Raw genomic sequence first — 108838 nt, 5'->3', positions numbered from 1 at the left:
TCTGGATGGATCTGGTGCTCTGTTATTGGCTGCAGAGGCCTTCAGGAAAACCTTGCAGGCTGCAGAAGAAATGGTTCAAGGTGTGGGAGGCTTGACTGCAACTGTCCAAAGCTGAAGAAATTCCTGAAGACCTCTGACAGTGAAAAGGAGGCTGGGGGTGAGCACATAAGTGAATTTCTGGTTGGGCTGTTTTTTGATATACCCAGGCTTCAGGAGGCTTTTCTGAAGCCTAGGGAGAGCAGAAATGGGCAAAAAGAAGGCCAAAAATCAGCTGGCCAGTGTGTACATGCTTGCTGGAGCTGACATAAGGCAATATCTTGTGTGCCTTCAGATATGGCTCTGAGTGCCACCTGTGGCACACATACCACAGGTTTGCCATCACCGATCTAGACTGCTTCTGTTGAATTGTCAGGAAGACTAGGTGATGCAAACAGCAAGCTTTATTTTCAGCACCAAACAGTGGCATGACAGCTCCCTTTTATAGTGCAACTGTCATGTTCTTAACCAATAGCAGGACTTCCTTTACCCTCTTGCCATCTTCCTGCATCTGACCCAATCAGATTCAAGCAGCAACTGGTGTGGTTGTAATAGCGAGGACTTACCACCCTTCGCCCCTTGGCTGGTGCATGCATAATGCATGAGGTAGGCGGGCGGAGTAGGTTCCACCCTGAGCATCTCAGGTGAGGGCTGGCAGCTGAGGAGGGAGGTTCCACAGTTGAGAGCATGCAAGCCATCTCAACCAATTGGAATATGAGTCTACAAGGGTTAAGAATATCTGGCTGTTGAAGGGACCAGCAAGATAAAAAAGAATGCGAGACCAAGGGACCTTAGAATCTTCCAATCCAATATAGGCCCAGCTGGCGGGGCTGGCCTGGATTGTTGAAAAACGTCACAGATACCCAACCCTCGACCTGAGTCTGTCCATTTTAGGCAACCAGGCATAGTGGTTCCTCAGCTTTTCAATCAGGGTTTCCCAAGAAAGTAGGTAGAATGGCTGTGGGGCTGTGAGAGTTCAAGCAGTTGTGAATATTTCACACCTGCAGAAACTGAGGAAATAGCCCAGCTTTCAGAATCCTGACCACTCAGTAAAATCATTAGCCCGGAGAATGCACTCAAAATGAGTGAGGTACTCATCCTAAGTCTTGGGGAAGGTCTCAAAGGGAGCAAACACAGGCAAGGAAGCCATCCTGAAAAGAAGTGTTTATTCACAGGGTTATTTTCCTGTGAGGCTTCAGCACTATCTTTTTGCCCGGCTGTGACAGATCATCTTGTGATTCAGTTCGAGTGACTATCTCTAGCGGACCAGCTTCAAGCAAGAGGTTTCAGCTCTGAAACCTTCATCGTGAGTATTGAATTGTCAGGTAAGCTGCAGCTGACAGGAATGAGGCAGACTATGTAATTTGAACAGCGAGCTTTATTTTCAGCACTAAACAGCAAGAACAGGGAACAGCGGCTTGACAGCTCCCTTTTATAGTGGAGCTGTCAAGTGCTTAAGCAACAGCAGAGCTTCCTTTTCCCGCTTGCTGCCTGCCGGGGTCTGAGCCAATCAGATTCAAGTAGCAGCTGACACAATCATAATTAGCAGATTCCTCAGCAGACCTGATGGCTCAGTGGCTAGAGGGCAGTATTGTAGTCAAACTCTGCAAACTGTACAGTCTAGAGTTCAATCTTGATGGTGCTCAGCCTTCCATTCTTCTGAGGTTGGTAAAAGAACAGTATATTCAGAATATATTGAGTTGATTCAGAATAAAATGAGTACCTAGATTATTGGGGGCAATATGCCAACATTGTAGCTACTCTGGTCAGTGTGGCAACATCTTTTTTTTTAATTTTGGGGGGTGTTTTGCATCTTGCGCCTGCATGGAAGCAAAATCTTGCAAGGAGATGCTCGTGTATGTGCAATTTCGGCAATTTTTTGCTTCTGTGCATGTGTGGAAGTAAAAAATTGGCAAAATCGTGTGCGTAACAAGGTCCCCTCACAAGAGTTTGGTGTTTTTTCATTTCCTGCACATGCGCAGAAGCAAAATTGTGCAATGGGATGCATGTGCATGCATGAGCATAACTAGCACATGCAAACGTGAATCTTCATGATGTGCATGCAGTGTATCAGTAGGCAGGTGACCTTGGTGTGCTGTAAAGCACAATGGGGCTTTTTATAAGACTAAGTGTTATTACTATTTTAGTGTAGGACGCACTGATTGAATTCCAATAAGTTTGAAAGGGAGGGTCCCTTCTGAACTGCTTGCTCTACCCACATTCCTGCTGTGGCCGAAGTTGCCTTTTAGCTGACCCTGGGCTGCATCTCTTGCTCTTTCCCCCAAGGTCATTTTTACATAACATTACTGGTACCTTCTGGTATGGTTACTCTAGGACAAAGTTCATTATCCAACTCCACAGAAGATGATTTGGGTTAGAGAATGTATTCAAGGATGTGAAGTTTTCCTCCCACTAGGCACTAGAACAGTGATGGCAAACCTATGGCAAGTGTGCCACAGATGGCCCACAAAGCCATATCTACTGGCACACCAGCCTTTGTCCTAGCTGAGCTACAGCACGCATGTGCACTCCAGCCAGCTGATTTTTGGCTCATGTGGAGGCTCTGGGAGGGCATTTTCAGCCTCTTCAACCGGGCCCCCCGGAAGTTGGGAAACAGGGGAGCAGGGGAGTGGGAGGGGTCATACACACATGCATGGGGCGAGGCAACACAGGAGGGCGTGCATGCAGGGGCATTGAACTATAAATGTGGGCACTCATGCTTACACAATAGCACACATGAGTGCGCTTTCGGTACCCAAGGTAAAAAACATTCACCATCACTGCACTACAACATGATTACTTGGGCTGGTTGGCAGTTTACCAAATATGATATTAATTTGTTAAAAAAGAAGAATCTATCTTCATAATTTTCCTGTATTTATTTTATTTTACGAGAGAGAGAGAGAGATTACAGTATGTGTGTGTGTATATATATATATGTGTCACATGTTTAAGCTGAATTTGAAAATTAAGGGAGACTAGGATAGATCTATTTCGGCCTTATTTTGGCCTCATCAGCTAGCCATACCCACTGGGACTTGAACCTGCAACTTTTGCCTTGTAAGGCAGAGAATTATCCTCTAGGCTACAGTATCCAATCCCTTCAGCTCTGTACCAGGGAAGGGTTACATTTTGTGTCGAATCACCCTGGTATATTGAAGGAACATCACAGCTCCTTTTTTGCCACTCGGCCCAACCCAGGGTCATTTCCAAGGCAGTTAATTTTATTGATAGCCGACAATTCTATCTGTATGTGTCACATGTTTAAGCTGAATTTGAAAATTAAGGGAGACTAGGCTAGATCTATTTCGGCCTTATTTTGGCCTCATCAGCTAGCCATACCCACTGGGACTTGAACCCGCAACCTTTGCCTTGTAAGGCAGAGAATTATCCTCTAGGCTACAGTATCCAATCCCTTCAGCTCTGTACCAGGGAAGGGTTACATTTTGTGTCGAATCACCCTGGTATATTGAAGGAACATCACAGCTCCTTTTTTGCCTCTCGGCCCAACCCAGGGCCATTTCCAAGGCAGTTAATTTTATTGATAGCCGACAATTCTATCTGTATGTGTCACATGTTTAAGCTGAATTTGAAAATTAAGGGAGACTAGGATAGATATATTTCGGCCTTATTTTGGCCTCATCAGCTAGCCATACCCACTGGGACTTGAACCTGCAACCTTTGCCTTGTAAGGCAGAGAATTATCCTCTAGACTACAGTATCCAATCCCTTCATCTCTGTACCAGGGAAGGGTTACATTTTGTGTTGAATCACCCTGGTATATTGAAGGAACATCACAGCTCCTTTTTTGCCTCTCGGCCCAACCCAGGGCCATTTATATATATATATATATATATATATATATATATATATATATATATATATATATTTGTTTTCGTAGATTTTCACGGGTACAGGTATGACGGTCTTGGTATATTCGGGTTTCTTCCCGTGTAGGATTTGGAAATTTCTGGCGACGTTTCGATGAGGTCTCACTCATCATCTTCAGGCTGGTGTTTCTGTCCTTGTTCTCAGGCGAACAATGCGAGACCTTAGCTGCCTTCCTTCTATAAATACTGGTGGCTGGGTGTGGTTTGATGGCTCAGCAATTGCCTGCTGTGTAGAAACTTCCTGGTGAGTCAGAGGGGTAACAATTGGGGTCGTTGTTGTAGCTGAGGTATGCTGATTAGTTAATGGTTGTAGATTAGGCGTGATGTCCTGGGTAGTTAGAACTTGCAGGCTGCTAGATTGCTTTATAATGTGTGTCCTGAGTCTGGTTTCTGTGGCTGGGATATGTTTGAGACACCCCCCAAGAACCAAGACACAGAACAGGACAATGGCATCGCCCTCCTCCCTTATATCAAGGGCACCACAGATAAAATCAGTAAAATTCTCCGCAGACACAACATCAAGACAGCCTTTGGTACAGATAAAAAAAAAATAGCCAACATCTTAAGAAACCCGAAAGACAATATCCAACTTGAAAACCAGGGAGTTTATCAAATACCGTGTAAAAACTGCCCAGCCACATATATTGGACAAACAAACAGGAGAATAAATGCACGTGTTGCAGAACATAAGAATGCATTAAAGAAAAAAGAAAAAACCTCCTCCCTTTTCCAACACTTCAAAACCACAGGACATGAAATTGATTTTGACAGTACCAAATCAATTTCCAAAACAGAACACTACAGCAAAAGAATAATCATGGAAGCCATCGAGATAGAAAAACATCCCCAAAATATGAACAAGCGGGATGATACCTCTCGCTTACCAGACATCTGGAAACCAGCCCTCAAACATATCCCAGCCACAGAAACCAGACTCAGGACACACATTATAAAGCAATCTAGCAGCCTGCAAGTTCTAACTACCCAGGACATCACGCCTAATCTACAACCATTAACTAATCAGCATACCTCAGCTACAACAACGACCCCAATTGTTACCCCTCTGACTCACCAGGAAGTTTCTACACAGCAGGCAATTGCTGAGCCATCAAACCACACCCAGCCACCAGTATTTATAGAAGGAAGGCAGCTAAGGTCTCGCATTGTTCGCCTGAGAACAAGGACAGAAACACCAGCCTGAAGATGATGAGTGAGACCTCATCGAAACGTCGCCAGAAATTTCCAAATCCTACACGGGAAGAAACCCGAATATACCAAGACCGTCATATATATATATATATATATATATATATGTTTTCGTAGATTTTCACGGGTACAGGTATGATGGTCTTGGTATATTCGGGTTTCTTCCCGTGTAGGATTTGGAAATTTCTGGCGACGTTTCGATGAGGTCCCACTCATCATCTTCAGGCTGGTGTTTCTCTCCTTGATCTCAAGGAGTGCTCACTTGAGATCAAGGAGAGAAACACCAGCCTGAAGATGATGAGTGGGACCTCATCGAAACGTCGCCAGAAATTTCCAAATCCTACACGGGAAGAAACCCGAATATACCAAGACCATCATATATATATATATATATATATATATATATATATATATATATATATATATATATATATATATATATATGGGGTTTTTTTAATGTCGGATCACCCTGGTATATTTGAAGGAACATCACAGCTCCTTTTTGCCTCTAGGCCCAACCCAGGGCCACTTCAAGGCAGTTAATTTATTTATAGCCGACAACTATATTCTGTAAAAAAAAACAAAAAAAAACATTTGACATATATATACAGTGATCCCCCGGGTATCGCGACCCCGATCATTGCGAAACGGCTATATCGCGAGTTTTCAACCCGGAAGTAACACCATCTGCACGCATGCGTAGATGGTGGAGTTTGCGTTCCGGCAGATCAGCTGCTGGGCGGCCGAAGGAACGTTCCCTGGGTCTTCCCGCCGGCATGGGGGGCTTCCTAGCACCCCCCAAACCCGGGTTGGGGGCTGGGGGGGTGGTGCTAGGAAGCTCCCATTGTTGGCGGAGACCTTTTAAAACACCCGCCCGGCTTCCAAACTGAGTCCTGAAGCCAAGCGCAGAAGTTCGCCTTTGGCGCTTGGCTTTAGGGCTCAGTTTGGAAGCCGCGCGGGTGTTTTAAAAGGTCTCCGCCAACAATGGGAGCTTCCTAGCACCCCCCCCGAGCCCCCAACCCGGGTTTGGGGGGTGCTAGGAAGCTCCCCATGTTGGCAGCGACGTTTTAAAACACCAGCGCGGCTTCCAAACTGAGCCCTAAAGCCAAGCGCCAAAGGCGAACTTCTGCGCTTGGCTTCAGGACTCAGTTTGGAAGCCGCGCGAGTGTTTTAACAGGTCTCCGCCAACATGGGGAGCTTCCTAGCACCCCCCCCGAGCCCCCAACCCGGGTTTGGGGGGTGCTAGGAAGCTCCCATTGTTGGCGGAGACCTTTTAAAACACTCGCGCGGCTTCCAAACTGAGTCCTGAAGCCAAGCGCCAAAGGCGAACTTCTGCGCTTGGCTTCAGGACTCAGTTTGGAAGCCGCGCGAGTGTTTTAACAGGTCTCCGCCAACATGGGGAGCTTCCTAGCACCCCCCCCAGCCCCCAACCCGGGTTTGGGGGGTGCTAGGAAGCTCCCATTGTTGGCGGAGACCTTTTAAAACACCCGCGCGGCTTCCAAACTGAGTCCTGAAGCCAAGCGCCAAAGGCGAACTTCTGCGCTTGGCTTCAGGACTCAGTTTGGAAGCCGCGCGAGTGTTTTAAAAGGTCTCCGCCAACAATGGGAGCTTCCTAGCACCCCCCAAACCCGGGTTGGGGGCTGGGGGGGGTGCTAGGAAGCTCCCCATGTTGGCAGCAACGTTTTAAAACACCCGCGCGGCTTCCAAACTGAGTCCTGAAGCCAAGCGCCAAAGGCGAACTTCTGCGCTTGGCTTCAGGACTCAGTTTGGAAGCCGCGCGAGTGTTTTAAAAGGTCTCCGCCAACAATGGGAGCTTCCTAGCACCCCCCAAACCCGGGTTGGGGGCTGGGGGGGGTGCTAGGAAGCTCCCCATGTTGGCAGCAACGTTTTAAAACACCCGCGCGGCTTCCAAACTGAGCCCTAAAGCCAAGCGCCAAAGGCGAACTTCTGCGCTTGGCTTCAGGACTCAGTTTGGAAGCCGCGCGAGTGTTTTAACAGGTCTCCGCCAACATGGGGAGCTTCCTAGCACCCCCCCCCGAGCCCCCAACCCGGGTTTGGGGGGTGCTAGGAAGCTCCCATTGTTGGCGGAGACCTTTTAAAACACTCGCGCGGCTTCCAAACTGAGTCCTGAAGCCAAGCGCCAAAGGCGAACTTCTGCGCTTGGCTTCAGGACTCAGTTTGGAAGCCGCGCGAGTGTTTTAACAGGTCTCCGCCAACATGGGGAGCTTCCTAGCACCCCCCCCCCAGCCCCCAACCCGGGTTTGGGGGGTGCTAGGAAGCTCCCATTGTTGGCGGAGACCTTTTAAAACACCCGCGCGGCTTCCAAACTGAGTGCTGAAGCCAAGCGCCAAAGGCGAACTTCTGCGCTTGGCTTCAGGACTCAGTTTGGAAGCCGCGCGAGTGTTTTAAAAGGTCTCCGCCAACAATGGGAGCTTCCTAGCACCCCCCAAACCCGGGTTGGGGGCTGGGGGGGGGTGCTAGGAAGCTCCCCATGTTGGCGGAGACCTGTTAAAACACTCGCGCGGCTTCCAAACTGAGTCCTGAAGCCAAGCGCAGAAGTTCGCCTTTGGCGCTTGGCTTCAGGACTCAGTTTGGAAGCCGCGCGAGTGTTTTAAAAGGTCTCCGCCAACAATGGGATCTTCCTAGCACCCCCCAAACCCGGGTTGGGGGCTCGGGGGGGGGTGCTAGGAAGCTCCCCATGTTGGCGGAGACCTGTTAAAACACTCGCGCGGCTTCCAAACTGAGTCCTGAAGCCAAGCGCAGAAGTTCGCCTTTGGCGCTTGGCTTCAGGACTCAGTTTGGAAGCCGCGCGAGTGTTTTAAAAGGTCTCCGCCAACAATGGGATCTTCCTAGCACCCCCCCAAACCCGGGTTGGGGGCTCGGGGGGGTGCTAGGAAGCTCCCCATGTTGGCGGAGACCTGTTAAAACACTCGCGCGGCTTCCAAACTGAGTCCTGAAGCCAAGCGCAGAAGTTCGCCTTTGGCGCTTGGCTTCAGGACTCAGTTTGGAAGCCGCGTGGGTGTTTTAAAAGGTCTCCGCCAACAATGGGAGCTTCCTAGCACCCCCCAAACCCGGGTTGGGGGCTCGGGGGGGGTGCTAGGAAGCTCCCCATGTTGGCGGAGACCTGTTAAAACACTCGTGCGGCTTCCAAACTGAGTCCTGAAGCCAAGCGCAGAAGTTCGCCTTTGGCGCTTGGCTTTAGGGCTCAGTTTGTAAGCCGCGCGGGTGTTTTAAAACCCCAATCTTCGACTCCTCGCTGCTGCGGCGGAAGTAAAAACACCATCTGCGCATACTTCCGCAGCGCTACTTCGCGAAAACCCGATCATTGCGAGGGCTCCTGGAACGGAACCCTCGCAATGATCGGGGGATCACTGTGTGTATATATATATATATATATATATATATATATGTGTGTGTGTGTGTGTGTGTGTGTGTGTGTGTGTGTGTGTGTGAATGATGAGGCAGCAGCCATCTCGATCACCGGAACATAGAAACTTTAATAAAACCACTTAGCTTTCGTTAGCGTGCTGCTAACTTCGTCAGAGTTTTAAAATGCTGTGGGAGACAAACATCTTTATAAAGCATTACTCAGTCTGCTCATTGCCCATGTCACGGGGCCACACCCTTCCCTCCCCCCTGCGGTAAGCCTAATTGTGGGTTTAATCCTGCTGGCTAAAGGGAGATCTACCTCTTTTGCTCGTGTTTGTTGCCTAGGACGAGGACATGGGTAAAAAAATTGCAAGAGCAGACATGTACCATTATAAAAAGTAACAACGACAATGGGGGGAAGAAAGGAATACCAAACACCTCCGAAGCATTGCCTCACAACTCCACCCCCTCCCTTGGGGAGGGAAAAAGGCAACAGACACGAGTAAAAGCGGCAGGTCTCCCTACAGCCAGCAGGATTAAGCCTCACAATTCCACCCCCTCCCTTGGGGAGGGAAAAAGGCAACAAACACGAGCAAAAGAGGTAGATCTCCCTTTAGCCAGCAGGATTAAACCCACAATTAGGCTTACCGCAGGGGGGAGGGAAGGGTGTGGCCCCGTGACACGGGCAATGAGCAGACTGAGTAATGCTTTATAAAGATGTTTGTCTCCCACGGCATTTTAAAACTCTGACGAAGTTAGCAGCACGCTAACGAAAGCTAAAAAGCAAATAATGCATGCAAACCCATTAGGAAAGAACCAAAAGCTTGGAATTTGGGTGGGAGGAAGAGGAAGAAGAAGAGGGGGAGGACAGTCGCTGCCGAAGGAAGAAGGTGAGATGAGGGGCTTAAAAAAAGAAGAGGGACTCTGAGGCGGCAAGGAGGAGCACATGCCTCCCATACACCCGGCGCGAGGCTGCCTCTCATACATTGTGCCAGAGAGAGAAATGCAGGGGGAATGGCAGGAAACTGGCCAGGCCTTTGTGCCGCTCTCAAATTTCCTGGGAACTTTTTCCGGGCTTGGGTTCTTAAGTAGAAAATGGTTCTTAAGAAGAAGCAAAAAAATCTTGAACACCCGGTTCTTATTTAGAAAAGTTCTTAAGTAGAGGCATTCTTAGATAGAGGTATCACTGTACATACATACTCATAGAAACATATACATACACACACGGCCACCTGTTTTTAATCACTAAGATGATTCTTCTAATGTTTTTTGGTAATTTCTACACAAAAATCAAATTATGGTGGTTATAAATTTCTTTCTATACTTTGTGTAAACATATCTGGTCTTTGTCTCTCTGCTAGTGTATCTGCTTATTTATTCAATAACACAGGACAAATTATATTCTGGAACATATGTTTTATTTCAAACCCATTTAAATTGGCAGACAGTGCTGATGGCGTGAGAAAAGAGCTTAGATCTCTCAAAACCCCTTGCTGAAAGAAAGAAGTCATATTACAATTTGCTCGAGTATAATTTGCCAACGTCTGAGAACAAAGAGACCTGTTCCAGGAAGTAGCTGTAAATATTCCACAACAATTATGCAATACAAGAAAGAAAAAAAATAATGTTCATTATTGTGCAGCCTTCCTAATACATTCTGTTTCTTGTACAATATTTTTCTCTCGTTTCTTGACATTTGGCAGTAATGATTTAAGAAAAGGAAATTTTCTCCATAGAATAGAATAGAATAGAATAGAATGCAGCTACTACCGTAGCTCTTAATTGATCCAGTTAAGTCTGTTGTGTAAACAAAGCCTCGGTCATTCATTACCACTTTACTAGATACATGTCTTATTGCCACTTTATATGCATTGAAAATTCTTTGACCAGATAAAACTCAGAAAGCAGGTAGGTACACCTGGTTATGTTGGAAGCATTCATGACAGCCCTTATTCTGTGAAGAAAAATTGTAAAGCAGAGGAGTTAAAAGTGAATGGACTCTCTTGTCTCTCTCCATATCATCTCACAGAGGATGCATTCATTCAACATGCTGAAGTTGGTTATTAAATTAATTTATTTTTTTATTTGTACAATGCAGAATAGAATAATAGAATAGAATAGAATAGAATGCAGCTACTACAGTAGTTCTTAATTGATCCAGTTAAGTCTGCTGCGTAAACAAAGCCTCGGTCATTCATTACCACTTTACTAGAGCACAGGCTCTGTTTTATTACTGATATAACATGGCTACTGCACAATTTAGGAAAAGTTAGTAGTTGAAAAAGAGGAAGAAATTGGTAGCAATGAACAGAATAAGAGCAAAGCAATTAAGTATGTTACTGTTGAAGATTAATTGTAATGTTTTAATCATCGTAGGCTTAGAATATTTAGTTGCTTTGAGGCAGCATCAAAAGGTGCTGTCTTTTCATCTGATTTTAGGAAGAGAGGAAAAATTATTATCCAGACAAAGACATGCTAATTTCTCCTCTTTCCATATAGAAAGGAAAAGAAATACATTTGAGTAATCATCACCCATGTCAAATCCCACGCTGTATGCATTTGACTGGTTCGTTTTTAAAAAGTGGTTTGTAGGAAATTTATTTATTTATTTATTTTATTTATTTCATTTATTTATTTATTTATTTGATTTTTATGCCGCCTTTCTTCTTAGACTCAGGGCTGCTTACAACACGTTAGCAATAGCACTTTTTAACAGAGCCAGCCTATTGCCCCCACAATCCGGATCCTCATTTTACCCACCTCGGAAGGATGGAAGGCTGATTCAACCTTGAGCCAGTGATGAGATTTGAACCACTGACCTTCAGATCTACAGTCAGCTTCAGTTGCCTGCAGTACAGCATTCTACCTGCTGCGCCACCCCGGCTCTGTTGTTGTCAAGATGGCATTTTTTTAAAAAAAAATCATTAAAAGCTGTAACTACAGTATAATATCTGCCATATTTTGCGGAGTATAAGATACACCTTTTTACCCCCCAAAAGAGGGTGAAAACTTGAGTGTGTCTTATACACTGAATGTAGCCTCACCTACCCAGCTGCCCTTTGGCCTCTGCTTCCCAGCAGTTTGCTTCCTTGCAGCAAACAGGGAAGAACCTGTTAAGCCAAGCAACTCATTATCAGTTTCCTGACCCTCAGATGACTGGCCACCTGCTAAACTGAAAATGAAAATAGCTTCAAGTTGACAAATGAGGAGGGAGAGGCAGAGGCAGAATTTTATTTTCTTTTGCTAATCAGTTACTGAATCTGGATGCAAGAAGGTAAGTCAATAACTATAAATGTCTGCAGAATGTTCAAATTATAAGACTTATTTTTTAAAGATTGCTTTATTATGGTTCTAGACAATTTTAAAAAATGAAGCTTTTTAAAATAAATGCTTGATCTGAAGACATCCAGTGCTATTGTATCATCTTTTAAATAATAGAGAACAAGGTATACTTCCAGAAAGCCACATCAATTTCAACAGCTCTGTACAAGTACAGTCTGAAATGTAAGTGTCCTCTTTTGTATTAAGATAAAGCAGCTGAGTTATATCCTGATTTAGTCATGTTCAGAGTATTTAAATAATTGGGAGGAGTTAGTGTGATTACATTTAATAAAGCTTTCTAGCATTAATATACTGCCATAATGTACATTTCTCTAATTCTTTGCTATTTCTATGGGTCAGGCACACTTACACAGAAATACAAAGCAGTGTACATGGCATCGGACCAGAATACCTCCGGAACCGCCTTCTACCGCACGAATCCCAGCGGCCGATAAGGTCCCACAGAGTTGGCCTTCTCTGAGTCCCGTTGACTACACAATGCCGTTTGGCAGGCCCCAGGGGAAGAGCCTTCTCTGTGGCGGCCCCGGCCCTCTGTAATCAACTACCCCCAGAGATTAGAACTGCCCCCACCCTCCTTGTCTTTCGCAAATTACTTAAGACCCACCTGTATCGCCAGGCATGGGGGAACTGAGACACCTCCCCCAGGCTTTTATATTTTATGTTTGGTATGCGTGTGCTTCATGGTTTTAAATGATGGCATTTTAGATGTTTTTAATATTAGATTTGTTTCATTGTAATATTGTTTTTTTATTGTTGTGAGCTGCTCCGAGTCTTCGGAGGGGGGCGGCATACAAATCTAATAAATTATTATTATTATTATTATTGTTGTTGTTTTTGTTGTTGTTGTTGTCTGTGCTATTTGCTGATTGAAAATAGTTCGGAAGCAGAGGCTCTTTTTTCTTGTTTTCCCCTCCAAAACTATGGTGCATCTTATATTCTGAAAAGAACAGTATTTGCAATACTGTTTCTCCCAATATTTGCAACTAGAGTTGTAGATTGCAGTGCAGAACAATTGTATCTTTTTGAATGGATAGAAAAGAACAGATCACTTGACCTCAGAGTCCAGAGAGAAAAGGTAATCAGGAAGTTGGAACATTTATTGTACAATCACTTTGTTGATACGTTTCCTGTAAAATTTACGTCAACAGAAGCAGGATGAAGCAAAAGATTATACAAACACAGCTCAAAGCTATACAGATTCCCAGCACTACAAATTGCAAAGATTGCTACTTGGGTATTATTGCAGCCAACCCTTAAGTAAATCGGCTTCACAGGAGGAAGATCATAACACAACAGTGTAACATTAATTCTGGGAATGTAGATATGTCACAAGTGCAAGCGGGCTCGATCGATTTTGAGATCTCTAGAAAACAATGTTCTGCTGCTTTGGATTCTTCCAGTCTCTGGTATACCAAAGCCAAATAAAATCTACCAGGTGTATAACTTACTAGATTTTGCTTATATAGAGGTGTATCATGATTGTGTGACATGTCAACTATGGTTTATAGCCTGAGGTTGGTTTATAGTCCGAGGTGGTAATTTAATAACCGGTTCACCCAGAATCGAGAATGTGAGTGAATTTAAACATGCCTGAGATAAACATATATCCATCCTAAGATAAAATACCAGTATAAGGGCAGACTAGATGGACCTTTTTCTGCCATCAATCTTTTATGTTTCTATGTTTCTATGAGTGTGTGAAATGCTCACTTTGTTTGCGCATTCACCTTGCACACATCTATGCTGCATAAAAAGACATGGCAGCTCACTCATGCACTACATCTATGCATGCGTCAAAAAACACAGTGATATAGGACAGGGTTGCACCCTGGTGGGTGAGCAGGGGCAGACCCATCTGCAGGTCACTACAACTATTATTATTATTATTATTATTATTATTATTAATTATTATTGCCCACAAGATCATATGCTGCAACGTCCTGCCTGTCGGCGACTCCTTCAGCTTCAACCACAACAACACAAGAGCACACAACAGATTTAAACTTAATATTAACCGCTCCAAACTTGACTATAAAAAATATGACTTCAGTAACCGAGTTGTCAAAGCGTGGAACTCATTACCGGACTCCATAGTGTCATCCGCAAACCCCCAACTCTTTACCCTTAGATTATCTACGGTTGACCTATCCAGATTCCTAAGAGGTCAGTAAGGGGCGAGTACAAGTGCACTAGAGTGCCTTCCGTCCCCTGTCCTATTGCTCTCCTATATCTGCTATACCTTTCTTCTATTCCTGTATCTCTTCTTCTATTCTTTCATTGATATGTTCTATTACTATACCTTCTTTTCCATTATTTCTTAGATATATTTTACTAAGAGTATCTCCTCTATAACCTTCATCATGTATTTTACTATGTGTATATAGATATATGCCCACTAAAACCCTCATTGTGTATTGGACTAACTAACTAACTAACTAACTAACTAACTAACTAACTAACTAACTAATTAAATAAACAAACAAACAAACAAACAAACAAACTAGTTCACCCAAATGGGCCCAAACCAGCTGAATCCCACCTCTATTTATAGCCTAAGATGAATGTGAAAGCTAATACAGTATTAATTGTTGGCTCTTTCAGTCTGATGAAATTTCTTTATAGCGGCCACTGGTGGATTTATGTTTCCAGTTTGTCTGTTCCATCTTAGAAAGAATTGTTCATTGAAGAAGAGCAACACTGAGTGCAAAATGAGTACAATCCCTGGCATTTAACAATGAGGCTAATTAGGTGGAAATTTGAATCTGAATATAGGTTCATTTTCTCTTAAAAATAAATATTAGTTAACATACTGTACAGATGCAGTGACAGAAAATTACACAATTAGATAAGAAGGTATAAAAAGTCACTAAGAAGTACAGTCTGTATCAAAAAAATGTTAAATGAAGAATAAGGGAACAAAATAATTTAATTTTGTGGAAAAGATTTTAATACATCACTGTAAGCCAGTGTTTCTCAACGCTGGCAACGTTAAGAAAACTTATACTAAGGTTTATAAATCTTAGAAATGTTAAGACTTAAGCTTTAAAGCTTGTCAAGTTGTAAGCCAACATAAACTTGAAGAACAGTTAATTATTTACTGTCTTGGATTTGGGGTTGGACTAAAATACCTCCAATGCCCCTTTCACTCTATGAGTCTATACATCTATGTCTTCTATGTCAATTTTTTTTCATTTTTTAAATCATCACACAAAATATATGGGTTTTCTGTACTGTTTACTCTTTTTTTCCCCATTCTCTCCCCCCCAACAACAAGAAAATAATCAAAAGCATTATCATGTGGATGTTAACAGGTACTTAACAGATCACAGATGCACTGACTATTGTACAAAGTTCATTGAAGTAAATAAAGTATAAATAAATAAATTATTAAATTAAATAAAGTAAATGAGTGAGTGGCAGAAAGCAGTATTGATATGTTTCCAGACTTTGGGGACAAATCAACTACGCTAACACAAATCACAAAATAGTCTTTTTTCCTCTTCACATAAAGTGAATTCATGGAACAAAATGATCAATTGCAAACTAGTAAATTTCCATAAAGAAAAGCAGGAAAATCTCTGCATATGTTGTTCATGAACACCTTTTTCTGTTTGTCTTTATAGAACAGTCATAGAATGAAGGCACAAAGTTTGGTTTCTACACTATTTCATTCCTGCAGATATTGGGAAATCAATGGTGATTTCATTTTCTTCCTTCCTTGCTTACCCACTAATGTTCCTGTTTTACACAGATCCACCCTTTCAAATTTGTTTATTCATCCCATTTCTATACCACCAAGTTCACCTAAGTGACTCTTGCATCAGAATCTTCTTTTATTACTATAAGGACAAGATAAAAGAACAAATAATCAGTGGAACAACTTGCCTCCGGATGTTATAAAGTTGTAAATGCTCATGCACTTGTTAAGCAGAAGGAAATTTTGGTTTTTCGTTTTATTGTTTAATCGCAGCCACATCCTCTTCCCTTTCATATTCTTGGTGGTCAATCATGATGATGCAAAATGATTTCCCCCCCAGATATTTAATAATTTATTTCTCTTTAAAAATATCTTTGGAATCAGTTTTACACAGCAGAATCTAATGCATAAGAGATAAAGTCTATAAAGTTCATTGGAAATTATGAGAATTACAGTAGAAATTGAGGAAGAACCATTGTTGCTGGTTGTTCTCTCCCCGGGTGCTTGACTGCTTTCATGTCTCCCCAAGCCCTTCTTTTCATTAATCTAGACATACCTAATTTCTGCAACTGTTCTTTATGTTTTAGCCTCTAGTTCCCTAATCATCTTTGTTGCTCTTCTCTGCACTCTTTCGAGAGTCTCAATATCATTTTTGCATCGTGACAACCAAAACTGAATGCAGTATTCCAAGTGTGGCCTTACCAAGGCATTATAAAGTGGTTTTATGTGGTTGTGTTGGCTTAACCCAGTTTGTTGAATAAAATCCAATTATCTAAGGTTGGGAAATGCTAAGGTATAAGGCAGGTCAAAATGGGATAGCAGAAACATGTTCACAAGGCAAATTCTTTGTCTCAAATTAAATGAGTAAGCCACATAAAGAGGTTTACCCTATAGTGCCTGTTGACAGGCCTCTATCAGATTGGGTGAGTAGACCAGATCAGGAAACAAACTTCAGAAGGGGATATAATTATAGAGCCTCACAATTCTGATCACTCTTTATTCCCCCTTATATCCCAACAAATCAGAGAGGAGTCTGAATTTCTTCCAAATATTTCAGTCTTCTTTATCAACTAGTTCTCGCCTGTTGTCTTCTCTGTTTCTGTGAACCACATCAGATGGCACTCAACAAATGAGTCAACATGCATTGAGGAAGACCTGAAATTCTTTCACAGTACTAACATGGAATTCTTGGTGGTTTGCTTCTATATATTCATTATCTAAGTAGATAATTTCATCATTATCTAAGTAGATAATTTCAATAAGTGTGAGATTTATTGCCTTTTGTACATAGTGGTTTTCTCTCCAAGATTTGGTGGGAGTGAGGTTTCCTCCTTGGTGTTTCCTTAACTAGAAATTGCTTTCTGCTTGTTTATGTGTTTATCCCTGCTTATTTGCATATTGACCACCAGAGAATTCTAGTCTTTATATTTCTTCCCTAAATTTTCAATTGTATCTTTTGAATACTTTGTAAATGTGTTTTATCTTTATCAATAACTTGGATTGAAAGAAAATGAACAATCTAAAAATTGAAGGAGAAAACATCAATAACCTGCATTAATTTGATGCTACTAGAACCTAGAATTCTCATTCAAGGCACAATAATCAGCTCACATTATTCCACTTTGGATACATTGCGCAACAACATAGCTTTCTAGCGTGATCTGTAATGTTGCAGAAAGCAAATAGAAAAGAATGATCAGCATCATGATGGATGCATTTAATTCACTGATAATCAATACATAAGTGGAAGACCTAAATGATCAGTAAAATTTATCCTTGAAAAATTATATCTATGTAGTCCCTAAGAACTGACTAGTTGGCATTTAGTAAGTCTTTCAATATGGCTCTCCTTGTTCCCTTTAATATAAATAAAGCTATATTTATATATGGTCCCTTGGTTCAATATTAACTGAAATGCAATAGCGCTTTGTAGGAATAAACAGATTTCAACAAAAGAAATAGTTTGGTGTGTCCCCATATTTTTCTTGCTGACAGGTGTAAATAATTACTAAATCAAAGCACACATAGGCCATGGCAGACTTTATCAAGAGAATTATATAACTTAAGAGAGCTGTGAAGCAGTATATAAGTCTAAGTGCCCTTACTATTGCTATTAATTTATTCATGTTGCTATGTCAAATCCTATATTCTACCCCCTTTTTCTTTCCTTGAATATTGCTTATACAGTATTATCTATGTGACATACACATAATAACATACCGTGTTTCCCCGATAGTAAGACCCCCCCGATTGTAAGACATATGGGGGGTTTCAGGGGGGTCGGCTAAAATAAGCCATACCCCGAAAGTAAGACATATGTCTTACTTTCGGGGAAACACGGTACTAAAAGCGAGGGAGGCGTCGGAGCAGTTCGCGGCGCTGGCGAGGGAGCTTTGTGCCCAGGAGAGTCTCCCAAACCCGGCGCGGATAAGAAGGACTCCTCGGCCGTTCACGCCAAGGACAGGCAGCCCCAGTTCCAGCGCCTCGGCCTGCTCACCCGGCCTCTTGCCCGGCGGGGAGAGCAAAGGCGGCGGCGGGAGTAGCGGAGGTGAGGCGGAAAAGAAAGAAGCGGCGGATAGCTGGCGAGGCGCCGGCTAGAGGGCTGGACCCCGCCACTTTGCCGCCGCTCCCGCCGCCGGCTTTGCTGGGGTCGAACGCCACCTCCTTCCTCTCACCCCCAGTCCAGCGAGAACGAGAGCACCTTCACAGCCCCTCACTCAAGCACACAGCCAGGCTGGGCCAGGGCGCCCTCAGGCTTCTTGGCGCAGGATCCCAAACCGGCGCGTAAAAGCCAGGAGGTCCAAGGGGAACATGAGGGTGGGTGACGGGGGAGAGAGAGAAAGAGAATCTTCGCTCTTCCCGGCTGGGGAGGCTACTGCCGCATTCCCCCGGAGCCTTCCCGACACCGTGTTGCTCGCTGCTGCTGCCGCCGCTGCTGCAAACAGACACCGCGCCACACCACACACGGCGCGCACAAGTGGCGCGCACAACCGGCAAAAAAAGGGAAAGAAGCAGGCGCGGCAGCTCCGGGAATACAGGGAAAGCCGGAATCCCTTCGTTGGACTCGCCCCTGAGGTGCTGCTGCTGTCACTCGGCTTCGCTCGCTCACCCGGGTCCGCCTTTCGTATCCGAGGCAGGGCTCCTCTCCTTGCCGCCACTGCTGCTGCTGCCGCCGCTGCCACCGCTGCTCCTGCTTGGGAACGTGTTTCTACGCGCTACTGCCGAGGAGACGACGCCAACACGAGACGCGGGAGGTGCAGGGTTTGGCCACGTCCAATAGCCCATTGGAAGGTGGGAGGGGGGATGGAGGGGGGTGATTGGAGGGAGAGAAGACGGCGTAGAGGTGGGGGGGTGGAGACCGAAAGGAAAGATTTGGCAGGGGAGGGGGGGGCGACCGCGTCCCTTCCTTTTCCTCGAAGCGTTTGTGTGCTGAAATGCCCTCCCTCTGACTCGCCGAAGCCCGAAGACGAGCCGGCCCCGGTGCCCGGGACAATATAAGGCATACCCCCAAAGTAAGACACAGTGGGGCTTTTGGGGGTAAAAAGAAAGTAAGACACTGCCTTACTATCGGGGAAACATGGTAGCATAGCATAGCATACCATAACAACACAACGCAACAATATAATGAAATCTAAAAAAAAAAAAAACCTATTCATTTTTTTTTAAAAAATATTTTATTCTGAATGCTATACATATCCTAAAGAGGATTCCCACATTTCAGAGAATTTGGCATCACTTTGGCATCACTTTTTCTCAGGTGTCACACTTAATGTAATTTTCTCCCTTTTCTACGAAAGAGGTAGATAATGCTACGTTCAACTTCAGACACTTTATTTTGTCTCAATTATATATGACCTATCTGATTTTTTAATTAAAAAATGTTGTGTGTACAAGCATAAGAAGTTGAAGGCACAAAGAAAACTAGCAGCAACTATCATAATATTTATTTGTAATAGTTTTCACTGGGATAGTTAAGGAACACACTGGAGGATACCTTCTGGTAACTGTTTTTATAGTAGTTATGCCCATTATGGATCTAATTAGTACATAGGCAAAACCCTCATTTTGGAAGTATGCTCCCCTTGGAGCATGGGTATCAAACTCAGGGCATCATGTTGCCATTACATGATGTATTGTGAGATTTTTACCCTTCACAGAGCTGTGGTAGGCATGGCCTACATTTGACACATCCAGCCCAGAGGCTGCAGGTTTGACATCCCTGCCCTAGAGCAGCAGGCCCCCAACCTTTTGGGCACCAGGGACAAACTTGAGATAAGTTTTTCTACAGACAAGAGAAGGCACAGTTTTGTGTTCTGCCTATATCGCACAAATGAGGCTTTGCTGGTTTGCATGGCCTGGTTGCTGGCATGTACCAGCCCACAGACTGGGGGTTAGGGACCCCTGCTTTAGAGATTCAAAATTCAAACATAGGATCTCCACCCAAACTGTTTTTCATACCTTATTCTGCCAGTGGCTAACCGAGAGGAAGAGGAATTATTTTTGTCTTTTCTTGGAAAAGAAGCTGCTGCGGGGAGAGATGATTAGTAAATTTCAAGTCCCTGGATACCAATACTACCTCATGGGAAATCCTGGCACAAGATTGATCAACATGGCACACACTGATCCACCAGGCATCTGAGGACAGAAGAACAAGCATAGCACAAGAGAAGGAGCACTCCGCAAAGCCAAAGCTGCAAATGCTGCAACAACAAACATAAGAAGAACATAAGAAGAGCCATGTTGAATTGGGCCAAAGCCCATCGAGTCCATCATTCTGTGTCACACAGTGGCCCACCAATTGTACATGGGTTCATCAATTGTACATACATTTGAGCAGAAAGAGAAGACAAACACTCCCTTTCTTTTGACTCCCAACAAATGGTGCCCATACGTTTGTCCAACATGTTGCAGAACATTTCATACCCATATGGACTTTACCAGCCACCCACGGACCCATTGTGGTCAGCCCACAACCTGTTAGATATCAAGATCCAACATGGACCAACATAATCAACCATCAATGTTTTAGCAATGCAGCATGAAAAACTACTCTTTCCCATCATTTGGACAATACAAAATACAATTGTTAACTTGACTTTGGTTTGAGTCAGTGGGGAAATCCAATTTTTTTTACTACAGTTCTGTGGGCGTGGCTGGGTGGGTGTGGCAGGGAAAGGATACTGCAAAATCACCATTCCCTTCCCACTCTGGGGCCAGACAGAGGTGGTATCTCCCGGTATTCTGAACTACTCAAAATTTCTATTACCAGTTCTCCAGAACCTGTCAGAACCTGGGTTGAGTGTTCTGTATTTTCAGGCTCTGAAATTTAGAAGTGAAAACTTAATGCATAGGAATTTTAAATCTTATGAAACATGGCTTCAAAGCAACTTTAATTTAATAATTGTGCTGGGATTTCATCTTCCAGAATACTTATAAACAGAACTTCTTATAGAAACATAGAAACATAGAGGACTGACGGCATAAAAAGGCCTCATGGTCCATCTAGTCTGCCCTTATACTATTTCCTGTATTTTATCTTACAATGGATATATGTTTATCCTAGGCATGTTTAAATTCAGTTACTGCGGATTTGCCAACCACGTCTGCTGGAAGTTTGTTCCAAGGATCTACTACTCTTTCAGTGAAATAATATTATAGAGACCTATTTTCAATTGTCACTATTGGACAACACCTTACAAATTAGATTTTTGTAGTTATTTTGTCCCATCCCTTTGCGAAAGCAAATGGATACATTTCAAGAAAGCTACCATAACCAGATACCAAATACAGGTAATTCTCGAGTTACAACACAATTGAGCCCAAAAATTCTGTTGCTAAGTGAAACATTTGTTAAGTTGAATTTTGCCCCATTTCACAACTTTTCTTGCAATAGGTATTAAGTGGTTAGGTCCATGATGACTAACCTTTTTCCCCTCGGGTGCCAAAAGAGTGTGCATGCACGCTATCACACATGTGTGAGTGCCCACATCCATAATTCAATGCCTGGAGGGCGAAAACAGCTTCCACAGCACAACTCCTGGAGGTCCTCTGGAGGCCAGAAACGTCCTGTTTCCCAACTTCTGGTGGGCCCAGTAGGCTTGTATTTCATCCTCCCCAGGCTCCAAAGGCTTCCCTGGAGTCAGGGAAGGGCAAAAACACCCTCCCCCAACCCCTGGAGGCTCTCTGGAAGCCAAAAAAGCCCTCCCAGAGCTTCTGCGTGAGCCAAAAATCAGCTGGCCAGCACACACATGCGCATGAGCTGAGCTAGGGCAATGGCTCGCTTGCCAGCAGATATGGCTCAATGTGCCACCTATGGCACCCGTGCCATAGGTTCACCATCACTGGGTTAGGTATTAACCATCACAGTGGTTAATATGGTTGTTAAGTAAATCTGGCTTCCCCATTGACTTTGCTTATCAGAAAGGTCCCAAAAGATGAACACATGATCCTGGGGCACTGCAACCGTCATAATATGAGTCAGCTGCCAAGGATCTGAATTTTGATCGCATGAGCACTGGGATGCTACAAACAGTCATGTGAAAAATAGGTTCATAAATCACTTTTTTCAGTATCACTGAAACTTCCATCGGTCACTAAATGAACTTTTCTAAGTCAAGAACTGACTGTAGATACTTCTGTATCTGTAGGGTGCCCTTTATTTTGCAATTCAGGTTTAGAGTCCTACTGTCTCCATACATTTTTCTTTCAAAGTTAATATTTGTTTTATTATTTTAAAAGGCTCTTAGAACTATATATATATAATAGGCAACAATATTAAACATGCAAATTTTGAAAGGAAAAATGACAAAAAGAAGGAAAATAAAGAAAATAAGTGAAAAAAGTTAAAAAATGGGGAAGAGAAAGAAAAGTTATAAAGGAGCATATATATCAAACATAAGCATATAGTACAGATTGGATACTGTAACCTAGAGGTTAATTCTCTGGCTTAGGAGGCAAAGGCTGCAAGTTCAATTCCCAGTGAGGGCATGGCTAGCTGATGAGGCCAGAACAAGGCCAAAATAGATCTATCCTAGTCTCCCTTAATTTTCAAATTCAGCAAAAACATGTGACATAAATATATATTATGCCCCCTTCTTCTCTGACCGTTAAATGTTATGTGTGGATGTGATTGAGTAGACTGACTGTTTTTTGCATAATGGGATTTTAGCTTACTGTTTTTAACTATTAGATTTGTAGACATATTGTTTATATTGCATGTTGTGAGCCGCTCCGAGTCTTTGGAGAGGGGTAGCATACAAGTCTAATTAATAATAATAATAATAATAGTTTATATATATATATATATATAATTATATGTATATGTATATATATTATATGTATATTATATATATATATACACACACACATATATTAAAAATTCAGCAAAAACGTGATACATATATATATGCATACATACATACATACATACATACATACATACATTCTGTTGGATCACCCTGTCTCCCTTAATTTTAAATATTCAGCAAAAGCATGTGGGGTGTATATCTATATCTATATATATTTATATATATGTATACCCTCTAAGATTACAGCATAATTTCCTTCTTTCCTTAGTTTCTTTTTTTCGAACCATCAAATCCCTAAATCACAAGAAAAAAGTTCATAAGGAGGTTTTAGTAAGCCCACTTTTTTTTTCTTTTTTACTATAAACGGAAGGTCTCTCTTGTAAATTTCCACTTTTCATCCAACAAGGAAGTTGAAAACATATTCCGAAATGATTTGCATTTCTCTACCCCTCCCTGCAATGAGATAAGACCAGGGCTAAGTCTAGCTGCCCGGCGGAAATTCCAAAGATTAGAAAGAAGGTTTGTCAACAACCGTGAGGCTTTTTCTCCTCAATAAAGTTAAAAGGCAGCCGTCCACAAAGTAGGGAACAGTCGTTTCTGGAGTTCAAAGTACAGTACTCCCCTTCACAAGCTCGTAAGGATTGCCTCTTTTCTTATCCTCTTCGGGTCGCCTTCACTCTTCAAACCTGCGTCTGCTGTGCTACAACCCCAGCTGGCTGTTTCTGCCTAAGATGCAGGGCTAACACGTGACCTCACGTCGTGTATGTACAGGGCGTTTGGTCTCCAGGGTTTTTGACCCGAGGAAATTCATCTACGGCTCTCCGGTGGACCGTTCTGCCTCTTTCCCTGCCTGCTGCGCCTTTCCAGCAAAAGAAGGGTCTGAAAGACGTTCAAGGATCGCGGATCGAGGTAAATGAATAGAAAAGAAGTGGAGGCTGGAGGGCGGCTGTCCGCTGGTGGGGAAACAGAAACAAGAATGATGGGGAAACAGAAACAAGGCGAAAATGGGAGGGGGGCGCACAACTGACTGGGGAAAAAAACTTTAGCTTGGTCAAGTTAGGCATTCTCGGGTATTTACTCGGTGGAGATTCCCTAGAGTTGCACACTGGTTGTTTTCCAGCTAAAGTAGTAGTTTTCCTTCGCCTGGGGACTTAAGACGGAACGATCTCAAAGCGCTTTCGGTTTCTTGTTTCTGTTCCCTCTTTCATAGAAACATAGAAGACTGACGGCAGAAAAAGATCTCACGGTCCATCTAGTCTGCCCTTATACTATTTCCTGTATTTTATCTTACAATGGATATATGTTTATCCCAGGCATGTTTAAATTCAGTTACTGTGGATTTACCAACCGCGTCTGCTGGAAGTTTGTTCCAAGGATCTACTACTCTTTCAGTAAAATAATATTTTCTCACGTTGCTTCTGATCTTTCCCCCAACTAACTTCAGATTGTGTCCCCTTGTACTTGTGTTCACTTTCCTATTAAAAACACTTCCCTCCTGGACCTTATTTAACCCTTTCACATATTTAAATGTTTCGATTATGTCCCCCCTTTCCCTTCTGTCCTCCAGACTACAGTGATCCCCCGGGTATTGCGAGCCCGATCATTGCGAAATGGCTATATGGCGATTTTTTAACCCGGAAGTAAAAACACCATCTGCGCATGCGCGCCCTTTTTTTCTATGGGCACGCATGCGTAGATGGGGCCGGGCAGATCAGCTGCTGGGCGGCTTCCCTGGGTCTTCCCCCTCTTGCTGGCGGGAGGGCGAAGCCCCCCCCAGCACCCGCTCGCCCGCCGTTTGCCCGGCCACCCGCCGTTCGCCCGCCGTTCGCCCGGCTCGCCCGCCCTTCGCCCGGCTCACCCGCCCTTCGCCGCTCGCCCGCCCTTCGCCCGGCCACCCGCCCTTCACCCGCCCTTCACCCAGCTCGCCCGCCCTTCGCCGCTCGCCCGCCCTTCGCCCGGCCACCCACCGTTCGCTCGCTGCTCGCCCGGCCACCCGGGTTCGTTTGGCTTTGGGACATGCCGGCAGTGACGTTTTAAAACAGCCGCGCGGCTTCCCAACTGAGTCCCGAAGTCAAAGGCGAACTTCGGGACTCAGTTGGGAAGCCACGCGGCTGTTTTAAAACGTCGCCGCCGGCATGTCCCGAAGCCAAACGAACCCGGGTGGCCGGGCGAGCAGCGAGCGAACGGCGGGTGGCCGGGCGAAGGGCGGGCGAGCGGCGGGCGCGGCAGCAGCGAGGAGTTTGCGTGGGCGGGGGGAAAACCCCAATCTTCGGCTCCTCGCTGCTGGGAAGTAAAAACACCATCTGCGCATGCGCAGATGGTGTTTTTACTTCCACAGCGCTACTTCGCGCAAAACCGATCATTGCGAGGGGTCCTGGAACGGAACCCTCGCAATGATCGGGGGATCACTGTATACAGATTGAGTTCATCAAGTCTTTCCTGATACTTTTATGCTTAAGACCTTCCACCATTCTTGTAGCCCGTCTTTGGACCCGTTCAATTTTATCAATATCTTTTTGTAGGTGAGGTCTCCAGAACTGAACACAGTATTCCAAATGTGGTCTCACCAGCACTCTATATAAGGGGATCACAATCTCCCACTTCCTGCTTGTTATACCTTTAGCTATGCAGCCAAGCATTCTACTTGCTTTTCCTACCCCCGACCACACTGTTCACCCATTTTGAGACTGTCAGAAATCACTACCCCTAAATCATTCCCTTCTGAAGTTTTTGCTAACACAGAACTGTCAATACAATACTCAGATTGAGTATTCTGTCTTGTCAATTCGATCTTGAAATAATAATGATAAAACTGATTCTTTACGGTGCTTTTGCTACTTTTAAACAAATTATTATTTGGGTAGACCGAACGTCAGGCATACGACTGAGACGGAGGAGAGCTGGGTCTTGTTATGTGTTTGCCAAGGCAATACGAGATAGCCAGCTGCGTGCCTCAACCTCATTCCCATCCTCTGTTTAATCAAGGATAGCCACAATAAAGTTTTGCCCGTCTGGAACTGCCTTGGTCCCTCTTCCAAACAGCTAATGTACATTGGAGGGAGTGAAGAAAGAGACACCATGGCCACTTATAATAAAAACAGAGCTGGAAGGGACCTTGGAGATTTATTTTTTTATTATTTTTAATTATTTTTTAATTATTTTTTTATTTTGTCCAATACACAATAATACACAATGAAGGTTATAGAGGATATAGTAGAGAAGAAATACAAGATATAGAAGAGACTATAGGACAGGAGACGGAAGGCACTCTAGTGCGCTTCTGTAGGCCCCTTATTGACCTCTTAGGGTAGGAAACCCTACATTACTTCAGACAAATGGTTATCCAAACATAAACTTCCAGTGTTGGAGCATTCACAACTTCTGGAGGCAAGCTGTCCCACTGATTAATTGTTTTGACTGTCAGGAAATTTATCCTTAGTTCTAAGTTACATCGCTCCTTGTTTACTTTCCACCCATTGCTTGTTGTTCAGGTGCTTTGGAGAATAGGTTGACTCTTTCTTCTTTGTGGCAACCCCTGAGATATTGGAACACTGCTATCATGTCTCCACTTAAAAGGGCTTATAACAGGTCCCTAAGATTTTGGCTCCTACGCTTATCTATATTTGGAGCCGGCACCTAAGTGCTGGAACAACTTGCCTCCAGAAGTTGTACATGCTTCAACATTGGAAGTTTTTAAGAAGAGATTGGATAACCATTTGTCTAAAATGGTATAGGGTTTCCTGCTTAAGCAGAGGGTTGATCTAGAACAGTGATTTTCAACCTGTTTTGAGCCGCAGCACATTTTTTACATTTACAAAATCCAACCAAAATGACACTCTAACACAGTACATATTATAGAGTTATTGTGATGCATTGTATGTCACCCTCTGCAGGGGCCTCTTATAAAAAGAAAAAGGTCAAATATCTATATACACCATTAGGATAGACATAACACCCTGAGGCTGAGGCTTTATCTAGTGGTGGCAACATTTACCTCCAGTCCTGACCAGGATTAGAAATCTGGACCATGGGGAAGAGTAGCAGCTTCAACTACTCGCCGCGGCCACACAATGACAAGTGTGCAGCAGCCCGAGCGGGGACTTTCCTGGGTGTGGATGAGAGGCGGCCCGCTATTGGTTCATTGCTAGTGGTCAGGATGAATCCTAGAAGGAGATTGGTCAGTGATCGTTCCCTGTGCCTCCACTCTTCCTGTCGCTGATAGTTGGAGGGATTGTGAGGGGAATGTTTATGTTTGGATGGAGGCGGCTGGCGGTAGGCCGGATAAATGACCTCCGCAGGCCATATCTGGCACGCGGGCCATAGCTTGGGGACCCATGTTTAATTTCCCCATGGCATGCCTGACTATGTCTCATGGCACACTGGTTGAAAAATACTGGTCTAGAAGACCTCCAAGGTCCCTTTCAATTCCTTTATTTTATTCTAAGTTGTAAGGCAGAGGTCCTCAAACTTGACACCTTTAAGACTTGTGGATGTCAACTCCCAGAATTCATAACTGGCTGGAGAATTCTGGGAGTTGATGTCCACAAATCTTAAAGTTGCCAAGTTTGAGGACCTGTTATAAGCATAGTTCCCTCTAAGTTGAGCAGTGAGCAATCGCTCACTTAAAAATCATCATCAACTCAGAGTTTTCCAAACCTGCCCAGAAGCCGAGAGGGAAAGAGTGAGAGGGAAGGAGAGAGAGAGGAAGAGAGGAAGAGAGAGAAACAGATAGAAAAAAGAGAGGAAGGAAAAGAAAAAGAAAAAGAATGGGAGTAAGGAAGAGAGAAAGAAAATCAAAATCTAGTTTGAAACTAGATCAACTATTTAAGTGGCATTTTGATATTGATAGAGTTGCCCTATTATGAGCTCACTGTTATAGACACACAGTATTTGTTTGTTTGTTTGTTTGTTTGCTTGTTTGTTTGTTTATTTATTTATTTATTATTTCTGTGCCGCCCAGTCCCGAAGGGACTGCCGCTCAGACACTATACTTTTCCACCCACCCCCCCAAAAAATTAGAGGGAACACTGGTTATAAGGCTCCCACCCCACCCCAAACTAAATAACTCGAACACTAGCAGGAACTAGTGGTATTGTCTTCATCTTGTTCCCTACCCAGGTTGAAGTCTACTTTTGCTACAGTTAATGTATTACTTTTCACCTGAGTTCCCCAACTCCAGGGCCTCAAGTCCTGCGAACCATTTCTATGTGTTTTTTAAAAGTACTAAAACAGATCAGAGTTATAAAAGGACTTCAGTAATAGGCAGCACTTTTCCCCCTAGTATTTCCCCCTTCCTTTTACATCCATATATAGGCAATAAATGTTGACTTCCAAATTTTTTTGTGTTCCCCTTGGGAGAAATCAAGGGGTTGATACCATCTTGTCACCATTTTGCTGCTTCAGCACTATTGAAGCCTGTAATAGCACACCATTTCCCTTCAATGTTTTCCCCCTGCCGTTTTTCCTTTATCTCATTTCATGTTTAATTATATCCAATTTTCCACAACCCGTTTAAGATTAAAGCTGAGCAACCTAGCTCTACAGCAGTTTTGAAATACCCCCAATAGGGTGCTCCTATGTCTAGATTTTTAGGAAGTGGTGGTTTATGAATGGTGGTTGACCAGGAACCAGATGGTATGAAGGGTTTCTTGACGTAAATATTAATGTAATAGAATCAAAAATTACATCCTTGACTTCTCTTTTAAAACTATTATTTCACTACAATATGGTTTTCCTTTTTTGTTCATTATAGAATTCTGAACTGGTTGCCATTTCCTCATGTAATATTACTCATCAGTTGCCAATCCTACAAAGCAAGTTATTTTGCTACCCTCCAGTCTGTAAATTCTGCAATGAATCAGGAAGTATTCTTGTTCTAGTTTTCACTTCCTTTGATTTCATGTAATCTTTCACCTAACGATTTCATGTTAAATCATTTGTCATAAAATGGCCTTTAGCTTTAGTTTGTATTAAACAAACAGAACAATAGGGAAATAGATTTAAACTGTTATAAATTAGTATCTGCATTATTTTGAAGGTTCCTCTGTCAACATATAAATACATCTATGGACTAGTCAGCAGGAAGATACTGCAGCATTAGAAGAAGATGGTGAATTTTGTTTAGTAGAATATTGTTCATATTGCATAGTCTAAAGCAGGGCACAGATGACCTTTCAGAAATTTTCCTGTAAATATGCTGGAACAGAAGTAAGATTTTGTATGTTTTTTAGTTTCCTTTTAAAAAATAAAAATAAAAAAAGACTTCTATGGTCAGGGTTATTCCTTTTAATTTTATGGACAATGTTGGAATTTTTGGTGGTTTCCAAAAATTAAGTCGAACCTGACTTGCTACCAGGTATGGACTGAAAGATGGAAGTAGTGATGATGATAATAATATTGTTTATTGTTATTTCATGGGTCAGGTTTTGTAGCCTTTTCTACATGGTCAGGAAAGGAAGGTCTGCTGCAAACCCCATTAGTTAATGAATTCTGCGTGGCAGGTTCCAGAAAGAAAGTCGATGTGGGTCCAGAAATAAAAATATTTTCTGATAGCCTTCCGAAAGCCTCTCCAGATTCCAGAAGTGTAACCAAGCAGGGATACAGGAATAATTACTGGTATATAAAATGTATTCACTCCACTATATCGTCCTATCTACTCATCTACATATCGGCCTATTCACTACTCATGTAACAAAGAATTCGTGCTAGCACATGATTTTTTTATTTTAGGTTTCCCCGTAAATATTTGGTCTACTTTAGATTGATCCAGCTGTTCCATCAGTTGTTTTCTCTTGCTAATCAAATTGCTGGAAAATATGATTAATGGCAATTATCAATATAATTAAAAAGCTATCTCATTATGAAGAAATAACTGAGATTCTAGAACAGCTTCTAGAAATGTAACCAAGCATGGGTATAAGAATAGAATAGAATAGAATATAAATTTATTGGCCAAGTGTGATTGGACACACAAGGAATTTGTCTTGGTGCATGTGCTCTCAGCGTACATAAAATAAAATATACATTTGTCAAGAATCATGTGGTATGACACTTAATGATTGTCGTAGGGGTCAAATAAGCAATGAAGAAGCAATATTAATAAAAATCTTAGGATATAAGCAACAAGTTATAGTCATACAGTCAACATGGGAGGAAATGGGTGATAGGAATGATGAAAAAAACTAGTAGAATTGAAGTGCAGATTTAGTAGAAAGTCTGACAGTGTTGAGGGAATTACAGTATTTGTTTAGTAGAGTGATGGCGTTTGGAAAAAAAACTGTTCTTGTGTCTAGTTGTCTTGGTGTGCAGTGCTCTGTAGCGACGTTTTGAGGGTAGGAGTTGAAACAGTTTGTGTCCAGAATGTGAGGGGTCAATAAATATTTCCCCGCCCTCTTTTTGCCTCGTGCAGTATACAGGTCCTCAATGGAAGGCAGGTTGGCAGCAATTGCTTTTTCTGCAGTTCTGATTGTCCTCTGAAGTCTGTGTCGGTCCTGTTGGGTTGCAGCACCAAACCAGACAGTTATAGAGGTGCAGATGACAGACTCAATGATTCCTCTGTAGAACTGTATCAGCAGCTCCTTGGGCAGTTTGAGCTTCCTGAGCTGGTGCAGAAAGAACATTCTTTGTTGTGCTTTTTTGATGATGTTTTTGATGTTAGGTGACCATTTTAGGTCTTCAGATATGATAGAACCTAGAAATTTGAAGGTCTCTACTGTTGATACTGTGTTGTCTAGTATTGTGAGAGGTGGAAGGGTGGAAGGGCTTCTCCTAAAGTCTACCACCATTTCTACGGTTTTGAATGTGTTCAGTTCTAGATTGTTCTGGTCACACTGCAAGTATAGTTATTCAACTTCCCGTCTGTATGCATGATTATGCAGAACAGTTTTTACCACATTGTGTCAGTCAGTCCTACCCAGTCAGTCAGGGAAGGTTTGTGGGATCCAAACTGGGTCGGTCACCAGAACCACAGGTTTGTCTTCTGAGCTTTTGGACGCATGCTGGAACCCATGTCAGGGAAGAAGTTCCCTGAAGATGAGCTCCAGCACAAGTCCAAAAGCTTAAGGGACAAAACCTCTGCTTCCAGTGACTGATTGAGATTGGACCCTGCAATATTATCCTGGCACAGGTATATTTGCCTTCATTTGTGATGGAAGGTTTGGTGTGAATCAACCACTTAAAGAATTCTGACTGGCAGGGCCTATTAAAGAGGACTTTTCTGCCATTACTTCATTTGAATCATTCACACACACACCGAAAGATGACACAGATCCCCCATTCTCCTGACCTGGCTTTGCTGTCTTGCTTGGGGGCTCATAGGGAAACGTGTTATTAACTCATTACCGGACTCCATAGTGTCATCCCCAAACCCCCAACACTTTACCCTTAGATTATCTATGGTTGACCTATCCAGATTCCTAAGAGGTCAGTAAGGGGTGAGTACAAGTGCACTAGAGTACCTTTCGTCCCCTGTCCTATTGCTCTCCTATATCTCCTATACCTTTCTTCTATTCCTATATCTCTTCTTCTATTCTTTCATTGATATGTTCTATTACTATATCTTCTTTTCTATTATTTCTTAGATATATTTTACTATGAGTATCTCCTCTATAACCTTCATCATGTATTTTACTATGTGTATATTGATATATACCCACTAAAACCCTCATTGTGTATTGGAATGAATGAATGAATGAATAAATAAATAAATAAATAAATGTTGCCCACATCCTGAAGGCCATCGCCCAAACTTTAATTAAATTTTAATGTTAAATCCTATTCACCTCTTTTACATTTTTTGTTTTAACATTTTATCTAAAATTTATTTAATAAGTATATAAAAAAGTATTTATACACTTTTTATGTTTTAATATTTTATCTGTAGCCTGGAGTCCCCCTGTGAAGGAGATGGTCAATTTGTAAATATGATAAACTAAAAATGAATGAATAAAATTAGTAATTGTATTTTCACAGGGTTAAGGCAAACTACAATAATTTTATTTTATATACACATTATACTGTATATAATAAATAGCACTGAAATCATGTTACAGCTTCACTCCCCATCCAATAAAAGATCCATGCTAGCACATGACTTACACTTTATCTTGGCTTTCCCCATGTGTAAATATTTGGTCTCCTTTAGATTTACACAGCGGCGCCCTCAGTTGTTTTCTCTTGCAAATCGAATTGCAGGAAAGCCTGATTAAATTAAAGGGCTATCTTGTTAAGCAGAAATAGCAGAGATTCTAGACCAGCTTATAAAAGTGTAACCACGAATGGGTGTAGGAATCATTTATTCAAAGTTCTACAGTTAAACTTTTGTGGAAAGTCATCTACAAATGTAAATGATTATGCAATTGAAAAGCATATAGCTGCACGGATTGGATCTGGACCAGATAGCTTTTTCTGTCAATTCCCAAGTTCCCTCCCACTTTCAGATTATAACTTGGAAAAATGTTACAGTGTTCCCTCGATTTTCGTGGGGGATGCATTCCGAGACCGCCCGCGTAAGTCGAATTTCCGCGAAGTAGAGATGCGGAAGTAAATACACCATTTTTGGCTATGAACAGTATCACAAGCCTTCCCTTAACACTTTAAACCCCTGAATTGCCATTTCCTATTCCCTTAACAACCATTTACTCACCATTATTACTGGTACTCACCATTGAATTAGACACTTAGTGATCGTAATATTTATAAATATAATTATTTATTAACAATATGTTGTGATTTAGCCTGAGGCTCCTCAGGGACCGGCTGGAGCTCTGCCGGATCCATGCCCAGAGGAGAGGACAGTGAACAGGAGGGGGAGGACCAGGCAGACGGGGGAGAGGAACGTCAGGAAGAGGAGGAGGGAGAGCAGCTTGAGACCCCCAGGGGGGGCTCTCCCCAGCTAGTAGCCTGGATTCATTGGATGAAGACGCACAGGCTATAATAGACATGAGGCAGAGACGTGCAGCTCAAAGAAGGGGCCAATTAGAAAGGTATTTCCATCCCTGAATTGGCAACAGCTGGGTTTGGGTGTGGTTCTCCTCAGCAGGGTTGAAAAGGCAGGCCCGCCCTTACAGTCTTGTGGAGAGTTATCAACTGGGAGTCCTGTGACCTTGCTTCGATTCTTGGCGTCTCTGATCTTGGCTTGTGGCCTAGAAGTCTGAAAGACTTGGGGGAGGCATGGGTTTTATCATCTCCAGCGTTGTTTTTGCCAGCAAGAATCCTGTTTTATTGCCTGGCCTTCGTGAAACCTCTGTGAAGCTTCATAGTGTTCCTGTCTGTAAGAACAGTTTTTGTTACCTGTGTTTGCTTTCAAGTATATAAACTGCCTTTGCTTTTTACCAGTGTGTCTGGCTACTCTTTTTGGTTGGTGTTGGCGTCTGGGGGGACCCAGACAGAACACAATAATTATTATTGTTGTTATTTATTTGCAAAAATTATTAGTTTGGCGATGACGTATGACGTCATCGGGCAGGAAAAACCGTGGTATAGAAAAAAAACCTGTGAAGTATTTTTTAATTAATATTTTTTGAAAAACCGTGATATAGGCTATTCGCGAAGTTTGAACCCGCGAAAATTGAGGGAACACTGTATTAGCTAATGTTCTTCTCAAGTAATCCTGCATTGCTTGGCAACCACAGAACTGAAAATGGAGACAGAGTGGTTCAGAGTTTGTAATGTAACCTTTTTGTTTGGTGGTATAATTGTGCTATAAAGGTTATGCAGTCTGTGGAAAGAGAAGGTAAGAGACATTTTTCTCAAGTACAAACATGGAGATGTTAAGCTTGTGTAAACATTTCCCTTTTAACAATTGATTCACAGGCACACTACTGGAAATATACTACAGCTAAAAGGCTTTTAAATTTTACTTATTTTTCAGAACCAAGAGTATATAACTATGGAAGATAAAGGTGAGTATGATTCTTTTTTCTCTCCATTGGTGATTTAGGGTTAGTCTATGTAGAACAATTGGTATTGAAATGTGAAAAGTACATGATAGGCATTCTCCTAAAGGAATTGATAAGGGTTAGGAGGTAGTTAAGACTCAAGAGCTGAATTATTTTGGCAGGCTACAGGAAAGGTCTCAAGGAAGGTCCAGAAAACATCCTAGCACTGTCCTTCAGCAACTGTTTAAGCATTATTTTATTAATTTGGGATGGGAAACATCTATCTATCTATCTATCTATCTATCTATCTATCTATCTATCTATCTATCTATCTATCTATCTATCTATCTATCTATCTATCTATTGGATTTATATGCCGCCCCTCTCCACAGACTCGGGGCGGCTAACAACAGTAATAAAAAACAGCATGTAACAATCCGATACTAAACAACTAAGAAACCCCTTATTATAAAACCAAACATACATACAACCATACCATGCGTAAATTGTAAGGCCTAGGGGGAAAGAATATCTCAGTTCCTCCATGCCTGATGGCAGAGATGGGTTTTAAGAAGCTTACGAAAGGCAAGGAGGGTGGGGGCAATTCTAATCTCTGGGGGGAATTGGTTCCAAAGGGCTGGGGCCGCCACAGAGAAGGCTCTTCCCCTGGGTCCCGCCAAATGACATTGTTTAGTTGACGGGACCCGGAGAAGGCCCACTCTGTGGAACCTAACTGGTCGCTGGGATTCGTGCAGCAGAAGGCAGTCCCTGAGATAATCTGGTCTGGTGCTTCATACTTCATTAAATGTTGAGAAATTAATATATTAGTATACAAATGATATTTGGAGATTTAATTCAAATTGCTGTGGAGCAGGGATGTCAAACTTACATCGTCATGGTGTCACATGATGTATCGGGACGTTTCCCCCCTGAACTAAAATGGGCATGGTCATAGTCAACACATGAAACATCTGCTCTGTGGGCCATGAATTGATAGCCCACCTGTAGAGTTTTTCATCCCTGCTTTATATTGGTAGTTTAGTTGGAACTATGTGAATAAATTTTTCTTGTTAGAATTTCTGTATCTACAGTTCCTGTCAAGGCTACTGTATATATTTAATAAACAAAACATTTCCATTCCACCATTAGAATGGCAAGTTGCATCTGATAATTGCTTAATCATCCTTGGTAAAAGACAAGCAAAGATATCAATGCAACACATGGAAAATATATACCTATAGTATGAACATAGAAGTTGGATTCATACAACCTAAATTCATATCAGCAAAACACACGTACTATGTTCGAGTAAGATAATTCACCTAAAGTAATATACTCTAAAGCAAATTGACATGGTGGTGAAGTTCGTATAACATGCTAAAGTAATGGCTGGATTCCCACAAAACACTGAAATACCCAATCCCATTTCAGTCTAGATTAGCATGTTGTGAAAATTTATTATCACAGGTTAATATATTGTTATTCCTATTAAGCATCCTTTTTCTGTTCAGCAATGCCCACTAAAATGTAGATTTTTATCTTTCTCAGTCCAATATTTTTCATATGTTTCAAAGTTGAATTTTTTAAATTATTATTTATGCAACTGCCCAAATAAGGTAGCATTTCTTAAAAGTTAAAAAAAATCAGCTATATTTATTGGATTCTTATATGTCTAAGTATATATAAATGAAAAAAGGCTTCTAAATATTTGACCTGCCTTTCCTTTGTTTTAGCAAATAATTCTGTACCCATGGCAGTAGCTCCTGGATACCCTGGACCACAGCCACAGTATGGATATCCTCAATATGCTCCTGGAATGGCTCCATACCCTGCTCCACAAGCTTTCCCTGGTAAATATTTTGTAAGAATATTTCCAATTAAACTTTGAGTCCTTTTATTAGGGCACTTTGAAGCATCTTGTTGGGATCTGTGCAAAGCATTGCACAGCCTTTTCCAATTTGAACTTCTAAGGTAGTTTCACTTTTTAAGCATACACAATTAGTAGTTCTCCATTGGCATCTCCTGATACTTTCAAAACCTTTCTCACACTGAAGGAAAATCTCATGGACTGGGTATTCTTTTTCTTAGAATTCCTAGCAGCTAAAGGTTGGCCTAAACTTCACTTTGATGTTTTATCTAATCTGATCACTTTATCTAATAGAATAACTCAATTGTATGCTGTTAAAAGCCATTGTTAGCATTACTTTTTTACTGTTTTAAAAAGTATTAATGTTGTGTTTATTAAAGGGGAAGTTCAGTGATATCCATAGGGCAAAAGTCTCAACATGTACATTTATTGTGAAATAAGTATATGATTTATGGTGAGGAAAACGGGAACCAAGTAACATATCAAAACAGTTTCAGAGAGTTTATTTAGCTTGTTTGTGGAGATTTCAGAAGTGATACTTTAACCCAAAAATGGAGGGGCAGAGAAAAATAAAAATATTTTTTGCTAATTTAATTTAATGCATGTTTCTCCCAATTTATCAGAAGCTTCCTAAGGGTATAGTTTTTGCTCTCCATCATGCAAATGAATGATGGCAACCATTGAATGGCTTTTTATATTCAAATAATAAAAGAGACACCTTTATCCCTTGGAAGAGGCATGCATCCAACTATTGCAGTCAGTAAACAATTTGAATTTTTAAAAACTCCGTGGAGAAGCATACAGCTTTTAGATTGTGAAAACATGGCCTTGTCTGCCTTAAAAAAATGGTGACAATTGATTAGGTGGAGCAAAAATTGCAGTAGGGCCATAGTTTAGTGTAATACTTGCATAAGGCTTGAGTTTGAACCTTGGAAACGATCTCTGTCTTAAAGCTTGGGTGGAGGTTAATAATGAGGTGGGTAAATTAATAATACCATAATCTAGGGATGTCAAACTCAAGGTCCGTGGGCCGGATCTGGGCCGTGGGGTGTTTAGATCTGGCCTATGGGGCTGCCTCTGGAAACAGCAAAGGACTGGCTTGCTATGTCTCTGCCAGTGAAAACAGAGGCTGTGAGGACTGATTGCAAGTCTCCCAGGCTCTATTTTTAGCCACGATGGCCTCCTGCAGCTCTCTGCCAGTGAAAATGGAGCCCAAGCAGGCCACATGTGCTCCTCCCCCCCCAAGCTCCATTTTTGCTGGCAGAGGGCTAAAGGAGGTTGTTGCAGCTCAAAACAGCCTTGCCTAGCCTAAGCACACACCCCCAAACCCACAAGGTCAAACACAATCCCAATGCAGCCTTCAATGAAATTGAGTTTGATACTCCTGACATAATGCATTGTTGCTTCTTAGATTGAACATTTTATAATTGTTCAAGTGATTTTAATTGAACATAGCCTGAACAGATGTAGGCACAGAGCTTACCTTAGTAAAAATACATAGTTTCCTTTAAACTATCAATTCCTTGTGACTTCATGGATACAGCATGCCATTCTCTTCACAACAGTACGGAAACAGTTTTCTGCTGCTTCCTTCCAAAATGCTATCAACTCCCACATTTAACCTATAGCTCGGGAATCTCCTAGGATTTATCTATGTCCTAACCAGACCTGATCCTGCTTGGCATCAAAATCAGACATTGGATGCCAACAACAATCTGGCTTTGGATCAGTCAGTCTCTCTTGGATTAGCCCACTTCTTAAGATGGAAGACAATACATAATGGACTTTGGCTTTAGGTTTTTAAAGATGGTTGGGTGAAAAAAAATTGAAATTGAAGTATCAATGTATAAAATATACTCTCAAAATGAAGTAAAATTGAAGATTAGTGCAAATCATATTGCAATTGGACTCAATTTCACTCAACTCAGTTTCTAGTTGCATGTTCTATTTTACAAGTTTTTGGCCTACATAAAGAAGACACCTGATTGGAAAATAATTGTCAAAACAATTTTAGCAAATTATCCTAGTGAACTTTCACATTTCTGTAACCAGAAACACTTCTGGTTGCTGATGGAAAATGATAAGACATGGGTTTCCTTTTTGTTTGACTAATATGAAGAAAAAATACTTGAATACAAAACAAAGAACTTGGTGCTTCTATTTTGAAAAAGAAATCACACCATGACTGAGTCTACCTATCAGTCATGCTTTATTTTAACATAGTTTATTTTTCAATAAATTACAATTGATTGGGTTCATACAAAATATAATAAAATCCCGGTTTTATAGAGTTCATATAAAGCAAAATGGGAAGCTTGTCTTTTATTAAGGGCTGCAAATCAATCCCCAATCAGATGTTCGTGAAAGCAATCAGGTTAAATTTCCAGTCTCATTTTCTTCATTTTTAAAATTTATTTGTTTCTTTTTTCTTTACATTTTTAAAAAGGTTTTTCTTTATAGTACAGATAAAACAAGATTTACATACAATAATACAACATAATACATATAGATGAAAAATATAAGAAAAAGAAAAAAAGTACTTTGTGGACTGTCCAGTTTACCTATAAACATTAATGATTTCTTTTTTTCCTATTAGTTTTTCCAATATCTATCTAAATTTGAATTACTTTTGAACATCCCCAACATACTCACTAACATCTAATCGTGGTTCTCCTTTTTTCAATCCAATTATATAATTTATTCCAGGTTTCAAAATAATCTGTGCCTGATTTGTCCTTCAACTCTAGTCCATCTCTGCACATAATAAAATTTGAATAAAATTTCTTCTTCTATAGGGACATCTTTACTTTTCCATTTTTGAGCATATTATATTCTTGCTGCAGTTAAAATATGCAACATTAAATATACTTTATCATTTTCATATTTATCAATGGTTATTCCTAGCAGAAATAGCTCAAGTTTTAAATTAAATTTCATCTCTAAAATTTCTTCCAACCATTGTCTTGTTTTTTTCAAGTGATCACTCGTTTGGTGGCATTCCCACTTACAATAATATGTCTCCAAGGGTCTTTTGGAATTTCCAGCATATTCCTGATATATTCTGATACACTTTGGCCAGCCTTGTTGGGGAAAGATGCCATTTATAAAACATCTTGTAGATATTTTCTTTATATGAAATGGCCAGAGTTAACTTTCAGTTCCTGTGCCGTAGATCTTGCCAATTATTTAAATTAATATTAAACCTGAAATCTCTACAGATTTTGTTTTCTGCTTTTGAGTGCCTTTGTTTTAAAGAATGGGAATTGAACTGACATGTCTCTGGAAGGCATTCTCCCATTTCCATTCTGAATCTCTCTCCAACGTGACCAAAACCATGCTGCATTTGGGAAGGGGAGAGGACTGAAAGAGTAGAAACTAGAACTGTTTGCTCCTAAGCCTTCACACTATCATAACCACCCTCATTTTTGTAAGAATCTACAGGTGGTCTTCAACATATGACCAAAATTGAGCCCCAAAATTTTTGTTCCTAAGTGAGACATATCAGTTAAATTAGTTTCATCCCATTTTATGACCTTTCTTGGCACAGTTGTTAAATGAATCATTGCAAATATTAAGTTAGTAACATAGTTGTTAAGTAAAACTGGCTTCACAATTAACTTTGCTTGTCAGAAAGTTGCAAAAGTTTATCACATGACCCCGGAACACTGCAACCTTCATAAATATGAATCAGTTGCCCAACATATGAATATTGATCACGTAATCATGGAGATGGGGGAAAGGTTGTAAATGTGAAAAACAGTCATAAGTCACTTTTTTCAGTGCTGGTGTAATTTTGAACACTCACTGAATGAACTGTGGTACTAGTGCAATTTCTGGATGATGTCTCACAGTTTTGTTGGAACATAGTTCTGTTTCTTGCTGATCCCCCACCACCACCACTTCTACCTTTGAGTAAGTGATTTCCTGAACAAATCCCTGCAGATTTTTTGGAAAGATTTTTGAAGTGGTTGCCTCCTTCCTAGGGCTGAGAGAGAGAGAGAGAGAGAGAGATGGCCCAAAGACACCAGCTGTATTTTACTTAAGGTGGGACTATAACTCATGGTCCCTGGGTGTCTATTCTTTTGCCTTAATCATTATTTAAAACTCCCCTTTCCTGTTGATTAGCACAGGATAAATCAGTCTCTGGATCTCAAATATTACAATTTGATGGACAACTCCTGGCTGGTCAAGTGACTGCCCTTCATGTGTTTGGTAAATGAAGCCATATTTATGGCTGTTTGTGGTCGTGTGATCATGTTTTACAATGGTTTTGGTGAAAATCAGCGCTCACTTTGCCCATAATGACTAACTGATTTGCTGAACAACTAAGGATTTGCTTAATGTTTGCCACAAATAAAGGTCATAAAATCAGACAGGCCATATAACTAACCCACTTTTACAACTGTCACAACTTCTGACCATGATGGGCAGGTACCATCACAGTTGTAACTCAATGTGATGAAAAGAGTTTTTATTTAAAAATGATATAGATAACCTTTGTAATATCCTGCTTTTATATAAATAACTTAAGACAATACCTAATATTCCTACCCTCTATTTTCACCATCACAACAAACCTCCGACATGCTTTAGCTGAGAGAAAGTGATTGGCCCAAAGTCACCTAACGGGCTTCCTTATGCCTCTTGTGCCTACGAATGCAGTCTCCTGTTTTCTAGGCCAGCACTACTAGATGAATAAATAAATAATAAAATGTCCTAATTAAGTTACATTACCACCACAAAAAAATTCCTCCTTTAACCTGCCATCATGCTGATTTTTAAAAGCAGGATCAATCAAAAGTGAAAATCCACACTTTGATTTATGCTGGAAAGAAATTAATAACCAGTGAAACTCTTCCAAAATCTGTCCACATACAGTTTGGACAGAGTGTAGTCTTCCTTTCTCTAGGTATCTCTACAAAGGAAATACATATTGTATTTTTTGAAATATAAAACACACTTTTTTCCCCTAATAGAGGCTTAAACTTGGGTGCTTCTGATTGTAGCTTTTTTGAAGCTTTTTTCCCCCTAGCCCAACAAGGCGCTAACAATCTTCCTGGCTTGCAGGCCTTTTTATTGCTACTCCCTTCGAATAAGATTTTTTAAGCCTTAACCAGGGGATAAAATAATGTGATGAAGCTGACCAGACTAAGGACGCTAGCCTGATGAATATCTTGTAGGGATATTTTTTTCCTATTTTTCTTCCCCAAAACTAAGGTGCGTCTTATGTTCCAGTGCATCTTATACTCTGATAAATATACTATATCATGCAATATACAGTGTTCATCCACTTTGTTCTTTCCTCCCTTGTAATCTAGAAGAAGATACCATGTTTGTGTAATTAATCATCATAACGTATCATAGAGATATCTATCATGTGTCTCATGGAGGAGGGAGGAGATCTGCACTGCATTTCAAATGCTACATATGCACATACTGTAGGCTGTTTTTTTCCCTTTGTGGTGGAGGAGAAAATTATGCATAATACATCCTGAACATTGATAAACATAATTTCTTAAACATAAAAAATATCTTCACGAACTGCTTATTTTTTAAACTACTTTTGTATTTTATTAAAAGGTGGTCCAGCACAGCCCCCATATGCTTATGGAGCTCCAACACCTTACGGCCAACCTGGTCCTCAAAGTGTTTGGATGCCTGAGCCTCCTCGTATTCCAAATTGCCCACCTGGATTGGAATATTTAAGTCAGGTATCTTCCTCTCCTACCTGATAAAGTATAATTTGAATTTCTTCAAATTGTGTTAAAACAGTTATGCTTATCTTGGCAAAGTGTTTTAAATATGGAGACTATGGGTCCTTATAAAGCACCATACTGTATTTTAAAAGGCTGTCCTTTAGATTTTTTTCCCAAAAAGTCTTTATTTTCCCCCTTTTTAAAGCCATTTAATATTTACTATACAAAAAGTTCACTTAATTCACGGTTCCACATTCATATAGAAAATATAGAAATTGAACTGTTATGTTTAAGATAAATTTCATATACCTTTTGATTTTAGATATTTTTATAAGGATATACATTTTGGTAATTTTTTCCCTTGGTTTTGCTCTTTATTTTCCTTTATAAAGCCAAAGGTATAAACATAAACATTTTTTAAAATCCTTATAAATCTACTTTTCCAGATTTGTCCTTTATACTTTCAAGGAAGTGTGATCACTGAAAGTATAGGCCATTCATTCATTTAGGATTATTGTGATGATGATGATGATGATGATGATGATGATGATGATGATGATGATGATGATGATGAAATTTCTTTGGGAAGTCCATAAATGTTTAAAGATTTAACAACACAACGCAAAAAAGAACAAAGATCGTGGAGATAACAAACCTGGATAGGACCAGAGAAAAGGAAGAAAGGGTGACCTCAATCATGCTCACCAAAATTTTGGGCAGGTCTTTAGGGCCTTTCAAAACATTAGCAGAGTAGAGGAATGTTCTCTCTTGGGGAACTTTCTTCTAGAGGGTACTGGAATAATGCAGCCCATATGCCAAGTTTTTAGATATGAGTTTTTTCAGCTCCGCATAAAGATGCTTAAATTTGAACCTCAATGCAAGGCATACACTCATTCACTCATACCAACCTAGCTATATTTAGAATAAATCCTAGGACAAACATATGAGCTGAAGCCTGAGATGTGAAAGGTGTAGAACACTTCATGGCATTGCAGCTGGTAAAACATCTCCCATTAAGCTGTGGGTTCTAACTTACCTTGTCGCTGGTTCACTTCCTCCTGTGCCATATGGGCTAATGCGCATTGCACAGAGTGCTTAAAACCAAGCTTCTGCACATGCGCAGAAACAAAATAGGATGTGCAGAAACAAAAAAAACAAGTTGGTGGCTCCTATGGCACTGCTATTAGAGCCAGTTCAAGGGCGTGGCCAATCAGCAATCGCATGGGGGAATTCCTGCTACCAGATTTATAGAACCAGTCTGAACCAGGAGCAACCCACTTCTGGTCCCATTCACTTAGAAAGATGAGAACAAACACTAGTGTATAAGTTTATAAGAATGGCCATGAGAAGATAGTGGAATGGAAGGACATTTATTTGATGGTGTAGATGCTGTCAGAAGATTGGAATGGGATACAGGACTTCTATATACAATAGTTCTGATTTTGTTTTTGTAGTTTGATTTGTGAAAGTTGTTGCTTCTATTACCATTGATAATTTGAAACCAAATAAAACTTGTGTGCTTTAAATGTGTTGGACCTGCAGCCTCTTCGTTTTCCCAGTTGATAAATTCTTTCTATTGGTTGGATATTTTAGAGTGATGGTCCAGCTGTCAGGGCTGACAGAAGCTGAAATATGATTCCTTTTTAATTCCAAAAATGTATCAAGAAGAAAATAACATAGTTTTGTTTCATTTTAAGGTACTTCTCTTAAATGATGAGGTTGATAACTTACAGACTAGTTGCAAAATGAATTTGTTGATTATCAATTAAGATTAACAGAATTGTAAGGACCTTCTAATATTTTTTTTAACTCTTATAACAGATTGATCAGATATTAATCCATCAGCAAATTGAACTTCTAGAAAGTAAGTATTTTATGCTACTTGGTATTCATTGCTTTTAAAAAATTCAGATGAACATACTATTTCTTTTACTAGCCTTATATGTGAGAACAGAATCCTATTAATAGTGCTATATATTTTCTACATATATCTTCTATTTAGTAATGTAATAAAAATAGATACTTAAGCACAATATAATTCTTAACTTTGAATTGGATTATATTATTTGTTATACTGTAAGTGTTGCATTGTTGTGCTAGTTATTTATGTCGAGTACTTAATGGCAAAAGGGTCTGATGACAGAAATACCGTTTCTTGAATTGTAGCATTTTTATGAAAGAGATATAGTTACACTAACCAATAGGAGAAAGAACATGATTGATTTCATCCTACAGAAAGTCCTCAACTTACAACCACAATTGGGAACAGAATTTCCATTGTTAAAGAAAGCAGTAGTTAAATAAGTCATATCTGATTTTACAACCTTTTGCCATAGTTGTTAAGCGATTCATTTAGATTTAAATGAATCTGGTTTTTCTATTGATTTTGATTGTTTGAAGTCAGCTGGGAAGGATACAAATATTGATCACATGAACCATCATAAAACATGCTGGTTGCCAGGTGCCCAAATTTTGATCTCCTGACCATGGAGATGTTACACTGGTTATAAATGTGAAGTCCATTTGTAACTTCAGACAGTCGCTAAACAGATGGTTGTAAGTTGAGGACTACCCATATCTGGCCTTTTTTTCAGATGTATTTTAGACAAATGGTACTCTGTGAGCTTTATACTGACTACCAGTAATTGAATTCATGGATATTTGCATTTTCAATGATTATGTGTAGTGTGCAATAGCTTTAGAATCTCTCCATAACCTGATGATTAGTCATGCTGACAAAATATATATACAATCACTGACTTATTTCTACAGAGAAATATATATACAGATAGCACGTTATGTCATGCCCCTTTGTATGGGATTATACATAACCAAAGAGTTTCAATCCAGTCAAACACTGTAGCTTTAAGTAGAACTTTGTAGATTATTTTCTTGACATACATTAGCATTTTTAGAGAGAGGAATAGTTTAACAGTGAAAAATGTGAATTGATCAAACAGCTTTATGTATGTATGTTTCTTTGTTTCAGTTATTACTGGCTTTGAGACCGCCAACAAATATGAAATTAAAAATTCTATGGGGCAAAGGGTGTATTTTGCAGCTGAAGACAACGACTGTTGTACTTTGAACTGCTGTGGACCATCACGACCATTTACGATGAAAATCATGGACAATATGGGCCGGGAAGTCATAAACCTCAATCGACCTTTGCGATGCTCCAGTTGCTGCTTTCCTTGCTGTTTACAGGAGGTGAATCACCTGTTGCTCCATGACTCTTTTGGCAAAGCCAATTTAAGATCTTCAAAATATCAGATATTGATTTGGGATACAGCCAATAAGATATGTTTTTTCAGTCCCTACACTGGGTTTCTATTTACTTTTAAGCCACTTTCCTATGTTTCTTAGCTTTACTTCAAAAGCCACAATTTTTTTCTTTTTTCTTTATTCTCATCTATGTTGTCTCATTGCCTTTGACTTTTCAATTGACAAATTCCAAATACTTTGATCTATCTACTGAGCTATTTTCTGTCAAAAAACGTCTTTCCAATAGGAAAGTTGTCCTCACTGGAGCAATCTTGGACTTTGATATTCTTCCACATGATAATTTGGAGAAAGGAAAATTCAAGTGGAGGAAGATCAGTATGAAGATAGAGTTTTGTGCTGTCTCTAACATTAAGTTTTTACCTAAGAAACAATTACATATCTTTGAGTCCAATTTCATTGTGTTACCATTTCCTCTATTTTGTGTTGCCCTTCAAGACAAAGATATTTCTCTTTGTAATATGCAAGCCAAAATGAGGCAACAAGCAAACAAGTGCAAAATTCATATGTTTAATAAACTAATTTAATTGTACATGGCACGAAAAATAAGTAATTTAGTTAGTAGCTGGTTGGTTAACCAAGACTTGTACTATCTATCTATTATTTATCTATCTATTATCTATCTATCTATCTATCTATCTATCTATCTATCTATCTATCTATCTATCTATCTATCTATGATTTGATTTGATTTGATTTGATTTGTATGCCGCCCCTCTCTGTAGACTCAGGGGGCTCACCTTATATGCTCACCTTAACTCAAGATTTTTGAAAAAAGTTTGTTTATTTCCCCTCATTTATTATTTATAAATAACTCAAGGCAGTAAATATGCTAATATTCCCTCCTCCTATTTCCTCCACAATTACCTGGGGAATTGGGCTGAGAAAGAGTGACTGGCCCAAAGTCATCCAGCCTCTTTCACGCCTAAGGGAGGACGATATGTCATGAGTTCCTAATTCTAAGGTAAGCACTTAACATTATACCGAACTGGTTCTACAAGCAATTGTAGCCAATACTACTTGAGGTAGAAAAACCCAAGATTGGAAGGCACAACTTTACACTCTCTTATCCAATCTGCATGGCTGCAGACTTCAGACATTCCATATAAGACTTTAGTCTAGCAGGCATGCCTCAAATACCATTGACGATTAAACTTAATTGGCCCTCTATTATTTCTACCTAGATACTCTCCTCAGTGCTGCTTCTGCTTATTACTTGAATATCCTGGATTATTAAAAGTTTCTTTTCATATTCATAAATCAGGTGACTGGCCATAAAGAATGGCTGGCCATAAAGAATGACAAGAATTTATTGTCATTTGGTGCACTGAATTCAGGGCAAACAGAAATAGAAATACAGGAGAATTTACGGCATGGTCAGTGGATGCAGCCCCATTTTTATGTGTTTAAAAGTTTCATTTTGTCCAACCTCTTCCATACTTTGTACTTTTCTGACTTCATGTACCTTGAAAAGCAGTGTGTTAATAGTTGGTTGTTTTCTAGGCTGAGAGCACACTTAGACTTTGATTTTGATACTAGATGTGTACTCTAAGCCATAGGTAGAGCAAAAATTAAACATAAAAAAGTATTAAACTGGATTGATTAAAAAAAATAAGGTAGTATTTAATTATTGTTTTTTTCGTATTCTCATATTCTAAAAACTTGGTAGCATCTTCTGTGAAGGGATCTGGGGTCTACATTCAAGACTAGGATTTCAGGCAAGAATTATGAGCAAGTGGATTGAACAAGAATAAACTTTTTGTTATAAATGTATTATCTTTTAAATAAATTTGTGTAGACTTAACTCTTCATCTCTTTTCTATTTTTTAAAGATTGAAGTTCATGCTCCCCCAGGCACACCAGTTGGATACGTTAAACAGATCTGGCATCCTTGCTTGCCAAAATTTGTAATCCAGAATGAAGCACGGGAAGATATGCTCAAAATTGTTGGGCCCTGTGTAGTCTGCAGCTGTTGTTCAGATATTGATTTTGAGGTGAATTAACACTAGAAGTTTATATTCTATATTTTAAGAGATTAATCACATTGTTTCTGATATAGGAAACCAGCCTGCCCATTTTATTGCTTGGTACAACTATAAGATTTATACATGGCATAAATCTTATGGTTCTTCTATATGGAATTATTACTAGTTTGAGGGAAATTTCCAGCCCCTGAAAAAAACACACATATAGAATGAAATATCTTCAGAAAGTATCATTTATTCATTAATTGATTCATGTGTGTGTGTGTGTAACATATATATATATGTTACACATAGTGTTCCCTCGATTTTCGCAGGTTTGAAGTTCGCGAAAAGTCTGTACCACGGTTTTTCAAAAATATTAATTAAAAAATACTTCACGTTTTTTCCTGCCTGATGACGTCATATGTCATCGCCAAAATTTCGTCTACCTTTAATAAATATTTTTTTAATAAAGTTTAATAAATAAACATGGTGAGTAATAATCTAAATGGTTGCTAAGGGAATGGGAAATTATAATTTAGGGGTTTAAAGTGTTAAGGGAAGGCTTGTGATACTGTTCATAGACAAAAATAGTGTATTTACTTCTGCATCTCTACTGCGCAGAAATTCAATTTTCGCGGGTGATCTCGGAACGCATCCCCCGCGAAAATTGAGGGAACACTGTATATATATATGGAATGAAGAACAGGAAAATTTTAAAACTTTCTGAACGTTAAATTAACTTGTTTTAGAATATCTTTAGTATTGTTTTAATAATATTGTAAACTTTAACTAAGACTATTGAATATATATTTCATTTCTGAAGATAATTTTTGTTTACATTTTTATTATTACATTATTTTTCTTACTGACGTGAAATAGTGGTATCTGCTTCAAGATAATTGAATTTTCTGCATCATAAAAAAAAATGTCTGCATTTTCTCCTGAACTAGGTATTATCTTTGGATGACAACAATGTTGGAAAAATTTCCAAGCAGTGGACTGGTTTCGTGAGGGAGGCTTTTACAGATGCTGACAACTTTGGAATCCAGTTTCCAATGGATCTTGATGTAAAACTGAAAGCTGTTATGCTTGGAGCTTGCTTCCTTATAGTAAGTATCCCATACTCAGATGCTATATATTACTATATTCACTAATTGTATAATTCAATGATAGACTTTTTAATATAATACAGGCAAAGGTGGCCTACTAAAGTGAAATGGTGATATGTGTTTGCTCCCATGGCTCTGAGTGCTAGCAGAGTCCAGCGCAATTATGCTAATGCACTTGCGCAGGTAGCAAAATCACGCTGGAGTCCGATAGCACTCAGAGCCACAGGGGTGAGCACACATCAGCCTCTGAATACAGGAGTATCAAACTTGCGTCATCACATGACATTGGGGCTTTTCTCCCCTTTGCTAAACAGGGCGTGGACAATGTGTGGCGCATCTGGCCTGTGGGATGGGAGTTTGACAGCCCTGGTATAATACATCAGTGGTTTTCCTAATGGAATTTGCTATAGCAGCTTGAACTGAGTTTCTATTTGAACCAGCAGGAGAATTGCTAAATTCTTTTCATTGCCAGAGGAGGTTATCAAATTAACTCATGCATTAAGTTTGATAGTCAATTCTGGAAAGAAACTTCCAAATTTTCAAAACACACTGGATTAGATAAAATACTTAAGGTTATGGGATGGCCTGCTGAAAGAGTTGCAATTTTATGGATGGAAGTAGCACATGTTGTAGTCTTCTCTACACTTTCTAAACTCAACACTCTTTAGATTACAGATATTGGAATCCTTAGGCCCAATAATTCCTCAGAAATATAAGGATTGTTATCTTCGTTAATGTCGGTTTCAATGAATCCCACCATGATTATGTTTTTCATTAAAAGAAAACTGTTCAGTAAAATAGAAGAATGTCTGAATTTTAGTAAGGAATTTACTTAATAATTCCCTGTTCATTTTTATTTTCAATAGGATTTCATGTTTTTTGAACATACGGGACAAAATCGGCAACAACGTGCTGGAGTCTGGTAAAAGAGTACAGTCTTCATTGTAGGAACTTCCAGTGAAGTAGTTTCATTTTCATTAGACACTCTATTTTTTTTCTTTTGGCATTATACCATAGCTTCTGCAAAAAATAGGATTGCAAATTACTTCTAAATCAGGGGTCCCCAAACTTGGCAACTATAAGACATGTGGACTTCAAGACTTAATAATAGCCTTTATAATTTAGAACAGACATCTGGCTGGAGAAATCTGGGACTTGAAGTCCACAAGTCTTAAAGTTGTTTGAAGACCTCTTCTAAATTATGAAAGCTATTTTAGAATTATTAATTACATTAATAATTACATTATAATGACATTGAAGTGATGATACATATTTATATTAAAAGTGAAGTCTTGCCATGCATCCTCAACATTATTTCAAATAGTGTTAATGTGAATGTTATACTTTGTACTGTAACTTGATGTTATAATCAAATTTATATTTTGTACATAGTAAATATATAAAGTGAATTTTTAAAATAAGGTTTTTGTATTTTGAGTATTTCTTAAGATACCGTATTTTTTGGAGTAAAAGATGCACCTTTTTTACCCCCCAAAAGGAGGGTGAAAACTTGATTGTGTCTTATACAGTGAATGTAGCCCCAGCCACCCCCACCCTTTGGCCTTTGCTTCCCAGCAATTTACCTCCTTGCAGCAAATGGAACATAGCCTGTTAAGCCAAGCAACTCTTTATCAGCTTCCTGATTCTCAGCTGACTGAGACTATAAAGCAGGTCACCTGGTGAAAGTGAAAGTGAAACTAAAGTGCAGCGAGAGGCAGAGGCAGAATTTTATTTTCTTGTGCTAATTAGTTATTGAATCTGAATAACTAAATTCTATAGAATGTTCAAATTTTAGACTTATTTTTTAAAAACTGCTTTATTATTTTTCTAGAAATTTTTTAAAAATGAAACTTTTTTAAAAAAAATATGCTTGATCTGAAGAGGCCCAGTGCTATTGTATCTTCTTTTAAATAATAGAGAATAATGTATACATCCAGAAAGCCAAATCAGTTTTAAAACTCTATAGAAGTATAATCTGAAATGTAACAGTTGTCCCCCTTTAGTATTAAGATAAGGCAACTGAGTTAAACCCTGACTTAGTCATGTCTGAAGTAGCATTAATATAAAGTGGTACCTCTACCTAAGAACCCCTCTACTTACAAACTTTTCTAGATAAGAACCGGGTGTTCAAAAAAAAATTTCCTCTTCTCGAGAACCATTTTCCACTTACAAACTTGAGCCTCCGAAACTGTAACCGGAAAAGGCAGGGAGAAGTCTGGGAGGAAACGGCCGGAAAAGGCAGAGAGAAGCCTCAGTGGGGTCTCTAGGAATTTCTTGGGAAGAAACAGGGCCGGAAAAGGTGGGGAGAAGCCTCCATGGGGCCTCTCTAGGAATCTCCTGGGAGGAAACAGGGCCTCCACCCTTCCTGTGGTTTCTACAATCACACACATTATTTGCTTTTACATTGATTCCAATGGGTAAATTGCTTCTTCTTACAAACTTTTCTACTTAAGAACCTGGTCACGAATTAAGATCTTAAGTAGATGTACCACCGTATTTCCATAATATACATTTCTTCAATTCTTTGCTATTTCTATGGATCAGACACACATCCACAGAAATACACAGCAAACAGTGTATATCATCTGTACTTTTTGCTCTTTACTATTTGCTCTTTACTGTTTGCTGATTGGCAGATTGCTAGGAGGCAGAGGCCTTTTTTCGTCCTCCAAAACTAAGCTGTGCCTTATACTCCAGTGCATCTTATATTACAAAAAATACGGTAGGTTAGTTTTGCATTACAATACACATTAAATCTGATAGTGTCTGCAAGACTGAATATAAGTGTCTATACATTTTTATCCTATGTGTGCAGAAATAAAAACTGTACCAGGAAGAATATAATTTGTACAACTTTCTTTTTTTTACATTTTTTACAACTATTTTGCAAATAGTTGAATGCCACAGTGTCAGAATATGACTATAGTACAGTATTGTTATATGAATGTACTGTACTTTTTGATTGCTATCTTCCTATTTTTTTTCCTACCCTGATTCTTGTTCTATGTATCTTGATTATGACACATTCTAACAATTTTTTTTTAAAAATTACACCAAACGTGTGCTTTCTTCATCTGACATCAGTAAAGGGTAAACATGATCATACTTGAGAACTGGATATCATTAATGTAATTTTCAGTTACAAAAGTCTATTCAGACTTCTTCGACATAGATTATTCTGTTTCATAAAGTGTTGTTTAAGGAAATGTGGAAAATATTTTATTTTTGTTAGTATGTGCTGGATTTAATATTACTGTTTTTATATGATAATAAATATTCTATGACTGTATCCATGTTCCATTGATTAATTGTTTTCAGTGTCATGAAATTTCTCATTTGTTCTAGGTTGCTTTTCTCTTTGATAAGTTTTCAACTATTATTTCTTGTCTGGCCTCAGGTGCTTTGGAGAATAGATTAACTCTCTCCATGCTGTAGCAGCCCCTTAAATATTAGAAGGTTGCCATTAAGTTACTCCTAGTCCTTCTCTTTGTTAGAGTAGGCAAATATCTTTTGTAGGTTCTCCATAATTTTCAAACATGGGAAGGGATCCTGAGAGCAAAATGTTTACAAAACAGTGATCTAGATAGGTCTCTACAGCAACCTGGAAAGTAGGGACAAATAAACAACAAAATATGAAATATTTCTGCCTTTTCCATAAAACCAGGATTTTTACTATAGGGAGTCCTTAACTTATAACCAGTCATGACAGCCTTGAATAGGATGCTCTATTATCCATAAATGCTTCTGACAATTGTAAAATGTTGCTTCCACCACAGTCTGTTGCTTACTCAAAACTTTTCTTCCTTTCACTGTCCCTTTTTCGATGTCTTTTATTACTGTTGACCATCTCGTTTTCTCCCATTATTATTATTATTATTTATTTTACAGATTTATGGGCTGTTCCAACTTTTAGTGAGTGGGTTAGTACCACTGCTACCTGTACTAGCACAATTTTTGCTTTGGGACAGAAATGCTTGAAAAGGACAACAAAAGTTCAATATTTTATAAATATTGTCCTTTTCTCTAGCTTAAATCGCTAAGAAAGAAAATTCAGATAGGGACAGATAGACGTATACTTTTCTTATCACTTGGTACATTTTTTGCATACTCTAAATCTTGGAGTTATATCATGATCTCCCACTGGAGTTGAAACAACTAATGTGACCATTAAGTGTTCTTCAGGATTAAATATTGTTTTTAATTATTTATGGTACATTCCACATATTTTTCGATTGTTTATTGTTAGATTATCCTTCTAGTTAATAAATTTAATATGACTAAATTTTTTATTCATAGTTTTACTTTTGGATGTTTAGAAAGCATAGGCCAATTTACTGTACAGGACCCAGCAGAATTAATACTGTAAAGGTCACAGTTTATAATAATGTATATAAAATTGATTTGTAAATAAAAATATGATATCTAGTCACCTTTTGAACCAACTAACAAGCAAAGCAAGAAAATTTTGCTTACTGTGGCTTTTAATTGCATCTGAAAAAAATTATATTTTATTGCCTCGACTGCAAAAGAAATACCGGTAGTTACATATTTGAAGATTATTACATTCTTCTCCAATTAGGTTACTGTATATTTCTTTCATGAAATGCAACATGTTGCAATATTACAGATAAGTTGTCACAAGGATTATTCTCTCCTGTCACAACGTAATAATTGTAAATAATTAAGGCTTCCTTTGTAAGCTATTGAAAGTGTAATTACTTCAACCTATTACAAGGAATTCTTTTAAAAATTGCTTCAGTTCTCGTTTCCCACAAGATTTTTCTGGGTCATATCTGTCAATCTACAGATCAACAATAAATGCTATTTTTTTTTGTTGGGTTACCAGTTAGTTTATACAAAGCATTATGAGCCAGGGTGGTATAAGCCGAGGTGGCGCAGCAGGTAGAGTACTGTACTGCAGGCCACTGAAGCTGACTGTAGATCTGAAGGTCAGCAGTTCAAATCTCATCACCGGTTCAAGGTTGACTCAGCCTTCCGTCCTTCTGAGGTGGGTAAAATGAGGACCCAGATTGTGGGGGCAATACGCTGGCTCTGTTAAAAAGTGCTATTGCTAACATGTTGTAAGCCACCCTGAGTCTAAGGAGAAGGGCGGCATAAAAATTGAATAAATAAATAAATTACACAGCATGATGATGTAGAGAAACTAGCCCTAAAATCAAGCCGTAGCAGAAAATGAAGCCATAGCAGATCATTGCTCAACTGTCCCAAGAGGAACACCAAGTCTAGAGTCTGCTGCTCCTTGTGAATCAGGCCCTGAATTACCTGGGTCAGATGCATGGTTGCCATGGAAGCCATGAACCTCTGAGCCAATCCAGAGGATTTGCCGAGCAACGGCACATTGAAGTCTGCCAAGACTATAAATCTCGACTGCCAATCTGGCTACCTTCTTGAGTAGTGGAGCCAGGGCTGTTGCAACATAGCTGGGAGGCTGGTACATGAGCAACAACCCCACCTGGACCCCTAGGTTCAACTTCACAAGGAGGAACTCACAACCTGATATCTTGGGACCAGAGAGGCTGTGTAGGCTGACGATCTTCTAGGCCATAATAGCCACTCCTCTCCCCCTTCTCTTGGGTCACAGCTGATGCATACCTGAAACCTGGTTGGGCACATATCCAAGAGGAACACCTCCCTTGGGACCCAGCCAGGTCTCAGTCACACACACCAGTTCAGCCGCCTCATCCAAAACTAAATTCTGGATGAGGGGAGTTTTATTATTTACCTACCTCACATTGAGTAGCAGCAGCTGGAGCCCAGGGCTTATTGTATATCTTTCCATAAATAACAGCTGCCTTGTCTCCAAAATTCATATGCCTAATTTGAGAACCGAAACACTTCAGTCCATCCAAGAATACTGGAAGTGGAAGAAAAGGATTATGACTTTTTGTAGACCACAAAAGTAACAACAGGTGGACAACATACCTGTAAGTCCTATTATTGTCATAGCCCGAATCCAGCATTGTGTTCACTTATCTTTCTGCTCTTTCAGACCTGGTTTCTTGGTGCTCATCCTTTCTCTGCCCTCCTTGTTCTCTGTTTGTGAAAAAGAAAAACGGTTGCAGTGTCTTGTACAGTGGAGCATTTTAAACTGTAAAGAAACAAAGCTGAAGTCAAGCCGGGACCTCCTTCCCCTGAATACCTGTAGCCGAAACTAAATCATCATATAAACTGGATTTTCACTTGCTTCTTTTCTGATTTTTCAGGCACACATAATCATTATATCAAAAAGGAAACTGGAAAATAGCTTAGCTTAGCTGGCAAGACTAATTAAATCAGTTTCTTCCTCTAAGATGTGAGATTCCAGGCACTTCTTCCTCTCCAGAATGAGAGGAAGCAGTAAGAGGAAGTAGTACTAATGTTTAGTAGTGTCCCATTTGCTATTATAGTTCTGTCTGACTCAGATTGACTCTTCCATCCTTTCAAGGTGGGTAAAATGAGGACCCAGGTTTTGGGGGGCAATATGCTGACTTTGTAAACTGCTTAGAGAGGGCTGTAAAAGCATCTTACTTCTAGTGCTAATATTTGAATGCAACCGTGTCTGAAATTGTTGGCTCTTAAACTCTAAGGCTCAAGGTGAGTGTTGGGGTTTTATAAGAAGCATGCTGCTTTGAGAAGAAAGAAAGTAAAGGTTGCCTGGTGGAAAACTTAAGGGGGAAAAAAGGTCTCTGAGCTGTGTAGCCTCAGTTCCACCTTTTGTAATTATTGTGAATGGATAAGGGAAGGAGTTTGCTGTTTTGGGGGGAAAGGGTTGCGGCATCCTTTTATGCATCTCAGGTTAGTGCAATACATGGAATAAATTAATCACCATTTTCCTTTGTATTTTTGCAATGGGATGTACAGACTTAATAAACTATAACAATGTTTTGCTTGTGTTGTGGTTAGCTCTGGCCCAGCTCCTGCCCCAAGGACTGTGGATGTGGGGGAGACATCCACCTGTTTTGCCCCCGGTGGAATCTGCTGATGAAGGCTCCTCTGACCAAGAAGACATGAGTGACAGGGAGGAGGAGAGTGTGGCAGACAGCTCAGAAGGAGATCAATTATTGAGCTCCTTCTTGGATTCAGAACAAGAGTTAATGATACAGCCATGCATGCAGCGATGCATAGGCAACAACAACTGAGAGATTATTATCAAAGAATATGAGGCCACCTGTGGTTGGGTGGGGATGTGGTAATTAGTGAGGCTGCTATAAATAGCAGCCTGTGGGTTTGGCCATTGTGGAGGATTATATGATCATTGTGTTTCATGACTGCTTTTCTGACTTTGATCTTTGTGTGCTGATTTTTCCCCGCTTTGAAACTAACCCAGAGCAAAGTGTGTTTCACTTTGTGAAAGAAAAGGGACTGTGAATTGCCTCACAGCTGCAAGCTAAGTATCACTGAACTGATAAGGGACTTGTACAAATTACCAATTTGTTTGGAGACAAGTGCTCTTTGCTATACAAAAAGAGTGCTCTGTTTATTTGCATTTTTGGTATAAAGAACATTGTTTTGAATTTTCAAACGTGTGTGTGTCTGAAATTGCATCTGTGCATTTTTGGGAGGATTCTACCAGAGAGCTCAACAGAACAATAAATGACATTGAATTATTAGCTTTGGTATTGATTTCCCTTAGGGCTTGAACTCTTTGGGATATTAAGGCAGCTAGTGCCTCTAGCTATCTTGGATTACAGGCCTTAGAAAACCAATACCAAGTGGACAATGGCCAACTTTTTGTAGTTGCGGTGAAAAATATTCAGAAGGTCTTTCTTTCTCTCCCATCCGTCCGCCCACTCACCCAAAAATACGTGTACATGATCACCAAGATTTTATTTAGCCTTCACTATTAGAGCAGCTGCTTCAGACTGAAAACCTTTTCATTGTTATTTTGTTGACTCATAATTGAAATCTTTAAGAAATTATTCTTCCCTGGTGTTTTGAGTAGCATCTACCTGCTGGATAGCATTCTCTCTTAATTTTTCATCATGCTTTTGTATGGCTTTCCACACCTTGGATTACTGAATTAACGTAACTCTATTGAACAATGCATTGAACCTGAAAGAAGTTATATGAAACCTGAGGTACAAAACTAGTTAGAAATATTTAAAGCTTGCATGTTTGGCAAATTTGATGTATGATTCTTATGGACAATTTGGTTCACTTATAATTTGGCCCTTTACCATTGTTATCAAGAAAACAAAAGTATCTGGATATCACCCAGAATCAAGATTGACCAAAAGGGGAATTCTTTACCTCTCTCTTTCCCCCACATCAATAATCCCAGGTTAAAAGATATGGTTTCTGCCTCTTTCTAAGAATAAAACACACACAATATCAGAGGGACCCTTCCTTTTTCTTATATTGTTGAAATTATATTTTGTGCAATTTTATCCAGTTGTTCTTTTGAAGATGTATGAGTACTCTTAATAGCAGCACATCAACTGCAACATCAGATAGATTGTATTTGGGTGGATGCAGCAGAGTTAAATTTAGTCATTTCAGAGTCAAGTAAATTACCAATTCTCCCCATCCAACAAAATGAATTCTCCCCACCCAACATAAAACCACTGATTTCCTAAACCATTCGAGAAAATAATGCAGAGCAGATCAGGAGCAAAGTAATGAGACTAAAATCTGAAAAATAATTTATATAATTTTTATAACCTCCAACCATGCATTTACATAATATCATACAATATAACATAGAAAATTGTGTTTCTTATTTGATAGACCAATGCAAATATTTTAACTAAAGTTTTATCAGAAACTTTTGAAATGTTTGGTTATCATTTGCATTTTAGAAAACAATTTGCTTATGATCTCATTTTTAAATTTAGCAGTTCAACCTAATACAGTATATTGTCTTATGGAGCTCTTGAAGCTGCCAGTATGCCTACTACCGTTGAACCTGTGGTTTGGATGCCGGCCCCACCAGTTCCTTCCAAATGCCCACCTGTATTGGAAAAGGTATGTTTTTCTTGCGATCCTTTACCTGATCAGAACAGAAGATTATGAGATTCTAATTCTTTCCCCTATTTAATAGCCTCTAATTATACTGGCCTATACTTTCTCTAGTCCCTGGCCAGCAAATTTGGAAATTTCCAACAAGCCCACATCATAATGATTTATTTCTCTTGCATCCTTATAATTTAGTGAATTAATATGATTCTACTGAAGAATGATTAAATAAGTTCACTGAATAGTGAATTAAACAGATGTATTAATAATTCTATTAATCAATTATAATTTATATTTATCTTAATTTATCATTTAATCTAAAACTTTAACATTTTATATTTAATGAAAATCTATTCAATACAGAGGAAAAATAGTAAGGCATCTTTTCATATATGCTGAATATGAAATAATTATAATCATCATTTAAAATATTTATTTTTACCATTATAATAGAAGGATTATGCAGTAGTGGTTAAAAAAGTAATGTTATATTTTGACGATCATTAAAAAATAAAAAATTTAGTTTGTAAAATGTAGCTTTAGGACTAAAATTTGAAGTCATTAGAATTAAAATTCAAGTCCAATTCTCTTCAAACATTACCAAAAAGCATTGATTTGATTTGATTTGATTTGATTTGATTTGATTTGATTTGATTTGATTTGATTTGATTTGATTTTTACGCCGCCCCTCTCTGTAGACTCGGGATGGCTAACAACAGTAAAAAGACAATATGAACAAATCTAATATTAAAAGTAAGGTAAAAAACCCCAATTTAAGAAACCAATCATACATACAGACATACCATGCCTAAATTTTATAAGTCTAGGGGGAAGGGAATATCTCAATTCCCCCATGCCTGACGACAGAGGTGGGTTTTAAGGAGCTTACGAAAGGCAAGGAGGGTGGGAGCAACTCTGATATCTGGGGGGAGTTGGTTCCAGAGGGTCGGGGCCGCCACAGAGAAGGCTCTTCCCCTGGGTCCCGCCAAATGACATTGTTTAGTTGACGGGACCCGGAGAAGGCCAACTCTGTAGGACCTAACTGGTTGCTGGGATTCGTGCGGCAGAAGACAGTCCCGGATATATTCTGGTCCGATGCCATGAAGGGCTTTATAGGTCATAACCAACACTTTGGAAGAGTATTAAGTAGCCACTTGTAAAACTGCAATCAGTTAAATAGATAAATTTGGCTCAAGTATAAGCATATTCTGGAGTGACATTATCACCAAAAACATGGGATTGTACTTAAACATTATCTGGAAATGCAGCTTCCTTTTATAAATTAAACAAGACTTCCAGGTATTGTTAAGACTAAAACCCTACAAGTTTGGTGTTGGCTTAAAACCAACCTTTGCTTTAGCACTTCATGCCATAAATATTAGAAGACACAAGAGAATACTGAAGATTATTTAGAAAGAGAACATCTCCAGAAGATGTTACTGATATATATAATTTAATCAAGAGTAATCATGAGTTTATTTCATCTCTTATATTATTTCCATGGATTGTTTGGAAAACTCAAAGGGGAAAAAATGTAAATATTATTTTCTTCACAAAAATCTCTGATTCGTGACTGGCCTTTATGAACAAAAATTGCTCTCCTTTTCGATGATGAGTAGTTTGGCTCCAATTTACTATTTTATAAAGGATTGTCGGAGAAATCAATATAGGAGAATAAAATATCACCACATCACTTAAATGAGCCATTTAATTTAGCAAAGAAAATTGGCACAACATTGTAAGTTTCACCCTGAGTGAAAACAGCATCTAGAGTGAAAATGACAGTTAGTCTCAAGACTTTCATTTACCAGAAAATAAATTAGGAAAGTTATGGCCCATCAACCCTTTCAACTGTTCAAGATATATTTATCACCCAATCATACCTTGGCCTTTTTTCTTCCAAGGGCACAAGTGTAGCCTGCTATCACATAGCATTTTTATTTTCTAAGAACGTTTTCAGGAAGTTGTGTTCTGACAGTTCTTTTTGTAATGAAAGTTGATACTAGGGACTTAAGGATGCCAGCTTCCTGTTTACTGATTTTTAAATGAAATTACTGATTTTTTTTTTAAAGACCCAGCAATGGATCTGATGAATATCAAGGGAGCAATTGTAGCAGGAAAGGTTTTCTCCCAGTTTGGGCTGGTTTGCCTGAACGGGTAGTGATCTGCTGGGGACATCACGATCAGTGTTCCCTCTAAGGCACGCGGCCACGCGACCGCACACATAAAAACAACCCCCCACGCAGTGTTTTCCAAGGCTGCACAGAAGAGTCGGGTGTCAGGTTGGGGGAAAGCAGCAAAGAAAGTGCGGAGAAGTTTTCTGCCGGCGAAGGTTTTTCCTGCTCTGAATGTTTATTTATTTATTTATTAGATTTGTATGCCGTCCCTCTCCATAGACTCGGGCGGCTCACAACAAGAACAAGAACAATGTAAGAACAAATCTAATAATTTAAAAAACACTAAAAACCCCATTATTAAAAGCAAACAAACACACAAACATTCCATGTATAAACTGTATAGGCCCGGGGGAGATGTGTCAGTTCCCCCATGCCTGACGTCAGAGATGGGTCTTAAGAACTTTGCAAAAGGCAAGGAGGGTGGGGGCAGTTCTAATCTCCGGGGGGAGCTGGTTCCAGAGGGTCGGGGCCACCACAGAGAAGGCTCTTCTGGGTCCCGCCAAACGACATTGTTTAGTCGACGGGACCTGGAGAAGGCCAACTCTGTGGGATCTAACTAGTTGCTGGGATTCGTGCGGCAGAAGGTGGTCCCGGAGGTATTCTGGTCCGATGCCATGAAGGGCTTTATAGGTCATAACCAACACTTTGAATTGTGCCTGGAAATTGATCGGCAACCAATGCAGACTGCGGATTGTTGGAGTAACATGGGCATATCTTGGAAAGCCCATGATTGCTCTCGCAGCTGCATTCTGCACGATCTCGAGGGTGTGCTCCCTTTTCCACTGCCAGCCCGCCATGCACCTCGTGGGGGGGTGGAGGCCGAGCGCTCCACCCTGAACTTTAAAGAGAAAGGCAGAGCCAGAGAGTCTCTCCCAGCAGCCGCAACTGGGAAGCTTGGCACCGGCCCATCCATGGTGGGCAGCGGGAGGGAGGGCCATGGCTGCCTCTCCTTCTCCCACCACCTGTGTCTACCGCCAGCACCTCCTGCCAAGCCGGTGGCCATCGCCACGGGTTCCTCAGGCAGAAGCTACCGCTTCTCTCTGGGCAGCCCAGCCATGCGGCTGTAGATAGCACAGGAGTAGAAAGCTCAGAAGTTCTCCCCATGGCGGTGAGATTTTTAAGCAAAATGGATGCCGCTGCCGCCCCCTCTGGGGTCCTGCAGGCCCTGCTTCTGAATTACGATGAGAGAAAGAAAAAGGGAGAGGAAAGAGAGAGAAAAACAGAAATGAAAGTGAGAGAAACGAGAGCAAGTGGGAGGAGAAACGAGAGCAAGTGGGAGGAGAAACAAATAGGGGGAGAGGGAGAAGTACCTTGGAGAGGAAAAGAATGAGAGAAAGGGAAAGGGAAGAGAGAGAGAAGTGGAAAGAAAGAAAGAAAAGGGAAAGAGGGAAGAAAGAGAAGTAGAGAGGAAGAAAGGAGGGAGGGAAGGAGGGAAGGAGAAATGGAGGGAACAAGAAAGGGAAACAATCTACTGCGGCTTGATTTCCTGGCTCCAATCCTCTTCCCCAGGGAGGTGGAACCGATTAGGAGGTTCCGCCCCAAATGCCTGATGGACCCAGAGGGCTTTCAGAGGGTGCTTGGGGTTCTACCAGATTCACTCGTCCACAGCTCAGCAGAGTCTCTTGCTGAGGCCTGGAACAAGGCTGCAGCGGAGGCTCTTGACCGAATTGCACCTTTGCGACCTCTCTGTGACACTAGACCCCGTAGAGCTCCATGTTTCAACAAGGAGCTCTGAGAGTTGAAATGCCAGAAGAGATGTCTAGAGAAGTGATAGAGAAAGAGTAAGTCCGAATCTGATGGAACACTTGTAAGAGTTTTTATTAAGACCTACAAAGTGGCGCTCAAGGCGGCAAGATGCGCGTACCATGCCACCTTGATTGCATCAGCGGAATCCCACCCAGCTGCCCTGTTTAGGGTGACCCACTCCCTTCTAAATCAAGGGGGAGTTGGGGAGCCCTTGCAGGGCAGTGCCGAGGAATTTAACTCGTTTTTCACTGATAAAGTCGCTCGGATCCGGGCGGACCTCGACTCCAATTGTATAGCAGTATCAGCTGACAATGAGTCAGTCGAGGTGACTGGGGCTAAATGTCTTTGCCCATCCGTCTGGGAGGAGTTTGATTTGGTGACACCTGATGCAGTGGACAAGGCCATTGGAGCTGTGAGCTCCGCCACCTGTTTACTGGATCCGTGTCCCTCTTGGTTGGTTAATTACAAACTTTTCTACTTAAGAACCTGGTCACGGAACGAATTAAGTTCTTAAGTAGAGGTACCACTGTATTATGCAAGCAACCAGATTGTGGGCTCTTATGAAGCAAGTAGTATGACTCTAGAATGGTGTTTTACAGCCTTAGCAACTTTAAGATATGTGCATTCCAACTTCCAGAATTCCCAAGCCAGCACACTAGCTGAGGAATTCTAGGAGTTGAAGTCCATGCACCTTAAAGTTGTTAAGGTTAAGAAACACTGATCTAAAATATATAATATATTAGCAAGACCCTTGCAACTGCTCATGGCACTTCTAGAGGAACTTTAATGATATTCCCAAATGAAATGTCATATATCTAAATAAAAGCTATGGAAAAAACAAATTCCTTTTCTTTGGTGCCTTGATGGATATCAACATTTGAAAGAGTGGGAGATGGAAAGGAGGAAAAGGAGATAGACAGGGAGGATTGAATTTTATATCTGTAAGAAAATAATGTAAGTGTAAAAAAATCATTTTGATTAAGTATAATTCAAGCAAAAACCTGAATAATAATTCCATCATAATAGATATATATTGGCTTTAAAAAACGCTTGTGAGATTCAACAAAATATTTCAGCACTTTTCATTATTCACTACATGGGTGAATGAAATAAACTGATTCCTGTTCTTTGTGTTTGGACTGACAACTCAATGTAGCTAATAGCAAGTAGAAAAGTTCAAGATCGAAACAAATTTTGAAAGCTGTAGTTAAAAACTATATGAAGCATATTGGCAGCTCTTTTAAAGGCACTCTCATAATTGTGTCTGATGGGTCTCGTAAATGGGCCTTTGAAAGCAATGGGATCTTCAGAAGGCCCTGTACATGGGTAAAATGTTCCCGTTTCGTTCGTGCCTATTGGTCATTGGAGAGTCAGTCACAAAGGGAGTGTGAGGCTCCACCCACCTGCCCTGATGCCCCCATTTGGGTTCTTTTACCTTCTGCCCATACGCAAAGCAATCTGTAAATGCACAGAGTGAAAAAGAACCCAAATGGCGGTATCCAGGCAGGTGGGCAGAGTCTCACATTTGTCTGTCTGTCTGTCTGTCTGTCTGTCTGTCTGTCTGTCTGTCTGTCTGTCTGTCTGTCTGTCTGTCTGTCTGTCTATCTATCTATCTAGCTATCTAGCTATCTAGCTATCTATCTAGCTATCTATTGGATTTGTATGCCGCCCCTCGGGGCCTTCCTTTCACAACTGGCTCTCCGATGACCATCAGGCACAGCGGGAGCATTTTACCCCTGGGCCTATCTAATATTTCAATTCCAGATAGGTTATTTATCTGAGGTAGAAGTAGTACTTGAGACAAATCTTCCTATTTATGACAAAAGATGCTGATCTCCAAGCAAAAATAGGAACACCAAGATCTTTCATGCCCTTTGCACCAAAGCACATTGCCAAGAACTCGGTTGCCAGTTTTTCTTGCATTCTTGTGGTAACCAATTTTACACATTAATTATGATTTATTTGGCATGTCTGTGGGAAAGATGAGTTTCTTTGTTAGAGGTTTTTGATGTGAATTGAATTCTCCAGAATTCTCTTTTCCTCTACTCTTGTGTTATTGGATTTTCCTTTTGCTACATAGTAGGGACAAATTAATTTTGAAGAAATTTTGAAGAACAGCTGTAGCTTTAAATTCATGGGGAGGGACAGGCTACCCTCATTTTATTCTGATTTTTGAAGCAGTTTATTGCTACACTGCTAGATTTGGTGAGACCCTATGCTACAGAGAGTTTAGAAACTCCTATTAAAAAGTTACATCAGAAGTTCTTAGAAAGATGTATACCAAAATAAGACCCTGGGTTGACATTAAAACAACTGAATATGTATATATGGCATTGGGTTCTTTAATAGAAAATTATTTAAGGTAAAAAACACAAATTATTTTCAAGGAATTCTTTTACTGATTATATATTTATCATTTAGATCAGGGGTGTAAAACTGGCAGCCCGCAGGCTGAATACATCATGCACAGGCCATGCACTAGTTGCGGCTCTACCTGGACTGGGAGTCACTGTTCACAGTCATTCATGCCCTCATCACCTCGAGGTTCAACTACTGTAACACTTTCTACATGGGGCTACCTTTGAAAAGTGTTCGGAAACTTTAGATCGTGAAGAATGCAGCTGCGAGAGCAATCATGGGCTTTCCCAGATATGCCCATGTCACATCAACACTCTGCAGTCTGCATTGGTTGCCGATCAGTTTACGGTCACAATTCAAAATGTTGGTTATAACCTATAAAGCCCTTCATGGCATCGGACCAGAATACCTTCGGGACCGCCTTCTGCCGCACGTATCCCAGCGACCGATTAGGTCCCACGGAGTTGGCCTTCTCCGAGTCCTGTCGACAAAACAATGTCATCTGGCGGGACCCAGGGGAAGAGCCTCCTCTGTGGCCCCCCGACCCTCTGGAATAAACTCCCCCCGGAGATTAGGACTGCCCCCACCCTCCTTGCCTTTTGTAAACTTCTAAAAACCCACCTTTGCTGCCAGGCATGGGGAAATTGATTCCTCTCAGCCGCTCCGTTTTATGTATGGTTTGTTTGGCTTGTATGAGTGTTTTTAAATGGAGGGTTTTTTGCTGTTTTAATCATTGAATTTGTATTGTGTATTCTTGTTGTGAGCCACTCTGAGTCTTCGGAGAGGGGCGGCATACAAATCTAATTAATAATACTGTATTAATATTATTAATTAATATTAATATTAATATTAATATTAATATTAATATTAATATTAATATTAATATTAATATTAATATTAATATTAATATTAATATTAATATTAATATTAATATTAATATTAATATTAATATTAATATTAATATTAATATTAATATTAATATTAATATTAATATTAATATTAATATTAATATTAATATTAATATTAATATTAATAATAATAATAATAATAATAATAATAATAATAGTAATGCCCACTTCAGGTCTGTTAAGAGGAAAAATGTCACAAAACATCATGTGATTCAACGTGATGTTGGAGTTTGACATCCATGATTTAGATAGTTCTTTTATCTTTCTTAAATTATAATCTCATATAGGTAGTCCCCAATTTACAATCAAAATTGAGCTCAAAGTTTCCATTGCTATGTAAGACATTTACTAAGTGAGTTTTACTCCAGTTTAGATCTTTCCACAGTTGTTAAGTGAATGATTTCAGTTGTTAAATTAGTCACATGGTTTTTAAATAAATCTAGTTTCTCTATTAACATTGTTTGTCATAATGTCATAGAATATGACCCAGAGATGCTACAATCGTCACACTTGGCCAATAAAGAATTCTATTTCTATTGTATTCTCCAGATATGCCCAGGTAACAAATCCAGATGTGTCAGCAAAAGTGAAAGAGAAGACATCTCTATAAATGTTCTGACAGCTGGAAAAAAAATTCATTATACAAAGCATTTGTAAGCATAGTCTTCCATCTATTTCAAAATACAGTATTCTACCCTCTGTTATAATTCTTGGAAACTGTTACAACTTCAGTAATGATGTTTCTATTTCATGGCTAATAAAGAAGCCTAAAAATAAACAGCCCAACTTTTTCAACAACTACTGATTATTTTATTTCATTACATTACTTTGATCTTTGAACATTAAATAATTTGGTGCTGCTAAGGAAAGGTCTTATTCCATTTCCCCATTTCCTATCATGACAAACGAATTAGATTGGGGCCCTGCCCATGGTTTATTTAGCCAACTAAATAAATAAACGTCTAAACTCTGAGCTGTCAGAGCAACAGTGAATACCTTTCTGAGTACCAAGCACACCTGATGCCTTAAGTAAAAATAAACTGAATATACTAAATGAAGAGATTAATGAAGGGAAAAGATGGGAAGAGGCTGTGATATCAGAAAGCACCTGCCTTGGATTGAATTTCAGGCATTTCTGCATTTCTTTTATTTTTTTATTTATTTGTCAAATATGCATAGGAATTATTTTTTTGTTTTGTCAAGTATATATTGGAGATATGTAAAGATATAATAATATTCATATACATATTAGTAATAAGAAAAAATAAGAAGAAACATTAGATATACAGTAATCAGCGGTGGGCTATGAGCCGTAAGGCTAAATTGAGCTTGTTGCTGCGGCTTGTAAGTTCTTGCGGGACCAGCCCGATTTTGCTGCTGCAACTGTGGAGGTAGCAAAATTGTGCCCGGTTTTCGGTGGTTTTACCTGCGGCTCTGTGCACGATTTTGCTATCTCCACAGGTGCAGCAGCAAAATCGCGCTGCTCCCGCAAGAACTTATAAGCCGCTGCGGCGAGTGCAATTTAGCGTTCTGGCTCCTAGCCCACCGTTGGATATAATAATATTCATATGCATGGTACTAGTAGAAAAAATAAAAGAAATATTAGGACAGGGGACGGAAGGCACGCTGGTGCACTTATGCATGCCCCTTAAATATTAGTAGTTTGTATAAACATAAATAAAAGTAAGGATAAAAGAGCACAGTAGGAAAGGGACGGTAGGCACAGTGGTGTGTTTATTATTTATTATATTATTATTTATATTTATACTATATTATATTGTTATATTATGTGCACTAGTGTGCCTTTCGTTCCCTCTCCAATTGTCTTTCCTTTATCTCATATATCATATATATTTTCTTCCTTTCATATATCTTTTCTATTTTTACATTTATCTTCATATACATATTACTTCATGTCTATTCTCTTCCTATGTATTTGTGTATTGGACAAATGAATAAATAAAATAAAATAAATAAAAATAAAATATTATTGTTCCAAGATTTATCACCGAATCTCTTCTCCCCCCCCCCCAAAAATAACCCCGCTTTGGGGTGGTAGACGGAACAGGATGGAACTTTGTTATTACTTCATCCATGGCAAAGATTTGTGGACTAAGCCTACGGTTTTAGGTTGTTGATTTTACAAACAAACAACGGGCTTGGTCCCGTGACGTAGGAAACAGACCGCCCGTTTCTTTTCTAAACAACCGCAGCCCGCACCTCTCTCTCTGCCTTATCTCTCCGTCATATTAATGCTGGCAATTAAGCAGCGAGCTCCTCCCTCGCGCGCTTAACCAGAGCAGTCTCTGGCGAATGCCAAACTTGCTACGGCGGGGAATATTTCCGCCCCCACCAAATACTCTGAGCTGCACGGCCTCCTTCGGGCCTCTTGCTCCTCCCCTGCCATATTCAACTCCATTTGCTCTTTCCCTCATTCCTCGCCCTGCCCTGTTTCCTAGCAGGGCCCCTGGAGCTGGGCGGGGAGTGGCAGAAGAGCGCTCGGCCAAAGTCTCGTTTTTCTCACGGGCGGGGACAAACAAACCGATCAGCAATAACAGTAACGCGGCTGGAAGTATCGTTTGGGTTTGGGTTTGGTTTTTTTATTTTATTTGCAAAGGCGATTCCGACGCTCTTACTATAGAGTATTTACCTTGCAAGGCGTAAAATGTAAGTGTTCCTTTCGTCTGGGAACTTCAGGGATGCGGGATAAAAGGGTTTGCAAGCTCACCGTTGCTTGGCGCCACTACTTGCTTTGATTGAAAATGACAAGGTTCTTGCAAAGGAAATGGAAGGATAGTAAACAGGAAACGCCCGGAGATTCCTTGTCGTTTTCCAAGGTATTACTGATTTATTGGGGACTGTTAACGGGACCAGGGACAGTTTGATTCCACACGCACAGACGGAACTGTCAGATTATTCTTGAATTTACATCATTCAAAAGTTGGACTTGTCACCTGGCGATTTATTTTCTTCCACCAGTTTGCCCAGTACCACCCTGTTGTCTTTATCAATAACCATAGGGCAGCCCTGAAATCAGTATTCTAATATCTGTTGTAGAATCAGAAATGAGTAAGCTTTGTTGTTATCTGGTTGGGGGAGAACTTTATTGGAGACGTTTTGTTGTTATTGTCACTTATTAGTTTATGGTCCATTTCTAAGATGAAATTTATTCCCGTGTAAATGTGTTGGTATTGAAGCTTCTTCTGTGCTGTTGAGAATAGAAGAAGTTTTCTGATTGAAAGGAATTGCAATACCAAAATAAACAGCTGAAAGCTAGGAAACTATGGTTGGTTTGTATGCTGCAACAGGTGAAGCGTGTGTACACAATTTTAAAACAAAGAACAGTGGAGAAGATAAGTGTTATACTGTTGTGATTAGCTCTGGCCCAGCTCCTGCCCCAAGGAATGTGCAAGTGGATGTGGGGAAACATCCACATGCAGCAGGCCTGTTTTGCTCCCCATTGAATGTGCCGACAAAGCCTCCTCTGACCAATGAAGTGTGAGTGACAGGGAAGAGGGGAGTTTGGCAGACAGCCCAGGAGGAGATCAATCATCTGTATCATCCTTGGATTCTGAACAAGAATTAATGACACATCCACACATGCGTAGAGTGATGCATAGGAGACAACAACTGAAGGATTATTACAAGAGAAAATGAGGCCACCTGTGGTTGGGTGGAGCTGCTGTAATTAGTGCTACAGATAAAAGTGCAGCCTGGTGGTTTAGCCTCATGGCAGTTTATCTGATTCATTGTTTCGTTAAGATCATGGTTTTTGTGCTGTTCAAGATTGTGTGTGGACTCTCTGGACTTTAGAATTGGACTCAATTTCCCAGTTATTCAGTGAGCAATTGGATTGCATTTAACCTGTGCCTTGTGTGTACCAGAAAATCCCTTTGACACTTAAATTCTGTTTTCTGTTTTTCTGTTTATAAAAACTTTGGGTTTTCCTTTTATCGTGTGGTGTGTGTCTTCCTGGACTAATTACCCTGTAATTACAGGCAGTTGAAACACGCCGGCAGAACATATACACTACAGCCATTTTTAACAGGGATCCAAAGATTTCTGTAAATCACCTATCTACTCCACTGGCTTGCAAAAATATAGCTTTTTCAGAGCTAAACAATTGGGAAATCTTGATACAATCTCAATTTGCACACAGTTGGGGGGGTGTTGTAGCTGTGGTGTGTCCTGCAGTCTCAGACCACGAGGGAAAGCAGGAGGTGCTGAGCTAGCCAAGGTCAAAAGCAGGTAAACTCTACAGCATATTGTCCACTTTGTGATTTGTGACTCTGCTATTTATTATAATGTGTACTTTCTGCTCTAATTTTACCAAGTTTGGAATATATGTTGCTGTGAGCCCAACTAAGAGATAAGCCAAATAAGGCAATGCCACAAAAATGCTTAGACAAAATAATATTTAATCAATACAGATAATCTTTAAATTACTACCATTCATTCAGTCATCATTCAAAATATAAGGGCACTTACAAAGGGACTTATGACCTGTATTTGAAGCAAGCTATGATTGCAGCAGCACCCCTGGGGCCACATTAATAAAACTTGGGCACTTGGCAACGTGCCTGCCCTTATGACAAACTACAGGGATATTGCAATTGATCCACACTCCTATCTTCCTCCCCATCCTTGCCCACTCAGTCCCTTGGATGTACTTCCTCTGTGGTTTGGTTCCCTCAAGCCTTGAACTTGTTTCTTGCCCCACTGGGACCCACATCTTTGAACCTCTCATACCCCAGCATGTTTCACTTCACTTATCTCTTCTGAAGTCCCTTTTCCAAAGAGGAGCAACTGATGTGCCATACAGCCTTCCTATACAGAGGCTGGATGGTGTGATCCCAGAAGCATTCACAATTCTTGCAATTCAAAAATTGTGGCCACTTCCAAAATGGTGCCTGCTCCTGAGATTGCACTACATGGCTTATTTCAAAAGGTCATACTTGGAAATCAACTTTGAGTGGGGGGAAAGCAGCCAAACTGCAAAGTGACCTTTATACAAGAGACCCCTTTATGCCAGCAGATGCCAGTTTGGGAGTGGCCACAATGGTGAGAGAATTACAGATTCTCCATAATGATGCTTGCTTCTGGCATGACTACATCTGGCTTCTGAATAGGGGAAGGAGGAGGCCTGAGGCAGACCACTTGTTAGCTGGAGATGTGCTGCAGGGCAGCCTCCTGGGGCTTCTCTGTTCTGCCCCAGCTGAAAACACAGCAAACACACAGTTTCTTCAAACTTATTTTGATCAATAACTGACTACTAATAACTATTTTAGTAGAGGTCTCACACACAACACACACCCACAAACCTAAAGGGCAATCATTTATTGCAAAAGCCCAACTATTAATCAGTCATCGTTAACAACTGGCACAAGATCAGAGTCTTAAATCCTATAATAGCAATTAGTCTTTGATTGCTCATGAAGCTTTGCAAAATGCTTAGAAGTTGTCCTCAATAAACAAGCCAAAGCAGATAAGCAAAGCAGAGCAGACGATTTCCAGATGTGAGGTACACAATGAACAAACCAATTTCAAATGTTATTTCCTGCAGAGATTCAGCTGCCTCTGATTTCCTTAAGTAGACTAAGGGAGTGGCCAATTAGCTCAAAGTCTTACATCTGAGGAGACCTCCTCTAGAGTAACCACTGCTGCCTTTTGGCAGCTCTGTGTGCTTGTGCATTGAGAAGAGAAGAAGCCTCTTCTTCTTCATCACTACTATGAGATGCTGGAGGTTCCAAAAGCCCTGGCTGAGCCTCTGCTTCTGGCACTGAGTCCTTGACAGGCTCTTCACTGTTTGACTTGGCTGCCAGCTGCACAGGCTGCTGGCGCATCACCAAGCTGATCTCTTGAATGGCTACACTATCAGTTGCATGGCCTGCTACCAGCCACAACACTCTCACCCCTTGAGGCACCATGTTTCACTTGATGATTACAACAGAGAGAGATAGAATTAATGTTAAGTGGGTGCCTTGGTTAACAACCATCACAATGGACGCAATTGTGATAAATATCAAGGACTACTATAAATCAACTGTAAAAAATACCATACAACAAAGGCAAATCATGAAAAACATGCTTGTCCCTATACCTTGAAGGACTTTGAAGGTGATAACTAAAGTAGTTAATGACAATTTCATTTGTTATATAGATCCAGAGTTTGTTTGCTTGTTTTTGGTTACTCACTCTTATGTTCTATCTGTTTATATAATATTCATTCTAATTGTATTTTTTTTATTTTTTGAAACACAGATTTCTTATGTACTGTAATTCCAATTGGTCAACTTAGTATAATTTTTTTCCTGACATGTCCAACTCTAATTTCCATGTAACAAAATGTGCAGCTCCATGGCTTCTTTCAACAAATATTCATCTTCATGAATGACTTTATATTACCCAATATGTTTGTACCAGCATTTGAAGGTTTTAAAATTTGTTCATCTATTTTCCCAATTTCAATAAATATTCTCTTGCCCTGAAAGGTAAAGGTTTTCCCTGCCCAGTTGTCTCTGACAAGCCAGCGTTGTCCAAAGGTGCTTCCATGGTCACGTGGCCAGCATGACTATATGCTAAAGCACACAGAACAATGTTATCTTCCCACCAAAATGGTATCTAATCATATGCTAGATTGGCAGGAGCTAGGACAAATAATGGGCACTCATCCCATCATGCAATACTTGGGTCTTGACCTGCCAACCTTCTGTTCAACAGCCCAATATCTTAACTGCTAGGACAACATACCCACCGATAAACATTCTCCTAAAGCAAATAAATTAGTCACTTATTTTAAGGGTTTTTTAAAAACACCATTTGTATATAAGTTTCAATTTGCACTCAATATCTCTTGTCAAACACAATTATATTATTTTTGATATATTAATTATTCATCATTCTTTAAATACACAATCTAACACTGAAAGTATTTTGGTTTAGCCAACAGTAAACATTACCTTTGGATGAAAGTAAATTTACCTTCAAACCCTAGTCACCACACCTTATGTCATTACAGGTTCTTATAATAAGACAGGAAATTGAGTATTTGAGTTAAAACTGTGATTGAGTCTATCTCTGTGTTATGAAATTAAGAGTTTTCATCATGGCTTCTGATTGCTAGCTGATGTTCATGGATGTGCTCTGTTAGTATTCTGCCATTCTTTTCTACAAACATAGAAACATAGAAGATTGACTGCAGAAAAAGACCTGATGGTTCATTTATGTTTATCCCAGGCATGTTTAAATTCAGTTACTGTGGATTTACCAACCATGTCTGCTGGAAGTGTGTTCCAAGCATCTACTACTCTTTTAGTAAAATAATATTTTCTCACATTGCTTCTGATCTTTCCCCCAACTAACCTCGGATTGTGCCCCCTTGTTCTTGTGTTCACTTTCCTATTAAAAACACTTTCCTCCTGAACCTTACTCAACCCTTTAACATATTTAAATGTTTTGATCATATCCCCCCTTACCCTTCTGTCCTCCAGACTATACATATTGAGTTCACTAAGTCTTTCTTGATAAGTTTTATGCTTAAGACCTTCTACCATTTTTGTAGCCCATCTTTGGACCCTTTCAATTTTAGCAATATTTTTTTGTAGGTGAAGTCTCCAGAACTGAACACAGTATTCCAAATGTGGTCTCACCAGCACTCTATACAGCAGGATCACAATCTCCCTCTTCCTGCTTGTTATACCTCTAGTTATGCAGCCAAGCATTCCACTTGCTTTTCCTTCCGCTCGACTGCACTGTTCACCCATTTTGAAAAAATATTTTCAGAAATCACTGCCCATAAATCCTTCTCTTCTGAAGTTCTTGCTAACACAGAACTTTTTTTATTAGTAGTAGTAGTAGTAGTAGTATTTATTAGATTTGTATGCCGCCACTCCGTAGAACTACCAATATAATACTCAGATTGAAGATTCCTTTTCTCCAAGTGCATTATTTTACATTTGGAAACATTAAACTGCAGTTTCCATTGCTTTGACCACTTATCTAGTAAAGCTAAGTCATTTGCCATATTACAAATGCCTCCAGACCTTTCATTTTATGGAGACTGTTGGGTGGGGGGGTGGGGGAAGGTATAATATTTGTTTCTGTTGGTGAGATGTCTAAGACGTTTTGATTCTGTGGATAAGTTGTATTTTGGGTCCCTAGTATAGAATGAAGAGGTATGTTGAATTTGTGCATTTTGAGGCATCCATTTAAGGGGTGACATGTTTTTATATACTTTCATTCTTTTTTTGTAATTTAACTTTTTTGGTCAGATTGTTTAGAGTTCTTATAATCAGGTTGCCTATTTTCTGTGTTTGATTGAGGCTACTGGGATGTAGGTTTCTTTTTCCTCCAGTACTTCTTTGGCTTTTTGTATTATTATGTTCTGTCTATAATAATCAGACTTTGTCTACTGGAAAGATGACAATGGTTTGATATTTGTTTAGTTTTTTGGTGTGTAGCTTGATTGTCTGCCTTGTGTTTTCTTGGGTCTCTGTGACAACTCCTGTGGTTTTAAATGCTGCTTCTAAGGCTGCAAATAATTCTGACTGATTACACAATGCTACATTCCCATTCTTTTCTGAGCACATTCTACAGTTTGATGTGATTGACCCAATCAAAGGACTTTCTATAATCAATGAAGCACACAGTGATTTTTTCTTGGCATTCTTTCACTTTCTCAATTATCCATCATGCATCAGAAATAATGTTCCTCAGCTTTTTTGAAAGCCAACTTAAATACGTGGCATCTCATTTTCTATATAGGGTTGTAATCTGCATTGGATGGTCCTAGGCATTATTTTCTATCTTGTGAAAATAAATATATTACCTAATAATTTGTGAAGTCTACTTCTCTGGTGTCGGAATGTGAAATGACCTCTTGCAATCTGTTGGCTACTGTGGTGTTGTCCATTTTTCTGGTATAGGTTTCTTGTTATTTTTGTGGTATCTTATACAATTGTTTGCCATATTTCAGTAAGTATTTTACAGCTTTTTGAGGTAAACAAGACTGGAAACCAAAGTTATGAATGCTAATGATGTAATTTTATTATAGAGGCACAACCCTTCATGGCACCGGACCAGATTATCTCAGGGACCGCCTTCTGCTGCACGAATCCCAGCGGCCAGTTAGGTTCCACAGAGTGGGTCTTCTCCGGGTCCTGTCAACTAAACAATGCCGCTTGGCGGGACCCAGGGGAAGAGCCTTCTCTGTGGCGGCCCCGGCCCTCTGGAGCCAACTCTCCCCAGAGATTAGAATTGCCCCCACCCTCCTTGCCTTTCGTAAGCTACTTAAAACCCACCTCTGCCGCCAGGTATGGGGGAATTAAGACTTCTTCTCCCCCTAGGCCGTTACAATTGTATGCATGGTAAGTTTGTATGTATGTTTGGTTTTGTATATTAAGGGGTTTTAATTTGCTTTTAGTATTGGATTATTATTGTATATTGTTTATGATTGTTGTTAGCCGCCCCGAGTTTTCGGAGAGGGGCGGCATATAAATCCAATAAAACTTGAAACTTGAAATAATATTACAAATCTGAATGCATCTGGATTATTTCATGTCAAGTGGTCTTGGGCGCCCTGCTCGACCATCATGGATTTTGATGAAATTTGGCGTGAACATCCACAGGCGTCCCAAATGAACATTGGTAAAGTGTTACTGTTAGCATTCTACACTGGGCTTATAACTAATGTTAAAATACTGAACTTAGAAGCAGAGGATATATGGCAGTAGTGGTTGTTCAGCCAATAATACAGACTAATAAGTAAGAGTATAAATATTATTTACAATGTATACAATAGAGTAACCAGTAAACAGTTAGCTACATACATATCCAAATCAAGCAATTATATACAGTTCTAAACGTACAGCAGCTAAACATTAATATTATACACAATTCCATACAATACCTTTATATGGACCAATATATGGACCAATATTAAGCACACAGCAAGTACATAGACCAATAACAATAACAACCATTAGCAAAACTAACCTCAATAGCTACCAACAATACATTACAATCCAATAGAGAGCAACACATCTGTCTCCCTTTTATGGCTAATTGCAGCCCTAACTCTTAAAGTAACGTTATACTAATTACTCAAACATGTATTGCTGGTTAGTTCATGTTCTGTCTGGGTTCCCCCAGACCTCAACACCAACTGGAAAAAACAGCCAGACACTCTGGTAAAAGCCAAAAGTATTTTATAACTGGAAAAAATAAGCACAGAGGAAAACCTGTTCTTCCCAACAGACAGGATATAATACGGTACAGCAGGGTCCTGATGTCCAGACAATACAGCAAGCTTCTTGCTGGCACCCACCCCCCCAAGGTTTCAATAGTCAAAGGCACAAACCAGGATTCCAAGACGCCAAAGTTCACAATCAGGTCCCACGACTCTCAAAGATAAAACTCCACAAGCCAGGAAGGGTGGGTCTGCCTTTTAGCCTTTCCCAAGAGCACCACACCCAAACCCAGCTGTTGCCACTTTAATGCTGAAAGTATTTAGCCAATTGATTCCGTCTCTGAGTAGCTCTTCGTTGTTGCAGATCAATTATGGCTTGTGCACTTTCCTCTAAGGAATCCAGGCTGCTTGCTGGGGAGATCTCCCCCTGGTGGGACTCTGGCTGTCCTCCCTCTTCTTCAGCCTGGGATTCCTCCTCCTCGTCTGTCTGCACCTCCTGTTCCTCAGCCTCTCCCTCTGAGCTGGAAACCGACAGAAGGTCAGCCGTTCCCGGAGGGGCCTCAGACGGAACCACAACAGTTCATATACTGACAAACCCAACTGGTGAAGTACATAGTATTGACAGTTACATTTACTGATGCAATACTTGTGGTGATATGGTCATTTGTATGAACCCATGGAGCGGCCTTCGACAGTATGACTCTGAGGTTTCAGCAACTTTGAGACATACTATCTATTGCAATATTTTGTTGAGAGGAACAATCATTCTCATTAAAAAGAGCATGTTTCAACCCCCCTCTAAAAAAGTAGAGCTGGTGTTTCATCGCTGATGTATAAAGCCCTAAAAATAGGGACAAAGTTGAAGACATTGCTTCGGCAGTGTCACATGCATTCTATTATTGTTTCATCTTGTTTGTTTTATATAGAAATAATTACAACTATTATTGCATTGGCCGTACTTTTTTAGGGGGATTGAAACATGCTCTTTTTAATGAGAATGATTTAACAGAGTCTCCAGAAGGTCTTCTTTTTTTGTAAAAGTGGGCTGAATATAACCCCTTTTGGGTTTTTTTAATAAAGCCCATCAACTTTACACTCAATTTGTGAACTACTGGAAAGCAGTAGGAAAATGAAATTTTATATTTGAAAACCCTGTGGTGCTAAGTTATTATGAACAAAGTTTCACATTTCTCATACCTTTCCTTCCAGAGATATAAGAAGCAAAACTTTACCCTTTTTCCGCACTGCAGTCATTTTTTGCAAAACTTTGCTCCAAATTATCTAGATGGATATGGCTCATGAGGATGTTTTTATTATTTTTTTCAATAAAGCACAATAAGTCATACAAGATGGCCAACTTTTGTTTCTCTCAACAAAATATTATGCTGGAGATATTATGTCTCAAAGTTGCTGAAACCTCAGAATCATTTATTTATTTATTTATTTATTTATGCATGCATGCATGCATGCATGCATGCCGCCCCTCTCCGCAGACTGTTGAAGGCTATATAGGGTCATACAAATTACTATATCTCTGCAAGTATTGCATCAAAAAACGTAACCCTTTACCAATGTTCATTAGGGATGTGTATGAATGTTCAAATTTCATCAAAATCTGTTAAGGGAGAGCTCGGCACTTTTTTCTGAAATCAGACCACTTGACATGGAATGATCCATCTCCCTGCTTTTATCTGAAAAGAAAAGGAAAACACCCTAACAAATTAGGGAGAGTCAATGCTGATGCATTTTCTCAAATTCCATTTGTTCTTTGGATTTAAATTGTCTGACTTTTGCATTGATTGAAGCTGTTCTTCCTGTTCTTCAAGATTATTCTTATAGCCCATTAGAGCATTCCACTAGCTATCCAATTCTGTAGTGATCCTCTAATCTAAGTTCATCTTCTAGTACTAGAAGTGGTTCTTGTAAGTAGGTAATATCTTCTAAAGTGTCTTGGATGTTGACACATTTGATACTTAAGTATCATCGTTCCATCTTTGCCTGATCTCCTTTGAACCAGTTTCTGTTTGTCCACTGGAGTTCTTTATACCAGTTTGAAACTGGAACTTCTTTCTGATTCAATGTTTTATGAAAGAGGTTCCTTGTCTGACAAAATATTTCCTCCCCCAATGTTACATTCATTTAGAATGTTGCCTGGTTTTTCCATGATTTCCTATCTGCTTCTTCCATTATCCAGTTCATTGAAATGTATAATGCATTGCTATTTTCATGTCAAACACATCAAATTAGATGAGACTTGCCCTTTTTTTTCCAGATATATATTTAGCTCTTTCATTCATGATTAAGCCTACAGTTCCTTTTTTAGGCAGGTGTTAACAAATTCTACTTCACCACTTTAGACCATCTTCATTCTGGTGCATTGTATCTTTCCCCATTCTCTGACATTCACAGGCATAAAACATACCCTGCTAACCAATTTGGCTTTAATCAAATCTGATTCCTTATACAGTAAACCCTTTTAATATGAGAACATTTAAACTACATTAGCTCAGAATGAATCTTTTTTGCACCTGTTGTCTAGTATTTGTCATGTACAAGCAAAAATCTGTTTTACATGAAGCATGTTAATGAGACCTTCGGGAATGTGTGGCACACAAAAATAAACAAACAAATAACAAATTATTGACTATGCAATCAATAATTTCTCATCTAGAGACATTTTATAAGCTACCATCGGAAACATGCATAGCTCTTTAGATTGGCCCCCATCCAGTTCAATAAATTCATGATTTTAAGTTCTATTTTTTAAAAATCCTCTCAATCTGTCATGACTTCAGAGTGTGTGCAATGCAGATTGCAGATTATTCAGAGATCCAAAATTAAAGAGTAAAAATGTGACTTGAACCATGTAGAATTGTTTGGAATACAGCTGGTCCTTGACTTACACTACAATTGGAACAAGAATTCCCACTGCTAAACAAAGTGTTAACACCTGCCTTTATGATTTTTTAAAAAAGTTTTTTATTAATAGTGCAATTAAAAACATTGCAAAAAATCAGTTTTTCCCCATTATAACTTTGTATGCATTATGTACAATATCAACTTTCAAGAACATCAATTCTTTCATTTTCACCCGTTGAAATTGTACATATTCCAATCCTATCTTTAACAAAATACTAGCATATAAATTCCTACATTTTCAATTATCCCAGCATTTCTCCTCAATTCAAACCATTTATACAGTTCATTCCAGATTTCATAATAATGTTTCACTCTTCTCCTTCAGCTCTAACGTCAACCTATCCATTTCAGCACAGGATAATTTCTTAATTATTACTCCTTCTTCTGAATTTAACTTTTAAGTTAAAGGATTTAAAAACAAAACTCATTTTAATGAGTTAAGAAGAAAAAGAAAAACCACCTTTGAATTTCTATCCTTTACTGCCAATGTAGTCCATCACATTGAAGTGAAACCTCCTCTTCCTCAGCCTTCTACTACTAATCCATGGAGGAAAAGTTTCCACCGCTTTCTTCTGGAGCCTGTTTCTTCTTCCTTCTTTTGAAATCCTCTGGGAAAGTTCTCCTGTCCCAGATCACGCACATGGAGTCGCTGGGTGCACCCATCACCATATTAGCCCCACTATAATTCCACTCTTCCACTGCAATTTTTTCCCCAGCCATTGTGGGCCCCCTCATTCTCCCATCCGGATTCTCTGAAGCTTTCCTGCATCTGTCGGTCCTGACCACTGTTTCAAACGTCTCTGCAGGTTCCTCTCCTATTGATTCCCCCTCTGAGAGATCTAGGACAAGTTTGCTAGATGATGAGAAGCGGCTGTGAAATCAGCAGCCTTGGCCAGAGCATCGTTTCAATGGAGCCATTCTCTTAGGCAGCTGGCTCTGCCTCTCCTGCTTTTATTTTTTATTTTGCCATGGTTTTAAGTGAATTACTTCAGTTGTTTAGTAAATAATTCATTACATGAATCTGACTTCCGATTGACTTTGCTTGTGAGAAGTTAGCTAAGAAGGTAACAGATTGAACTCCCATGACCATAGTTCCCTTTAAGCTGAGCAGTGAGCAATGGCTCACTTAAAAATCATCATCAACTCAGAGTTTTCCAAACCTGCCCAGAAGCCGAGAGGGAAAGAGTGAGAGGGAAGGAGAGAGAGAGGAAGAGAGGAAGAGAGGAAGAGAGAGAAACAGATAGAAAAAAGAGAGGAAGGAAAAGAGAAAGAAAAAGAATGGGAGCAAGGAAGAGAGAAAGAAAATCAAAATCTAGTTTGAAAGTAGCTCAACTACTTAAGTGGCATTTTGATATTGATAGAGTTGCCCTATTATGAGCTCACTGTTATAGACACACAGTACAATATTTTATTTTGAAATTCTCTGAGGCAAAAAAGGGTGGGTTTTTTATTTATTTGTTTGTTTGTTTATTTATTTATTATTTCTGTGCCGCCCAGTCCCGAAGGGACTGCCGCTCAGACACTATACTTTTCCGCCCACCCCCCCAAAAAAATTAGAGGGAACACTGCCCATGACTCCAGAACAATGCAACCGTTGTAAATACATGCAGTTTGCCAATTATCCAAATTTTGATCTTGTGACATTGGGGATGCTGCAGTGGTCATAAGTGAGAGGACCGGTGGTAAGTCACTTTTTTTCAATACCATTGTAACTTGGGATGGTGGCTAAATGAATATTTGTAAGTTTTGATCAGTCTTGTCTTTTCCCAGGATTGAGTGGCAGCCTTTGTGACTGCCACAGTATCTCAATAACACACATTCAGAAAATGCATACCCATAGAAACTCCAAATTATATTTGGTTTTTCAAATCTAGAACTGTGCACACCCATAGTATCTACTCTCGTGTATCACATGTTAATCTCCCATACAGTACAGTATTTTATCATATTAACTAAAGACATGAGAGGCTTACTTCGAAAGTTTCTGAGCAGGAAAATAACTTGTGCTCTTATTTAGCCACATGTCTCTCCACAAAGCAACATAATAGAAGATAAAACAAAGATAACATGTATTTAATATAATAATAGATAAGAATGAAATTTCCCCAGTCAAAATTATCCATCAGTGTTCTACCAAAACAAAATACATGTTAACTGTTAACAAGCTCACGATCCTGAAGTTGTAGCCTGGGACCACAAGGGAAAGTGTGCTGGAACACTAAACTGTTTATTACTGTGGAACCAACTTACAGAAAGTTTTTACTTGTTTATTTTGTTAGAAAAGCAAAAATTCTTATGAGAAAATAATTTGACGCATATCTGTTCTACATTGTTACTAAATCTTTAATCAGTTATTTAAAAATGTTATCAGAAAAATCCTCGTAAATTGTCAATAGAGAAAGCAGAATGTTTTCCCTCTATTTTTACAAATATTAAATAGGTAGCTAACATCTTGAGTTACCTGATTGAGTTGGATGGCCATAGAAATTTATTTATTTATTTATTTATTTATTTATCTATCTATCTATCTATCTATCTATCTATCTATCTATCTATCTATCTATCTATCTATCTCTCTCTCTCTCTCTCCTTAGACTCAGGGCAGCTTACAGCATGTTAGCAATATCACTTTTTTAACAGAGCCAGCCTATTTCCCCCACAATCTGGGTCCCCATTTTACCCACCTTGGAAGAATGGAAGGCTGAGTCAACCTTGAGCCGGTGATGAGATTTGAACCACTGACCTTCAAATCTATAAATCAGCTTCAGTGGCCTGCAGTACAGCACTCTACCTGCTGTGCCACCCCGGCTCTTGCTAATTACTAAACAAGCAAATAAGCAAATGGACAAAGGGGGGAAGCTAATCTCTATAAGAAATATGTTGAAACCCTTGCATTAGTGGTTAATCTGTGATCCTGCGAACTGCTGGAGGGCCATGATGCAATCACAGGGGGCACAAATGCTTGAAGAAATGGTATGATTTAAATCTTGAGTTAAGTCCCATGGCCATGTTCAATGACCACAAAAGTTATTTAAAGGGGATCCATGGTAAATAAAAGTTTGAGAACCACTGTGCCTACATCAAGGCGGAAACTACTTCTAAAACTTTAAGAATAATCCAGATACATTATTTTCAATGAACACTCTGAAACAGAGCATAAGTAAAGCATAAGTGCTGGTGCAGACGTTCCCTTGGATTTATTGGTGTTCCATTTCTTTTTAGGCAATATGAATGCAGCTCACCCACATTATAGAGCGCTGGTGAGACCACATTTGGAATACTGTGTTCAGTTCTGGAGACCGCACCTACAAAAAGATATTGACAAAATTGAATGGGTCCAAAGACAGGCTACAAGAATGCTGGAAGGTCTTAAGCATAAAACGTATCAGGAAAGACTTGATGAACTTAATCTGTATAGTCTGGAGGACAGAAGAAAATGGGGGGACAGGATCCAAACATTTAAATATGTTAAAGGGTTAAATAAGGTTCAGGAGGGAAGTGTTTTCAATAGGAAAGTGAACACAAGAACAAGGGGACACAATCTGAAGTTAGTTGGGGGAAAGATCAAAAGCAACATGAGAAAATATTATTTTACTGAAAGAGTAGTAGATCCTTGGAACAAACTTCCAGCAGACGTGGTTGGTAAATCCACAGTAACTGAATTTAAACATGCCTGGGATAAACATATATCCATTCTAAGATAAAATCCAGGAAATAGTATAAGGGCAGACTAGATGGACCATGAGGTCTTTTTCTGCCATCAATCTTTTATATTTCTAAATCTAGCTTCCTTGTGATATTCCATTCCATGAATGGTTCAACTCTGGTTATAGTTTCTCTTATTATCCAAAGAAATACATCCATGAGGCTGTAAGTAGGCTCAGGTGCACTGCACATTGTCTCACTCAACTCAAGAGGAGGCTGGCTTACTTAGGACTTATGTAATGGCAGAAGGAAATTTTTCAGAAAGAAAAGGAAGAAATAGAACCAAGATAACAGTCATATTAAAAAAAATATCAGACTGGAGCTACTACAACCCAATTAAGTCTCAGACCGAATAGTAGTTCTAATGAAGATAAAGGAAAACAAGGAGAAGTACATTCAAACTTGCAAGAATCTATTACCGAATTGTCATAATAAAAGTACTGTTGGCATTCATTATGGGTTTGGTTTCTTAGTCTGTACTGTCTTGAAGAGTTGACACATATCAAAGAGAATCCACTATTGAGTGAAGGGCTCTGTTTATAGAGCTGTGGGTAACTAACCCAGCCTTCCAGCTGCAGCTTCGTACTGCTTTTGTAATAAGGCCTCTTTCTACCTGACAGAATTCTCATTTGTAACAATGCTACCCTTCATTCTTAGGCCACACATATTGACTCTCATGAATGTTTGCTCATTTCCCAAGGGCTCCTGTTGGTACCTGATTCCAGTATGAAGCTGTGGCCTTCCCAGAAGTTTAACCAACAAATAAAATATCTGTCTAACAAGAAAGGAAGGAAGGAAGGGGGGGGGGGGGAGAGAGAGAAATATAAAGAAAGAAAGGCAAGAAACACAGAATTAAAAAAAAAACAATGTAGTCGCTCTGGCTAATCTTATTTATTGCTAATATTTATTTACTGCAAAATTGAACAATTTGGAAAGAAAATTTTGTACAGCAATCCATCTTAATTCAGGTATCTTTCCTATATCAGTGGTTCAGAGTATCCAGATATGTGGTTGCAAAATACTTCTTCTGAAAGTTTTGCACAACCCTCATAGTTTTTTAAAGCAGAAATTTATACATCTAGAAGTTATCCAAATTTAGGAGATACGTTAATTTTAGGGAAGAAAACAAGGAAGAAGAAAAAAAGAATTCTGCCTCTGCCTACCAGCATCAGGATTACTGGGTCCTCACTTCCACTTGGATTTTGATAATGACTAGCACAGATATTTTTATCTGTTTTAACAATAAAAATGAATTTTGCTTTTTAAGATTACACAAATGTGAAATGAATAAGGAATTGAAAATGAAATGAATTGAACTGAACAAGCAACCTGGTGACATTTCTCTGAACTCCTAATTTTATACTTGAAGCACTACTTCCTCTTTTTGTCTTTTCTTTTTCTTTTTACAGGCAGCTGGACAGACTTCCAAATCATGTTTATTTTGTATGATTAACTTTAGTTATTCAAGTTCTAATCAGCAATAACTCAACAAGGCAAACAGTAACATTTAAAAATACAGTGGTACCTCTACTTAAGAACTTAATTTGTTCCGTGACCAGGGTCTTAAGTAGAAACATTCTTAAGTAGAAGCATTTTTTTCCCATAGGAATCAAAGTAAAAGCAAATAATGCGTGCAAACCCATTAGGAAAGAAATAAAAGCTTGGAATTTGGGTGTGAGGAGGAGGAGGAGGAAGAAGAGGAGGAGGACAGTCACTGCCGAAAGAAGAAGGTGAGGGGAGAGGAATCAAAAAATCCAAAACTTTAAGGCTTAAAAAAAAGAGAGAGATTCTGAAGCGGTGAGGAGGAGCACGCACCTCCAATACACCCGGCGCGAGGCTGCATCCCATACACTGGCTGCTGCTGGTGCTACCTGCTGCCTCTTCCTTCCCATGCTGAAAGGCTCCCGTCTCCTCTTGCTTTGTAGCCTTTGCTGTGGTGACTCCTTGGGTGCCCAGAGCGAAGGGAGCGTTTCTTTTCTCTGGGCGTTGGCAGAGGTTTATTCCCTGTCCATGTGCCCAGAGAAAAGAAAATGCTTCATTCGCTCTGGACTGCCAAAGCCTCCTTAAGCGCTACCAAAAGGCTCCTCTGGCAGCCCAGATGGCCAGGATTATAGAGGGAATGGCAGGAAACTGGCTGGGCCTTCGTGCCGCTCTCAAATTTCCTGGGAAATTTTTTCGGGCTCGGGTTCTTAAGTAGAAAATGGTTCTTAAGTAGAGGCAAAAAATATCTTGAACTTCCGGTTCTTATCTAGAAAAGTTCTTAAGTAGAGGCGTTTTTAAATAGAGGTATCACTGTAGTCATATAGGATTGCATAATTTTCTGTTTTTGTATTATTAATAAAACATATTAGTAGCATATATTCCTTGATTTTTCAGAATAAACTTTTGTTGAAATTTCAGATTTCTGCTATGGAAGTGGTCAGTTTACTTGTATAAGCTGACTGACTAAATTTCTCAATAAAAGCCTCCTCAAGTAAAGAAGAATAATGAGATTTCTTTAAAGCACATATTCTTCAAATCTAACCAGACTTTCTGTTTTATCATGCAGCTGTGGACATTTTCTTCTGCAGAAATAGGGTTGGAATTTAGGTGGTGTGGATGGGGTTGGGTATGATTTTCATGGGGGCAGAAGACACACTTGACTCCACTCCCAAGGTGCCCTGGTCTTCTTACCTATAGCTATTTTGGGAGGAGAGGGAGAATCGTCCAGCTGGAAATTTTCCTCTACGATTCTCGCGTTTAAGACACTCTTTTTGCAATTGGAGAGGGGGATCTGCCACCTGAAAACGCTTTCATTTAAAAGGCTTTCAACACAGTTCCCTGGGCTGCTTTGGGAATAAGCCTCTGACCGAGGCAGCAAAGGCACAGGGGCTTATTGGAAAGCATGGTAGCATGTTTACAAAATGGCAGGTCCAGGAGAATTGATGTGCTGTCTCTCTATTGGGCCTCTCTGAAAGGAAGCTTGGCTTTCAATGCACTTTCCCAGGACACTTTATGAATCTGGCTCCATGTGGAAGTGAGGATCCCTGCCGCCTGGAATCACCCAAAAATGGAACACGCAGAATGTGTGGGCGGGACTACATTTTGAATATAAGACACACCCAGATTTTCATTCGCTTTTTTTGGGTGGGAGAGGTGTGTCTTATACTCCACAAAATATAGTACTTTTATGCAATTCAGAAGAATTTTTTAAAGCACAGAGCATCTCAAACACATTTTAAAATTAATAGAGCTTCCAAAACCAGCTTTTGTGTGAAGGAACCTAGACTACATTACTACAGTTTATTGTTATGCTATAACAATAACTAGAAAAAAATCCAATTTTAGTAAGGAATAAGCATATGTGATTTTGTTAGATTAGAAAATCAGTATTGTCATGAAATGAACATGCATACACAAAATTATTGCTTTTTTTTTCAAGAAAGATCATTTTGAAGCACTAGCAATGTGGTAAAATTCAAGAGAACAAGGAATAGACTGTTGGATTTTCTATGGAAGTAGAAGACCAGAAGATTGTCCTAGAAATGGAATGCTCCTTCAAATTTGTGTGTTACAATGTAGTCTTGTCCATATTTACGAAAATATATATTACATTAGAATTGTTTCCAAAGGTGATATTTGATTTTCTTTACATATTACTTGGGTCTTTGGAAAGCCTATAGTTGATTTCTTTATAAAGTTTAGTAAACCCACTCTCTTTAGTTTTATCTATGAACTCAAAAAGCAAACTAAAGAATCTGAAACAATGTGTTTACATTATAAAAAGAATGTCTTGTTTTTTTTCAGATAAGACGAAATAAAAGGTGATGGAAATGTGTAAGTATTCTGTTATATGTCTGTATATCTTTATATGTCTGTATATTTGAGAGACAATGGTATGGGAAGTGCTCCAGTGTACAAATGAATATAAGCAACAATTTTATTTCTTTAATAAAGCCAAGGATGTCTGCAGAGGCACTGTACAGTTTTCAGGCTGGAAAAATAACATTGTTGCCTGAAATGAAACAGTCTTCTTTTTACATGTACACATATACGGTACACACTCCCTGAGATAGTTTAAGCACGAATGTCATGATGACAATTTGGAGCTTGGTAGCCATCTCACAACTACAATGTCACACACCCACAGTCACACAATGACCATTTTTAACAGTCAATGCCAGCTTCCAAGAAGTGAAGTCAATGAAAAAGGCAGCAGATGAGTTGCAAATGACAATCTTATGACTGCAGGATGTCTTAACACCAACTGGAACTGCTGCAACTTCCATTGTAAGTTGGCACAACCATGTGACATTGTGCTTTATGTGGGTATCACTTAATAATGGAGTTGACAGTCCAAATTGCCATAGTTGAACAAGGAGTAGCTGTATGAATAATGCAATATATTAGCATGATAAAAAGAACCATTTATATACTGATAAACATTTAACTGATAAATATTTTCATGTTATTTTACATGTTTGATTATGTAATGCATATATTTTCATTTCATTTCCATATATTCATCAATGGGTTCTTCAAAATAACCCTTAAAACACCAGCAAAATTCAATCTGATATACCTACACTTGCAGGAAAATAGGGTATAAAATGAAATTTATTTATATAATTTATGCAAGGCATATATGTAATACTGCATATCTGCACAACTTTCTCTTCTCCCAGCAAATGAAACTAAGCCCGCATCAGCACCTCCAGAATATTCAGGCCCAGCTTATTCACATCCACAAGTCCAATATCCTCAATATGGGCCAGTCTTTCCAGGTAATCTTTATTATAGTCACTTATCAAAATTTGGTGAGTTAACAAAAATAAAGTAACAGAACAGTTTTTATTTCAAATTAGTTTTCAAAAATCCCATAAAATTTGTATTTTGTTTACTTTGTTGCCTAATCAAGTATGCACTACAGAGCAACTTTATAAAGTTCTTCTTTTGCTTGTGTTCACCTAAACCAGGGATTGGCAAATTTAAATAGCAACACATGTGCAGTGCTGGAAACTTGACTTCTACGGAACAGCCACACTCAAATGGCCAAAGAGCCACATTTGGCTCGTGAGCCGCAGTTTGCCGACTCCTGCTCTGTAGGACCCTACTTAAAGAAGCCATATGATCCTAAGAAAATGAGAGAGTGAGTTAAGGAGGCACAAACAAGGAATAAGAAATGCTTCAGAGCTGGTGTAGGTCTATGGTCAGAGCCTCATCTCAAATGCATTTTTTTCTAGAATTGGGCAGCTCCTGTGTGAGCCCAGGAAAAATACAGCTACTTTAAGAAAGTGATAAAAAGAGTGCATGTTTGTCAATCTGCACTTCAAAGAATCCTTTCTCTACTAAACATCTTTCAGAAAATAATAATAATACAATATTTATTGGGGGCTATGCAAAATATTAGATTGACATAGTACCTCCCTTTGAAGCTTTCAAGCAATTGTTTGCTGTTCTGTTTGCATGCAAAGACAGTACTTATGCAGAATACTATCTCCAGATAAGTTGTGCACAGGAATAGTTTCGATGTAATTGCATAACAAGGCATAACTCGTTTAGTGCTTCAAAGAGAGCTGCTTCTGAAAGACAACATTTTGAATGTGTGCACAGTAGGACTATGCAATGCTTTGAATTGGATCATAGAATGGTGTGTTGAAAAACACAGGGGCACAATGACTATACTTGTGTGCATCTCTATAAAACAGCTGAACTAGGAAACAGGAAAAGACGTAATTGCTTTAAGGCATTGCAGACAGGTGCTATGTTCACAGTCCAAAACATCTTTTGGGAATTGAAGCCAAAGCATTGCACATCTCTATTAATTAAACTCTGAGTGATTTTCAAATGTTCCAGCTGGTGCCATTACCTGACTGATTTCATTTGCACTCAAAGCTAAGCAAAGCTCATGCCTAGTTAGTATGTGAATGGGACACTGCTAGACGTGGGAATATCAGAGTTATACGCTAGACAAGAAAAGAGAAACAGGAAAAGAAAACCCAAAACGGAAAAAGTCAAGGGGAAACCACTGTATTATTGCTGTCAAGTAAATGTCATGAGTATGTCTGTGAAGTCATTAGGGATTTAACTCAACCTAATGGCATATATATTTAATTTAAATCCTCAAGAGATCAATCTTTTGGAGATCTCCAATACATAGGACAACAATAAGACATTTCTGAAAATGTTTGTTGTAGTTCTGTTGAAATTTCCTTTCAAACTTCATCAACCAAGTCCTTTGCACCCTCTAGTGGATATTTTGCCCTTTGTTGAAATAAGTTTTAATGCTTCATTCTAGATACATGTTTTCCCAGTAGTGCATGTAGCTTAATTTTATTGTTAACTTGGCATCAACAGTATCTTATCTAATGTTTCATTATGCTTCATTGATACTTATGAAATGGCCCTGCTAAAGTATATCTAGGTAGTACAGGTCTTTGAATAAGGCTTTCAGCAGTCTGATATAGTTGTCTGAGGTTGGTTATTTTTTTTAATCCTGTCTAATTTTCTTAGTTCAAGCCAATCCACCTCCTCAACCAATCATCTGGATGCCGCCACCACCTGAGATCCCCAAGTGCCCTCGTGGATTGGAATATTTCAGCCAGGTATGTTACTCTTATTTTCAGTTTATTCTCTCGCTCCTTCTCACATTTATGACAGTGGCAGCGTCCAGGGATGATGTGATCAACTTTTGCGAAATTATCGCAAACAAAGCCAGAATTTGGTTGCTAACTGAAGCCAGATTCACTTAACAACCATGTCCCTAACTTAATAAGTGGAGGGATACATTTAATAAAGTAGCAACAAAGGTTGCAAAATGGGGAAAACCTCACTTAATAAATATTTCACTTAGCAATAGCAGAAATTTTGGGCTCAATTTTGGTCGTAAATCAGAAGACGATCTGTATGTACTCTGAAATAATTCTCTCCATCAAGTATTTTTGCTGTGCTCTTTTCAGTTTTTTAGCATACACTTTTTTTGTATTAAATTGCCACGCTACTTTCTTTAAAACATTAAGTATATCCCAGTCCTTTAAGGTTAAAGCAATATTTTATAGTTGCTGATGGATTTTGTGAGTGACATGTCTCTCCAGACTAAAGTTCATTTGGGCTTGGCAGATAACGGCACTTCACTTTAAAAGAAATCTGTGATGGATTGCAATAGAAGCATTAAAAATAAATAATATTAATGAGTATTAGTTTGTTTATGTATGGTATGTTTATGTATGGTATGCTTCTGTTGTATGGTTTTATGTAACGGGCTTTTAGATACTTTTCTTCTTTTAAATATTAGATTTATCTATTGTATGCTGTTATTTTGTTGTGAGCCGCCCCGAGTCTGCGGAGAGGGGCGGCATACAAATCTAATAAATTATTATTAATATTATTATTATTATTATTATTATTATTATTATTATTATTATTAACATTTCTAAGTATGTACATATGGTCAATTCAGTGTAGCATTTGCCTACTCAGTTGTACAGGCAGTTGTAACAGAAACAACTAGCAATTTAAACCTGTGTGCAATTGGAAGAGCGTTTCCAATTGACAGCAGACCTGGAAAAACAATCTCTTTTGGCAGAGATTGATGGATTATCTCCTGGCACAATAATGATTCTTTAAGTTGCCCACAGTTCCCAGAATTCTTTTGATGATGCATTGTAGAAAATTCAGAATATAAATTAAATTATGATCAGGCCAAATACTGGAAGTGGGTCCATCAGGGCATTGGGATCCTATCGTTAGTCAGAGATACCAGGTTCTGACACCCAAGTTCTAACTTCTCTTCCCGGAATGTATGCAGTTTTGCGTATTTTTTATACACATGTTCAATAATTTATTTAAATATAACAAATATGGATCAGCAACTAGACACTGGATAAATAATCCAGAAATATGTTTCGACATGTACTGACATTTTATCCTTTGTTTCAGGGGAGAAAAGAACACCAAGAAAAATAGATAATATTTTTTCCTGGCTATAGCATGTATAATGTAATCTGAATAAATAATACCAGTAAAATGGCAGTGCTTTTGAAAATATTTATTGTCATAGGATAATCAGTCATTTAATGTTTGTAAATATTTCTTCAGTTTTAATTCCTGTCTCTAATTTATTTTTTATGATGACGACAGCTTGATCAGATAACAGTTTCACAGCAGATTGAGCTAATGGAAAGTATGTATGCTGCTTTATTATTTCCATAATTACTGGGAATTAGGAAAATACATAGTTTTGTAAATGTCAAATATTTATTTCTTGATATTATTTATTTACTGTACATTTATGTATGTATGTATGTATGTATGTATGTATGTACGTACGTATGTATGTATGTATGTATGTATGTATGTATGTATGTATGTATAGATTTATAGAGCCTTCTCTGTGGGGGGCCCGGCCTACTGGAATCAGCTCCTCTTAGAGATTCGCATTGCCCCCACCCTCCTTGCCTTCTGTAAAAGTTTAAAGATCTATCTGTGCCACCAGGCTTGGGACCATAAGATCCTAGCCTCCTGGCCAACGAGTGTACAGTGATCCCTCGATTTGCGCGTTCTCGATTAGTGCGAAACGCTGCAACGCGGTTTTTCAAAAAATATTAATTAAAAAATAAGTCCGCGTTTTTTTCCCTACACCACGGTTTTTCCCGCACGATGACGTCATACTGATTGCTGATTGGCCAAAATCTTGACCAATCGTTGCAAACGCAAAAAAAAGCTTTGCAACTGTTGGAACTTGTTCAGACTTGTTGGAAGATGCCTCCTAAACGTTGCGCACGGAGTGGGGGCGGCGACGCTAAAAAGACCAGGAGGATACTCACAATTAAAGAGAAAATTGACATTTTGGACATGTTGAAAGGGTGACGCTCTTATGCAGATGTTGGTCGGCAGTATGGGATCAACAAATCGAGTGTGCGAACCATTCGGGACGACGAGAAAAAGATAAGGCAAAGTTCTCTGATGGCATTCAACAAGGCTGCAAAAAGAATGGTGACGCCTAGAAACAAACGGCTTATGAAGATGGAAGCTGCTTTGTCCCTGTGGGTACAAGACTGCCGCAAAAAGAGCATTGCTTTGGATACCAACACTATGGACCAAGGCACAACAATTGTACAACCGTCTTGAAGACACAGAAGAAGGCGATGCAGATGAGGGAAACGCAGGTAAGGGCTGGGGTTTTTTATTCTGTCATTACATACTGTATTTAAGTGTTTTTTAAGGAAGGAGCAGGGAAGGAGGGAAGGAAGAAGGGAAGGAGGGAGGGAGGGAAGGAGGGAGGGAGGGAAGGAGGGAGGGAAGGAAGGAGGGAAGGAGGGAGGGAAGGAGGGAGGGAAGGAAGGAAGGAAGGAGGGAAGGAGGTGGGCATTTACTCTGTATGCTTTCATTCAAGTCACTTCTCTCTCCCTTTCCTGTCATTCTTCTGCTTCTTCAGCCCCAGCCACATTCACAGCAAGCAAAGGGTGGTTTGAGAAATTTCAACGGCGCTATGGCCTGAAGAGTGTGTCATTGCATGGAGAAGCTGCCTCAGCAGATACAGGTGCAGCAGAAAACTTTGTCCAGCGCACGTTTAAAGACCTAATTGCAGAAGGGGGCTACCTTCCAGAACAGGTGTTCAACATGGACGAAACAGGCCTGTTCTGGAAGAGGATGCCTTCAAGGACTTTCTTGATGCAAGATGAAGCCAAAGCCCCTGGCTTTAAGGCCATGAAAGATCGAGTGACTTTGATCATGTGTGGGAATGCAGCAGGCTTTTTGCTGAAGCCAGGGCTAATCTATAAGTCACGAAATCCAAGAGCCCTCAAGAACAGAAACAAGAATTCATTGCCAGTGTACTGGATGCATAATCCTAAAGCATGGATTACAAAACCCCTCACGCGGGACTGGTTTCATCAGTGCTTCATCCCACAGGTGGAGGTGTATTTGGCTCGCAAAGGACTCGATTTCAAAGTGCTTCTCCTAATGGACAATGCTGGCGGCCATGATCACCTGGACCATGAACATGATGGGGTGCAAGTTGAATTCTTGCCACCAAACACCACATCGCTTATCCAGCCGATGGATCAAGGTATTATCCGTGCATTTAAGGCACTGTACACGCGCAATTCTCTTGGAAGCATCGTGGAAGCAATGGATGCTGATGACAACTTCACATTGAAGGCCTACTGGCGTCAGTACACAATTGCATCTTGTCTGAAGAACATTCAGAATGCCTTGATGGATATGAAGACACAGACAATGAATGCCTGCTGGAGGAAATTGTGGCCAGAAGTGGTGCATGATTACAAGGGATTTGCTCCCGAAGAAATCCAAGATGCTGCAGTCCAGACCTCTGCGAAGCTGGCACAGGCACTGGGTGGAGAAGGCTTCGTTGACATGACACCAGAGGAAGTCAATGGTTTGCTTGATGAGCATGGCCTACCGCTGACAGACAAAGATCTGGAGGAGCTGACCAGGTCAGCGAGTGAAGAAGAGGAGGAAGCGGAAGCTGAAGAAGCTGAGGAAGAAGAAGATGTTGGCCTAACGCTTGAGCGGCTTGCAGAACTGAACAGAACTGCTGCACATCTGCAACACATGGTGGAACTTTGGGATCCCAACATGACTCGCTCTATACAGTTTAACGCCTCCCTTGACAACATCTTTGCACCATACAGATCCATGTTAGGCCAGAAAAAGAAACGGCGCCAACAACTGCCCATGACCATGTTTGTCACAAAAACCAAGAGGTCTGTCACACCATCACCTGCAGCGTCCATTGTAGAAATGGTGATAGAAGAAGATCCCTAGTTATCCCAGTTATGCTAACCCCCACCCCACCCCAAAAAATGTAAATAAATATGTTATTGTTCATAACTTAAGAGTCTTATTCAATGTGTACAGTAATGGTAATTAAGGGGATGGGAAATGGTAATTTATGGGTTAAAAGTGTTGGGACTGAGTGGCACACAGTACTGTACATACTGTACAGAAGAATGAATGAATGAATGAATGACTGAGTGAATGAATGAAATTCAAACACAGGTGAGGGCTGGGGGGTTTTATTCTGTCATTACACAGTACAGTACAGTTACAGTTTAAGTGCTTTTTGAGAAAGGAGGGAGAGAAGGGAGGGAGAGAAGGGAAGGAGGGAGGGAAGGAGGGAGGGAGAGAAGGGAAGGAGGGAAGGAAGGAGGGAGGGAGAGAAGGGAAGGAGGGAAGGAGGGAAGGAGGGAAGGAGGGAGAGAAGGGAAGGAGGGAAGGAAGGAGGGAGGGAGAGAAGGGAAGGAGGGAGGGAGGGAGAGAAGGGAAGGAGGGAAGGAAGGAGGGAGGGAGAGAAGGGAGGGAGGGAGAGAAGGGAAGGAGGGAAGGAAGGAGGGAGGGAGAGAAGGGAAGGAGGGAGGGAGAGAAGGGAAGGAGGGAAGGAGGGAGGGAGAGAAGGGAAGGAGGGAGGGAGAGAAGGGAAGGAGGGAGGGAGAGAAGGGAAGGAGGGAGGGTTGCCATTGCCGCCAGCGCTGCCCCAAGAAAGCCGGTGAGAGGAAGGAAGGAGGGAGGGAGAGAAGGGAAGGAGGGAAGGAGGGAGGGTTGCCATTGCCGCCAGCGCTGCCCTGTGGGTAGCGGCGAGGAGCCCGGAAAAATCACCATTGCATTGCCAGCCTCCGAACTTGCGTCGCTCCACCTTCTGCGCATGTGCGGCCATGGAACAAAGGGCGCGCATGCGCAGATGGTGTTTTTACTTCCGCATCCAGTATAACGCGGAAATCGGTTAGCGCAGGAGGTCTTGGAACGTAACCCCCGCGCTAACCGAGGGATCACTGTAGTATGTTTTGCTGTGTGAATGGAATGAATGATTTTAAATGTCATTAGAGTTTTTAAAGGGTTTTGGGTTTTTTGCTATATGAATTGGATTTTTTAGATATGTATATTGTTTATTGTTTTGATATGTTGTGAGCCACCCTGAGTCCTCGGAGAGGGGCGGCATACAAATCAACCAATCAATCAAACAAACAAACAAACAAACAGGCCGCCTTTCTCCTCACAGACTTAGAGTGGCTTATAAGGTTAAAAAATAGACATGGTAAAAATAGAATACAGTGAACCCTCGAGTTTCGCGTCCTCGAGCATTGCGAAAGGGCTATTTCGCGAGTTTTCAACCCGGAAGTAAACTCCACCATCTGCGCATGCGTGCCTTTTTTTCTATGGCCACGCATGCATAGATGGTGGAGTTCCCCAGCTGGGAAGCTGGGCGGCTTCCCTGGGTCTTCCCCCTCTTGCCCCGGTAAGACCCCAGCAGCAGCGCGAGCAACGGCGTGGGCGGGCGGGCGGCACGCGCGGGGACATCCCAGCTCCGCTCCCCAGCTGGGAAGCGGCCCCAGCAACAGCGTGGGCGGGCGGGCGGTGCGCGCGCGCTTGGGGAAACCCCAGCTCCGCTCCCCAGCTGGGAAGTGGCCCCAGCAACGTGCACGCGCTTGGGGAAACCCCAGCTCCGCTCCCCAGCTGGGAAGCGGCCCCAGCAACAGCGTGGGCGGGCGGGCGGTGCGCGCGCGCTTGGGGACACCCCAGCTCCGCTCCCCAGTTGGGAAGCGGCCCCAGCAACAGCGTGGGTGGGCGGGCGGTGCGTGCGCGCTTGGGGAAACCCCAGCTCCGCTCCCCAGCTGGGAAGCGGCCCCAGCAACGCACACGCACTTGGGGAAACCCCAGCTCCGCTCCCCAGCTGGGAAGCGGCCCCAGGAACAGCGTGGGCGGGCGGGCGGTGCGCGCGCGCTTGGGGAAACCCCAGCTCCGCTCCCCAGCTGGGAAGCGGCCCCAGCAACGCGCGCGCGCTTGGGGAAACCCCAGCTCCGCTCCCCAGCTGGGAAGCGGCCCCAGCAACAGCGTGGGCGGGCGGGCGGTGCGCGCGCGCTTGGGGAAACCCCAGCTCCGCTCCCCAGCTGGGAAGCGGCCCCAGCAACGCGCGCGCGCTTGGGGAAACCCCAGCTCCGCTCCCCAGCTGGGAAGCGGCCCCAGCAACAGCGTGGGCGGGCGGTGCGCGCGCGCGCGCGCTTGGGGACACCCCAGCTCCGCTCCCCAGCTGGGAAGCGGCCCCAGCAACAGCGTGGGCGGGCGGGCGGCACGCGCGCGGGGAAACCCCAGGTGCGAGCAACGGGGTGGGCGGGCGAAGGGCGGGCGGCGGTGGAAGTAAAAACACCATCTGCACATGCGCAGATGGTATTTTTACTTCCGCACCACTACTTCGCGAAAAATCGATCATCGCTTGGGGTCCTGGAACGGAACCCTCGCGATGATCGAGGGACCACTGTACAATTAAAACATTAAAAGAAATAGATAAAACCCAATATAAAAAACAGTCAATCATCCCTCATTCATACTAATGGCCAGAGTGGAGCTATTGCTCACGGTCCCTAGGCCTGCTGGCATAAATGTGTTTTTAACACTTTTCGAAAGGCGAGGAAACTGGGGGGACGGTATCTCCAAGGTAGTTGGTTCCAGAGGACTGGGGCCACAACAGAGAAGGCTTTCCCCCGCACCTCCGGCAATCGGCATTGTTTGGCTGACGGGACCTGGAGGAGACCCACTTTGTGTGACCTATCGGTTTGCTGGGACATGTGAGACAGAAAACAGTTCCATAAATAATCTGATCCAATACCATGTAGGGCTTTATAGGTAATAACCAACACCTTGAATTGCGTTCGGAGACCAATCGACAGTCAGTGCAGCTCACAGAGTGCTGAACTGATGTGGGAATACTTAGGTACGCCCAGGTACCCAAGTATCCACAATGATACTTAGACAATAAATTATTTGGGTCTTACAATTATTTGGGAATAAATTTGGGGAATAGTGTATCGAAAATTGTTCTTGTTTTATCATATTTGGCCTTGTTCTTTTAAAGGTTATATTAGAGATGGAGTTTATTTATAAATATCCCAGAGTCACGCAAATGACACCATTTATGGTGACTTTATAGACACCATAAAAATATGATAAATAAATAAAAATAAATGTGTGAATGAAAGCTCGTTAGTGTTGGAAGTGAGCAGTAAGGATGTGACAATCTACATGGCAATTTATTTTTATACATCAATTTTCAAAGCCATCTTATCTCCCTCCCCAAAAAATTCTGAGCAGTGTACAAATATAAACATTAAAACATAAAGATGGTATATAAAATTCAGAAAGAGGCAAGAATGATTAAAATTCAATATTTTAGGGCACCAACCAGTCCCAGGGCTGTATCTGCTCTTTATGTCCCAAGCAAGCCCACAGAATCATGTTTTCACAACTTTTCAAAAGGCCAAGAGAGTAGGATCCTGCCTCACACTTCAATGGGAGGAAATGTTCCAGTGGATGGGAAAATGGCAGATAAGGCTATCTTCCTGGACCCTGCCAGTCAGAATTTTTTGATTGATGGGATGCACAAAATACCTTTCCTGCCTGACCAGATAGAACCGGCTGATGAAATTGGATGTCACCGTACTGTATATTATATGTTATGGAATTGAACATTAGAGTCTGGAGCTGGTTTCTCTTTTTTCTCGGGTTTTATTAATGATAAGCATTTAGATTCACTTAATTGTAATGTTTTTGCTTCCCTTTCAGTGATAAGTGGCTTTGAAACTTGTAATAGGTATGAAGTAAAAAATGCCATGGGGCATTGGATATACTTTGCAGCTGAGGAAAATGATGACTACAACCTGAATTGTTACGGCCCTTTGAGATCGTTTACCATAAAACTCTTTGACAGTACAAACCAGCCAGTAATGCAGTTGTCAAGAGAGTTCCAGTGTTCCAGTTGCTGTTGTCCTTGTATCTGTTGCCTGCAAGAGGTAAACAGCTTTTTTTCCTTCTTGTGACCAACTTTTGAGTCTTTGCATAGGAGGCGGAATAACCACATAGACACCAGAGCTGGGTTATAATGGGTCACTTTTTATTGATTACGATAAAGACCTGCAGAGGTCGCTAAGTGGGCAGAATTCCCTGCCAAAATATACTTGCCCAACTATGGGCGAAGTTCATTCAATCTATCTATCTATCTATCTATCTATCTATCTATCTATCTATCTATCTATCTATCTATCTATCTATCTATCTATCTATCTATCTATCTATTAGATTTGTATGCCACCCTTTTCCGTAGACTTGGGGAGGCTCACAACACAATAAAAACAGTTCATGACAAATCTAATAATTTACAATTTTAAATATTTAAAAACCCCATTATTAAACAGACATACATACAAGCATACCATACATAAATTGTATAGGCCCGGGGGAGATATCTCAGTTCCCCCATGCCTGACGACAAAGGTGGGTTTTAAGGAGTTTACAAAAGGCAAGGAGGGTAGGGGCAGTTCTAATCTCTGGGGGGAGCTGGTTCCAGAGAGTGGGGGGCGCCACAGAGAAGGCTCTTCCCCTGGGGCCCGCCAACCGACATTGTTTAGTTGACGGGACCCAGAGAAGGCCCATTCTGTGGGACCTAATCGGTCGCCGGGATTCGTGCGGCAGAAGGCGGTCTCAGAGATATTCTGGTCCGATGCCATGAAGGTCCTTGCCAAGTAGTGTGAAGCTATTACTAGCCTTCACCCTACTTTCAGCCACACCTCAGGCGTGTGGGAGGGCTCACAAGCCAGGACCCGGAACCAGAAGTTACATATAACCATAGGCCATGATCCACTGACCTGGTACCAGAAATGACATGTATGAGCCCCAGGGGTAGCTCCCCCCAATCCCCTGATCGAGTCAAAATTTGGTTTTTTGGTGAGGGGCTGTCCATCATCTTCCCAAAAAGATGCCCAGAGGAGAACACGCAGTTGCATCTGGCATCCCCTTTTCCACAACCATAGGGAAAATTAAGAATTAATTGGCCTTTTACTATTTACACTGGTAACACCCCCTAACCGAATCCACTCCTGCCTTTTCAGTGTGGAGTAGGCGAAAAAACAGCCTTGACATAAGATGTCCAAGCTGCAAAAAATTCCTACTCCACTTCCAGGTGGATGACCCTTTCATAGCACACTGGACATAGCAGAGGGCGGGTAGGTGTCTGACTTGAGGGGCGATGCAAAGGGGAAAAGGACTGGCATGGTGGTGTGCTACCCCTATAATAATAATAATAATAATAATAATAATAATAATAATAATAATAATAACAACAACAACAACAACAACAACAACAACAACAACAACAAATTAGATTTCTATACCGCTCCTCTCCAAGGACTCAGAATGGCTCATAACAAAACAATACATAGTATATAAATCCAATGATTAAAAATCAGTTTAAAACCCTTATAAAAATAATCATACAGCCCAAACAAACCATACATAAATCACGATAGCTAAGGCTTTATTAATTTCCCCATACTTGGTGACATAACTGGGTTTTCAAAAGTTTACAAAAGCCAAGGAGGGTGGGGGCAGCCCTAATCTCCAGGGGGAGTTGAGTCCAGAGGGCCGGGGCTGCCACAGAGAAGGCTCTTCCCCTGGGTCCCGCCATACGGCATTGTTTGATCGACAGGACCCGGAGAAGGCTAACTCTGTGGGACCTAACCGGTCGCTGGGATTCATGCAGCAGAAGGCGGTCCCAGAGGTATTCTGGTCTGATGCCATGTAGGGCTCTTAGCTCTGCACCCCCTTGTTTACGAGGGAACCCGCAGAGGTAACTGGGAGGTGCCCAAACAGCTGTGAAAGATAACCTGAATAACTGGTGTCCTGTTTATCCAGGCCCTTCTGCAAATGTCGGCCAGCTGTTAAGGCATGCTGGCCTTTCAATTCCGTAAATCGGTTTCTTTGTCATCAAGAAAACAGCCGTTGTGAATTCTTTCTAGTGCAGCTTCCAATGATTTGGAAGTCAGTTGTGTCTTTCTCTACATGTTTTAGAGTATTACAAAGGATTAATTTTACAGCTTTGTTTCAATTGAGAAGCCTTTTAACAACTACATAGACCAAGTATTTACAAAAGCATTTTAAAGCTTTTGAATTTTAAGAAACTTATCATCACGGAAGATGATTAAATTTTCAGGAAGAAAAATATTACAGAAGAGGGGCTGTAGCTAATTTATTATTTATTTATTTATTTATTATTTGGATTTGTATGCCGCCCCTCTCCGAAGACTCGGGGCGGCTCACAACAAGTGAAAAACAATCCAATACAATCCAATTAATTAAAATATTACAAGTTTAAGAGAATCCCCAATACTAACATACACACATACAGGCATACCATATATAACTTCAACGTGCCCAGGGGGAGATATTTAGTTTCCCCATGCCTGATGGCAAAGGTGGGTTTTGAGGAGTTTACGGAAGGCAGGAAGAGTAGGGGTAGTTCTGATCTCCGGGGGGAGTTGGTTCCAGAGGGCCGGTGCCGCCACAGAGAAGGCTCTCCCCCTGGGGCCCGCCAACCGGCATTGTTTAGTTGACGGGACCCGGAGGAGGCCCACTCTGTGGGACCGAATCGGTCGCTGGGATTCGTGCGGCAGAAGGCGGTCTCGGAGATATTCTGGTCCAGTGCCATGAAGGGCTTTAAAGGTCATAACCAACACTTTGAATTGTGACCGGAAACTGATCGGCAGCCAATGCAGACTGCGGAGTGATGGTGAAACATGGGCATACCTGGGTAAGCCCATGACTGCTCTCGCAGCTGCATTCTGCACGATCTGAAGTTTCCGAACACTTTTCAAAGGTAGCCCCATGTAGAGAGCATTACAGTAGTCGAACCTCGAGGTGATGAGGGCATGAGTGACTGTGAGTAATGAGTCCCGGTCCAGATATGGCCGCAACTGGTGCACCAGGCGAACCTGGGCAAACGCCCCCCTCGCCACAGCCGAAAGGTGGTTCTCTAATGTCAGCTGTGGATCGAGGAGGATGCCCAAGTTGCGGACCCTCTCTGAGGGGGTCAATGATTCCCCCCCCAGGGTAATGGACGGACAGATGGGATTGTCCTTGGGAGGCAAAACCCACAGCCACTCCGTCTTATCCGGGTTGAGCTTGAGTCTGTTGACACCCATCCAGGCCCCAACAGCCTCCAGGCACCGGCACATCACTTCCACCGCTTGTACTCTTTCATCAAATGTTGTACTCTTTCATCAAATGTGACATTAATTGTGAGGCATGGACATTGCAGAATATCAGGAAAACAAATAATATGCCCTTAATGAACTCAATCTGTATAGTCTGGAGGACAGAAGGAAAAGGGGGGACATGATCGAAACATTTAAATATGTTAAAGGGTTAAATAAGGTTCAGGAGGGAAGTGTTTTTAATAGGAAAGTGAACACAAGAACAAGGGGACACAATCTGAAGTTAGTTGGGGGAAAGATCAAAAGCAATGTGAGAAAATATTATTTCACTGAAAGAGTAGTAGATCCTTGGGACAAACTCCCAGCAGACGTGGTTGGTAAATCCACAGTAACTGAATTTAAACATGCCTGGGATAAACATATATCCATTGTAAGATAAAATACATGAAATAGTAGAAGGGCAGACTAGATGTACCATGAGGTCTTTTTCTGCCGTCAGTCTTCTATGTTTCTATGTTTCTATTACCAGGCAATAATTAGTGCCATTACCAGGCAATAATTAATTCATTTGTGGAAAAATTAAATTCAGCTACTAATGATTGCGTTTGTAATAAACAGATCCTTTTATTGTATAGGGCAGGACCGTTCTTTGTTCTGAAGCTACATCATGATTTTCGAGTGATAGTTACAACTCTCTTAAATTTATTTCCACCTGAATACAAAGTTATCATGTTCCAAGCAACCATTTTGCCTTAAAGCATGACTCTCTTATCAATTGATAGGCAAAAGAGTACCTGTTATACCCAGTGGTGGGATTCAAATTTTTTTTACTACTGGTTCTGTGGGTGTGGCATGAGACTGAGGAGTGAGAGAATAGATGGGGGTGAGACCAGTCAGAGGTGGTATTTACTAGTTCATTGAACTACTTAAAATTTCCGCTACCAGTTCTACAGAACCTGCTGAATACCACCTCTAGTTATACCAGACTATATATGACATAAATATTGACATAATACAGAAAGAATAAAATTATTTATGACCTCATGAAGCTTTTTGGTAGTTAGAAATATAGTATACCTGAGAAGGTAAATCATTTTCTTAGTCTTAAGAAAGTCTAAGAAAGTGATTTACCTTCTCAGGTATATTTTTTTTGTTCCCACTATATTATCTTCTAATTTTGTTAAATAAGATCCCCCAGTCTTCTTATTTTAATGTTTAGCATTAATGTTTGAGTTTGACTATGAATAAATGGAATCATGTTTCTGTACTTGGTGCTTGATAAAGTTATAAATCTACCTTTTTTATTAACTTTTCTCCCTCTTTCTTTATCATTTAGCTTGAAGTTCAGGCACCTCTAGGCAACGTCATTGGATATGTGAAACAAAACTGGCATCCGTGTCTACCAAAATTTACTATCCAAAATGAGGCCAGAGAAAATGTTCTTAAGATTACTGCACCTTGTGTGCCTTGCCAATGCTATAAGGATGTTGATTTTGAGGTAAACACAGCCTCCATTTACTATTTTTTTTTTAGTAAGGCCTTAGACCTGGATTGTATACCCCAATTTATTAATTTTATATGACATTTTACTCTACAAAGCAGTTCTGGGTGACTGTATAATTTTTTATTTTTTTTTACCATTACTAGATAGTTCATTTAAATTGTAATTGTGGCTGTTTCCAATAAAATCATTCCAGAATATTTTTATTGTGGAGAGAATTAACAATTCTGAAGGCGAAAGGGATAACTGAGTTTTGTTTTTAATGGAATTCCATGTTCTTATCAAGCTCTGTCTTACAACCTAAGTTTTTATCTTCTCATATTCTTTTATGTCATAAATATCTATGAAATATGTTGGCTAAACCAGCATTTAACTAATATTAACTTTCTCCTCTTAGAGCTCATTTGTAAGTTATTCTTTGTCAGTTGTGCAACTATGATTCTGGAAGCATTTGACACAAAGAAACAAATAATATTTTAAGTAATATATCCATGTTAATAGTCACAGTTCATGTGATGAGAGGAATTTTAAATTTCTCCAGCTTTCTCAGTCTTTTATCATTTCTTTCCTTAATTTGTTGAGTTCTTTTGAAAGATAACTTTGTCATCACTTGTCAATTGTTGTTCCAAATAGAAAGGAAGGAAGGAATATATTTCTGTTAAAATATATTACAACGAAAAGGAAAAAAAAATCTGATTATTATTATTAGTGTATTTCTTTTCTGTTCCTTTAGTTCAGTATTTCCTTTTTATTTCTTTTATTTCTTTCTTTATTCTTTATATTTTTACTGTCCTTTCTCTCTCTGAATTTAGTTTGCATTTGTTTTTATTAGTGTATTAAAATACTTTGTAAAACTTTATAAGTATGGTATACTTATAAATATAAAGCTGCTGTGCTGATCACCTTAAAGTAATATGATACTTTTCAGTGAACATATTTATTTATATTAAAATTTCTTATTTAATTGGTAATGATATATAAAAATGAATTCAGCTCCTTTGAGATATTGCCATGCTGTCTGGAATATCAGTGTGGGGAATTTAAACACTGGGAAGAAAGATGTGATAATTTCTTAAATACCTTGCTCAAAACATAAAGGGAACACTTAAACAACACAATATAATTCCAAGTAAATCAAACTTCTGCAAAATTAAACTGTCCACTTAGGAGGTAAAATTGATTGACAATCAGTTTCACATGCTGTTGTGCACATTCAACTTTGTACAGAACAAAGTACAGTATTCAATGTGAATATTGCATTCATTCAGATCTAGGATGTGTTATTTGAGTGTCCTTTATTTTTTTGAGCAGTATATAATGTTTAAAGGGGGGAAAAAATCTGTTCTTTTTTCTTGTTCTTTTTAAAATAAGGTGAAAACTGTAGATGGGAGATCTACAATTGGAAACATAGTAAAACTGTGGACTGGTTTAGCAAGAGAGATGGCCACAGATGCAAGTATTTTTCAAATCCGCTTTCCAATGGATCTTGATATTAATATGAAAGCAATCATAACAGGGGCTTGTTTTCTTTTGGTAAGTCCTAGGCCTAAAACATTACAATTCACTGAATTATGGAAATAATGGCTTCATGAATCTGGGAAAAGGAATTTAAGACAAATCAACTCTTAGCAGCCCATAAACATTTATTTATTTATTTATTTATTTATTTATTTATTTATTATTTAGATTTGTATGCCGCCCCTCTCCACAGACTCGGGGCGGCTCACAACAAGACACAACAATTCATAACAAATCCAAATAACTTTAAAATATATTTTAAAAGAACCCCATTTTTCTAACAAACACACACACAAACATACCATGCATAAATTGAACATGCCCGGGGGAGGTGTTTCAGTTCCCCCATGCCTGACGACAAAGGTGGGTTTTAAGGAGTTTACGGAAGGCAGGGAGAGTAGGGGCAGTTCTAATCTCTGGGGGGAGTTGGTTCCAGAGAGTCGGGGCTGCCACAGAGAAGGCTCTTTCCCTGGGGCCCGCCAACCGACATTGTTTAGTTGACGGGACTCGGAGAAGGCCCACTCTGTGGGACCATGTCCACTTTCTTTAGTGGTAGTAACCTACACTAACAACAGGAGGTTTAGGACATGAGATTGAAACTTGGTATGTGTAGGGTTATAATTTAGACAGAAATCTTGCCTCTGCAAATTTAGCTCTAGCAGTTCATCATCCACTTAACTTGAAATTTAGCTGTTCATTTATTATAGCTAGTAGGTAATACAGTATGTATTGAGTGCAGAGGTATGGGACAGTATGATTTAACCTCTTGTGAGACAATATTATCCTGGTTGTCTTAAAAAAACCTGGACAATTATCTTTATTACATCAGCTCCATCACTTATTCGGTGGACATATAGTATGTAGGTTAGATCTATAGATTGATTACAGTTTCTATGAATGTAACAAGAAGCCGGATAAAAATGGGATGAAGATGGTGACTGAAGGGGTAGCAATTCAGCTATCCTCAAGAAAATATCATTTGATTCAACTCTTTTAGAGAATTATCAACTAATCTCCAATTCCCCCTTTTGGGGGGAGAATGTAGAGAAGGTGATGGCTTTATCTATATGGATAATTTGGACTCTTTTCAGTCCAGCTACAAGCTGAACTGTGCTACTAAGACTTCACTTTTTCTTCTTGGGAATAACCTGTGGTGAGATTGTGATAAGGAGTGAGACATTTGGTCTGTCAGTAACCTTTTACACTATCAAACATGGCATCCTTCTTGACCACCCTCAGAGTGGAATGGGATTGTTCACTTCCTCCACTTGGCTATGCCTGTTTCGCCCCCAGGTTTCCATCCCCAAACATTCGGGTGCTGCCTTTTCTCCTTGGCCCATTCGCTGAATGGGCTCAAAATCCCATTCACCCTGGCCTTTTGGATGCACAGGACACTTTGCCGCCAGCCAATCAGAGGAGGAAGAATCACACATCCTTCTTCATTTCTTCCTTTTCATCCCCACCTCCTTTTTAGGAGAAGGAACGGGAGAGGTTAGCCTCCCCGCCCCCATCTCTCTTCCTGTGTGCAGTGTGTGTCTGCATGGGATGGGAAGAGGAGGGAGGAATCTCTTCCCCTGTGTGTGGTATGTGGAGTGGCGGCGGGGTGTGTGTGTACGTGTAGGGTGATGGGATGGAGTTTTTTCCCAATTCAGCCACTCAATGGCACAACAGCTACCCCAGATCCCAGTGCCTCTGCTTCTTCTCGGCGCACGATCAAGTTGTTCATAGTCTTTCCGGGATGTGGAGGGTGACAAGGGGCTTGTCTTTTTTCTTTCCCCACCCCACCCTCCTCTCTTTTTCTTTCTTACAACCCAAATGGCCCTGGGGGAGCTGAAAGGGACCTGCCTTTTTTGTCCCTCTTGTTTTGTTCGAACTGCTGCGAGGCTTCCTTTGATGCACACATTTTTTATTTATTTATTTATTTGATTTATTTGATTTATTTGATTGATTTGATTGATTTGATTGATTTGATTGATTTGATTGATTTGATTGATTTGATTGATTTGATTGATTTGATTGATTTGATTGATTTGATTGATTTGATTGATTTGATTGATTTGATTGATTTGATTTGATTTGATTTGATTTGATTTGATTTGATTTGATTTGATTTGATTTGTATGCCGCCCCTCTCCGCAGACTTGGGGCGGCTTACAACAATGATAAAAACAGCATGTAGAAATCCAACTAAAAACCCTTATAATAAAACCAAACATACACACAAACATACCATGCATAACTTGTAATGGCCTAGGGGGAAGGAATATCTTAACTCCCCCATGCCTGGCGGCATAAATGAGTCTTGAGTAGTTTACGAAAGACAGGGAGGGTGGGGGCAGTTCTAATCTCTGGGGGGAGTTGGTTCCAGAGGGCCGGGGCCGCCACAGAGAAGGCTCTTCCCCTGGAGCCCGCCAAACGACATTGTTTAGTCGACGGGACCCGGAGAAGGCCAACTCTGTGGGACCTTATCGGTCACTGGGATTCGTGCGATAGCAGGCGGTTCCGGAGGTAATCTGGTCCCGTGCCATGTAGGGCTTTAAAGGTTAAAGCCCATCCAGGCACATCCAAAGAAAAGGGGGGGTACTGTGGTTGGGCTCCGGACAATTTTGGGTTTTTTTCCTTTTGAAAGTGGATCAAAAAATAACAAAATCGCGATGCATAAATAGTTCCCTTTGCTCGGCTGATGAAGAGGGTGGGTTGCTATTTCCTCATCTTTGCCCCTGGCTTTTCCCAGCTGCATGTAGGGGGAGGGAAGGATCCCCATGGAGATTGCCACCCATGAGAGAAAGCCTTTCTCATAACCCTCCCCCTATCCTTTCTTTTCCTTTGATCAAAGATCAGACTTATACTGTTCAGCTGCAGGATATACTTTTCAGTTGCAATCTTCACAAGTCTTGGGAAGAGCCCCAGCGAGCCAGCTCTGCCAGTGGGAGAGTGCACTATCCCACCACCCCACATCTCACATACACACACTCTGCAAACGGGGTGAGAGAGATGGAGAAAGGAAGGCTACCCTCGCCCATTCCTTCTGCTAAAGAGGAGAGTGGAGGGGAATGAAAAGGAAGCAATAAAGAAGGGGGTGGGATTCTTTCTCCTCTGATTAGCAGCAAGGTGTCCCGCGCATCCAAATGGCCTGAGTGAATGGGGCTTTGAGTATTGCATTGGCAGTTCTGTGTTAGCAAATACTTCAAAAGAGAAGGATTTAAGGGTAGTGATTTCTGACAGTCTCAAAATGGGTGAACAGTGCAGTCAGGCGGTAGGGAAAGCAAGTAGGATGCTTGGCTGCATAGATAGAGGTATAACAAGCAGGAAGAGGGAGATTATGATCCCGCTATATAGACCACATTTGGAATACTGTGTTCAGTTCTGGAGACCTCACCTACAAAAAGATATTGACAAAATTGAACGGGTCCAAAGACGGGCTACAAGAATGGTGGAAGGTCTTAAGCATAAAACGTATCAGGAAAGACTTAATGAACTCAATCTGTATAGTCTGGAGGACAGAAGGAAAAGGGGGGACATGATCGAAACATTTAAATATATTAAAAGGTTAAATAAGGTCCAGGAGGGAAGTGTTTTTAATAGGAAAGTGAACACAAGAACAAGGGGACACAATCTGAAGTTAGTTGGGGGAAAGATCAACATGAGAAAATATTATTTTACTGAAAGAGTAGTAGATCCTTGGAACAAACTTCCAGCAGACGTGGTAGATAAATCCACAGTAACTGAATTTAAACATGCCTGGGATATAAACATATATCCATCCTAAGATAAAATACAGAAAATAGTATAAGAGCATACTAGATGGACCATGAGGTCTTTTTCTGCCGTCAGACTTCTATGTTTCTATGTTTCTATGCTTTGAGACCATTCAGCGAATGGCCTAGAGAGAAAAGGCAGTGTCCGAATGGTTGGGCGTGGAAGCCTCGAGACCAAACAGGCATGGCCAAGTGAAGGAGGCAAACAGTCATAGACCCTTCTCAGAGGTTGGTAGTGGGAGAAGGAGGCTCTGTTTGTACCCCTACTTGGGAGATGTTATTAGATATTCCAACAGTCTTCTCATATTGAGGAGTTTGTAGATTAATTCAGGTGCTGGGGTTTTTTGGAATAGCAGGTGTGAAATATGAATAAACAGGGATTTTAGCCTGAAGTTTCTTTCACTAATATTTTTCCTATTCTTTTACATTTTAGGATTTCATGTTTTTTGAACAACCTGCAAACAGGAATCGTAATAGAAATAGACGTTAATTTGACATAAAGAGTCACTGAATTAATCCTGCAGGAAGAATTTCATTCATTTCTAAAGTTGCTTATTTCAATATTTGCAATCATAACTTTAACTATTATACTGTATGTCATAATATTCCATGTAATTCAAAATATTTGTCAAATATTTATATACGGTATATTGATATCCCTATATAATAACAAAAATATATAGTATATAAATTGAGCTAATTTTCACTCAGCAAACAGATATACTCCATTCGCCACTTTTTCCTGCTTATATTAAAAATGGCCTTATTATCTTTTCCTTTTTTATTTTTTGTAATTACTGTTCATGTTGCACTGATAAAATGAACCAAAGTGGGTATCTCAATATTCAGACAATTAAAGGTTATATTTCTATTTTTGAGTCGTTTTTTTAAGGAATCATCAAAACATTTGCTTCCCAACCTAAAGCTCTAACTTCAGTTTGTCCTACAACTACCACTCCTATCCAGTGTCATAGAATAATCTTATTTATGGCAAAGAATATTAAGTGTGCAAGTTCTTTTGACAGCAAAAATAATTAAATTATGGTACATTAATTGGGTGAGATCATCCGATGACATAGGGTGAGTTACCATCAGTACGGTGATGATACTCAGCTGTACATCTCCACTCTGTCTCAACTCAATGAAACAGTGGAAGTAATATGCCGGTGTCTGGAGGCTGTTAGGGTTTGGATGAGTGTTAACAAACTCAACCTCAACCCCAACAAGATGGAGTGGCTGTGGGTTTTGCCTCCTAAGGACAACGCTATATGTCCATCCATTACCCTGGGGGGGAGCTTTTGACCCCTTCAGAGAGGGCCCGCAACTTGGGTGTCCTCAATCCACAGCTGAGCTTAGAACGCTATCTCGGCTGTAGCGAGGGGGATATTTACACAGATTCGCTTCGTGCACCAGTTGCAGCCCTGTTTGGACAAAGAGTCTCTCCTTACAATTGCTCATGTCCTCATCACCTTGAGGATCGATTACTGCAATTCTCTCTACATTGGACTACCTTTAAAAAACGTTCAAAGACTAGTCCAAAATGCAGCTGCGAGAGCTGTCATGGGCTTACCAAGGTTTGTCCATCTATCTACAAGACTCCGTTTTGCATTGGCTGCCAATTGGTCTCCAAATACAATTCAAAGTTTTGGTTGTTACCTATAAAGCCATGCTGTCTGGGGAAGGGCCTTCTCTGTGGCCGTTCCAACTCTGGACCAACTCCCCCCAGGGATTCGCACTTCCCCCCTTTCCAGGCCATCCAGAAGGCTTTAAAAACTCACCTTTGCTGGCAGGCTTGGGGCCGTTGAGCTGCAACATCCTGCTCCGACTGTGGTGTGACTCTGTGATTATGGTTTTATTACTGGGTTTTTAGATCAGTTTATAATGGGCTTTGGAATTATTTTTGTATTTTTTTATATGTTCTGAGCCGCCCTGAGTCTTTGGAGAAGGGCAGCATATAAGTCAGATAGATAGATAGATAGATAGATAGATAGATAGATAGATAGATAGATAGATAGATAGATAGATAGATAGATAGATAGATAGATAGATAGACTAAGAGGTATGTCCAATAAAAGTTTTAAAACATCTTAAGAAAACCAAAAGACCTAGTAGCCCAAGAAGAAAAAACTAGGAGTCATTTTCAACATACGGAGTAACCACTGTAACAGCTACTAACTAGCAATCGGAAGAAATGAATGAGAACTCCTTAATTTCAGAGCAGACTTGCTAGCACTGATAATGCTACCTAGTTGGATAATGGGGGTATGTTCAGGGAGCACCAAGAACTCCATAAATGTTTAAAACAGTTTTTTTTTTAAAAAAACCCTGAAAATCTATTGAGGATGTAACTTTCCTAGATCTTAATCTCTTGGCATATTTTATCCATTGATCATAGTGTGTGTGTTTTATATATATGTATATTATAATATATGTAATTGTATAGAACCGGGGTGGCGCATCAGATAGAGTGCTGTACTGCAGGCCACTGAAGCTGACTGTAGATCTGTAGGTCAGTGATTCCAGTCTCATCACCGGCTCAAGGTTGACTCAGCCTTCCATCCTTCCAAGGTGGGTAAAATGAGGACCCAGATTGTGGGGGCAATATGCTGGCTGTGTTAAAAGTGCTATTGCTAACATGTTGTAAGCCGGCCTGAATCTAAGGAGAAGGGCGGCATAAAAATAGAATGAATGAATGAATAAATAAATAAATAAATAAATAAAATATTCTATTCTAATTAGATTCCTCTGAACCTATTTAAGAGTGTGGAAGTATGACTTTCATAGTTTGGCAGATGCTGTCCAATCTGCTGGAGTCAGAACGATTATTATGCATTTTTGTATTGGCTTTTAAGGATACAGTGGTACCTCTACCTAAGAACTCCTCTACTTATGGACTTTTCTAGATAAGAACCGGGTGTTCAAGATTTTTTTTTTGCCTCTTCTTAAGAAGAACCATTTTCTACTTAAGAACCCGGAAAAATTTCCCAAGAAATTTGAGAGCGGCACGAAGGCCTGGCCACTTTCCTGCCATTCCCCCTGGGTTTCTCTCTCTGGAGCAGTGTACGGGAGGAAGCCTCACACCAATTTTATGGGAAGTGCGTGCTCCTCGCCGCCTCAGAGTCCTTTTTTTTTTTAAGCATTAAAGTTTTGATTTTTTTTTATTCACCTCACCTTCCTTCAGCAGCGACTGTCCTCCTCTTCTTCCTCCTTGTCCTCCCACCCAAATTCCGAACTTTTATTTCTTTCCTAATGGGTTTGCACACATTATTTGCTTTTACATTGATTCCTATGGGAAAAATTGCTTCTTCTTAAGAATGTTTCTACTTAATAACCTGGTCACAGAACAAATTAAGTTCTTAAGTAGAGGTACCACTCTATTTTTAAATGTTACTGTTTGTCTTGTTGAGTCATTGCTGATTACAACTTGAATAACTAAAGTTAATCATACAAAATAAACATGATTTAGAAGTCTGTCCAGCTGCCT

At 40.2% G+C, this 108838-nt stretch overlaps 3 protein-coding genes across 12 annotated transcripts; all 3 read left to right on the top strand.

Annotated features, from left to right (window-relative positions):
* The first annotated feature begins 23290 nt into the window (after positions 1-23290).
* Positions 23291-50934, top strand: LOC139168061 (phospholipid scramblase 1-like). 3 transcript variants are annotated; one of them, XM_070753372.1, is made up of 9 exons: positions 23291-23756; positions 33718-33748; positions 35458-35574; positions 41172-41302; positions 43109-43151; positions 44277-44497; positions 46402-46563; positions 47487-47645; positions 48512-50934. In XM_070753372.1, the coding sequence occupies exons 2-9, from the start codon at positions 33736-33738 to the stop codon at positions 48569-48571; spliced, it is 906 nt and encodes a 301-aa protein (XP_070609473.1). In that variant the 5' UTR covers positions 23291-23756; positions 33718-33735; the 3' UTR covers positions 48572-50934. The 3 variants fall into 3 exon arrangements, with proteins under 3 accessions (XP_070609473.1, XP_070609475.1, XP_070609474.1); XM_070753374.1 differs by having other exon boundaries at positions 23324-23756; positions 33660-33748; XM_070753373.1 differs by lacking the exon at positions 23291-23756 and adding an exon at positions 33555-33579.
* A 3136-nt stretch (positions 50935-54070) lies between these two features.
* Positions 54071-106225, top strand: LOC139168063 (phospholipid scramblase 1-like). Of its 8 annotated transcripts, none has more exons than XM_070753382.1 (10): positions 54071-56609; positions 64339-64442; positions 84386-84415; positions 85264-85362; positions 87092-87183; positions 88718-88760; positions 95156-95382; positions 99914-100075; positions 101450-101611; positions 105788-106225. In XM_070753382.1, exons 3-10 carry the CDS (start codon positions 84406-84408, stop codon positions 105842-105844), a joined length of 852 nt encoding a protein of 283 aa, XP_070609483.1. In that variant the 5' UTR covers positions 54071-56609; positions 64339-64442; positions 84386-84405; the 3' UTR covers positions 105845-106225. The 8 variants fall into 8 exon arrangements, with proteins under 8 accessions (XP_070609483.1, XP_070609484.1, XP_070609477.1 ...); XM_070753383.1 differs by lacking the exon at positions 54071-56609 and adding an exon at positions 58977-59029; XM_070753376.1 differs by lacking the exons at positions 54071-56609; positions 64339-64442 and adding exons at positions 66100-66456; positions 80117-80154.
* On the top strand, positions 88788-91432 carry LOC139168060 (tigger transposable element-derived protein 1-like). Its single transcript, XM_070753371.1, has 2 exons — positions 88788-89745; positions 90015-91432. Exon 2 carries the CDS (start codon positions 90200-90202, stop codon positions 91364-91366), a length of 1167 nt encoding a protein of 388 aa, XP_070609472.1. The 5' UTR covers positions 88788-89745; positions 90015-90199; the 3' UTR covers positions 91367-91432.
* Positions 106226-108838: the final 2613 nt, after the last annotated feature.

The sequence above is a fragment of the Erythrolamprus reginae genome, chromosome 5, assembly GCF_031021105.1.
Source record: "Erythrolamprus reginae isolate rEryReg1 chromosome 5, rEryReg1.hap1, whole genome shotgun sequence".
Classification (NCBI taxonomy): domain Eukaryota; kingdom Metazoa; phylum Chordata; class Lepidosauria; order Squamata; family Dipsadidae; genus Erythrolamprus; species Erythrolamprus reginae.
This window is presented reverse-complemented; position numbering and strand designations above follow the sequence as displayed.

Bases quoted from the DNA above. Each gene is read 5' to 3' on its own strand.
- LOC139168061 (XM_070753372.1), top strand. The intron at 41,303-43,108 runs GTATCTTCCTCT...CTCTTATAACAG, and splicing joins GATTGGAATATTTAAGTCAG to ATTGATCAGATATTAATCCA. The intron at 44,498-46,401 runs GTGAATCACCTG...TATTTTTTAAAG, and splicing joins TTCCTTGCTGTTTACAGGAG to ATTGAAGTTCATGCTCCCCC.
- LOC139168063 (XM_070753382.1), top strand. The intron at 100,076-101,449 runs GTAAACACAGCC...TTTTAAAATAAG, and splicing joins ATAAGGATGTTGATTTTGAG to GTGAAAACTGTAGATGGGAG. The intron at 101,612-105,787 runs GTAAGTCCTAGG...TTTACATTTTAG, and splicing joins CAGGGGCTTGTTTTCTTTTG to GATTTCATGTTTTTTGAACA.
- LOC139168060 (XM_070753371.1), top strand. From the start codon at position 90,200: ATGGACGAAACAGGCCTGTTCTGGAAGAGGATGCCTTCAAGGACTTTC.